Raw genomic sequence first — 111,204 nt, forward strand, 5'->3', positions numbered from 1 at the left:
GGGCCCTTGAAAATGGCAATTGACACAAACATCAATATATTTTCACTTTCCCATCTTAAAGTTGGATCCCTCTTTAAGCAGACACCAAAGAATTACTGGGCCAGATCCAGACATTTCTTAGACTACTACACTAACAAAATCAAGTGAACAGCTACCCAACCTTTTATAAAAAAGGTTGATCTTGTTCAAAGGTTGATCTTCTGATTTTGCTTCACACCTGTCTCTAAAAGGGAAAAGGGCAGGGCCTGAAGACCAGACTGTCCTGACTCAGAACAAAGAGTACCATCTCTTGAAAGACAAACACAAAACCGTTCCAAGTATTAAGGGTGTTGCTTAGGTTTTGGACAAAATATTATCTCATTTAATTAGCCAGAACCAGGAAATTCTTACTTGCTATGACAAAGGTTATCAAGTGATTCTTCACCTCAAGTCACACTATTGGTTAAAGTTTACCCATCCCAACTTGTTCAACCAGTTTATTTTAAATCCTTTAAGTATCCTTTCTTTAGTCAGCTGAAAGAATGCCCAGAGTGCCACTCATTTGACGAGAAATCACAAAGCAGCACAGAGGTGGAAGAGTTTGCATTCTCGAAAGTGGATGATGTATCAGTAAGTCTAATTTTATTTCATGTTTAAAAGATATGTTTCAAATTTGTGGCTTCCAATTCAAGAATTATTCTGATTTGTGAATTTAATAGTTTTTTTTTTCCTCTACTGTTGGAGAAAATAGCAACATAGTAATATTAAAACTCTTTGTTTCAGGAAACCATGCTAACATTTTTTTTAATCTGAAAATTCCACATGTTGGATTTTAATTGGGAAATTTAAATTTAATGTGAAAATGACATAATAACAGAGAAAGGGAGGAAAACCACAGAGCCTGAGGTAAAATTGTGGAAGTTTTCAGGCATGGAAAGAGGGAGAAAGTAGTAAAGTGTTTTTGTATGCCAGTTTAGAATGCTGTTTGTGATCTTTCTAAATTACGCATTTAATAGATACACTGAAAATAGAAGAAATATGTAAGTCGTATAGGAAGTATCATGTTATAGTCCTTCTTCTGCAATTGATAAATATTATTAAAACTTCAAAAAGCAAATAAGAACTTTAATGTCCTTTGATAAATTCTTTGTCTTTTAAAATAAAAAATTAGAGAACAACATAAGAATAATTTATACATATGACTATAAAAAGTGAAAAGTAAAAAATAGTGAGAAGTGAATAAATAATTCTAAGATTTTGTTCTTTAGTAGATTTGGAAGGAAATCTACAGAAAATAAAGCTTAAATGTTTCAACCTCCATTTCCCTATCTGATCTATTTTTCATTTTTCTACATTTTCCAAATGCTTCATTTAGAACATTAATTTTTCTTACACAAATATGATGTCAATAAGTACAAACTGTTCAAGGTAATAAAGGAATTACAGATGTCTTTTCCAATGACTTTTAACTGGAGTTGCACTCTTGTCTTCATTGGTAATAATAGAATATTGTCTATAAAACTCAGATACATGGATTTCTGGACCACAATCCCCCCAACAAACTCTTTACAATCACTCAGAATGTTCCTCTTTCTCCTTGCTCACCTTAGAGACACAAATTAAGGTTTAGGAGGTTTAAAAAAAAACAAATTAAAATAAAAACAACTTTTCACACTTAATTGATCTTATCTCTAGAACAGGCACACACTAGGATTTTCTTTTCAAATGGACAGTTATATAAACATAGTGATGATATTATTTATTTTTACTTCAAAGTAGAATCTGTAGAGGAAATATGATGATTTTATACTAATAATGATAATTCAATTAATCAAATTATTTTTTGCTCTTCAGTATATTTAACTGTCATGTATTTATGCAAGACCTATTTGCTATGTACCAGTCACCATTTTTTGGTATTGAAAAGATGGAAATAAATAAACATAAGGTTTTTTTAAATTTATTTATTTTTTAATTGAAGGATAATTGTTTTACAGAATTTTGTTGTTTTATGTCAAACCTCAACATGAATCATCCATAGGTATACATATATCCCCTCCTTTTTGAACCTCCTTCCCATCTCCTGCCCCATCCCACCCTTCTAGGTTGATACAGAGCCCCTGTTTGAGTTTCCTGAGACATAACAGTAAATTCCCATTGACTATCTACTTAACATGTGGTAATGTAATTTTCCATGTTACTCTTTTCATACATCTCACCCTCTCCTCCCCTCTCCCCATGTCCATAAGTCAATTCTCTACATCTGTTTCTCCATTGCTGCCATGAAAATAAATTCTTCAGTACCATTTTTCTAGATTTTGTATATATGCGTTAGTATACAATATTTATCTTTCTCTTTCTGACTTACTTCAGTCTCTATAATAGGCTCTAGGTTCATCCACCTCATTAAAACTGACTCAAATGTTTTCCTTTTTATCGTTGAGTAATGTTTCATGGTGTACATGTACCACAACTTCTGTATCCATTCATCTATCGATGGACATCTAGGTTGCTTCCATATTCTAGGCATTGTAAATAGTGCTGCAATGAACAATGGGATACATGTTTCTTTTTCAATTTTGGTTTCCTCAGGGTGCCTAGGAGTGGGATTGCTGGGTCATACGGTGATTTTATTCCTAGTTTTTTAAGGAATCTCCATACCGTCTTCCATAGTGTCTGTATCAATTTACATTCCCACCAATAGTGCAAAAGTGTTCCCTTTTCTTCACACTCTCTCCCGCATTTATTTTTTGTACTTTTTGATGATGGCCATTCTGATCAGTGTGAGGTGATATCTCATTGTAGTTTTGATTTGCATTTCTCTAATAATTAGTGATGTTGAGCATCTTTTCATGTGTTTGTTAGCCATTTGTATGTTTTCTTTAGAGAAATGTCTGTTTAGGTCTTTTTCCCACTTTTTGATTGGATTGCTTTTCTGGTATTGAGTTGTATGAGATGCTTGTATATTTTGGAAATTAATCCTGTGTCAGTTGTTTCATTTGTTATTATTTTCTCCCATTCTGAGGGTTGTCTTTTCACCTTGCTTACAGTCTCCTTTGCTTTGCAAAAGCTTTGAAGTTTAATCAGCTCCCACTTTAAACAAGTTGATTTTATTTCCATTACTCCAAGAGGAGGGTCACAGAGGATCTTGCTTGGTTTGTGTCATTGAGTGTTCTACCTATGTTTTCCTCTAAGAGTTAAACCTACAGTTTTAACTCAACTTCTTTCAAGACTTATGCAAATTTCAATTCTGGTTAAATGTTATAGCTGATTAATGGAAAATGAAATATATCAGAAAGGTAAGGAGAGAAATGAAAGTGACGTAAAGAGACCAAAAAAAAAAAAAAAAAAAAGACTGAAGTAAAAATCAGAGAAAAGCAAAAGACCTACATCTGGTTAACAGACTAACAAACCATTTAGATCCCTCCATTCTTATTACTTTCCATTTTCAAGGTTTTCAAATTTTTCACCTCCAGGACCAAAATCCTTAAAAATTTGACAGTCCCATCCACTATTCAGATAAGTCAGTATACCTACTTTACAGATTTTTGCCATATTAGCCTTGGCCTTCTTTGGCTTTGTGTCTCACAGGAATAGTAAAGGATGAGGGTGCTGGGAAAAGTTGGAAGAGGTGTTATTGAAGAGCTGTCTCTACTCTTTCCATTGATGATCCATGCCCCAGAGTAATTAAGTCTCAGAGGAATTTTCCATTTGGAATACCCAAACAAACATTTAGTTATTCATTTTTCTCACCCATGGCCAATATGAAGAAAACATATCTTATTTCTCCTTGTGCATGCCAGTACCAAGTAGAATGCTTAGGACATGTTAGTTGAACCATCAGTCATTCTTCAAATTTATTTGGGACCAATTTCCAACTAACAACTCATCAGCTACTGGTTGTTTGAATATACTCTGTTATCTTAATATCCACTTAATTGGATTTCATACTACTTTAAAAGACTTCTTTGTATACAGAAATATTTTGTTTACTTGTCTAGTGAGCCATTCTGTATTTAGATATAGTGATATATGTGCTGTGCTTAGTCACTCAGTTGTGTCCGACTCCACGACCCCATGGACTGCAGCCCACCAGGCTCTTCTATCCATGGGGATTCTCCAGGAAAGAACACTGAAATGGGTTGCCATGCCCTCCTCCAGGGAATCTTCCCAACCCAGGGATTGAACCAAGGTCTCCAGCATTGTAGGTGGATTTTTTACCACTGAGCCACCAGGGAAGCCCATGAATACTGGAGTGGGTAGCCTATCCATTCTCCAGGGGATCTTCTCAATTCAGGAATTGAAACAGGGTCTCTACCAGGGAAGCCCCATAGTGAAATATATATTTTATATATATATATATATATATATATATATATATAGAGAGAGAGAGAGAGAGAGAGACAGAGAGACAGAGAGACAGAGAGACAGAGAGAGGCATAAATATATTTTTAATATTTAGTCCTTTTTTCTTTCCTAAAAATGAGTATCTATGAACTAGATTCCCAGATTATTGCATTCTTACAATGAAGTTCTGAGTAATATTACATTCCTCTTTACCCCACACAGAAATATTAGAGCCTCTTTCCTTTTTTAAATAAACTTAAGATACAGTTGACATATAACCTTACAGTTTCAGGTGTATGATGTAATGATGTAATATTAGTATTAATTTATCTTGTGAAATGATCACCACAATGTTTAGTTAACATCTGTCATCATACATAGTTACATTTTTTTTCTTGTGATGAAAACTTTTAAGATGTACTTTAGTAATTTTCAGATTAAAAATATGTTATTATTAATTTTGCTGTACATTACATCCTCATAACAATTATTTTATAACTAGAAGTTTGTACCTTTTGATCCCCTTCACCCATTTCACCCATCCAACCCCTATTTCTGGCAACCACCTAGAATCTCTTTTTATGTAGTAACAACCATCAGTGAATTTTACTTCCCACAATGATTGTTTAAATGAGGTTTATGATTTATACCAATAAGCATAAAAAAACTCTGTCAAGTGAAAACATATCAATGTAGAAATCAGGGCCTAATGATTTTAATTTAAAAACCAAACTTGATTTTAAATGAGAGTCTCTCCTCTGCTTCTGTAATAGTACCTTATGTCCTAGGAGTTCAGCATTGTCAGTGTAGTATTAGGAATAGATATCAAAAAGGTGAGATGACCGATAGCCCCTAAAATGAATAATTAATATCTCTGATGCTTCTTTCAAGTTCAAAAATGCATGTAAAACTTTATCAGAACATAGACACATATAATGTATATATATATATATATTTGTATTGTCTTTTTTATAATATACATTTTATAGAAGTAAGAGTTAAGATACAAACATATTTTTTATCTATCGTGTATTTTTTACAGGAAAATATCATGATAGATTATCCATAATTTAAACTTCTTCTGTTTTAAAATGTTTTTAATCTTGGAATAATTGACACCCATTTTATAAGAAACACCACAATAATGAACAACGCTCTGGCTAATTTTTGCATACATTCAAAATTATTTCCTTAGAATAAGTTATTTTCTGCACTTGCACAATTTCTGGAGTACCATCCCATAATTAACAAATTACTCCATGTCCCAAATAATTTTTTTCTCTGAATATTGCCTATGTCCCTGGAAAACTGAAATATAATTGCTCCTCAGGACACAGCATTGTTTACAGCCCTCTCAAGAGTTTACTATTGAAGATTTTTGCCTTGTCCTCACCTCTTAATACCACCTCAGATCATTCCTTTCCACATCCCTGTGAACCACCTGATTCTTTTGAGGCTCACGCAGTTCTGCTCGCACCCCTTTGCTTCCTCATTTTTGTCCTCATGGACCCATGATAATGCCTTTTATTTATTAAAGGCTGACACTTGCCTCCCTATATTATTCTTTACTCCAGGTCCTACATTTACCATAAGTAGCCTCAGTGCCCATGCTGATTGACCTTAAAATCCTACTCATTCATTTCCTTGTCTCATCACTGTAACCTTCTCTGCAAATATTACTCTCATCCCACACCCTAGACTTTGTCATGACTCTCTGAATCATACTTTTGGACAACTATCACTATCCTAACCTTCCTTCTTACAGTCTTAGTTACTTCTAGTGTATAAACCATCCACTTTTTAAAAATTATTATTCATTGGTTTCCCCAGTCTATGAATTCTTCCTATCCTTCAGCTTGCCACCTCCACCAAACACACACCACACACATACACACACTCCTCTTGGTTTCTCTTGTGATCCTTAAATTCATCAGTGGAACAAATTTTTCAATGTCTTAAATGCCACTAAATTCTCTTGCCACATATTTTCCTTCATCATTTATACCTGGATAAATTCTAGAGAGAATATAACTCTGAACAGTGGTTCACCTCTGCCAAGACAGAACACTGGGAACACAACAAATGTGTATGAAATGCCTGTTCATTTGAGCCCTCAGCTCTCACCATTACATCCCCTTATTCTATCCTCTCATTTTCCATAATCACTGTTTTCAATTTCTCCAGCCTCCTCAAACTGCCAGTTCTCACCACTTGTCCTCTCATCTATTTCTAAGATATATTTTGATGATCAATTAGATGAGAATGCCTTCAGCTTCCTTACCTCAAACCAACAAACCTACCTATATCCATTCATACTCTCAAGATGATGCCTGCAGTTTATTCAAGTTCTCCAATCTATTAGATTGAAGCATATGAAGTTGTCAATATATTACCACTTTTGTCCTACCAAATGGCAGTTTTATATGTGTGAACTTAATAGTTTAGAATTCATGATCCTTCATCTGTGCTGTCAACTCAGTCCTCCTCCAAACTTCGGCGTCTCTACAAGCTCGCTAGTGGCTCAGATGGTAAAGAATCTGCCTGTAATTCAGGAGACCTGCATCTGATCCCTGTGTCCAGAAGATCTCCTGGAGAAGAGAATGGCTACCCACACCAGTATTCTTGCCTGGAGAATTGCATGGACAAAAGAGCCTGGTGGGCTACAATCTATGTGATCCCAAAGAGTTGGACGTGACTAAGCAACTAATATTTTCACTTTTACTTTTCAAGTATATTCAAAACTTACATATTCATAAGAAAAAAAAATCTTCCATCAACCCCATAACTTCTCTCTCTTCCAATTTATAATTCAACTTTAAAAATTGTTGATATCCATTGTTTCATTTACTTTCTTCCAGTTATTCCTCAAACCCTTGACATTTGGTTTGTAACTTTGCTACTCTGTTCCTTCACCTGTTGCAGTCACCATGATCCACTATTATTTAAACCACTGGTTATTTTAAACTTTTATCATGTTTGATTTCCTAACCACATTGGACAGTTTGGATCAATTTCTCCTTGAATATCTTTTATCCTTTGTTATCATATCACACATATATTCACTATAGAGTGAAGAGGAACTAAAGAGCCTCTAGATGAGGGTGAAAGAGGAGAGTGAAAAAGCTGACTTAAAACTCAACATTCAAAAAACTAAGGCCATGGCATCTTGTCCCATCACTTTACAGCAAAGAGAAGGGGGAAAAGTGGAAACAATGACAGATTTTCTTTTCTTGAGCTCCAAAATCCCTGCAGATTCTGATTGCAGCCATGAAATTAAAAGATGCTTACTCTTGGAAGGAAAGTTCTGACGAACCTAGATAGCATATGAAAAAGTAGGAATATCACCTTAGCAACAAAAACCCGTATAGTCAAGAAGCTATGGTTTTTTCAGTGGTCATGTATGGATGTGAGAGTGCAACCATAAAAAAGGCTGAGTGCCAAAGAATTGATGCCTTCAAATTGTGGTGCTGGAGAAGACTCTTGAGAGTCCCTTGAACAACAAGGAGATCAACCCTGAATATTCACTGGAAGGACTGATGTCTGAAGCTGCAATACTTTGGCCCTCTGATGTTAAGGGCTGACTCATTGGAAAAGACCTTGATGCTGGGAAAGACCAAAGGCAAAAGGAGAATAAGGTGGCAGAGGATGAGATGGTTAGACAGCATCACCAACTCAATGGACATGAATCTGAGTAAACTCCAGGAGACAGTGAAGGACAGGAAAGCTGTCCTTGTGCTGCAGTCCATGTGGTCACAAAGAGATGGACACAGTTTAGTAACTGAACAGCAACAAAAGATTATGGTAGGTTAGAGACCAATGTAAACATGAGAGTGACTGAAAAGATGGTAGGTTCTGTGGATTATAAATCTCAGTGGGATTGAAGTCAGGGTACTAAGGCAGTGAGCTAAAAGGATATGTCATGACAATTGAAGAGTTTGATGGCTAAATTAAAATTTAGTTTATGGAGAAATCAAAGCTCTTGGTAATGACAAGATAAAGTTTGAGTATGCAGGTGGGCAGCTAAGGTAGAGAGAAGGACAAGGTCACTGGCACAAGCAGCCAGAATATAAAATAGGACATGATGACTATAATAAAATAAATAAGCAACAAAGCAGGATAGGAAGCATGAAGGTAGCTGTTAACTGGAGTAGGATAGCTGTGAACAGATTAATAGACTTGGCCCTTATAGAAGGCTTTAGAGCAGCACAATAAAAGGTTTTCAGAAATGGAAACACCAGGGATTTCCCTGGAGGCTCAGTGATTAAGACTTCAGCTTCCAATGCAGGGGCCGTGGGGTCAATCCCTGGTCAGGGAGCTAAGATTGCACATACCTCGGGGCCAAAAAAAAAAAAAAAAAACCAGAAGTAATATTGCAACAAATTCAGTAAAAACTTTAAAATTAGTCATCAAAAATCTTTTTTAAAACTTGAAAAAGAAATAAACAAATGGAAATGTCAGCCACTGGAGAAAAGGAGGTTAGAAACACAGAGGGAGAGGGAATATTTTAGGCAGAGGGGATGCTGTGAGTAGAACAGGGGTGTGTGGCTGTAAGAAAGAGAATAGCACATGTGAAGGGAAGTACTGTGCATTAAGAACCCAAAGTGCTGAGAGAACAGCAATGAAACATGTATATTATCAAGTGTGAAACAGATTGCCAGTCCAGGTTGGATGCATGAAACAAGTGCTCGGGGCTGGTGCACTGGGATGACCCAGAGGGATGGGATGGGGAGAGAGGTGGGAGGGGGGTTCAGGATGGGGAACACATGTAAATCAATGGCTGATTCATGTCAATGTATGGCAAAAACCACTACAATATTGTAAAGTAATCAGCCTCCAACTAATAAAAATAATTGGGGGGGAGGGGAAGAACCCAAAAGTGAGTTAGACACAGCAAATGAAAAACATTTTTTTAGAAAAATGTAAAGCCTATCAACATCCCTCCCATGTTACTGCCCACTGGGTTCCTATAAAACCTCAGAATTAATAACACCTTGCCACGGACTTCAGGGACCCCATGATCTGGTCCTTGCTTGTCTATCTAGCTGAACCTTTTCTACACTTCCCTGGACCCACTGTGATCCAACACACTATGTTCATTTCTCCCTGGAGCTCAACAAACTCACTCCTGTTCCAGCTCTAGGAACTTGTTACCACCTGGTTGCTCTTTGCCCAGTTCTTCTAGATGTTTCCTCACTATTCACCTCTTAGCTCAAAGGGCATCTCCTTAGGAATGATTCCTTAAACACCCTCTCCCTCCTTGCTTCCAGTCACTCTTTATTCATCAGTGTGATTTACTTTCATGATTTGAATCTTATTCTCTGGCTTGTTTAAGTATTTCTTGAATGAATGAATGAATATTAATCTAAAGAGTACAGTCTACATAATAATAAACATCTGAGAGTTTTTATACAAGGGGATCACATTAGTAGAGCTGTATATTTAGAAGACAGTTCTCACTGTAACACTGTAGAATGTAAATATTTGATAAGAAATCATTTGGAGATAAAGAGATCTATTAATGGCCACTGTGCTTGTTCAGATAAGACACAATGAATGTCTAAGGTTGGATGGTATTAAGCAAATGGGAAAAAGACAAATAGGAAAGACAATTCAGCAGTAACTGATGAGGTAAAGGAGTTATTGAGAGGAAGATGTCTGTGATTTCAGGTTTCAGAGAATGGGTAATCTAGAAAACTGTGAATAATAGTTAATACATATATTTGCTTTCTTTATGTGATTAAAAGGTAAAGGGAAGTAAAAGGTGATGGGAATAAGAAATGAGCAGACTCAAGTGGAAAAAGAGTGATATAATAAGAATGAGTCAGAAGAAACTAGAAGATGGGAAAGATAAAAACCACTGTGCTGTGCTGAGTCACTCAGTTGGGTCTGACTCTCTGTGACCCCGCGGACTGTGGCCCTCCAGGCTCCTCTGTCTACGGCTCTGTCCATGTCTTCTCCAGACTAGAACACTGGAGTGGGCTGCCATGCCGTCCTCCAGGGGCTCTTCCCAACCCAGGGATAGAACCCAGGCCTCCAGCATGGAAGGTGGATTCTTCACCATCTGAGCCCCCAGGGAAACCCCAAAACCACTATAGCACAGCAAAGAAAATATGACCATATTCAACTCTTTGATATATATGCAAAGAAATGAAAACATGCATGCAAACTTTGGGCATTAATGTTCACAGAACCATTATTTATAATAGCCAAAAGTAGAAACAATTCAAATGTCCATCAGCTGATGAATACATAAATAAATCATAGTATATCCATTAAGTGAAGTCGCTCAGTCTTGTCCGACTCTTTGCAACCCCATGGACTGTAGCTTACCAGGCTCATCTGTCCACGGAATTTTCCAGGCAAGAGTACTGGAGTGGGTTGCCATTTCCTTCTCCAGGGGATCTTCCCAACCCAGGGATCGAATCCGGGTCTCCCGCAATGTAGGCAGACGATTTACCGTCTGAGCCACCAGGAAAGCCCAATATCCATACAATGGAATATTATTTGACAATAAAAAGAAATGAAGTTTTACCTTTCATTATGGAAAACCGTATAGAGGTGACACATGCTACCACACTGATGAATTTTGAAAATACTACATTAAATGAAAGAAGACACATAACAAAGACTTCATATGATTTCACTTATGTGAAATATCCATAATAAACAAATCCATGGAGACAGAAATTAGATTAGTGGTTGCCTAGAGTGACAGGGTTAGGGGAAAACAGAGAATGACTATGAATGGGTATGGAGTTTCTGTTTGGGGTGATGAAATGTTTGAAAATTGATTGTGGTGATGGTTGCACAACTTTTGTGAACACACTGAGACAAAGTTGAACTGCATACTTTAAGTGAGTGAACTGTATGGTATGTGAATTACATCTCAATAAAGCTGTTAAAGAAATAAACGAAGGAAAGAGATGACAGGAAAGAAGGAGGGAAGACACCAAAAAATTCTAGAAGCTCCAAAGGGTGTTTTCATTAAGTATAAAAGCTCCTGAGAGCTATTGTTCACTGAAGCTGCCAGGTACCTGCCTCTCACCATCCTCCAATTTGGCATTCAGGAGACCTCTCCAGCAGTATCAAACAGTTCCTTCAGTAATTCTTTATGACTCAAGAAAATCCTCAGTTAATTGTCTTCTCATGTTTTAAACTTTATTTTTTCAAATAAAACTATCTCCCAATGCTCAGATATAGTGACAGAACTCTTTCACTAGGAAGTATTTGTAGCTAACACATTAGGTCATGTTTCAATGTTCAGAGAAGCCCTGTGTCCTTGTGGAGGTCAAAATTTGTTGGTAAATATCAGTAGGAAGAGACATGACTAAAGATAAATGATGCTTAAATGAAAACATTAGTAGAAAATCAGGAAAATGTACCAAAAAAAATTGAAACCAAAGTGGGTGGGAAGTACTCTGCCAGCTGATCTTCTTCAACAGCCCAGGTCAATGGCATACACCCTCTTTTTGGTTTTCGTCTGGCTTTAATGACCTCAGAGTTCTAAAATTCCCTTCAAGGAACAGCTTCTCATAGAAATTCACTATGTAAATTTACAATAATGAGCAGAGCTCTGAAGAGTAACACTCTCTGACTGTGTTTCTTTCTTTTTGAACTCTTATCAACTAAAACACTAATTATTTTAATTACATTTTAATTATGACATCCATCAACTTTTTATTTATGAAACATTATATCTTTCTTATTTGCGTTATGTGGGGCTATGTAAACAATACACTCAGCTTGCCAGAACATGAAGCATAAAAGAAAGCACAAATCACTTAATCTTTTACACAACCTTGAATAAGTCTATATACATTACAGATTTAATGAAAGTCTCATAATATCCGGTGCTACAATTGAAATGATGATCATCATCATTGTTTAGCCACTGTTATTATGAGTAATAACACCACTGCCTACTGACATTTGCATAACAACTTTCTTCCAGAGTTATTCCATCTTCCTCAGGTGATGAATTAAAACCCTACCTAGCTGATTCATCTGTATTGTTTAGAATTGAATTTTCCCATACCCATTATTTTTGCCCAGTAATTCTTTCCTCATGGATGCTTACCATATGAGCATCAAAATGTGTTCACCACATAATGTCTACTTCTGAATCCTATGATTTCTCTCGAAGGCTCTGAAGTCCTTCCTCAACCCAGATAGAATGATTCTACCTGCTGGAACTCTCCACGGGGAAAATCAGGGCTTTGCTAGTCTCCCAAGCTGCTTCCCTATCTCTGTATATTTTGTGCCTAGTGTTGTCACTCAGATTCTGATGTCCTGGACACCAGTTCTCACCTTTTTCTTTCATGAACAGCACATCCACCATCTAGTATAAACTTTCCACCAGCTCACTCCACTCCATTTATGTACAAACTCCTTGCTAACATTTTCAGTTGCTTTCGATAATAAAAATAAGAAAATAATCCAAACTCCTAAGTCCTCACCTTGTTTTAGATACAGTTCTAAGTGCCCTTTCATACATTAACTCATTTAATATTTTCAATAAATCCCACAAGGTGGGTATTATTACTTTCATCTTAACATAAGGAAGCTGAGGCACAAAGAAGTTGAATGACTGTCCAAGGTCCTGCAGTGAAGAGTCAGGATGAAAACTCAGGTCGGCTGGCTGCAGAAACTACACTCTTAACTGTTCTGCTGGGCAACCTCTTTCAGAGACCAGAAGCCCTTCAAATCATGTGGTGGATGCTGTGCAGCAAAATCACTTTATTCCTCATGTTTGAATTACTGGGCTTCCCACATGGTGCAAGTGATAAAGAACCCACCTGCCAATGCAGGAGACATAAGAGAAGTGGGTTCGAACTCAGGATCCGGAAGATTCCCCTGGAGGAAGGCATGGCAACCCACTCCAGTATTTTTGCCTAGAGAATCCCATGGACAGAGGAGCCTGGAGACTTACAGTCCATGGGGTCACAAAGAGTAGGACACAACTGAAGTGACTTAGCATGCACACACATTGATTCACTGACTGACAACATTTTGATTAAACAAAGCATTTGAAAAAGCTCCAGGAAAAATAATAGATTGTCAGAGAACCACATAAGGTGAAATAACCTGAAGATGTACCTTAGTAAAGGTTGTACATTGAAAGGGAATGGTTGATAATGAAAAGAGAAGGATAAGTTCTTTCTATTCTGAGGTTTGGTTGAATACTTACCTATGAGATAGTCTGGATAATGTGTCTGTGAGTGCTAAATCACAACTGACTCTTTGCAACCCTATGGACTATAGCCCACCAGGATCCTCTGTCCATGGGATTTCCCAGGCAAGAACATTGGAGTGGGTTGCCATTTCCTCCTCCAGAGGATCTTCATGACCCAGGGATCAAACCTGTCTCTCCTGAATTGGTAGGCAGATTCTTTACCACTAGTGTCACCTGGAAAGCCAGTCTGGATGATAAGCCCCCACAGAATTTAAACAAAAGTAGAGAGTGTCAAAGGATGAGATGACTGGACGGCATCACCGATGTAATGAACATGAACTTGGGAAAACTCTGGGAGGTGGTGAAGGACAGGGAGGCTTGGTGCGCTGCAGTTCATGGGGTCGCAAAGAGTCGGACACGACTGGATGACTGAACAACATCAAGAGGAGAGATTAAAAGGATGACACTTTTCAAAAATACTTTGACTCTTTGTGAAAGGCTTTCTAAAGCCTGCTGAAAGGATAGCTTTTGTCACTGCTCATCTTCACTTTGATGTGAATGCCTCAAAGGTGAGATCACTTAAATTTTTCTTTTGTTTGGATGTCAAAGGCTTTTCTAAGGTTGGATTTTCCTAACTACAGTGAACCTGTTTAGTCATCTTATTGTAACAGTCTGACCAAAATGAAATTCTTTGTATCCGAAGGGTTAGAGGGAAGGAGAAACCAAGAAGGGAAGAGGAGAAAGCTGCCCATTAGCAATTTTTAAGTACAAAATGTAGAATTGTATCTTGATTCCAAATAAGTGCTTAATCTGATTTTTCCTCCTGCTATGTTTGAAGTAATTCATCTCTAGCAAAACTCTCTGCTAAAAATAGTTTTTTTGTTGCAAGTAGTTTAGGGTTAAATAAAATAACACAATATTTTATTTAGTACACAAATATCTACCGAGAACCTATGAGGTATAATCTCTACCAATATTGAACAACCACTGAAATTAGTCATTGAAATTAGTCAATGTTTAAGATAAAATTGGGTTAGAACTAAAATAAATCAGGAATAAAGCATTGTTTTATTTAAAACGAAAACATATATTAATAAATATTTGAGAGCGTGTCAGCATAGTTTCCTGGTAGCTCAGACAGTAAAGAATCTGTCTGCAATGAGGGAAACCCGGGTTCAATCCCTAGGTTGGGAAGATTCCCTGGAGAAGAGAATGGCAACCCACTCCAGTATTCTTGCCTGAAGAATCCCATGGACAGAGGAGCCTGGTGGGCTACAGTCCATGGGGTCACAAAGAATCAGACACAACTGAGCAACTAACACTTCACTTTCTGCATGGTTAAGGAAACCAACTCAAACCATTTTTCACTTACGACCCTTACATAAAATAGTAAGGAAGTCACAGTGATTTTCTGGAGTTCAAACAGTCCAACAAGAAACCACATCATTTTGATGATGAGAATTTTGTTGCAAAACTATCTCCCTCTCTATGAATGGTTTTCTATATCTGATACAAAGGGTGAAAGAATGAGAAGATGGATCTGGCATTTTCAAGTTTTAAAAAGTATCATTATTTTTCAACCATTACTTCCTCCAAGGAGAAATCGTTAGTTCTTCTCTGAAACTCTATTAGAAATGCTCTGCAAATCTGGTACATGTTACACTATGCTCCTCATCTAGAATACTGTACATTCCTGGAGGGGAATATTGAAGATTCTTTTCTATGTTCCCCTGCATTTCATAGATATGTAAATAAGTGTTAGTCACTCAGTCATGTCTGACTCTTTGCAACTCCATGGACTATAGCCCTCCAGGCTCCTCAGTCCATGGGATTTCCCAGGCAAGAATATAGGAGTGGATAGCCATTTCCATGCATAGTACTGCTCAATAAATATCCACCAAGCTAACTAATTGCTCTCTCCTAATTAACTTCACCTCCATTCTCATTTATGAACTCTATTTTCTCAAGTATGTTCTTGAGACATTCTTGTCCTTGTCTCATGTCACCTTAATTTATACTATCCCTTCTGCCTGTGATACATCCATTCTTGCCAATTCTTCCTTCTCAGCCTTCAAGAAACAGCTCACAAGACAACTTCTCTAAGGAAAAACCATGTATCCACTCAGTTTCCATAGCGTACCAGGCATAATTCCATCATGACATTTATCATTTCTATTATGGTAGTTACTTAATATGTTTCTAGATCACACATTCTTTGAAGATGGGAACCTATATATTATTCAATTTTGAGTCTCAAGCAGAAAGTGGCACACAGAAGAAACTCAGCAAATCTCAACTGAGTTCATGATTACCCATGATCTTCTATTAATAAACATGATGAATACATTCACCAGCACTTGCCTGGGCCCAAGCAGGATCCCAGCTCTTTTATAGGTACTTCAAATGTTTGCAGATGTAATACTCTTCCCACCAACCAAAGAGTAGAAGGCCAGAGTAACTTTAACATTAGATCCTTCCAGAAACACAGAAGAACTCAGATTTGGTGCTCCTGTCGGACACAAGTGAGAGACTGAACTGAACTGAACTGAACTGAACTGAGATACTTATAAGAGGTCAGGTCGATGGTTCTGAGTGGGTAAACTGCCTCTATCTTCTTGCCCAGATACAAAGATGCATTGTTGCTGTTGTTTTTCAGTCACTAAGTCGTGTCCAACTCTTTACAACCCCATAGACTGCAGCCCACCAGGCTCCTCTGTCCTCCACTATCTCCCAGAGTTTGCACAAATTCATGACCTTGAGTCCGTGATACTATCTAACCAACTTATATTCTGCCACCCCCTCTTCCCACCCTCAGTCTTTCTAAGCATCAGGGTCTTTTCCAGTGAGTCAGCTCTTCACATCAGGTGGTCCAAATTTTGGAGCTTCAGCTTCAGCACCAGTCTTTCCAGTGAATATTCAGGATTGATTTCCTTTAGGATTGACCGGTTTGATCTCTTTGCAGTCCAAGGGACTCTCAAGAGACTTTTCCAGCACCACAGTTCGAAAGCATCAAGCATCCCTAATCCTTCCAGATCACTGATGTCAAAAGGCACACCTCAGTTAATGTCTTTAATTTTTTAGCTGGGGCCTATTTGCCACCAGCTACTAACTCCAGGGAAGAAAATTCCTTACTCTTCTTTTCCATGTGTAATTTTTAACAGAACAAGAATTGGTACCTTTAACTTTCTAAAGGATATTCCTGTTCAGTTCTCCCATAGATTAAATCCTCCCAGACAATCCATGTTCATCACAACTCTGTCATTGTTCAGTTAGTCCTTAGACTCTGGGCCCTGATATTAGGAAGGAGACAGGCTTTGCCACATTTTCCCGCTTCCACAAAATTTTCTCAAATGTCAGTCATTTGCATTCTACTTTCATTCTTTCCATTATATTTTCAATATATTTCAATATTATTATCTTAATATTTTTCTTTAAATCAATTATTTATTCAAACAAATCTGTCCTTCTCCTGTGCAACAGCACCTATAAAAGTCACAAGTTTAAAATCTTACCATCTTATAAAATAGATGTTTATTATATAACACCAGTGGTTCTCACATCACATAGTTTCTTGGTCCAAAATGCCAAGCTATCACTATTTGTTTATCATATGAATGATATCATTTTGGTTCACATATTATTTTTTCTTTATAGTTCCATTCTGTTTTCCTTTCTTCAACGTGTCCTATTTCAGATGCTCTTCATTCATATGCATTATAGATTGCTGCTGCTGCTGCTAAGTCACTTCAGTCGTGTCCAACTCTGTGACCCCATAGACAGCAGCCCACCAGGCTCCCCCCCCGGGATTCTCCAGGCAAGAGCACTGGAGTGGGCTGCCATTTCCTTCTCCAATGCATGAAAGTGAAAAGTGAAAGTGAAGTCGCTCAGTCGTGTCTGACTCTTCGAGACCCCATGGACCGCAGCCTACCAGGCTCCTCCATCCATGGGATTTTCCAGGCAAGAGTACTGGAGTGGGGTGCCATTGCCTTCTCCGGCATTATAGATTACTTGTCTTATGAATAGGGATTATGGGTTTAACAAGTGTGAAAGAGTCCCAAAACCCATGTCCTAGTGCCAATTCCTCCAATATCCAACTTTGAGGATTTAGTAATCTCTCTGAGTCTGACTGCTCATGCTAGAACTAGAGGAGTGTCCCAGAAGCCCTCACTCTTTGAGGCTCATATGATTTGAGGCACATAAACCAAATATAAGGTACTAGTTCATTTACAAAAACAAAAATATTTCAGAACATCTAGTATAGTGATGGAGAAGGCAATGGCAACCTGTTCCAGGACTCTTGCCTGGGAAATCCCATGGACAGAGGAGCCTGGTAGGCTGCAGTCCATGAGGTCACGAAGAGTCAGACACGACTGAGCGACTTCACTTTCACTTTTCACTTTCATGCATTGGAGAAGGAAATGGCAACCCACTCCAGTGTTCTTGTCTGGAGAATCCCAGGGACGGGGGAGCCTGGTGGGCTGCCGTCTATGGGGTCGCACAGAGTCGGACACGACTGAAGCGACTTAGCAGCAGCAGCAGCAGTATAGTGAACCAGAAACAAAGGAAACAGTAGTCAACTATAGCACAATTCTGACTTTTAAAAATCAAAATGTAGAGTCAAATGCCAATGAGACCTTTAATGGCACTTTTTCTAATTTTTTATAGAAAAATATATTTAAATGTTACTAAGTGCAGTAAGGGCTAACTATGAAATCCAGAAAAAAATATTCTATACCAAAGCTATGTGAAATTGAGATTCTAGTGTTTAAGTTCTATTTGTTTGTAACATACAACTCTTTCTCAAAAGGCCATCAATTCTGGGTAGAAGAAAACATTCATTGAAACCATGGATGATTGCCCTTATTACTACAGCTGTTGTGTTGGTTCTAGCAGTAATCATCGGTCTCCCTGTTTATTTTTTGGTATTTGGTAAGAATCTAATTGCATTTTTTTGAAAATTTAAAGATCTAGACAATTGATTTTAAAATCTTAACATTTTAGAAACCCTTTTCTAATATTTTAAGATGTAATTTTCATTGCAATAATAGTTTATATAGATGTATACATACTTTGTATAGTTAGATATTTATTTGCATAAATTTGTCTACATTGGGAAATGTAAAAATTTATGTGTAAAAATTAGTTCTAGCATTTAAAATTTGACATGGTTCATATAATATTTTCTCTGAAAGAGTGCAGTAGAGTCATATGTTATTGTATGGTTTAATAATATTTCATGTACTGAGAGCAAAATATTATTCTAGTAGCAATTCTAACTTTGAGATCAGCTTTGTGAATATAATACATTCTACTATTATTATTTAATTAACAGCTTAAATTTATAAATTATCACTAACAGGTGGTAACTGTGTCAGGATACAACTGACAACCTTGTGACCATGAGAATGTGTGATCTTAATAAAGGGTTAAAGGTAGTGTTGGCTACAGCTGTTGTGTTTAATTCCCAACAATTTGTCAGTTACAGGAGTTTTCTGCATATCATCCCTTCTGATGGGTATACAACTCAAATGATCCATTTTTGTTTTCCCTTCCAGATCAGAAGGTTCATTATTACCAAACTTCCTTCCGGATCCCTAGCATTAAATATAATCCTGATTTTTCAGTGGAACATTCAAAAAATAGGACAGACCTGAAACAAAAAATCAGTAATGAGGTAAGGCTGAGCTTTTCTGCCATCATTCCTACCCTGACAATATTATTGTGAAGGAGTTTAAATTATAGTAAGAGGCAATTTGAGAACATACAAAATTGCAGTTATGTTTTGGTTGCCAGAAAAACAAAGAATGCCCAGTTAGACTTTAATTTCAGATTCTCATGAGTATATATTTCATGCTTATACTAAAAAATCATTATTTATCTGAAATTAAAGCTTAACTATATTTTTATTTGCTAATCCTGGTGACTCTAACTATCTATCTCAGGAAGATTGAAACAATACATTGGACAAAGGATAATTGTACCATATACTGAACAACATAAGCCCAAGAGACAACTAGGTAGCTCAAATACACACACACAAAAAAAATATATTAGATTTATCTGGAGACATAACTTAGGTACAAATATTACCACATACAATATAGTAAGCACCTACTGTGTGCATGACCTGATACATTTCCCATTAGGCAACTTATACTGAACATTTTATTCCCGAAAATATACCACAGAAACACACAGACTAGCTCTTTAACTGAGCTAGTGAAAGACTTCAGTTTATACACAGCTTCTACGGAGCATAGCATTGACCAAAGATGGCAGATCTTTGCCAGATTTAGAAATACTTCTTTAGATCTTTCCCAACCAAAAGCAGAAGCTGATGAAATGAGTCAAAGGATGCAACTGAGTGGGATTGGTGTGCCTTCCCAAAAATACATCCTAAGCAAATACTTAGGGGGAAAAAATTGGTGCAGAATATATAGTATTTTGTTATATGATTCTAGGAAAAGATTTGATGCCTTTTTCTTGATAAGTATATTAATTTTTAAAAAGTGTTCCCCAAAATACACATTTTCCTTCTCTTCCCCACTTACCACAGTTTCAAAACACAGCCTATAAATTTTCACCAAAGCCTAAAAAGCTTATTTTTAATCACACTCATGGGGATGATAATTATGTTTTAATGATAGTGGTTGTTAAGTTCATTCATAACAAGTTTTCAATGAAATTCAGTCTCTGTACTGGCTGTTGAAATATGTGACTTCATTTGATTCTTTTTATCATTCATCTTTGACCAGGTGACAATTTATTCAAATACCAACATTCAGTTACAGAGATGACCTTTATGACAAGAGTATGCCCAAATGAGATTTCTGGGAATAGCTGTAAACAAACTTAGAAGTAAATGCTATTTGAATCACTGTACATTTTATACAAGCATTTTTGTAATATACTGAAATGTGAAAAATTCATATTTAACAAAGTTCTACACTTTTTTTTCTTTTCTCAGATAGATGAGATATTTCAAAGATCCAGTTTAAATCATCATTACCTCAAGTCTCATGTTTTCAATGTTAGGTAATTATAGCTAATTACTTTGATGAAAAGGCAACTTTGTATTATTTAATTTTTCTTCAATTATTTGCTTTCTGGATATGATGTAAAAAATTAAGATATACTGAGAGTAAAAATAGTTTAATGTTATTACATTTAATTGTTATTTCTCCTTTACAGAGTATATTTAGGGAGAGAGTGCTGTAACTTGGGTAGTGATGAAATATAGTCTACTGGTTGTCCTTTTAAAGATCTTTGTATTTCAATTAAAGATTCTTACAGTCATTAAAAACTCCTCTCAATTTTACTTACATTTTAAGCAATAAACAAATATAATGGATTTTTTAAAGTCAAGAATAAAATACAAGGTTGATGAATTTAACAAGTGCTTTTATTTGTCCAGAAAAAAAAGATTTTACCATTTTCAGATACTCTCCCCTCCCTAAATATGATCAAGTTTTACAAACTAGGAATAATTCAGGTATTAACACCTATATGATGCAGAAAGGGAAAACATCCATGACAATGAAGAGTATAAAATATTTATGTTGTATTTTCTTGAAGATATAACTATATTTATGTAATAAGTTATAAAATAGTAACTACTATGCTACATCCTCACTCATTTATTCTGATATTTTTGTTTTTCAGGCCAAGTAATAATGGTTTGAAAATAAATGTATTGCTCAAATTTCAGTTTACCTCTAACAATGCAGACACAATAAAAAGAGAAGCTGAGAGCATTTTGCATCAGAAGTTGAAATTAAATGAAAGCTTCTTGAAGATAGATACTTCATTGCCCTATCTTAAAGGTAAGAAATACCATTTTTTCTTTCTTTGTTACAGTTTATCATTTTAACAGTCTTCTCTTCTACAGAGAAATCTTTATTTAACCATAAAATTAAATGACTTTTATTTGTAAGTCTCTCAATTACTTGATAATAAACAAATCTCCACACAATCAACACTTCCTTTGGTTAGTATGGACACAATTGTAAAACAAGGATAATATGATAATCCAAATATAGTACTATTTCTTACACTTTAAAAAAGATTTTAGTGGAATTGTTTGAACTAATTAGGCATTGTTGTTGTTGTTCAGTTGCTAAGTCTTGTCCAACTCCCTGTGACCCCATGAACTGCAGCATGCCAGTCTTCCCTGTCCTTCACTATCTCTCAGAGTTTATTCAAATCCATATCCATTGAGTCTGTGATGCCATCCAACCATCTAATACTCTGCTGCCTGCTTGTCCTCCTGCCCTTAATCTTTCCCAGCATCAAGGTCTTTTCCAATGAGGTGGCTCTTCGCATCAGGTGGCCAAAATATTTGAGTTTCAGCTTTAGCACCAGTCCTTCCAGTGAATATTCAGGATTGATTTCCTTTAGGATTGACTGGTTTGATCTCCTTGCTGTCCAAGGGATCTCAAGAGTCTTATCCAGCACCACAATTCAAAAGGATCGATTCTTTGGCGCTCAGCCTTCTTTATGTTCCAACTCTCATATCTATACGTGACTACCAGAAAACCATAGCTTTGACTCTATGGACCTTTGTTGGCAAAGTGATGTCTCTCCTTTTTAATATGCTGTCTAGGTTTGTCAAGTTACTATTAAGACATTCCTCATTCCCATGGGAAGGTCTCCTAAGATTCATAATTTATCCTGAGACACTTCTGTCCTTATCAAGGTGCTTGAAAATTAACCCATATATTATTTTTAAAAATTTACTTCTCTGCACAAGAGAGGTAAGTCCTTTGAACACAGGAACTATGTCTTCTGTAGACATAATCACCTTCCCAAGATTAGCACAGAACTCAGCACAGGACAGGAACAGGGTATTTGCAAAACACTGTGTCTTTAACTCTGTAAACTAATTCAGAGTCTCAAAAGTGAGCATTAAACAAAAGTAGTGTTTTAACATTAACAGATACCACAGAACACTGAGGAACCTGGAATCCTTCCTTTTCTCACTTAAGAGTTTTACAACTATGCTTTAGAAAGTAAGAGGTTGTATATATAAACTTTTTAAAAACCAAGAGTCACGTTTTATAGGGTAAGAGAACTCATTTAAATACATATAATAAAGAGAAAATGCATGGAATGCATACTAGGAAGGACTGTAGGTGGTAGTGAAAAGAAGCCAAGACTTAGAAACCAGAAGACCTATGTCCTAGCAGTAACAGTTGTAGCCTTCGATAAATTGTTGGACCTCTGTGTCTCAATTCCTGTTTTGCGAAATGAAAACAGTAAGTGAAACTTATTCTTTAGGAAAATGTAAAAATTTTGAAAAGTACAAGAACAAGCAAATTAATGTAATGTATTATTAAATGGACTTTCTCTGATATCTTTAACAATGCTGAACCTGAGAAGTTGGAGAATTGATTAACATGTCTTTTAAAAAAAAGAGAGTTTGGAAACTAAACACACAAATGGCTCCAAAACACAAATATTGAAAGAGTTATCTGAGAATATCTTGAGTCCAGCAGAAATCTGCTAAGCTTAGTCTTTTAAAGGTAATTTTTACAGGATTATGATAAAGCTCAAGGAGAAGCTTTGAGTTTAGCTTTCAACTAAGTTTTGTTTTGGGTAATGAATAGTTAGTTAGAATAGGAAAGGAGTGACAACATATCAAAAATTTTAAAAAGCTGGTTAACTCTCTAAATATCATGTAATTCAGAAAAAAGAAAGCTTTTTAAAAATCAGTTTGCTTTACAATGCTGTGTTTATTTCTGCCACGTAACAACATGAATCAGCCATAAATATACACATGTTCCCTCTCTCCTGACCTCCCCCCACCCCTCACCCTATCCCATCCCTCTAGGTTGTCACAGAGCACCAGGCTGAGCTCCTTGTGTTACACAACTTCCCCCTAGCTATCTATTTTACACATGATAATATATATGTTTCCATGCTACTCTTTCGATTTGTCCCACCCTCTCCTTCCCTTACTGTGTCTACAAGTCTGTTCTCTTATGTCTGAGTCTCTCTTCCTGCCCTGCAAATAGGTTCATCAGAATCACTTTTCTAGATTCCATATATATGCATTAATATATGATATTTGCCTTTCTCTTTCTGCCTTACTTCACTCTATAATAGGCTCTATGTTCATCCACATCAGTTCAACTGATTCAAATTCATTCCTTCATTCCTGGCTGAGTAATACTCCCTTGTATATGTGCATCACAACTTCTTTATCTATCCATCTGTTGATGGACATCTAGGCTGTGTCCATACCCTGGCCATTGTAAATAGCGCAGCAGTGAACATCGGGGATGCATGCGTGCATGCATGTGTGCTAAGCTGCTTCAGCAGTGACGGACTCTTCGTGACCCTACAGACTGTATCTCACCAGGCGCCTCTGTCCACTGGATTCTCCAGGCAGGAATACTGGAGTGGGCTGTCCTCCCCTTCTCCAGGGGATCTTCCTGACCCAGGGATTGAACCCACGGCTCCTGCATCGCAGGCAGATTCTTTACCAGAGACACTGGGGAAGCCCCGAATATTGGGGGTACATAAGTCCTTTTAAATTTTAGTTTTCTCAGGGTATATGCCCAGCACTGGAATTGCTGGGTCATATGGTAGTTTTATTCCTTGTTGTTTTTTTTTTCTTTTTAAGGAATGTCCATACTGTTCTCCATAGTGGCTATATTAATTTATATTACCACCAACAGTGCAAGAGTTTCCTTTTTCCCACATGTTCTACAGCATTAATTGTTTATAGATTTTTTTGGTGATGGTCATTCTGACTGGTGGGAGATGATACCTCATTGTAGTTTTGATTTCCATTTCTCTAATAATAAGTAATGTTGAAAATCTTTTCATGTGTTTATTAGCCATCTGTGTGTCTTCTTTGGAGAAATGTCTTTTTAGGGCTTCAGCCCATTATTTGCTGGGCTGTTTAAAAACACCCTTTTTTTTTATTTGTTAGTTACTTCATGTTTCTCTGTAATACCTTACTATTTTTCCCTTAGCTTTTTTTTTTTTTTTTTTTTGCTGTATACTCTTCAAACATCAAAGTTTTTATATTATTTTCTATAGAAAAAAGAGAAAGATAATTCAGACTTTCTATCAGCATGTTTGATAGGCTTTTAAAATATTATTTTGAAATAATTATAGATTTACATGAGGTTGCAAAGAAATTTATACAGAAATCTCATGCACTTGTACCCTTCCCCCAGCCTTCCTTAATGCAGTACATTAAAACCAAGAAATTCAAATGGATACAATCCACAGAATTTATTCAGATTCCACAATAATATATGAACTAATTTGTGTGTGGACTTGTATGTATAGCTCTAGACAATTTTATCACATATTGTATAACTACCACCAGAATCAATATATTCAATTGTACAATGCCAAGGCTCTCGCGTTACTTCTTTAAAGCCACACCTATTTCCTCTATCTATACCTAGCCCAACTACCACTAATCCATTTTTCATCTCTGTAATTACATTATTTTATAGATGTCACATAAATAGAATTATATACTTGGTATCCTTTTGAGATTGGCCACTTTTGTTCAACATATTTTGCTTGAGGTTCATCCATCTTATTGTATCAATAGTTTGTTCCTTGCTATTGCTAGGCAGTTTTCATAGCATTCCATTTGTTTAACCACTCATCTGCTGAAGAGCATTTGGGTAGTTTCAAGTTTTTGGCTACTACAATGAAGCTGCTATAAACATTCATGTCCAAGTTTCTTCATCAATATGTCTTTATTCTTTGGAATAAATGTCTAAGAGTACAACTGCAGTTGATAAAAACATTTCTAGTTTTAAAAGGAACTACCAAACTATTTCTAAGAGTGGCTGTACCATTTTGCATTTCCTATTATATGAGTTACCCAGTTTCCCTGCATCTTTGCCAAAATTTGGTGTTATCACTATTTTTCATTTTAGCCTTCCTGATAGGTGTGTAGTGATATCTACCTACACCCTCTTCTGTTTCACTTATATTTTAATAAATTGATGTGGGATTAATTAATTAGATGTAGTCATCCTTCATGGCAAACAATATCCTTCCCCAGGCCAATGATTTTATAATTATGAACAGGATTTTCCCAGAGGCCACATATAGTCAGAAGAAGAGTTTAATCTATGTCTGGGCCTCTACTTATTGTAGAATTTTATTTAAATTAAGAATTTATTGACTCTTCAAGTCCTCCAAATTAGAAACATTCATGTCGTGTAGAAAGAGTATTTAAAGTGCTCCACTGGTGACCAATCACCTTGTTTTCTTCCCACAGATATGAATAATGTACAAGCAGAGCACATCCTGAACAGCTGTAAGTTCAACATTATTACTGAGATGTATATAAATTAGATGCTTGCATGTGCGCTCAGTCATGTCTGACTCTGACCCCATGGACTGTAGCACCAGTTTCTCTGTCCATGGGATTTTCCAGGCAACAATATTGAAGTGGATTGCCATCTCCTCCTCCAGAGTATCTTCCCCACCCAAGGATCTAACCCACATCTGCTGCATTGGCAGGCAGATTCTTTACCACTGAGTCACCTGGGAAGCCCATATAAATTAAATAATAGAACCCAAAACACTTTGGAATACCACTATTCCCATATAAACTTTTTCCCAGAGTACATAACAACTTTTAATGGATACATAATTTAGCTCTCCCCAAGGGGAAAAAATTACTATTAATAATTGGAAATGTCTATGTGGACATACTTGCTCTACCACAAAGCTTTGCTGATGACTTTTCTTTTATACAATCCCTTTTCATTTTATCTTACTTGATTTTATTTGGCTCATTTTATTAAAGCAGAGATTTTGCTTAGAATTTAATGACATCCACTAACTTTAATATGTGAACTTTGACATTTATGCTGTTGTAGTGTAATGATTTTTTGTAACATTAGAGAAGTATTTTAGAAGAGTAAAAATGGTATTCTTCTGCTTAAGTGCTGTAAATTTCACACTCAAAACTGTCAAAAATCACTCAGGTAAACTTCTTTTTTTTTTTTAAACTTCTGCCTATAAAAATGTGATTCAGAAAATATGAAAAAAAAAATTAAAGTGAAATTGCTGTAAGATGTATCAAATATTTTTTTAAGTTAATCCTTTTTTCAGTGTGAATAATTATTATTCTGTCATGCAGTTTTGATTAATTTTCAAGGTAAGGCAGGTTATATTTCCATCTTAATGTGCCAAGCATATTCACACACATTTATAACTCTGGAAATAACCGTCTAATTCCCTCTGACAGGTTGCGGTTTAGGGAGGGAGTTCCCATCCATGGAAAGAATTGCCGATGGTAGTGTTGCAAAGAAAGCTGATTGGCCTTGGCAAGCCAGCCTGCAGGTTGACGGCATCCATTTCTGTGGAGCCACGTTGATTAGTGAGGTGTGGCTCCTGACTGCTGCTCATTGCTTTGAATCGTAAGTCCTCACCTGTGCCAGCCCCTCCATATATAACAGAGATCACCAATTTCATCTCCTCACCTTCACATCCTGTAATTGTTATCCCGTTTTCATTGGTCATCTTAGACCCTAAAATGGTATACGTAATTGTCCAGCAGACTTAGAAGAAGTAACAATTACTGAAGAATAGGGAAAAAATTAGAATATTTTCAATTCCAACTGAATATAGATTCTCCAACAACCTCAACTTTAAAAACAAGTTAACATCACCAAAAGTTAAACACAAAACACACACACACCAGTTTTCCTGAAATATACTGTGCATTTCTTAAAATAAAACTCAGATAATAGTATCCCAACTCTCAAACTTACATCTGATTTTCCCACATGAATATCTGGTGCTGTGCTTTTATTATTTGTATGCTTTTTGGTGACTTAACATGTGAAACACTTGGGAATACTAAAGAGATACAATAAACCTATTGAAATTCATATAAAATGGGAAAATATTCTGGATAAAATGTTTACTGAAAAGGAAGGATGTAAAAACAATATAAAAGTGTCTCCACCTCTCTTTCCCTCTCTCTTTTCTCTCTCCATAGATATACATACATTTATAAGTACAGATATGAGTACTTATGTATGTGTACATGTGGGTACATATGTCTAATTTTTACTTACTTGTATACTCATCAACTAATCTGAATTACTTTTACAACCAAAACTGGCGATAATAAGTTTCCTTTCAAAAAAATACAAACTTTCCCTCAAGGAGAGTAATTTTAAGCTATTTTAGAATGGGGAATGTTTATCAACAAAATGAAAAAAGGAATCCCAGGGAGAAGCCACAAAGAAAGTGGGAGGATCCCAAGCAACTACCACTTTAAACAATTTGCCGTTCCTCACTGTTATGTCCATGCTCATTCAGAGTCCTGGGCAACTTCTGATCAGAAATGATCTAAACCAACCATAATCCTTTTAATCTGTGATCAGCTACAAAAACCCCAAACGCTGGACGGCTAGCTTTGGAACAACTCTAAGCCCCCCACTGATGAGACAAGAGGTGCAGTCGGTTGTCATTCATGAAGACTATGCTGCCCATAAGCATGACGATGACATCGCTGTGGTGAAGCTCTCCACCCCTGTCATATTTTCAGATGAGGTGCACAGAGTCTGTCTCCCGGATGCTACTTTTGAAGCCTTGCCTAAGAGCAAAGTGTTTGTCACTGGATGGGGAGCTCTAAAAGCAAATGGTGAGTATCTCAGTAAAAATGTACAAGTGAAAAAAGAAAACTCATCCTCCACTGGAATGCGTGTGTGCGTGCTAAGTCGCTTCAGTCATGTCCAACTCTTTGTGACCCTCTGTACCCTAGCCTGCCAGGCTCCTCTGTCCATGGGATTCTCCAGGCAAGAATACTGAAGTGGATTGCCATTCCCTCCTCCGGAGGATCTTCTCCCCCCATTGGAAGAGATATAAGATACAAAAGAAAAATATAGAAAATAGATGTAATCAAGATGTCACATGAAAAATATGGCAGAAACAAGATATAAACCCCTGGTGATGGACAGGGAAACCTGGCATGCTGCAGTCCATGGGGTCACAAAGAGTCGGACATGACTGAGTAACTAAACTAACGGTAATAAGTTATGAAAACTACTATTAAACAGTACCTGTATGTATTATCTTCTTTATGGGGTATTTTGGAATCTATGTAGCTATAGCTTTCCTTTCAAAAAAAATGGCAACCTACTCCAATATTCTTGCCTGAGAAACCCCATGGACAGAGGAGCTTAGCAGGCTACTGACTCAGAAGAGTCAGACACAACTTAGTGACTAAACAAAAACAACTTTGCATATAATGTTTTTCTTTCTTTTCTTGCCTTTTGTACACAGAGACTGTTATGGTTGATGATTCTTAAAGTATGTAATTTGTGAGCAGTAATAATGACAAGCTTTCTGTAATGTACAGAAATACAGTTAAACAGAAATACCTTAAGCAAGCAATTTGAATGGTGTTCTTGATGCTAAACATTAAAGGAGCCCTTTGTATCCACGTATCTATGAAAGAGTTTTTGAGCCTGAGACTTTATAAATTTGACAGACATAACATTTTACTACACTTAATAATATACAATAAACTGCAAAGATAGAACTTTAGAGCCTGTATTGAGTTTCCAGTTCTCATGTCTCTTGGTTGGATTTATTACATATAATTTAATCTGCTCTTGAATTTCTGATTCTTATGGGCTTCTCTGAGGGCTCAGTGGTAAAGAATTTGCCTGCCAATGCAGGAGATACAAGTTCCACCCCTGGATTGGGAATATCCCCTGGAGAAGGAAATGGCAACCTATTCCTGTATTCTTGCCTAGAAAATCTAATGGCACAGAGAAACCTGGTGGGCTGTAGTAAATGGGGTTGCAAAAGACTCAGACAAGAGTAAAATACAAGCAACAATATAGACTCTTATAATGGTATTACAGTCTTGTTTGTGTCCTTGCTCAAAGTATAGCTTTTATCTGAGTCTTTATGAGGTAGCAGTTAGTATTTTCCAGCAATAAGATTTTTAAATTAACATGTATATATATATATACATATACATTTATATATATTTAGACATAATGCTATTGCACACTTACTATATATAGTGTGAACATACTTTCCATATGTACTGGAAAATAAAAAAATTTGTATGACTGGCTGCATTGAGATATTAGCTTCAGTGTGGTGGTCTGGAACCAAATTTGCAGTATCTCTGAGATGTGCTTTGTCAAGTGATGAGGCAGATTTTCAGATAAGGTAAGGTAAACTGTCACAGATTATCCCAGGTGGTGAGGAATCCCCTGGGTTTAAATCTAATGTTACCCTTCATGTAACTATGTGATCACGGCTAAGACTCAAAACCAGGTGAGCTTTGGTTTCCTCATCTGAAAAAAAGCATATTCAACGTCTATCTTTGATGATGGATCAGTTCAGTTCAGTTCAGTCGCTCAGTCATGTCCAACTCTTTGAGACCCCATGAATCGCAGCACGCCAGGCCACCCTGTCCATCACCAACTCCCAGAGTTTACTCAAACTCATCTCCATTGAGTCGGTGATGCCATCCAGCCATCTCATCCTCTGTCGTCCCCTTCTCTTCCTGCCCCCAATCCTTCCCCAGCATCAGGATCTTTTCCAATGAGTGATGACGGTAGCTAGGATTAAATAAGATAGTAGGAGTCAATGTACCTAGCACATAGGAGATACCCTAGAAATAGAACTTGAATCTGAACACTTGTCATCGAGTCCAGAGTGGTATTATCTCTAGAAAAATATTTTATCACTGGTTCATCATTTGCAAGAAACAACAATTAGCTATCATATGCAATAATATGGAAATTCTTCATCTGTTTATTTTTTCTCTTTAGGTCCCTTTCCCAATACTCTGAGAGAAGTTGAAGTAGAGATCATAAGTAATGATATATGTAATCAAGTTCATGGTATATGGTGGAGCTGTATCATCAGGAATGATATGTGCTGGATTCTTGAAAGGAAAACTAGATGCCTGTGAAGTAAGAATACATTCAAATCTACAAAATGAATCTGTTACTAGAGATGACTTGACTGAACATAGACTAATGTCACTTTATGTGTCTCTATGAAGTTAAATTTGTGAAGAGAAAATAGCAGAGTATACAGGGTTACATTTAAAACAGATAACCAACAAGGGATATAGCACAGGGGACTCTGCTCAATATTCTGTAATAATTTAAATGGAAAAGAATTTGAAAAAGCATAGGTACATGTATATGCATAACTGAATCACTCTCTTGTACACCTGAAATTAACGCAACATTGTCAATCAACTATACTCCTATATAAAATTGAAATAAGAAAAATTTGAATAAAATTTTAAAAAACAGGCATGACTAGAAATTTTTTTGAAAAGCTACAGGGAAAAGAAGAGCCATAAGAAATAGTTCTCGTTTACTATTGTCTGGTGCGGTGCTTATCCACTCAGGCATGTCCGGCTCTTTGCACCCCCGTGGACTGTAACCCGCCAGACTCCTCTGTCTGTGGACTCTCAAGGCTAGACCACTGGAGTGGGTTGCTCTGCCCTCCTCCTGGGGATCTTCCCAATGCAGGCATTGAACCCAGGTGTTCTGCGTTGCAGGTGGATTCTTTACATTTGAGCCACCAGGGAAGCCCAGAGCCATGTGTAAAGAATAATCACCAGCTGCAAACTGGTGGGCTCTGATTAAAGAAATGGACTTCCTGTAGACAAAAGAAACCAAACCAGAAACATACAATCCCTGCTTCAAGCCACAGTCAGACTCTGTAGTTAGGTATCTAATCCCTCTAACTGCAAGGCGCTGTGGCCTGGGGCCTGCAGATGTCTCCACGGCATCATCACACCAGTGCTTGAACCCTTGAACTTAAACAGTGTACATCACATAGAATTATACTACTTAGGAGAGAAAATATCTATACATTCATTTCAAAGTGTTACCTCACAAATCACGCACTAGTTAAATAAGTTGCATTTCCCTCAACCTTACAGAGCATTAATTTTAATCATTAAGCATTTAAAGATAATACATTGTAAAGTATGGCTATTTCAAGGACTGAAAATAAATAATTAAACCTTCTACCTGTAGCATTTGAAACTGAATCCAACGGTTTAGCACTTCTATGTTTGAAATAGACTCAGCTCCACAAAAAAAAAGGAATCTGTTGAATAGAGACTTGTATCTGAGTTTATTCCATAAGAGAGCAGATGTTCTCATTCTGTTGATCCATGTTCCCTTGCTTCCTTCACCTCTAGTATACTAAGAACCTAAATTAGGATTTAGGACTTTGGGAAAGAAGCTCAGGACAATTGCTTTTGGTAGACCAGCAGGTTTGCTTTTGGTAGACCAGAGCTCTTACTCTCTGTCCACTGGGCGCAGAGAATGTGCTAAGAAGTATGTGATGGGGAGAGAGTTTAAAGGCACAAGACTCTAAGAACCCTGCCTACTTCAAACAGAATCATCTCTCCTATTTAACAGAAACATCTGGAAGGGGTTTCCATATAATATTTCTTTTAAGTGAATAGACTCATTGCTAAAAGATAAAATTAAAAATCATTTGTGAAAGGCTTAACTATATCAGGGAAGTCTTCTTGATTCCTACTCTCAAACCAGTTCACTTGGGAGCAAAACCTTGTGTGTAATCAATCATGCACATTCATTTGGAATGTCCTTTGCCTATCTTTCTCCTCTCAAATCTATTGCTACACAGTGATACAGTGCCTCAGACACCTTCCTATCAACTGGTGGAACAAGGTGGGGATTCCAGATTCAAAGCATGAGATTATTTCTACCTAACAGATTTAGGAGAGGCTTCATGGCAGAAGTGACACTTGAGGTCACATTTATGTAAGAAATGGATGCTGAGACCTAGGTTCAATTTGTGCTGTCTGCTGAGATCAAGCAAAACTAACAACTATACAAGGATAAAGCTGAAACCTTAACTTTAGTCACACTATCCTCCAGAAAGAGACGTTAATAGAGGTAAACAGAGATAATCAGATAACAGATAATAAGAATCTCAACTATTAAATTAATGGTGAGTAAAAACAGAATTTGTTTTTCATATTTCAAATTAAAATGTTAATTTATTAGACATCCAGATACTGATTAACTTGTATTTCTGACACCCCTTTATTTATCACATTGATCTTTTTTTTTCCTTCCCACTTGCCAGGGTGATTCTGGGGGACCTCTGGTTATAGCACGTGATGGAAACATCTGGTATCTTATCGGAATAGTAAGCTGGGGAATGGACTGTGGAAAAGAAAACAAGCCTGGAGTCTATACCAAAGTGACTCATTATCGGGACTGGATTAAGTCTAAAACTGGCATCTAATATAATAACCACCTCTACATCCAAAATGCAAATTCCATGTGTGGGCCTCTGGCAAATCATGTTCAGTATGTGCTGCTATGTATATTGTCATCAAATTCAAGATGCAAATAAGCCTGATCTGACGGCTCTCCTCTAGCATGTGAGGAAAGAAGGCTTTCTTTCACATCACCTGATGTGTCTCACTGACCACAAGCATATACCATAGTGTCAACTCCAGTAAGATCTGCCGTTGCTGCTAAGTGCCTCTGATTGCCTCCTGGCTCATCTTTTGGTTTCTACTACACACTTTCCATTTTAGAAAAATCCAGCAGTGTAATCAGATGAGTACCAGCTGGCTAAGTATTCGTTATTTTTTTTTTCCCGACACAGCATACTGCCCTTCCCTGACTTCATAGTTTTTAGCTTCCTCTTCAAATAATCCTCACTAAGAATCTGTAGATTCACTACACCAGACAAATCCAGGTGATTCATTTTGGCTGACACTAATGCAAATGATGGAGAGGCATTAGACATGAAACCAGGACTCAAGAGATGGCACTGCAAGAGTCCTTTCCCCTTTGCCCTCAGATGTTCATTTAACCTCTTTCTGAAACTTGGAAAATCTTGACATTTAAATTTACACCCAACAGTGCATATTTTAAACTCTTTAAACAACTACACTAATGTTCAGTTTAGAACAATGAATAAATCCTTGGATCGGATAGTAGGAGAACTGGAAATATTGCCTGGGACAGGATTTTGTTTCAAACTATGTAAAAATAACTTTTGATATTCAGAAAATAAAAGCAGTTCCTTGGCCTTTTCGTCAGGTGGGGAATGAGAAGAGGCAAGGACTTAGTGAGAGAAGTTACTTTCCAGCTCTAAAAAATGGAAAATGTTCCACTTCTGGTCTAACTGTACTTTTCACTTCTGTTTAATTACTTACTAATGCAGTTCATTTCTTAAACCATTTTATTTTCAACTTCAGAATACTTAAGGGACTCACAGAATGAGATGCCAGTATAAATTATGTATTCATAAATATATGAGAAGTCAACAGAAAATTAGAAATTCATTCAGTTTGATATGAGTTTGGGAAAGACTTCATTGTATAATATTTAAATTTACTGTTACAAATGGTAGTCATTCTTTGAAGAATTGTATTTATAAAGAATATTCAAATAAGAAAGCATCTTTGGATGGTTTAATAATGATATAGTCATTTTATGTATATTTAAATGCATATTTTGTGCCACTGTACATGACTAGTGTTGAGCAAAACTCAAACTTTTCTTGTGCATCTGAATTTTATTTGGCTCCCCCTCCTGTTACAATTAATTTAGTTAATTAAATAACTGTCATGTGAAGACTTTTTGAGTTTTATATCAAGTAAGAGTCTTTCTTCTCCCACATAATATTATATTGTAAATTAAAATATATTTATAATGATAAATTCAGACTCATTATCTTTGAATCATCACTACTTGGCAGGGTTTCTCAACCTTGGTACTATTGACATGTCAGGTAATTCTTTCTTGGGGCGGAGACGGGGGGAGGTTTGCCTCAAATCTTCTACAGTGTAGAATGATTAGCAGCTTTCTTTCCCTCTGTACCCTAGGTGCCAGTGATAACTCTACCAAGTTGTAACAAATAAAAATGTACCCAGACATCGTCAAATGTCCCCCGAGGGGCAAAATCACCCCTAGGTGAGAACCACTGCCATGGAATCAATAGAGAAAAAGAGTCATCATTAAAAATCTTGCACCCACAATTGCCTTACATGAGTTTGAAGATATCTTTTTTCTCATCTTTTATTTAATGTTGATACACTGAGAATGCCAAAATGCCATTTACCATGATGGTATTTAAAGACTCATATCTAAACAATCCAAGCCAGATTAAGATCATTTGGGAACTGAAACTAGTTGGATAAAGGAGGCAGTTTGAAGACTGAGATGCTACAAGCAAATAATTCATCTCTAGTTGGGCAGATGGGTGGGTGGATGGATGGATGGATATAGACATAAATAGATCTATATATCTAGAGATATAGAGAGATTATATAGATATTGATATAAATATGTATCTAGAGCCATAAATGTCAAATAACTAAATCCTGAATAATTTTTATCGATTAAGTATCCTTGGAATATATAAACAGATACCATTTGAAAGAGTATTACATAATGAGTTGAGGCAGAATGTCTCAGACCATCATTCACTAACACTGTAGAGTGAAGAATAGAGAATCATGTAGCATTACTATGCACTAAAATCTGGATTGTCTAATATAGTAGACACTAGCCAGTTGAGGCTATTTAGATATAAATTAATTTAAATTAACACAATTAAAATTTATTTCTTCAGTCATACAAATCACATTGTTTTAAACAATTAAGGTCATTTCCTTTTTTCTAAACAAAACATTAAACAAGAACCATATTTCAAATCCCCTTTGGGCTGGAATCAGAAAGATGTAGATACAAATATGTTTTAAGGCTTTACCCTGAACCCTTTTATACTCATGTATTTAACTTCATAAGAATCAGAGTATAAAACACATATGCAATCTAAATATTCTTAAGCCCCAGGTGAAACTGCATGAATGTTAGTATTCATCAGCTACATAAACAAATCACAATTTAAACATAAAATCATTACCTGTGACTGGTGGCTACCATTTTGGGTAGCACAGATATACATCATTTTCATCGCAGAAAGTTCTATTGGACATCACTGACCTAGAGTATTTGATGCAACTACTTACATAATCACTTATTCATCTAACAAATATTTCTTAAATCTTTATGCATTAGACATTGGGTATTCTAGACAATGGGTACACCGTTGTATATAAACCTGAATCCTATGCTCAAGACTACATAAAGAACCAAAAGTATTTTTTAAAACTGCTGTTGAAAGTAGCAGACCCTTTGGAGAGTATGGTTAGGCAGGCAAAGCATGACCGCTTTTGGACTCTCCTTCATCTGGGGCTGCTGGTCCACTAGTGGAGAGGAGATCTGTATGATCTACAGCAGGTCCACAGGGACCCACAGATACAAATGGGGCTTTCCTATTTCCCTTAGATAAAGATCCAAGAACTTCCTCAATTAGTAGTTTATTAAAAAATCAAAGAGAGGTGTTTTTTTTTTTTTTTTTTTGGTTACTTTTTAAATCAATAGGAAATTTCTTGTAAACACAAAAGCTATGTTAATGGCAACCAAACAAGAGTAGCAAATAATGAGGTCTATCAGAGTGACTTAGTCCCAAAGAAAAGAAATATCAAATTGTAGGTTAAGCAAGAAGTCAACCCAAAAAAACAAGGATTGGATTGTGCAATCTGTTAATGTAGATTTATTATAGATGAATCTAGAAAATATGAAAACAACAAATCACTGTGACCCACACCTATGTTCCTTCAAACGTTTCGAGGACCTAAGAAACAGGAAACCTAAGAAACTTAGACCAAACGTGTTACTTTGCTGCCATCTCCTGGTTCATGTTATTTTAAAATATATTTTATTGTAGTTTCATTTCAAGATATAAAATTACAGGAGCTGTTTTCTAAACATAAAGCAGTACAGAGATAACTCTGGCAATACCTCTCCAATTTTTTTCTAAGATAACCAAGTTTAAAGTTCTATATATGCTTTTATTGGGCTGGCCAATAAGTTCATTCGGGTTTTTCTGTTACAGCGTATGGAAAAATCTGAACAAACTTCCTGGTTAACCTATTATGTTGTTTTCTATGTATACAAATATAAATGAATATATCTGTTCACTTATAAATAATTTACCCAACTTTTTCCCCCAAATGATATTATTTTATACATACACACACACTGTCTCCCACACATGAGTATATCTGGGCTTTTATTTCTACCAAAATGGTAAACTAGCTTAGGAACTTACTTCCTTCTCCAAATCAACCAAATCAGATAAACTATAGAATAAGAAGTAAACATGAATTCTAGACCAGGAAGTCATAACAAAAGTGAGATACCAGGAGACAGGCCTATTTGATCCAGAGTATGTAGGAAAGATGGGCCCTTGAAGCCTAGAATGCAATGAGCAAATAGCTGAAAGAAGTTTTTTTTTAAGTTTTACTCGGTCCCCCAGGACCCTGCCTTGCCCTATATTGCCTTGAGACAATGTTCACCTGTTTTTCACACCAGTCTAGACTCAGCAACCCAAACCACCAATTTTGGAAGTATCCGGGAAAGTTCATACAAAGGAGAGAAACTTCTGGAAAAGACAGCAAATGATCAGATGCTCTCAGGTTTTCTTTTCCTCACCCTCACTCCTCCAGGCCTCCAGCACTGGCGAACTGAAGTCTAAGAACATGATTTCCTCCACGTGCTGCTTCACTCTGAGAGCCCAGATCTATAATTATTAGTATCATGGTCAGCCTTCACCTGCAGAAGAGCGCCAACACTGAACTTCTTAGTTATGCCCAAGCCCCTCCCACCAGCTCAGTCCTGGTGGCTTTGGTAAGCGGCATGGGCCTGCCCACAGTACATATCCACCGGTGGGTCTTCTGGTTACATATAACACCCATTCCAGAATGGCCATTTTCCTTGGCCTTTTTAAGTATCTGCCAGACCAACTAGGGAATTTCTGCTTCATTCAGTCTTAATTGTGCTTCTTCCAGACTGTTAAGATCTACTCTTGCAAGTGTGCCCAATCTCCTTGGTCCTTGCCAGGATGTTAAATTCCCTACCTCAAGAAGGTCCATGGATTCTTACTTATCCCATCTTCAATTCAGCCCTCCTTCATCAGGCAACTTCAGAACCCAATGCCAGGAACAGGAGTACTCCTCTGCCAGCACATACTCACCAATTCTTACAACTTCTTTGGTGCATAGTCTCCTTACCTCCTTCTCAGGCTCAGTGCATTCTTAGCTGAGTTATTGGCGTGGTTGTCAATAGAGGAGGGGGGATATCTCGAGGAGCCATCAGTTGCCAGGTGAGGGAAAGAGCTCTGCATCTCTTCCAGCCTGGGAGAAGTGTTGGCTCCTAAAAAGATTGTTGTTGGCTCGTGAGGTTCAGGAAATTTGCAGGACTAATACCAGTATCTTTCCACCTGTCTCCATCTTACATTTCAAGATTCCAGGTTATCTTTGTGTGTGTGTTAGTCACTCAGTCGTGTCTGACTCTTTGAGATCCCAGGGACTATAGCCCACCAGGCTCCTCTGTCCATGGGATTCTCCAGGCAAAAATACTGGAATGGGTTGCCTTGCCCTCCTCCGAGGACCTGCGTCTCTTACGTCTCCTGCATTGGTAGGCATGCTTAACCTTTAACTGATTCTCAACAACCTTCATCTTCTCCTTATCTCTCTGCAGGGCAGAGATACAATTTAACAGTAACCAGCCAATTCCACTATCTTTGTAGGCATTCCCCCTTCTCATCCCTTAACTGCTGAACCATCACCCCTACAATCATGTCCCCTCCACCAGAGGGGAAGTTTTCCCAGATCACTGTTGGTGAAATCTTAAGCAAATTAGGTGTCACCTCCTGCCAGGGATTCTCTGTGCCTCACATGCCACTCAGAATGTCCTCTTTACCAGTAGGTGGGGAAATGAGTTTTTTGGTCTTCAATTTTCTGAAATCACTCAATCAGACCCCACAGTAGGAGTTAAGGCACAAGAGATTTACAGGGGTAAATTTCTGTGAAAAAAAATGAGACATATGTTGGAAGAGGAAAAGAGACCCTTCAGGATGCAGCTCAGGTCCAAAATTTGTGTAGTAGAGAGGGAAAAGAAGAGTTAGGAAAAAAGTATCATGTGCTAGTGCAGGTGCAAGAAAATTTGACCAAGCCTATGGGGAGTCTTCAAATTAAAGTCAACCATCAGAGAAGTCCCACATTTTCTAAGAATATGCTTGCCTTAATAAGCCTGCTGTGTGCTTGTATACTGCTTCTGTTAGGTAAATAACACCATGGATAACCTGGAAAAAAGATATTTAAAATGTCTAAAACTGAAAAGGTAGTGATATCTTTAGCAAAATACAAAATACTCTTGCAAATCAACAGGAAAGGAACAACCACATTAGAAATATGAACAAATGATATGAAATGGCAATTTATAAAAAAGAAGCAAGCATATAAAGCAAATGCTTAGATAATTGGTATTCAGATTATTCAAACACAGTTAAAGCAAAAGTAAGGCATGGCTTTACACCTAATAAGCAAGGAGAATAATGGTAAGTGCAAGGAAGGATGTAAACCTTTCATGAACCACTGATAATCGCAGTTAGTCTTAGTTAAATTATGTATACACTTGTCCTATGACCCCCAAATTCTATAATATATCATATCATGCACAAAGTCAATTTCAAATTGTTTCCTTCTATATTTTCTTCAGATCAGATAACCTGGAAAAGTTTTAATTTCCCCATATAATTTCAAGTTCAAGCTAAAAATCAAGAACTAAAAATCAAGCTAAAAATCAGGAAATCTTCATTTAACAATAGTTTAGCTATGAGAGTAGAAGACTTATGACAGAAGGAAAAGAATACATTCTCAAGGAATGCTGTCAGCCTCCACAGGCTGGAGAATTGATGACCCATCTCTATTGTTGAAGGACGGAGAGAGTGTTTTCTCACTTTGAATAAATTTCCCTAGGTTGTTAGAGTAAGCAGTAAGTGGTGACCCTGACATACTGTGCAAAATAAATGACATATTTTCATCTCTCAGAGGTGCAAGGAGTAAAGGGAGGTTTTGAACATTAATCTTTTAATTTTAATAGATTCTTATATTTATAACTAATACATGTAACTGCATTAACTCACAATTTTGATTGAAATTAATATATTAACAAATTTTCTTCCTTTTTTCTACTTAATGTAAGATACAAACAGTATGATAGCCATGCCAATGATATTCATAGATTATAATCCAAGCCACTTTCTTTCTTTTACATAGAACAGGGTAAACAGTCTTCTGAAACCTCCAGGGCAATAGCTTTCATGGGGACCATCTCTCTGGAGACAGAGATGCTAAGTAAGTGGGATTCCAGTTATGCCCTGCTCAACTCAACCAGAATTACTTCAGTGTGATTTGCTCATGTATTTAACTTCAGCATAAAATTCATTTAGAGTAAATGGTTCCATTACTTCATCTCCCCCATCCTCAAATAACTGTTGTAATTCATTGTTTTAGGAGGATGTTTGTTAGCATTTTGTGACTGAGTGGAAGTAGGGTAAAGATTCTTATGTTAATGAGAAGGAGATTTTGGAGAGAATAGATGCAAGTCATGACAATTTAATAGATGTAGAAGACCCAAGAATGGATGAAGGGAAATTAAAGAACAATATCTTGTTTGGGCATTTTAAATTTGAGATATCAGAAACAATACTATGTAGAGCTAATCCAGAAAGCAGAACTTTAAATCAGAAGAATTATAATAAATATTTAAAGAGATTTATGGGTCAGATGCTTATAGATGATATCTGTGGCAGTGGATTAGAAAGTATGGAAGACAAATTTCATGATATGAATTTGGCAGTAATTTCTTCAACATGACACCAAAAGAACAGGCCACAAAAGAAACAAATGGATAAACTGCACTATGTCAAAATTTAAAACTTTTGTACATCAGTGGACACTATCAACAGAGTGAAAAGGCAACCCATGGAATGAAAGTAAATATTTGAAAATCAAATAAGGAGTTAATAGCCAGAAATATATAAAGAAACTCTGACTCAGCAACTAAAAACAATCAAATTCAAAACTGGGCAAAAAACTTAAACAGCTATTTCTCTAAAGATACACAAATGGCAATAGGCACATGATATGTTGCTTCCCTTAGCTCAGCTGGTAAAGAATCTGCCTGCAATGCAGGAGACCCCGGGTTGATTCCTGGATCAGGAAGATCCGGAGAAGGCATAGGCTTCCTGCTCCAGTTTTCTTGGGCTTCTCTGATGACTCAGTCGGTAAAGAACCCACCTGCAATGTGGGAGACCTTAGTGTGATCCCTGGGTTGGAAAGATCCCCTGGCAACCCACACCAGTACTCTCACTCGGAGAATCCCCATGGACAGAGGAGCCTGGCAGGCTGCAGTCCATGGGATCACGAAGAGCTGGACATGACTGAGCGACTAAGCACACACACGTGTTGCTCAATATCACTAATCATTAGGGAAATTCAAATCAAAACCACAGTGAGATACCACTTCACACCCACCAGGATACAAAAAAAAAAAAAAAACAGAAAATATCAAGTGTTGGCAAACATATGAAGAAATTAGAGTATGTGTTCATTGTTGGTGGAATATAAAATGATATAACTGTAACGGAAGGTGGTATGACATGTCCTAGTTCTTTCTGGCTGCTATAACAAAAGTAGCATGGAGTGGGTAGCTTACTAATAAACATTTGTTCTTCAAAGTATGGAGGCTGGGAAGTTCAAGGTCAAAGTGCAGGCAAATCCATGACTGTTGAAAGTTTGCTTTCTGGTTCTTAGATAGCCATCTTCTTGCTGTGATCTGACATGGCAGAAGAAGAAACAGAGTTCTTTGAAGCTTCTTTTATTAGGGTTCTAACCTCATTCATGATGACTCTACCCTCATGACCTCATCACCTGTGAAAGGCCCTACCTCCTTTATCATCACATGCGGGTTAGTATTTCTATGTATGAATTTTGAGAAGACACAAACAGTCCATACCCAGTGATTCCTCGAAAAATGAAACAGAGAATTAGCATATGAACAATGATTCTATTTCTGGGTATATATCCAAAAGAAATGAAAACAAGGACTGATATTTGTATATCCATATTCATAATATCATTATTCTCAATCACCAAAAAGTGGAAGTTAACTCGTTACTAAAGTACATCGACAAATGAATAAACAAAATGTGATGTGTATGTATACAATGGGATACAATTCCAGTTTTAAGAGGAAGGAAATCCTGACACATGTTATAATATGGATGAACCTTGAGATGTTAAGGGAAGTAAGCCAGTCACAAAAAGACATACTATATGACTATATTAATATAAAGTAGCTTTAAGGTCCTTAGAGTCATCAAATTAATAGAGACAGAAAATGGCATAGCAGTTTACAGAGTCTAGGGGAAGTAGGAAATTAGAAATTAGTGTGTAATGGGTACAGAGTTTCAGTTTGGGAAAATGAAAAAGTTCTAGAGATGGATGACGGTGATGGCTACAGAACATGTGGGTTCAATCCCCAGTCAGGGAGTTAAGATCCCACACGTCTCAGAGCCAAAAAGTCAAAACGTAGAACAGAAACAATATTGTAACACATTCAATACTTGAAAATCATCCACATCAAAAAATCTTTAATAAAATAAATAAAATGGCAAATTTTGTGATCTGTGTTTTTATCACGTTAAAAAAGAGAGACAGAAAAGAAGGGAGCACAAAGAAAACAAGGAAGATATCCATGTCAAGACTGAAACAGAGATTGGAGTTTTTAGATACAAGCCAAGGAATTCCTGGTGCCACCAGAACTAGAAGAGGCAAGGAAAGGCTCCCTTCAGCCTTTGGAGGGAGCGCAGCCCTGATGACACCTTAATTTCAGACTTCTGTCTCCTGAACTGTGAGAGATTAAATTTCTGTGTTTGTTGTAATTTGTGACAGCAGCGTCTGCAACCTAACATGATCATGTAGGAAGCAAAGTCATCAGCTAATAGTGAGAAGTGAAGGGATTTGAGTAAAGAAGAGAGGTGAAAAATCGCTCTTCAGGAGTGTGAGAAAGGGAAAAGCCTATGAACTATACATTGACTGCCTGCAGCACTAGGAGCCACTTTAGGATGGCAGACAGAAATTTAAAATTAGATCTATCAATTTGTGTGTTTTTCTACAGGTTTGTATACCTGCATAAGTTACAGGTGTAGAATCATAAAAAGCTGGATTTATCTAAGGTTATCTTTTTATCGAGAGTACTAAGTGAGAGAGAAGTTGGCAGCATATGAAAGTGAAGTGAAGTGAAAGTCGTATCCAACTCTTTGCAACCCCAAGGACTATACAGTCCATGGAATTCTCCAGGCCAGAATACTGGAGTGGGTAGCCTTTCCTTTCTCCAGGAGATCTTCCCAACCCAGGGATCGAATCCCGGTCTCCTACATTGCAGGTGGATTCTTTACCAACTGAGCTATCAGGGAAGCCCCAGCATATGGAAGGAAGCAATTTTTTTGTCCAACAAAAGTTTAACAGTATTTCATGAGTCATATTATAAATCTAGGCTTTAAGAATAACTGATTGTTTTTATTAAGAGCTTTTTATGTGAAGGTTTTTTTAAGATATTTGTATACCTACCAATAATCTTCTTTAAACTCTTAATCCTAGTGCATTCCTAAGGTATTTGTCACTCAAATCCCTGGAACCAGTTTCTTCTCCTTTAACAAAATTAGTCAATATAAAAAAAAAAAAAAAAAGAAAGAAAGAAATATTGCTTTCTTGTTGGGACTATGCTCTCTCTCTGGGCTCTTTTCTTCAAGCTGTTCTATGGGTTGAGGCTTCTCTGTTCAGACTTGTCAAACTAGTTTCATTTCAAGAGCTTGTAATTCGTTTCCTTATTTCTTCCCAGTCGTAGACCTCTAATATATCTAGAGATGTCATACAGTTGATTAGAAGGTCAGATTGAGTGGGCACACACCTTGAGATCATATTCTTCCTCCTGCAGATGATGTATCGGTAAGTTCAGTCTTGTTTAGTAATGGCTTGTCTGTCTACTCTGTCAATGGCTAGATTCTCGGTGTTTCTGGAGGACTGCCTATGAGGTGTCCTCCGTGGATTCACTCTGCACTGGATGTTGTAAGAGTTCAGAAATTATTATAGCAGCTGGATTAATTAATCTTCACAGTTAAAATGAGTATTTTTGTATTAAAATCATTATTAGCTTTATTTCATGTTGTCAAATTCAATAGATGGGATTTTAGAAGAAGTTAATGAAAAACTATATTGTGTTGTGTCCTGATTGCTTCTAATTTTGGAGGGGATGGAAGAAGAAGGTGTTAATTTGATTTAAGAAAAGCCTCCTTTCAGGAATCTGACTAAACTTATCTTCTGTAACACTTTACCTTCACCTGCTTTTTCTTAAACCTTATAGTCAGACATTGGGAACTAATGCAGACTGGGAGGTCAAAAGCTGCTGAGACACTTGCCTTTATCTGGAAATGTTAGGACTTCTTGCTAAGAGAAAGAAGATGAATTAAGTTTGGGGAAAATATGTTTACTCTCTAAAATTTTTCCAAGATAAAAGAAAACAATTATTTCAAGGTTTTTATTCAAAGTAAGGTTTACTTACTGGCATAACCTTTGATACAATTAAAACAGTGGTTTCAAACATCCATGATGACAATAATATTTCACCATTGCTTATATGTATGCCATTTCCAAAACACTTTTACATATATTATTTCATTTATATGTGTATGACTATATTTCATAATAGTCAGGCCAACCCTGTGAAATCCGCAGAACAGAAATCAACTACCATTTTAAAATGAGGAATCTGAGGAAAACATGTTAAGGGGCTTCTCTGTGTCGACAGATCTGTGATACCAGAGTCAGAGTACCGCAACACACAAATCCTTAAGTCCAGTTCTCCTGGGTTCTTGCAGCCTCTCTAGGTGGCAAGGATTCCACCTGGGGAATTTCAAAGATGAGAGCTTGACAAGATCAGCCCCTAAGCCCAGTGAGCTTCACTGGGTTTCCTTCCTCACTAATAAAATACACATTTGGATCAGTTCTTTAGTGAGCAAATAGTGAGCTGTCAGAGGGTCTCTGAGATCCTTAGATGGGGTCTACAGTGCTTCACACAAAATTGGCACTCCACATATATTTGTTGAACAAATTAATGAATAAACAAATGCAAATGTCTAGCATTGGTGTTTTGCTTATTCAAATTCATTGAATTTGAAAATGTATATTCCATGCCTATGGAAATCATGATATTGTAAAGCAGTAGTTCCAATCTTTCCTATTTCACATTCTCCAAAGTATTCTTTTAAAAATATCAAGTCTCATGATTATAAACACCAAAAATCCTCTTTTTTAATGAATATTTATGTGTTTAGAGGAATGATTTCAGCTTACGGGAAGTAAATTATAGTAGTAATATGGGGAATCAGTGCTATTATTTAGGACCTCCTTGAAAAAGGGGACAGTGAGAAACACTGAATTATTATGTTTTCTTTAAGATAAATTCAAGGAACATTAATCCAGGATTTGGAGGATTTGCAGGAGTTGGCCAGTCAGGTTTAAAGATTGAAGCAAAGCAAATGCTTAATAATTACTATGACGCCCTGTGCCTCACCTACACAAATTCTACAATATGCTCTAGAGTTGTGCTGACCATCCTTACTTCTCTACTAACAAGAAACTCAATGTAGAAACTGTGTCAAAGTATACTTGACTCATATATTCGCTGTTTCTGTTAAATCTTGGAATTTTTCCTGTGGGTTTTGTGACCTGCTTCTTGACCTTTCAGAGATAGTCCTTAGTGTTCCAACTTTGCAATGAATATCTACTTGCATTTGCCTTTAGCGATATCCTTACCTCTACTCTTTCCTATAATTTATTAGTTGGGTGATGCCGTCACTTAAAATCTCAATTATTTCTCTTATAAAAGATAAAATATCAAATGACTTCCTCATCTGATATTGCTGTCCTGCACCCAGATGACTGACATCTCTCTCTTCCTGGGCTCGCCTCATAGCTCAGTTGATAAAGAATCCGCCTGCAGCGCAGGAGACCCCAGTTCAATTCCTGGCTTGGGAAGATCTGCTGGAGAAGGGATAAGCTACCCACTCCAGTATTCTTGGGCTTCCCTTGTGGCTCAGCTGGTAAAGAATCAGCGTGCAGTGCGGGAGACCTGTGTTCGATCCCTGGATTAGGAAGATCCCCTGAAAAGGGAAAGGCTACCCACCCCAGTATTCTGGCCTGGAGAATTCCATGGACTGCATAGTCTATGGGATCCCAAAGATTGGAGACGACTGAGCAACTTTCTCTCTTCCTATCACCTCATAAATGCAAAAATTAGATTTCTCCTTGTCATTATCCTCATTTAGAGAAAAAGACCTGGAAAAGTCTTTGCAAGCATTCATGTTTTACACTGTAATTTCATTTTGAGCACTCATTTTAATTGACTTGTTAATTTGCAAGTTCTTTCTCTAATATACTCAAACACTGTCTCTTCAGAGTTAAAGTCAAAATAACAGGCTAAAACCTCCATGTTACTTACTGATCACTAAATTTGTATAAATTATCAATTAAATCTTACTGTCTTGTTAGTTTTTATTTATTTATTTTTCCATTTATTTTTATTAGTTGGAGGCTAATTACTTTACAACATTGCAGTGGGTTTTGTCATACATTGAAATGAATTAGCCATGGATTTACATGTATTCCCCATCCCGGTCCCCCCTCCCACCTCCCTCTCCACCCGATCCCTCTGGGTCTTCCCAGTGCGCCAGGCCCGAGCACTTGTCTCATGCATCCAACCTGGGCTGGTGATCTGTTTCACCCTAGATAATATACATGTTTCGATGCTGTTCTCTTGAAACATCCCACCCTCGCCTTCTCCCACAGTGTCCACAAGTCTGTTCTATACATCTGAGTCTCTTTTTCTGTTTTGCATATAGGGTTATCGTTACCATCTTTCTAAATTCCATATATATGTGTTAGTATACTGTAATGGTCTTTATCTTTGTGGCTTACTTCGCTCTGTATAATGGGCTCCAGTTTCATCCATCTGATTCAAATGAATTCTTTTTAATGGCTGAGAATATTACTCAGTCTTGTTAGTTTTGAGCAAATTCATAGTGCTTGCTAGGTGCTACATATGCACTGCATTATACTAGCTCATTTAATTATCACAACAATTCTTTGATCAAGCAGTACTATTATCTCCATTTTAGAGAGGAAAAAGTAACTAGCCCTACATAACAGGCTAATGAGAAGAAGAGTGGGGATTTAATCAATCTGGAGCCAGTACACGTGGGTTCAATCATGCTACATTAATGAAAACTAACATGTGACTCTGTTCTACCTCTAATCGGAAACCTAAATTCAATGCCATTTATTTAGACTTTGTGCTAAACTACCACAATAAAACTCCCTGTTTTGCTTATATATGAAGGCGAGAGAATTAAATGCCAGTCATTTCTCAGATTAAGGCTAGAGAAATCCCCCTTACTGAATCAGGACAGGGAAATCTAGAAGGGACACCTTAGGGCTGGGTAGATGCTATAGAGGAAAGACAGGATTCAGAGCAAATCCAGCCCAGCAGGAAGATATGGCAAGCAGTGAGTAACTGTCCATGCCAGGAAGAGGCAGGGGTGGGAGGATCCCTCCAAGAGGATGAGTATGTCCATGGGGATTCCAGAAAAGGTGTTCTTAATCCCCTTTAGTTCACGTTTTCTTCTTCCAGACTCAAATGCTGAGTTGGTCAGTGAGATCATTTTTTTTTTTTTTTTGGACCAGGGTGAAGGTATTTCCCTAAATAGGTAAAGAAGTAGGGTCTTGCCTCTTCTGGTCTTCTCACTTTCTTTTTCTGAGTCACCTGAATTCAGTTCAGCTTGAATCTCTTCATTATTTTCTACAGACAATCTTCTTTGGTCTGGAATCACAATGATGTTTTATTCAATTTTGCCCCTCCTTCTTTGTCACAGCCCTCACTTCATTCATAGCTGAAAATTAAATACAGAATGAACATTGGAAGTTTTCTTTTTTTTTTCTTAACCTTCTAACAATGAAGCATTCCATGGAGTAGCACGTCGGTGTAAATACATCTGCTGTTGTTGTTTAGTCTCTAGGTCATGTCTGACTCTTTTGCAACCCCATGGACTGTGGCCTGCCAGGCTCCTCTGTCCATGGGATTCTCCAGACCAGAATACTGGAGTGGGTAGCCATTCCTTTCTCCAGAGGATCTTCCTGACTCAGGGATCAAATCTACATCTCAAGCATTACAGACAGATTCTTCACCACCTGAGCCTAGATAAGCCCAAATGTGATTATTAATTCTCCTCACATATACCTGCTTTTACAGCCCTCTTTGCTTCCTCTTCCTTACCTCCAGATGACCTCTGCTACTCTCGAGAGAAAGAAAAGGGAATATTAAACTATAGCACAGTTTGAGAGTTCTATACCATATTATACTTCGAGAGTTCACAAGCATTTAAAGTCAGTGGAAAGGAAGAATATGTGAAAGCAAAAACGAATTCAAGGCTTGACCGCAAAAGAGACGGGTCGTCCCTTTGACCAGTAAAACACCCTCTGCCTTCACTTTATAAAAACTTCATAACACTTCATAGAAAGTGTTGATTTTCAAAACCACAATCAGGTACCATTACATGCCAGTCAGGATGGCTGCTATCCAAAAGTCTACAAGCAATAAATGCTGGAGAGGGTGTGGAGAAAAGGGAACCCTCTTACACTGTTGGTGGGAATGCAAATTAGTACAGCCACTATGGAAAACAGTGTGGAGATTCCTTAAAAAACTGGAAATAGAACTGCCATATGACCTAGCAATCCCACTTCTGGGCATACACACCAAGGAAACCAGATCTGAAAGAGACACGTGCACCCCAATGTTCATCACAGCACTGTTTATAATAGCCAGGACATGGAAGCAACCTAGATGCCCATCAGCAGACGAATGGATAAGGAAGCTGTGGTACATATACACCATGGAATATTACTCAGCCATTAAAAAGAATTCATTTGAATCAGTTCTAATGAGATGGATGAAACTGGAGCCCATTATACAGAGTGAAGTAAGCCAGAAAGATAAAAACCATTACAGTATACTAACACATACATATGGAATTTAGAAAGATGGTAACGATAACCCTATATGCAAAACAGAAAGAGACTCAGATGTATAGAACAGACTTTTGGATTCTGTGGGAGAAGGCGAGGGTGGGATGTTTCAAGAGAACAGCATCGAAACATGTATATTATCTAGGGTGAAACAGATCACCAGCCCAGGTTGGATGCATGAGACAAGTGCTCGGGCCTGGTGCACTGGGAAGACCCAGAGGGATCAGGTGGAGAGGGAGGTGGGAGGGGGGATCGGGATGGGGAATACATATAAAAAAAAAAAAAGAAAGTGTTGATTTTATCCCCCAAACGCTCTTGTCAGGCTCCTCCTCAAAAGTTGAGCCAGAACTAGGTACTTACTATCTCTGCAATTAGCTGCGTGAGTTGAGCAAACTGTTCACCTGTAAAATGAAGATAAATAATTCTACTGACAAGGGCATTTGGAGGATAAAATCAACACTTTCTATGAAGACAGCACTTGCTAAATAGTAGCGCTTGATAGTATTACCTTTAGTACTAAATGTCATTCTAAAATAGTCACAGAGTACCCAGACAGATACTCACATATCAGGGCCTATTAGGTCATCATGAAAGGTTACTTTTCTGTAACAAATGACTGAGTTCAGCTGCTCAAAGGGAATGATGATTTTTACTGATGGAAGGAGAGTTTGGCACTTTGGTTTATAAGAATATTCCTCCAGGGATGGGTGCCAGGCTAGGAAAAGAGGAGCAAAGTTTCCTATACTAACTGGCTCCCAGGAATTCAGTGCATTTAGCAGCTTTGACAATTATGTTACGAGTTAAGTACACTATAGTTTGGCCTGGGAAGCTAACCAATAATCAAAATGTTAACAATAATAAACCTTTTCAAATCATTTAGTGTATCTTAAACTTCAGAAAATTGTCTCTATGGAGATTTATGGGAATATAACCTGCCTGTAAATTGGCACTTGTATAATGATCACATGTATCTAGATTTGTATAATGATAACATGCAACTGCAAGAAAGCAGAAAACTAATGCTAAAAAGTAGAGATTTAGAGCTTGTAGATAAAATGATAAAGGGCATGTAGTTGACTATGGAATAAACCAAAGTGACTGCCTTCAGGGGAGGTCTTTTTAGGAAGGGAGGAGGATCTTAGTGGAGGAGGAGATTCATGATGTCTTTTGCCAACTCAAGTCATCTTTGAACTCACATATTTACAAGTCATCAGCTTAGAGTTTGGTTACTGAGAAAATGAACATCCCAACTCTGATCATTAACAATTCATGCTGCTCTGTATATTCTTCAAGGTGTATATCCTTCAGTCTTCAAATTTGCAGAAAGCAAAGTCACAAAATTATTCATATTATCACCATGTTTTTATTGATAACATCTTTGGAAAAATCATACCATAAATAAACTCTTTTAAACAATGAATAATCAAACTTAATGAAGGTAATGGATAAACTGGATTTCACAGATTATAGGTTACATTACTCTAAATAAATGTCTTCTGTACTTGTGTTTTCTTTAAAGGAATGCAATGTGCTAATTAGGTCACAACTAGGGATTACTTTCAGCTCTTTTCCTACTTTATAAGAGTTCACTTTGTATTCTCCCAAGTTGTTACTTGAATAAAATAGTCTTATAATTTATCATTAAAATAAAATTCCCTTTTAATAGTCTCTTCCCAACTCCACAAAAATTACAGAATATTTTATATCTCACATGCTCTCCTCTGAAGGCTGCAGATTTCTGTCTCTTCTTATGAAAGTTATATTTTCCATTGTGAAAAAAAATTCTAAGATCCTCCAAGATTTCCATATGTCTGTGTATGCATTCCTTCACATTTAAACACTAACCTAGGTGCTGTTGAGAGAGGATTTTGCAGATATAATGAAGACCTTAAATCACTTTTTTTTTTTGTAATATTTATTTATTTGACTGCATCTGGTCTTTGTTGACTGTGGCACGCAGGATTTTCATAGCATCATTCAGGATTTTTCCTTGCAGTGCATGGACTCCCTAGTTGTGGCATGTGTGCTCCAGAGGACACCAGTTCAGTAGTTGAGACACACAGTCCTAGTTACTCCATGGTATGTGGGATCTTAGTCCCCCAGCCAGGGATTGAACCCACATTCCCTGCATTGCAAGGTGAATTCTTAACCACTGGACCACCAGGGAATTCCCAATTGGTTGACTTTTAAATGGAGAGATGACAATTAGTAAGCCTAACCTAATCAGATGACACCTTTGAAAAGAACAAGACTCTACCTAGAGAAAGAGATTCAGAATGTGAGAGAGATTTGATGGGAGGAAGATCCCTCATGGCTGGCTTTGAAGATGGAATGGGCCACATGGGAAAGAACATGGGTAACCTCTAGGAGCCAAGAGAGGCCTCTGACTATACAGTCAACAAGGGAATAGGAATCCTGGTTCAGTGTCAAGGAACTGAGTTCTGCCTAAAACCTAAGTGAGCTTGGAGGAGGGTCACAAATGTTAGATGAGACTGCAGTCCCAAACAACAGCTTGATTTCACCTTCATGAGATCCTGAGCAGAGAACTCAGCCATGCCATGTACTGAACTGTGAGTGAATAAGTGACTGTTGTTTTAAGTTGCTAACTTTGAGGTAATTGTTACAGCAACAGAAAATTAATACACCAGTGTTTGTTTAATGGGTGCAGGTAAAGCAGGTAAAAAAAACATGCTTAAGCATCTCTACTTACAAACAGGCTAGATTCCGAAAGGCTTTATGAAGTATATTTCTTTTCAAATCTGAAGTGATATGATGCAAATCACTAGCAGAACCTCTTCATAATGGGTGGTTGATGATGTATATTTGCTTTCATGCATTTCTTGTTCATATTCATCAAAGTCGATATTGAGTTGAAGTTTATTCATATAGGATTAAGTAGCTATGGCTTTAACCTACGAATCCTACAGCTTTCACAACTTGGCATTGTGTACCCAATACATACCCCAAAGATTTTCTGAAAAAGGAGACATGCTCTAAATGACAATGTATCATCCCTGTCTGTTGGCCACCATCTGCCCCCCAATGTTCACAGCTCCTTTTATGGGATTTGGGGATGTGACTGCCAGGGCACTTGAAAAAGCATGTCAATGAGTGTTGAAACATTCTCCTGCCTACTGTCTCATAGTCTGTAATAGTGTGAGTCTGCATAACTCTTGATGGTGGGAATGTGATCTTGCTTTGTCTAATTTCCTCATTTGTACTACTCAGAGGAACTATGTCATGATGGGAAGATAAACTTGAAAGTTTGTGAATCTCCTTGAGATCTAGTCTTTCTCCTTTAATCTATTTTTAGTTTTGAATGAAGTGAAGATACACTGATAAGATTCAATGTATGGCAAAAACCACTACAATATTGTAAAGTAATTAGCCTCCAACTAATAAAAATACATGAAAAAAAATAATAATAAAAAAAGATTCTCTAAGAAAATAAATGATCATACATGATCATAAATGAAGAATGAACTGACTCTTTGCAACCTCATGGACTATAGTCCACCAGGCTCCTCTGTCAATGGAATTCTCTAGGCAAGAATACTGGAGTGAGTAGCCATTCCCTTCTCCAGGGGATCTTCCCCAACCAGGGATCAAACTTGGGTATCCTGCAGTGCAGGCAGATTCTTTACCATCCGATACACCAGTGAAGTCCAATATGAATATATATGTGTGTGTGTGTGTGTGTGTGTGTGTATTATAATAATCTAGTTAAGTATTAAAATGCAATCAGCATTGGAGAGGGGGGAATGTTACTCTGGCACTGAGAAAAAAAATAGTGTCCCTGAAGTTAAAAGACAGGAGTGTGAGATGACTGCTAGTTCTTTTATATTGAAGAAGTCACTTAATCATCTGAAGGCCTCAGCTTCCTTAACTGGAAATTGCGCTGCATTGTACTAAATAGTCTATAAGTTATCCTTCATTTCTGAATTTAGATTTTAAGTCAACTAAGAGGCTAAGTAATGTAATCTCTCTTGAAGCTTCTGTCTGTTGTTTTTATGTTCTGGCACCTTAGCTCTTGTGGAAAGAGCTTTCCACAGGGAGTTGTCTGGATTCTTTTCAATCAGTCAAACGTGCATTGTCAGTATTTTCCGTAACCAACAGAATTCAGGTCTCTCAAATTCTACTAGGTTTATTGGCTAAATGTAATTTTTATGCCCAAACTATCACCTAACTACTTAGATCCAAATAGTTTGTATAAAGCTGGCATATATATATGAAGATATTTTATATTTTAAAAGACTTACTGAAAATCAATTAATATTTGTTAAAAAGTCTATTAGAGTGGCCTTCCTTGGTGGCTCAGTGGTCAAGAATCTGCTTGCAATGCTGGAGACTTGAGTTTTATCCCTAGGTCAGGAAGATCCCCTGAAGAAGGAAATGGCAACCCACTCCAATATTCTTGCCTGGAAAATCCCAAGGACAGAGGAGCCTGGCTGGACACAGTCCATGGGGTTGCAAGGAGTTGGATATGGCTTAGTGATTAAACAATATCTACTATTTACAGTAAATCAATGCACTAAATTTTGTAAAACATGAAAAATAGCTTCTGCCCCCAAAGAATTTAGCTTATCAATACACACACAAAAAAAGATATATTCTAATGAAAGGGATAAATTGATTACAATGGCAAATGGCAGAGAAGGAACACTAGAAAATGAGTTACATGTCCTTTCAAGACTCTTGACTAACAAATACCATATCCTCTCTCTCAACCTCACTCAATTCATATGAAAAGCTGATGTAATACCTGCCTGATTCTCATGGATTTATAAAATTTTCACTTTGTACTAGATACCTTATTAGATCTTAATAATAAAAAAATAAATAAATAAGACTAGTTTATCTCATTGAGGAAAGTGTTAGCTGCTTTGCAACTAACACACAGAAAGTGTGTCTGACTCTGCAACCCCACAGACTGTAGCCCACCAGACTCCTCTGTCCATGGAATTCTCCAGGCAAGAATATTGGAGTGGGTAGCCATTCCCTTCTCCAGGGGATCTTCCCCACCCAGGGATCAAACCTGGGTCTCCTGCATTGCAGGCAGATTCTTTACCATCTGAGCCACCGGGGAAGCCCAACACATTGAGGAGTTCACAGGTAAGTATAGGCTAATATACATGAAAATAAAGTTAATACAAAGTGATTAGCACTATTCTTGAGCATATCTCGAGAAAGAGCAAAGATTTACTTCTTCCCTCCTAAACTGTGGTAATTTCCTCTAATTCAGAGGTGATGCAATATAAAATATACAGTATCACTTTTGAAATATTTTGTCAAATGCATTAAAATCTAATCAAGTATTTTAGATCTAAATTTAAACTCACAAGAAATGACAAATTAAATGAGATCACACGAAAACATTCAGAGAAGTCCAGAAGCTGGTCATTTTAAGGGAAAATTGGCTTGATCTCTTCAACAAGTCAATGTCATTAAAAATTAAAAAGTGATCAGTATTCAAATATTTAAAAAGACTTAAAAGACATAACAACCACACTACTATGAGGTCCTTGATTTGTACAAACCATCTCTAAATATAATAGGGACGAAAAAGGAAACCTGAAGATGGATTTGGTATTATGAAAAATCATGATCTTCTATTTTACATTAAAATACAGAAGAAAAAAATGAGTAAAGCCATTATAGCAAAATGTTAACTGATAAAATGATGTTCTAGTATAATATTTTTTCTAAATTTCTGCATCTGAAAATTTTTATAATAGTTAAACATGAAAGATTAAAAAGTGAATAAGACAATAGATTTGAAATCATTTTGTAAACTTTAAAACTATAGATAGATAAAGAGATTTTTAAAAAGACTATTGGAGAAAGAAGGAATAGTTCTTTCTCATGCACAGGTACTACTTTGTACCACATGCTAAGACTGGCCACCACAGAGATCCATCCAATGCCTCTAGAAATAGAATCTAGGAGCAGTAGTATGGATTCTCAGATCCTGATCTTCTTAATACCTTCCTTAATGCCAAGGTGACCTTGATTAAGTGCTCAGTCGCTCAATCGTGTCCAACTTCTTATGGCTCTATGGACTGTAGCCCACTAGGCTCCTCTGTCCATGGAATTTTCCAGGCAAGAATACTGGTGTGAGTTGCCATTTCCTGCTCCAGGGTATCCTCCTGACCCAGGGATCAAACCCACCTCTTTTACATCTCCTCCATTAGCAGACAGATTCTTTACCACTAGCACAACCTGGGAAACCCCAACCTTGACATAAATTCAAGACAACTGTCTTCTTGCTGAGGTAGGCTAAAGCAATATGTGCTTATCCAAGAAGAACCAGAAAGCCTGTAACCACTGCAACATGAGAGTAACTGGTGAGTTTTTCTTTTTGCAGAGCGGCAGGATTTGACACCCGAAGCAGAGGTTTGAAACCATGGATGACTGCCCTTCTCACTGTATTGCTACTGACAGTGGTGGCTGCGGCTATCGGTCTTCTGGCTCACTTCTTAGTCTCTGGTACGTAAAATTATGGATTTCGCTCAGTTTGATTCATTTTTTTCTGTAAAGCTTCATTTGTACATGTGCAAATTTAATTCCATCCAAAAATAATGTACTTTCACTAGTAAATGCCCACATTTTGAAGTGTTTAATTTATTCAATCATTTCATCACTGACTGTCTATTATGTTCGAGTATTTTTCAGGGCACCAAAAAACAGCATTAAGCAAAGCAGATAAATTTCTCACCTCCTTGGAGCTCACAATCTAGTATTCTTTTGAGTGTCTACACAAAAGATCAAAATATTGTCTAAAATTTACCAATAATCATAACAAACTCTAATCATTCATATATATGCAAGTGAAAAATTTTGATGAATTGGTGATTAAAATTGGCTTTTTTACTCAGCATTTTCTGTCTATTAGCATTTCTAGAGGAAAACAAATACATGTCCAATGAGATAATGAATTTTGAAATGATTAATAAACTACAAGTGTGATGCAATATGATTACTTATTTTTATAGAAAAAAATGTACTCTTTCAAAAACAATATTCAGGGATTATTTTTCTGTTACCGGATATATTTATACTTCCACAAAAATTCATTTCAGAATTCTCTTTATATTTTGTTACTCTGCAGAATGGAAAAACATTTTGGATAAATGCCCACAATGTCAATCTCCCACAGATGTATGTGATAAAAACAACTAGTTTTTACTGAAATGGACTTATCTGTTGTCATCTTCCCCAGACTTGGTGGAACAGTGAAGATTCTTTTAGCAACTTTACAGGGCTTCTAAAAACATAGCCCTGGGCCTCATATAATAACCCTATCCTTAGTTTACACCAATGGCAAAAGATTCTCAGGTCAGTTCATTTAACATATAGAAGCCCCTTCACTGTGAGTATAATGTTCAATTATAAGATGGACCATGTAGATTAGTTATTGGAAGGGCCAAAAAAAAGCGCTACCAACTCCAGAGATGTCCCTTAGAGACCGACCATCCTGAGGCCCCCTTCCTTAACTAGATCCATGGCTCCCTAAGGAGAGAGGAGCTCTGTGTTTCTCCATTCTCTGTCTTGAACTCTGCAGGTTTCTTGCCTACTGGTACCATACTCCTAAGATTACCACGTTCCTCAGGAGTCAAAGTTTTCTTACCTTTCCTGAGGGACAAGCAGAGATCTGATTGATTCATTCCTATTACACACTCCTCACCTCCAGCCTCAGACCGTCTTTTCCCTGCCTTTCTTTTCACATCTTAGTGTCCCTTGGTCTTCCATTACAGATCAAAATTTACAAAAATACTCACTTACCTCCACTTTCAGTAAGGTGGTATACATTTCACCTCAGCAAGAAGCAATATAGTAATTAAATATGCCACCTCTAGAGCTACACATGTCTGGGTTTAAACTTGGATAGCCACTCACTAGTTGTATAGCTCAGAGCAAGTTATTCAATGTCTCATGCCTCACTTTCTTCATATGTAAAATGAAGGTGATGCCAATCTTAGACTTGGTGATTGAACGACAACTATTATTAACATAGAGCATTAATCATTATTTTTATTGTATTTATTATTATACTAAAGTAAAATCTCAGATATATATTCAAGACTTCATCGTAGTTGGACCTTAGATCCCAAAATCTATCCTTAAAACCACTCAATTTCATGACTTTTCTTTTCATCACAGACGAGAAAATGGAGTATTATCATGCCACTTTTAAAATTTCAGATCTACGAGTCAACCGTAATTCTGGACCAAATAGCCAATATCAGTTTATGGAATTACGGGAGATTAGTGAAAACCTGGTAAGTCAGATAAAATTCTATCATAAAATAATGCAGGTGGAAGGAATTTTTGTTAGTTGTTTCCCCTACTATTTCTTAAAACATGATTTTAAGACCACTTGCACCATAATCATCTTGCAGATTCCAAGGCCCCACTCCAGACCTTCTGAGTCGGTGTCTGATGGGATGGATGGGTGGGGAGAGGGGGCTAAGGGAATCTACAATCCGGCAAATGGGTGATTCTGATAAATCACTCTTTATAGAACTCAACCACCTCCCTTAAAAGTGAGAGAACAGAAGCCAAGGTATCCCAGTCCATCACTCCTCCATTCTACCACAATATTACCCAAATGAAAAGCTTAATCATACCAGAAGTGGTTATATGTAAAACCACATGCTTTTTTTAGACCACATTTTAAGATTTAAACTATTTTTTAAGAATGAAAAAAGAAAAGAGGATTATAAATGTTTATGTTATCTCATAAACATGCTAATTAAGATAGAAATCATAGACATTGTGAAATACTGAAATGTAATGCCAACAACTTTGTTAAAATTGAAATACAGGACAGCCCTACATCCCCCCAAAAGTAACCTCATTTGTATGATAGCTCTGCTCATGATGTGTGTGAACCGTCACTCAAAAACTAAGGTCAAGTTAACTTCCTTGACAAGGAGCCACAGAGCATAGAGTTATTTTAAAAGAGTGGAAATGTCAGGTATGTTGGTTTGTTTTAGTCAAAGAATCTTTTTTTATTCAAGACATTTCCTTTCTTTCTCAAACCAGTTTCATTTTTTCTATCACTATTTGATCTTTGTCCAGGTGGATACCCAGTTGCAACATATTTACAGTAATATTATTGATGGAGTTTATAAGTTATATTTTCAATTCTCATTAAATTATTCATATATATTCTGTCTTGCAGTCTCATTCCCCCAAATCAAAAATTACATTTATAGATTGATACATACCCTCCATTCTTCTATATTCACAGTACCTTAAAAATTAGCTTTAGCAATCATTTCTTGAGGAATGCCAGAAAAAACTTGGTTGTAGACCCCAGTACCCCTTTTCTTCTTCTGACCCTGTGGGAACCCACACAACCTCCTCAATGTGAAAGTACTAATAATTAATCAATGTTAGTTAAAAAGACACGTAATTTCTTTGAACATTGAGAGATAGTTACAAATTATCAGGAGAATTTTAAATTTGTTTTATGTTTTACAGCCAACATTGCTGGTGTCACTTTAGGCTGACATTCTTTCTACTGAAGTAAATGGAGAGGAATGCAGTGGATCTTTTCAAAAAAGTGAAAGAAATGCACTTATAGAGGTTCACCTATAAGTGTTAGAAAGTGGACTTTGAAACTTCAGTAAAGCATACATTTATAGATGTAAAAGAACTTCAGATACAAAGGTTGTTAGGTGATAACATGAGATAATCATGTGATAAACAGGTGATAATCATGCTCATAATAATCATGAGCATGCAAGTCCCTTCTCTACTTGGATTTTTGGTGGTTTTTTTTTTTTTTTTTTGAGTTGGCGTGTGTGTTCAGTCAAGTCTGACTCTGCAACCCCATGGACTGTGGCCCTCCAGGTTCCTCTGTCCATGGGGTTTTCCAGGCAAGAATATGGGAGTGGGTTGCCATTTCCTCTCCCAGATGATCTTCCCAACCTCAAGGCTGAGCTCATGTCTCCTACGTCTCCTGTATTGTCAGGAAGCCCTCCTTCTCCAGTTGCTACTATTTATTTCTTCTCCTTTATTCTCATTCACCTCCTCTTGCAGGAAACCATAATATATTTCACATATATTCTTTTGTTTGTAATAATTCTCACAAAAGTATAGTTTTTGTTTTGTGTATAGCTCATGCTTTTAATTTATTGTGTTATAGATTCCTTGTTTTAGTCAGTTTGGACTGCTATTAAAAAGCACCATAGCTTGAGTGGCTTACAAACACCAGAAATTTATTTCTCACAGTAATGGAGGCTAGAAGACTGAAGTCAGCACGCTAACACGCTTGGGTCCTGGAAAGGACTATCTTGCAGATTGCAGGCTTCAGACTTCTCGGTGTATCCTTACATGGTGGAGAGCAAGGAGGCTAGAGGTCTCTGGGATATCTTTTACAAGGCACTAATCCGACTCATGACCTAATCACCTCCCAAAGGCCCCACCTCCTATGAAGTCTTAGTTGCTCAGTTGGGTCCAACTCTATGTGACCCCATGGACTGTAGCCCACCAGGCTCCTCTGTTCATGGAATTCCCCAGGCAAGAATACTGGAGTGGGTTGCCATTCCTTTCTCCAGGCCATCTTCCTGACCCAGGGATCGAATCCTGGTTTTCTGCATTGCAGGCTGACTCTTTACTATCTGAGTCACAAGAGAGAAAGCCACCTCCTGTACATGGTCTTTATTATGTTAAGTTCCCTCTATGCCCACTATCTGGAAAGGATTTCCGCCCCCCCTCCCAAAAAAAAAAATGCCCACTATATGGAGAGGTTTTTTGTTTTTTGTTTTTTTAATATGATATCTAGGTTGGTCATAGCTTTTCTTCCAAGGAGCAAGTCTTTTAATTTCATGGCTGCATGAAATCATGGTGTATGATCCTTTTAATATATGCTTAGATTCAGTTTGCTAGTATTTTGGTGAGGATTTCTGTATCTATATTCATCAGTGATAATAGTCTCTAATTTTCTTTTTTTTAAATATATCTTTGGTTCTGGTATCAGGGTGATGCTAGTCTCAAAGAATGAGTTTGGGAGTATTCATTCCTCTGCAAATTTTGGAATAGTTTCAGAAGAATAAGTGTTAAATCTTCTCTAAACATTTGATAAAATTCACCTGTGAAGTCATCTGGTCCTGAACTTTGTTGAGAGTTTGTAAATCATAGTTTCAATATCAGTACTTGTGATTAGTCTGTTCATATTTTCTTTTTCTTTTTGGTTTAGTCTTAGAAGACTGTACCTTTCTCAGTATTTGTCCATTTCTCCTAGGTTGTCCATTTTATTGGCCTATAGTTGCTTGTAGTAGTCCCTTTATGATCCTTTGTATTTCTGTGTCTGTGTAACTTCTTTTATACTTCTAATTTTACGGATTTAAACCCTTTCCTTTTTTGTCTTGATAAGTTTGGCTAAAGGTTTATCAGTTACTTCTGTCTTTTCAAAGGACAAATTTTTAGTTTCATTGATCTTTTCTGTTCTTTTCTTCTTCTCTATTTATTTCTACTCTGATTTTTATGATTTCTTTCCTTCTACTGACTTTGGGTTTTGCTTATTCTTCTTTCTCCAGTTGCCCTGGTGTAGGATTAGGTTGTTTGAGATTCTTCTTATTTCCTGAGGTAATATTGTATTGAAATTCCCCAATATGTTTAGTAACATATTGTTTAGCCTCCATGTGTTTGTAATTTTTAGTTTTTTTCTTATGTGCATGCTAAGTCACTTCAGTCATGTCTGACTCTTTGCGACACTATGAACCATAGCCCACCAGGCTCCTCTGTCCATGGTATTCTCCAGGCAAGAATACTGGAGTGGGTTGCCATGATCTATTTCTAAGCTCATACTGTTGTGGTTGGAAATGAAGCTTGATGTGGTTTCAATCTTCTTAAATTTACCAAGGCTTGTCTTGTGACCCAGCATGTGATTTATCCTAGAGAATGTTCCATGTGCACCTGACAAGCATGTGTATTCTGCTGTTTTCAAACGGAATCCTCTATAAACATCATTTAAGTCTATTTGTCCTAATGCATCATTTAAGACCTGTGCTTCCTTATTGATTTTCAGCTTGGGTGATCTGTCCACTGATGTAAGTGGGGTGTAAAAGTCCCCCACCATAATTGTATTACTGTCAATCTTTAGATGTGGCTGTGGGTTCTGGAAAGCTTTAGGAAGCTCGTCTGTTGATGGGTGGGGGCTGTGATCCTACCCTGTTGGTTGTTTGGTCTGAAGTATTCCAGCACTGGAGTCTATAGGCTGTTGGGTGGGGCCAGGTCTCCATGCAAAAATGGCAATCCTTGGGAGCACACACCAAGGAATATTCCCTAGGACTTCCATCATCAAAGTCCTTGCCCTTCCAATGGGCCACACCTGATCCTTGGCTCCCCAGAAGACTCTGTAAGACTTGCAAGTAGATCTATGGGCTCCTATGGAGTCACTGCTTTGCCCTGGGTCCCAGTTCATATGGAAATTTGTGTCCGCTGTCCCAGAGTACAGTCTGTATTTCCTCAAGTCCTGCGGAGCGCCTGCACACGCAAGCCCTGCTGGCCTTCAAAGATAAATGCTCTGGGGCCTCCACTTCTCAATGCCAGACCCCCAAAGCATAATATGGGGCTCAGAACTCTCACTCCTATTGGACAACTTCTGCAATGTAATTATTTTCCAGTTTGTGAGAAGCCTACCCAGCCAATATGGGGTTTGATTATATAGTAAATGTGCTCCTTCTAGCATCTTGTGATATGTTTTCTTTGTCTTTGCACGTAGAATATTTTTTCTGATAGATTCTACTCTTTTTGTGGATGGTTATTCAGCAGTTAGTTGTGATTTTGGTGTTTTTGTGAGAGAAGGTAAACTCAAATCATTCTATTCTGCCATCTTTTCTCCAATCTCACTTACTGGCCCCACCTTCTAAGACCTTCACATTGCGGGTTAGAACTTCAAGATATGAACTAAAAAGTGAAAGTGAAGTCGCTCAGTCAAGTCCGACTCTTTGTGACTCCATAGACTGTACCTGCCAGGCTCCTCCATCCTTGGGATTTTCCAGGCAAGATTACTGGAGTTGCCATTTCCTTCTCCAGGGGATCTTGCCAACCTGGGGATCAAATCCTGGTCTTCTGCATTGCAGGTGGAACTCTTTACCATCTGAACCACAAGGGGGCTTCGGTGAATTGGGCAGGAAGCAAATATTTGACCATTGCATCATTTTTGTTTAATACTTTTTTACCCAGATCTGTTTTTTTAAACTCTATCCATATTGATAAATGTACATTTAAATCATCTCTTTAAACTCCTATATAATGAGTTATAGTGTATATCTTGGAGAAGGAAATGGTAATCCACTCCAGTGTTTTGTCTGGTAAATCCCATGGACAAAGGAGCCTGGCAGGCTACAGTCAATGGGATTGCAAAGAATCAGACATGACTTAGTGGCTAAACAACAACAACAATAAAACCTTGTTTTCTTTGGAATCCTAACTCTATAATTACAGTCACTAAAATCCACAATGCAGGAAATGTGGGTTCAATCTTTGAGTCAGGAAGATCCTCTGAAGAAGGAAATGGCAACCTATTCCAGTATTCTTGCCTGGGAAAAAATTCCATGGACATTAAAGCCTGGTGGGCTATAGTCCATGGGGTTGCAAAAAGTCAGACATGACTTAGCAACTAAACAAGTGTATATCTGCAATACTGATCTCTTGTCCATCATCTCAAGAAAGACTGAACTAAACATCCTCCTACTTATCCCTTTATGGATCCATTCCAGTTCTTCTGGAAGCAGAATTACTGGCTCATTGGGTGTGCATACACTTAATCTGACTAATTGATGCTGGATTGCTCTTCAAAATGGCTGAATTAGTATGCACTCCCATCTGTAGTGCATGAGTATTCCTATGTCCCCTTATCTTTGTCAACACTTGGTAACATTTGGCTTTCTAATTACTTCTAGTGTAATAGGCATTAAAAGTGTATCTTATTCATAGTTTAATTTGCATTTTTCTATTGTATATTTCAATTGTGTATCACGGCCATATACTTGCCAGCTTTTTGGACTTCCATTTCTAAAAACTGCCAGTTCTTCGAATGTGAGTCAGTTCTAGTAAGGTGGATGAACCTAGAGCTGGTTATACAGAGTGAAGTTACTCAGAAAGAGACAGACAAATATCATATATTCATACAGATCTATGGCATCTAAAAGATGGCACTGATAAACCTATTCATAGGGCAGGAATAGAGACTCATATATTAAGAACAGACTTATGGACACAGCAGGGGAAGGAGAAGGTGGGACGAACTGAGAGAGCAGCACTGAAATACATACATTACCGTGCGGAAAACAGATAGCTAATGGGAAGTTGCTAACGAGCAGGGGGCTAAGCCTGGTTCTCTGTGACAACACAGAAGGGTGGGCTGGGGTGGGAGATGGGAGGGAGGTCCAGGAGGGAGAGGACACATGTATACCTATGGCTGATTCATGCTGATGTGTGGCAGAAACCAACAAAACATTGTAGACCAATTGTCCTCCAATTAAAAGTAAGTACACTTTAAAAACTGTTCTTATTGTTTGCCTATTTTTCTATTATAGCTGTTTTATTAGATTATTAAAGTCTTGCAAAGCAAGATTTTCTTATGTTTTGTACATGGGAACAGTTTTTTGTAGTAGATATTGCACTTATCCATTCCATTTTTTATTAATTTGAGCCATATAGTCTTTCATAAAACAGAAGTCCATAATTTTTAAGTAATCATATTTACCAATTTTGTCTGCCTTATGGTTGTATCTTTAAAGTTTTTAAAAGTATGTATTTCCTCTTTTTAAGTCATAAAATTATTTTACCATACTTTCATTCTATTAAACTTATACTTTTACCTTTTACAGAAGGTTTTTAAATGCATCTTAAGTCTACCTTGGAATGTGATGTTAGGTAGGAACCCACGTCGTGAGCCAGTTTTCCCAATGTAACTAACTAAACAATCTATGAAATATATGATTATTCAGTTCATGACAATTCTTAGCCCCTGAGTCTTACAGGAAAGGAAACACAATCCACCTCTTCAAACTCCTTTCCATCTCTTTGGAGTGATGATAGTAACACACACTAAACTGAACAGTATGACATGATATAATTAAGGACTAACTTGTACATTGAGGATAATAAGTGCAGAAGAACTTCAAAGAGGATCAACTAGGGTTCAATGGTCAAGAAAGGCTGTGTATTATTTTAGCCCTGTTTAAGTTAGATGGTGTCCCTTTCCCTCCACTCCCCATGAATTTACCTTTAGGAGAATTCCAGGAAGTGTTCAGGCCTCATCCGGAGCCACCCCTGTGTATTGTTGCTAACTCCCAATGAATAAACCAGATTCTTCTCTCTGATCTATGTGAGTGCTAATTAGACAGTCAAGAAAGACAGGTTGTAGATCTTGTTCTGCCTCATAATTGGGGATTTACTGATTTTAATGGAAATGGAGATGCAAAACTGAAACAAGTTCATACTCAGATTCTACTAAAATCCATTCCAGTTACTAGACAGTAGCAAGGACATATCTCATCTTTCATATTATTCTTCAGAAAAGACTCCAGTAACCAGACACTATGATATTCACAAATAGGTAGGTGTTTTCAATATTATTATAAGTTTGAGTAGGATCACTAAGGGAGCACTTCATTTGAAGAAATATATTTCAGAAATATTTTTAAAGTATCAAGTCAGTTCAGTTCAGTTGCTCAGTCGTGTCTGACTCTTTCCAACCCCATGAATCATGGCAAGCCAGGCCTCCCTGTCCATCATCAACTCCTGGAGCCTACCCAAACTCATGTTCATCGAGTCAGTGATACCATCCAGCCATCTCATCCTCTGTCATCTCCTTCTCCTCCTGCCCCCAATCCTTCCCAGCATCAGGGTCTTTTCCAATGAGTCAACACTTCACATCAAGTGGCCAAAGTATTCAAGTTTCAGCTTTAGCATCAGTCCTTCCAGTGAACACCCAGGACTGGTATCCTTTAGGATGGAATGGTTGAATCTCCTTGCAGTCCAAGGGACTCTTAAGAGTCTTCTCCAACACCACAGTTCAAAAGCATGAATTTTTCGGCACTCAGTTTTCTTCACAGTCCAACTCTCACATCCATACATGACCACTAGAAAAACCATAGCCTTGATTAGATGAACCTTTGTTGGCAAAGTAATGTCTCTGCTTTTTAATATGCTATCTAGGTTGGTCATAACTTTCCTTTCAAGGAGTAAGCGTCTTTTAATTTCATGGCTGCAATCACCATCTGCAGTGACTTTGGAGCCCAAAAAATAGTCAGCCACTATTTCCATTGTTTCCCCATGAAGTGATAGGACCAGATGCCATGATCTTAGTTTTCTGAATGTTGAGTTTTAAGCCAACTTTTTCACTCTCCTCTTTCACTTTCATCAAGAGGCGTTTTAGTTCCTCTTCACTTTCTGCCATAAGGGTGGTATCATCTGCATATCTGAGGTTATTGATATTTCTCCTGGCAATCTTGATTACAGCTTGTGCTTCTTCCAGCCCAGCATTTCTCATGATGTACTCTGCATACAAGTTAAACAAGCAGGGTGACAATATACAGCCTTGACGTACTCCTTTTCCTATTTGGAACCAGTCTGTTCCATGTCCAGTTCTAACTGTTGCTTCCTAACCTGCATATAGGTTTCTCAAGAGGCAGGTCAGGTGGTAGGGTATTCCCATCTCTTTAAAATTTTCCACAGTTTATTGTGATCCACACAGTCAAAGGCTTTGGCATAGTCAATAAAGCAGAAATAGATGTTTTTCTGGAACTCTCTTGCTTTTTCAATGATCCAGCAGATGTTGGCAATTTGATCTGTGGTTCCTCTGCCTTTTCGAAAACCAGCTTGAACATCTGGAAGTTCACGCTTCACATATTGCTGAAGCCTGGCTTGGAGAATTTTGAGCATCACTTTACTAGCGTGTGAGATGAGTGCAATGTGTGGTAGTTTGAGCATTCTTTGGCATTACCTTTCTTAGGGATTGAAAGTATAGCATCATTACAAATGTGAAAATCAAAAACTTGTAACATTCTAACAATAACATTAGTTAATGTGTTGAATGCCAAGCTCTCAATTATCTTAGCACCTTAACCACTGTATCTGTATTATTTTAGTTAATCCTCAAAAACAAACTTATGAAATAAGTACAATGATTATCACAGTTTTATAGATGAGAAAAATCAAGGTATCAAAGTTAATTTATCCAAGATCATTCAGCTAGTAAGCAACGTAGTTAGGATTTGATATTACATTTTCTTAATAAATTTTTGTCATCTCTAAGAATCATCTGTATGATTTTATTTTCTATCTACCATCCCACAAAACACCAGAAATCAAGTAATTATTCATGTTATATTTTTCTCTTTCAATTACAGTTGACCCTTAACAACATGGGTTTGAACTGCACAGGCCCACTTATATGCAGATTTTTTAAATAAATACATGCTATAGTGCTGCATGATCAGTGGTTGGTTGAATTCACAGATGCAGAACCAGGGATACAGAGGGCCAACTATGAACTACATGCAATTTTTTGCCCTACCTCCCCACGTTGTTCAAGGGTCAACTATGTGACCACCATCTGAATTGACAATGGCAACAGTTAGAAACTTTCTTAGGGTTGTCTCAAAAAAAAAAAAAACAAACAACACATGCCTCCTGTACCCAAAGTAGTTCTAAATTTTATCTTCTTTGTGCCCAGGAACACCAGAAACAGGGCCTGAAATGATCCTCAAACTATCCTTGAGATTATGTGTCTAGAGTTTTAGAGACAAAGAACTTGGAAACAGAAAGTGATGTAAGGAGATAACATATTTAGGAACACTCTATAAAGGATTTGAAGAACCAGTGAGATACTTGGCTCTCTGAAGCAGGATGCTCTCCTCTTGAGAAAAGACAACCAGGTCAAAGTAAAAAATTTAGCAAAGGTATTAGACTATCTAAAGTTTAGAGTTGCATAAGGTAATAGGAATAAGAGGCCCAATGCCTGGTGTAGGGTTATGGTCCTGTTCGGAGAGGAGTGATTGAACTTGCAAGCCTAGAGAAGAAAATAAGCAGCGAGTATTTAAAAACAAGAACAAGAACAACAACAAAAGATTTGTGTTCAGAGGTTCAGAAAAATTGGATGAAGAATGTAACTGAATTCTTACTTGGGAGCTCAAACTCACCTTCATTTTGAAGATTAGGAATGACTAATAGAGGAAAATGTGTATCACAACCTCTGCCTTCAGTGTGTTTAATTTGAATTCTGAAAGAAAAAAGGTAATCGTATATTTCATGTCTGATCTTCAATAAAACATTGCAAAGGAGTCACTGTTATTCACACTTTATAGATAAGAGAATTAAGCTCCTGAAGTTAAAGTCCACAGTTTGTAAATCATGAAGGTGAGATTTGGAGCGTATAGGTTAACTCCAACCTGTGCTCTGTCCACTAAATTTTACTACTTGTCAGGAAGGGACTTAACTATAATAGAAAGTTCAGTTCTACATCAGTTCTTCTCCCATTTAATTTTTAAATCCATATATATTATAAATCGACGTGTTGTATTAGGTCACTTTTACCCAGGCAACACATTGGGATTACATTACCAATTATATAAAGATGTCTTCATCTTTAGTTTCTTCATTTTCTTGTATCAATTTTTTCATCTTTATTAAGATATAATTGACATATAACATTGTGTAAGTTTAAGATGTGAAATTTGATGATATTTGATCATTGCAAAATGATTACCACTGTAACATCTGCATAATATCACATAATTATCATTTCCTTTTTTGGGTAAGAACATTTAAGATCTACTCTCCTAGCAGCTTTCAGATATATAACACAATGTTGTTAAGTACAATCACTACAATGTACATGAGACCCCAGAGCATATTCATTTTATAACCAGAAGCTTGTACTCTAATCAATATTTCCCCATTTTCCCCATCCTCTAGCCTTGGTAACTACCATTCTGCTACCTGTTTCCATGAGTTCAACTTTTTAGATTCCACATGTAAGTAACATAGTAAAGTATTTGTCTTTGTTTGACTTATTTCACATAGCATAATGCCCTTAAGATCCATCCATGTTGTCATAAATGGCAGAATTTCATTCTTTCTCATGGCTAGAGAATGTACAGCTAACCTTTGAACAATGCAGGTTTGATTTGCAAGGGCCCACTTATATGCAGATTTTTTTTCATTAGCAAATTCAATAGAATTACATGATTCAACCATAGTTGGTGGAATCCATAGATGCAGAGCCATGAGTAGAGAGAAAACGTTTATATGGGAACTGTGGATATGTAGGGTGAACTATTTGTTTTATGGGGACTTTCAATTGCACAGAGGTTGAGCACCCCTAGCCCCAACATTTTTCAAGGGTCAACTATATCTTTAACCATTTATTTTTTCATGAATACTTAGGCTGTTTCCATATCTTATCTATTGTAAATAATGCTGTGAGGAACATGGGAGTGCAAATATCTCTTTGAGATCCTGTTTTAATTTCCTTTGAATGTATACCCAGAAGTCAATCCAACCAGTTCATCCTAAAGGAGATCAGTCCTGGGTGTTCATTGGAGGGACTGATGTTGAAGCTGAAACTCTAATACTTTGGCCACCTGATGTGAAGAGTTGACTCATCTGAAAAGACCCTGACGCTGGGAAAGTTGAGGGCAGGAGAAGAAGGGGACAACAGAGGATGAGATGGTTGGATGGCATCACCGACTCAATGGACATGAGTTTGTGTAAACTCTGGGAGTTGGTGATGGACAGGGAGGCCTGGTGTGCTGTGGTTCATGGGGTCGCAGAGTCAGACATGACTGAGCGACTGAACTGAACTGAACTGAGGACTGCTGGCTCATATGGTAGTTTATTTTTAATTTTTTGAGGAATGTCCATGCTTTTTTCCAGAGTGGCTATATCAATTACATTCCCAAAAAGAGTGTGCAAGGGTTCCTTTCACCAAAGTCTTGCAGTTTTAGTGTTAAGATCTTTCACCTCCTTGGTTAAATTTATCCCAAGGTATTTTATTGTTTTTGATGCTATTATGAATGAGACTGCTATATTTATTCTTCAGATATTCTGTTGTTAGTGTATAAAAACAAAACTGACTTCTATAGGTGAAATCTATATGTTTGATTTCTCCAGTTGATATGTATGCAACTTTGTGGGATTCATTGACTAGTCCCAACAGCTTTTCAGTGGCATCTTTAAGATTTTCTATGTAAAATTATATTATCTGCAAATAAGGCAATTCTACTTCTTCTTTTCTGGTTTTGATGCTTTTGTTATCTTTCTTGCCTGTTTCCTCTGCTAGAACTCCTAGTACCACAGTGAATAGGAGTAGTGAGAGTGGGCACCCTTCTTGTCTAGCTCCTGATCATAGAGGGAAATTTTTCAACCTTTTGTGGTTGAGTTTGGTGTAAGTTGTGCCTTTGTCATACATGGCTTTTATTGTGTTATGCTCCTTTACATGTGACTTGTTTAGTGTTTTTATCTTATAAAAACCTTGTATTTTTTCAAATGCTTGTTCTGCATCTACTGAGATGGTCATATGATTTTCACCTTTCATCCTATTGATGTGTTGCATCACATTTATTGTTTTGCATATGTTGAACCAACTTACATCCCAGAGATTGTTGTTGTTAAGTCACTAAGTTATGTCCAACTCTTTGTGACCCCATAGACTACAGTATGCCAGGCTTCCTTATCTCTCACCATCTTCTGGAGTTCACCCAAGTTCACATCCATTAAATCGAAGATGCTATGCAACCATCTCATCCTCTGCCACTCTCTTCTCCTTTTGCCTTCAATCTTTCCCAGCATCAGGGTCTTTTCCAGTGAATCGGTTGTTCACATCAGGTGGCAAAAGTACTGGAGCTTCAGCTTCACCATCAGTCCTTCAATGAGTATTCAAGGTTGCTTTCCCTTAGGATTGGCTGTTTAATCAATTTTTCTCAGAGATAAGTCTCACTTAATTGTGGTGTATTATCCTCTCAATATGCTGTTGAACTTTGTTTAATATATCATTGAGAATTTTTGCACCAGGAATATTTGTAGTTTTCTTTTCTCATAGTATCCTTACTGGCTTTGATACCAAGGTAAGGCTGGTCACGCAAATTGAGCTTGGGAGTGTTCCTTCTTCTCTGATTTTTTGGAAGAGTTTGAGAAGGAATGTCATCAATTCTTATTTAAATGATTGGTAAAATTCACCAGTGAAACCATCAGGTCCTGGATTTTCCTTTTGAGAAAAAGGCTTTTCCTTTTTTATTACTGCTTTATCTCCTTACTCATCATTGGTCTCAGATTTTTTATTTCTTCATGATTAAAATACAATCACATGATTAAAAATACAATTCTTCATTGTATTTTTTGAGGAATGTATCCATTTCTTCTAGAGTATCCAATTTGCTGGTGTATAACTGTTCACAGTGGAAAATTCTTAAAGAGATGGAATACCAGACCACCTGACCTGCCTCCTGAGAAATCTGTATGCAGGTCAAAAAGCAACAGTTAAAACTGTACATGGAACAACAGACTGGTTCCAAATTGGGAAAGGAGTACATCAAGACTGTATATTGTGACCCTGCTTATTTAACTTGTATGCAGAGTACATCATTCGAAATGCCAAGCTGGATGAAACACAAGCTGTAATCAAGATTGCCGGGAAAAATATCAATAACCTCAGATATGCAGATGACACCACCCTTATGGTAGAAAGTGAAGAACTAAAGAGCTTCTTGATGAAAGTGAAAGAGGAGAGTGAGAAGTTGGCTTAAAACTCAACATTCAGAAAACTAAGATCATGGCATCCAGTCAGATCACTTCATGGCAAATAGATGGGGAAAAAATGGAAACAGTGACAGACTTTATTTTTGGGGGCTTCAAAATTATCGCAGATGGTGACTTCAGCCATGAAATTAAAAGACGCTTGCTCCTTGGAAAAAAGCTATGACCAACCTAGATAGCATATTACAAAGCAGAGACATTACTTTGCCAACAAAGGTCCATCTAGTCAAAGCTATGGCTTCTCCAGTAGTCATGTATGGATGTGAGAATTGGACTATAAAGAAAGCTGAGCGCCAAAGAATTGATGCTTTTGAACTGTGGTGTTGGAGAAGACTCTTGAGAGTCCCTTCGACTGCAAGGAGATCCCACCAGTCCATCCTAAAGGAAATCAGTCCTGAATATTCATGGGAAGGACTGATGCTGAAGCTGAAGCTCCAATACTTTGCAATACTTTCCAATTCTTTGCACTACCTGATGCAAAGAACTGACTCATTTGAAAAGACCTTGATGCTGGGAAAGACTGAAAGTGGGAGGAGAAGGGGACAACAGAGGATGAGATGGTTGGATGGCATCACCAGCTCACTAGACATCAGTTTGAGTAAGCTCCGGGAGTTGGTGATGGACAAGGAAGCCTGGTGTGCTGCAGTCCATGGGGTCACAAAGAGTTGAACACAACTGAATGACTGAACTGAACTGTTCACAATAGTCTTTATGATCCTTTGTATTTCTGTGTTATAACTTCTGCTCTTTCATTTCTCATTTTGTTTATGCCTTCTCTCTTTTAGATATTCTCACTAAAGTTTTTCAACTTTATCCTTTCAAAAACACAGCTTAAGACAAATGCATAAGAAAGCTGTGGTACATATATACAATGGAATATTACTCAGCCATTAAAAAGAATACATTTGAATCCATTCTAATAAGGTGGATGGAACTGGAGCCTATTATACAGAGTGAAGTAAGCCAGAAAGAAAAACACCAATACAGTATACTAACACATATATATGGAATTTAGAAAGATGGTAATGATAACCCTATATGTGAGACAGCAAAAGAGACACAGATGTATAGAACAGTCTTTTGGACTCCATGGGAAAAGGCGAGGGTGGGATGATCTGAGAGAATAGCATTGAAACATGTATATTGTCATACATGAAACAGATCGCCAATCCAGGTTGGATGCATGAGACAAGTGCTCAGGGCTGGTGCACTGGGAAGACCCAGAGGGATGGGATGGGGAGGGAAGTGGGAGGGGGGGTCAGGATGGGGAACACATGTAAATCCATGGCTGATTCATGTCAATGTATGGCAAAAACCACTACAATATTGTAAAGTAATTAGCCTCCAAATAAAATAAATAAATTTTAAAAAAAAGAAAGAAACCCTCGGTTCCGAAGTTGACTGAGCATCAACCTCTCCAACTAAGGCAATATACCTTTAGGAAGAAAAAATGGTTTCTAAGGATAGTGTTTTATTTTAAATTAAAACTTTTAGGTTTCCTGTGAGATGCTGCCTCTCGTTTCCGACTCTTTGTGACCCCATGGACTATAACCTACAAGGCTCTTCCATCCATGGGATTTTTCAGGCAAGAATACTGGAGTGGGTTGCCATTTCCTTCTCCAGGAGATCTTCCCTGACCCAGGGACTGAACCCGGGTCGCCCGCATTGTAGGCAGACGCTTTACCGTCTCAGCCACCAGGGAAGTCTGAGATGCTGCATAGGTCATTAATTATTCAGTGCTGGTTGGATGTCTTGTCAGAGTGCACTTCTACTAAAAACATGTACTCTCTTGGAAAATCCTTCATTAACATGCAATGAATAAAACTGATCTATGTTGTATCCACAAAAAAAACAAAAACAAAAACACAGCTTAGTTTTGCTGATCTTTTCTATTGTTTTTATGATCTTTATTTTATTGATTTCTGTTCTGATTTTTGTTACTTTTTTCCTTCTGCTATCCTTGGGATTAGTTTGCTCTTTTTCTAGGTCCTTGAGGGCTAAAGAGATCAAGAGACCAATAAGTCTCTAAAATACTGTGAGCACCACCAGTGCTCAAGTTGGCCATGTTCCATACAGGCTTAGGATAATTATTCACAGTTTCTTAAATCTTGGATTTTGAAAAAGTCTGGATTTTATATAGATAGCTTAGCATCCTTAAAGGTTTCAATAAGGACTATCAAGATTATCATCCTTATTTTTAAAGGGCAAAGAATATAGACTGCTTTGGAGAGGGGTAATCATCACACTTTGCTTATACATGTCAGGAAACAAATTACTGAAAAAGTCAACTAGGAGAAAAAATTCTCCTCAAATATTCATGGGCAGTTTTATTTTTTCTCTAGGAGTATTGATCTCAATCTGGCTAAATCTCATTAAAAATACCAATAAAAACTTCCTGGTAAATAAATGCAAGCAATACTGTTGTTTAGTTGCTAAGTCATGTCCGACTCTTTTGTGACCACATGGACTGTAGCCCACCAGGCTCCTCTGTACATGGAATTTTCCAGGCAAGAATACTGAAGTGGGTTGCCATTTCCTTCTCCAGAGGATCTTTCCAACCCAGGGATTGAACCCGCATCTACAGATTCACCTGCTTTGCAGGCAGATTCTTTACCACTGAGCCACCAGGTGTGATCCAAATGCAAGGTAAACGCAAGGCTTTCTAATAAATTCTCACTTTCTTTTATTAATTCATTCAAAAAACCATGCTGCACTCCTACATATTGAAATGACACAATGAAAAGACTGATTGTCCCTATTAGAGAGTTTGCAGTTTAGTAGAGGGCTTCCCTTGTGGCTCAGCTGGTAAAGAATTTGCCTGCAAGCAGGAGGCCTGGGTTCAATCCCTGGATTGGGAAGATCTCCTGGAGATGGGAAAGGCTACCTACTCCAATATTCTGGCCTGGAGAATTCCGTGGACTTTATAGTCCTTGAGGTCGAAAGAGCTGGACACTATTGAGTGACTTTCACCTTCAGAGGAGATAATGTATTTGCATAAGCAACTATATTAAGGAGTAAAAGACATAATAGGGATAACAACAATTAAGGGAGGAAAAAGAAAGGTTACTTTGAGGTTTAAGGAATTAACCCGAAGTAGGTCTTAGCTGAAATAGACCTTGAAGAAGATTCAGAAAAGCAGAGCTAGCAGGATGAGAGAGGGAGCCACAGACCAAAGGAATAGTCTGTGAAAGGCAAGCATGCAGGGAAACAAGAGCCATGCCTGAGAAAGTGCTCCCAGGCATGAAAGATAATGGTGGTGCCGATGGGTGGCAGGGGGTTTCAGTGGCAGGTGGTGAAAGCATCTAAAATGAAAGATAGGCTACATGTGTGAACAGAGTTAGTTTGGGAATGAGAGTTCAATGGCTGGGTGTGTCTGTTTGAGTTGAAAGCCTCTCCCTAACTCTTTCATTAAACACACAACTAACCTTCAACTGCCCTCTTAATCTCAGTTCAACTTCCAGTATTTCAAAATCATCAAACATAAAGAGGTAGTACCCTGAAAGAGGGTCTTCTGTTCAATGTTAGGAGACTAACTCCAATTACAAAACTCTGCAAATGTCCCCAAAAGGGAGCAAGATAGATTTATAAATCACTAGATCTATTAAGTTATGCAAATAATAAATTCACAACAAGCTGGCACACAGCTTTTTAAAAAAGTGTTTTTGAAACTTCTGAGAATTCAGAATTAGAATGCCAAAGTGTTAGCAGATTATTTGATGAAAGAGGCCTTAATCTGCCAGGGAAACATCTTTAGGGGGTCTCCAGAAAGCAGGTTCATATATAAACTCTATTCAGCAATAAAGTTTACATTCATGTTTCTCTGATTTTCCCTGTTTTAAATTCGTTTGGCATAGGAACTTCTTAGCCAGTCTCTGTGCCCCAGTATTTCTCAAACTGTTTTCCTGGCTACATGGATCACCTTAAGATTTTGGACTTCACAGCAGGCCAGGCTATATGGATCGCGTGAGATTCTGGACTTCACCCCAGACCCAACCAATGAGACTTTACAGGGACAGGTCCTGGAATTTGAACTATAGAGAAGAAACTTCTATATTTCTGTGATTACAAAAGTTACTTCTATCTATATTCTTCCTGTGTTATTCTTTTATCACCTGCCTTCTCAGACACCTGAACTATTCATAGATGGAATGGATACTAGGGCTGGATATTCTTCTCAGCGGGCGCTTTGCCAGATGAATGATGTCATCTGGAGTCAAAAACTTAATCCAATACTTTCACCAACAAGTCACAAACAGCCAAGGGATTTACTGTGGGTAGAATTTCAGAGGATAACTACAAACCAGACTTCTTTAAATGCCTAAAGAAATTAACTTTTATTTCTTTTAATATTGGTCACTTTTCTCCCCTTTTATTTTGGTTAGCCTTTTATTTTCTTTTGTATTTCCCCCAGATACTGAGTAACAGGGCTGGCTCTGAGTACCACAAGAGAAATGATTAAAATAATATCACTCTTACAAAAACATATCTTACCAAACAATTTCATTTCTAACATATGAACCCCACATTTCTTCAGCCCATTTAAACTTTTCTTATCTAAAGTCAAATAAGTATATATTCTGGATACAAGCAGATATTTCTCTGTTTTCTAAATACTGCCTTGGATGGAAAGTGTAAAAAATATATTACCAAATATATCTTTACAAGTTTTACACTTTAAGTCAATCAACTGTTTATGCTATAACTTATTGTCATATGTTCTTTGATAGAAATTGAAGTAAAATGTACGTTATATATAACAAGGAGGTTGTGTGATTGACAAGAGATGAATGTAAAGACCAGACCGAAACCTACATTTGAGTCCCATTTATTAATCCACATGATGCTAGGGAAATTCATACAATGTCTCCAAGTATCAGTTCTGTCTTCAAATGAAATAAGAATCAAAACTATCCTTATTTCATGGTTATTATAAGGAGTAAGGGAGATCATGTATATTTTGTTTCCTAATTAAACTTTTTATGAATGCCTGATAGTGCTGTCGTAACTTGTTCCTTGATCTCTGAAACCGTCTTCTTTTTATTTTCATTAAGAGTTAAACTTTTCCTGTCTCCTCCTTAAGGATTTAGGACATAGCTTTTTCACAGTCGGCTCATCAATCAAATATGAAAAGCAGTGCCTGGATTCAGATGACACTGGTCACTAGGGTATACTGGAAGCCAAAATCTACATGTGATAAGTCACAGCATCATTGTTGTTCAGTTGCTAAGTAGTGTCCTATTGTTTGCAACTCTATGGACTGTAGCATGCCAGGCTCCTCTGTCCTCCACCAGCTCCCAGAGTTTGCTGAAATTTATGTCCACTGAGTCAGCGATAGATCTAACCACCTCATCTTCTGTCACCCCTTTCTTTTGCCTTCAATCTATCCCAGCATGAGGGTCTTTTTTCCAATGACTCGGTGCTTCATATCAAGTAGGCAAAGTATTGGAGCTTCAGCTTCGTCGTTAGTCCTTCCAATGAATATTCAAGGTTGACTTCCTTTAGGATTGTCTGGTTTGATCTCTGCAGTCCAAGGGACTCTCAAAAGTCTCCTGCAGCACCACCATTCAAAAGCATCAATTCTTTGGTGCTCAACCTTCATATGAACCAACTCTCACATCTGTTCATGACTACTAGATAAACCATAGGTTTCACTGTATGGACCTTTGTCAGCAAAGTGATGTCACTGCTTTTTAATATGCTATCTGCATTTGCCATGGCTTATCTTCCAAGGAGCAAACATCTTTTAATTTCATGGCTGCAGTCACAGTCTGCAGTGATTTTGGAGCCCAAGAAAATAAAATCTGTCACTGCTTCCACTTTTTTCCCTTCTATTTGCCATGAAAGTGATGGAACTGGATGCAATGATCTTAGTTTTTTGAATGTTGAGTTTTAAAGGATCTTTTTCACTCTCCTCTTTCACTCTCATCAAGAGACTCTTTAGTTCCTCTTCATTTTCTGCCATTAGAGTGGTGTCACCTGCATATCTGAGGTTGCTGATATTTCTCCCAACAATCTTGATTCCAGCTTTTGATTCATCTAGCCTGGCATTTTGCATAATGTACTCTGCATATAAGTTAGATAAGTAGGGTGACGATATTCAGCCTTGACGTCTTCCTTCCCAATTTTGAACCAGTCAGTTGTTCCATGTCCAGTTCTAATATGATGCTTCAGCAGGTGGTTAAAATTCTACTTAAATAGACCCAAAACAGTAGCTTTCCTTCTACTTCCCCACTGACATAAACTGAATTACACAACTTTGACCTAAACCTGCAAGACCACCTTACCCTTTTTTCCTCCCTTGCCCACTCTACTAGGGCTCACAGTCAACAACAATTAAAAAATCGTTGGCTCTTTCCTAAATCTCTAATACTTCTTCCCTGCAGCCAAAGACCTGCAAAGAAATCTGAGACCTGCAATGCCAGGATAGGGGTTAACCTGATCCACTGACAGGCTACTACCAAAATATACCCAGCATTTTATATGTGTTTAATCTTTACAATCCTATGAGTAGCATATCAATATCTTTGTTTTAGATGTTAGGATACTGAGGCTCAAATTGACTCAGTAACTTTTCCACAGTCACCCAGTTCATGAGTAGCACAATAGGTTGGCTGCAAACCCAGAACTAAGCCAGGGTTCTCTCCACCCCCTCTCAAGGACTCCCTCTAGATCCCATCTCTGCTCTGCATCATTCTGCTTCACTTTCTATGGAGTTTTAGGAACATAATGTCTAGCATCAGCATATTAGAGTCACCTAGGAGATTTTTACAACTACAAATGCCTAACTTTCCTCAGGGTCATTTATAACCAGAACTCTGGCAGAGGCACTCCAGCATCTTTAAGTCTTTTTTTTTTTTTTTTTTCCTGCAAATGATTCTGTTGCATTGTTAGATTTAAGAACCACTGGTTTAAATAATGATATTACTCATGCTAAACATTTTTATATTGCTTTAAAATTTAATGTTCTTATTATAAAATATCTTATTAACACATAGTTTCTTTTTATTGTGATAACAGGTGGATGAGACATTTATAGATTCGGCCTTGAACAAGCATTATATCAAGAACCAAGTAGTGAAATTGACGTATGTATGCTTGGGCAAAGGTGACTTCATGGTCTAGAGTAACCAAAAGCACAGGACACAAAAACCTTTATACACTGTTGCCTCTACGAGACTGACTTTTGGCCAGGATTTCTTATTAATATGATTGCAACAACAGTCTCAAGATATAGAGGTGACCATCATTTTGTAAATGCAAAAACTGAGACTCTGGGAGATTAAGTGAAATGTTCAAAATTCCCCAAGTGACAGAACAGGAATCAAATCCCATCAAGTGATGGTAAGGCCTGGGACTGCCAGAAACCAGGGCCTTGAGAAAACCCAGCAGCATGTCACTGCATGCACCAAATTGCATTCTTTCAATATATATGTCATTTCAAAAATATTAAGGAGCCAAAGTTGACTACAAAATGGGGTCACAAGTCTTTCCTGGATTGAACCCCTAGTGACAGGAGGCATGCCCAAACACAAATAAATAAACTTGAAATAAATGTTGAAATAAATTTCCATTTGTGGTGGTGGAGGAGGAGACTCATATAGGCTGAGAAATTGCTCAGAGGTTTCAGTTGTCTTATTTGGAAAGTTCATAGCAGAACATGTATGTAACAGATACAAACCTATGGGCCTGTGTGACTCATCTTCTTTAAAAAAAATGAGAATATTCAGATGGATATATTTGAAGGAAATAATAATCAGTTTTCTTACCAATAATCTAATGCCCTATTGGTAGAATGACTCCAAGTTTCTTACACCTTTACCAAGTAACTAGGTACCTCCAGAAGGATTTTATGATATAAATTCAATACATTTTATAACACATCTAGGAGAGAAAAAGCATGTTTTTGCTGAAACTGTCTAGATTTCATGCCCTCCATTTTCAAATTCTGACTTGCCATAACATCCTAGCAAAATTATCATAGCCTTATGCACTCCTTTGAATGTGTATTCATTATCATTTTGTAAGCCTTTGTGTGGGTGCACTCCACCTGGTAAACAATGTTTTCCCTCTGATTTAAGAAGAGGGAATATTTGCCAATTTGACATAAAATTCTGATTATTTATATCTTCACATTCCAGAGCCTAAATGAACCACAGTATATAAAATCCCTTCAAATTGATACCATTTCCTCTTTTTTAAAGTCAAAGGATTCAAGAAAATAGGGCTCTCATGCTTATAGCTTCGATCTTTTGAAGTGTAAAAATAAGAGATGTGGCAGATCAACATATAGGTTTCCATTTTGTAAAAGACTTTTACTGTTTGATTTTCATACTTTAAGCATATATGAAAATTCAGCCCCTCAAGTGAAGGGGCTTAAACGTGTTTACATGAAAAAAGTTCAAGGAATTGGATATGCTTAATTTGGAGAATACTGAGAGACCGAGAATATCACTGTCTTCAAATATTATACATGGAAGAGAGAATTGATGTTTTATGTATGTCTGAACTGGTAGACATAATCCTATGGAGTGGAAGCTTTAGGGAGCTATGTTCAACTCCAAGTGAAGAACTCTCTTAAAATCAAAGCTGACCAAAGAGAAATAGCCTCTTTAGGGAAGTAAATTTCTCATCATTTTAATTACTTGCTGGGGTGAGATGACCACTTATCATGGAGGCTATAGAGCTGATGGAGGTATCACATGAGTGACAGGTCAAAGATACCACTGAAGCTTTTTCCAATCTTCAGGGTTTATGATTTTGCTGATAACATTTTAGTGTCTGAGTCTTATACAAATACTATAACAAGCCTTCAAATTAATGGGAAAATTCACTTAAAGCAAAAAGAGAACATGAAGAGGGAACATATGAAAAAATCTTGAGTCAGAGTGACATAAATGAGTAGCAATATGAGATAATCAACTGTTGACACTTTCAATTGAGGCATAATTCAAGGGAATAAAATACAAAAAAAGAGTGTAGGATAATACTGGATGTATTCTTTGAACAAGTACATTTCTATTCTGTGTCATAGTCCAGAGGAAGATGGGACGACAGTAGATATCATCATGGTGTTTCAGTTCCCCTCTGCTGAGCCAAGTGCAGTGAGAAGTAGGAAAATCCGCAGCATCTTAGATGAGAAGATAAGGAACACCAGAGTTTTGCCAATAAACACCTCATCAGTTGAAGTTAATGGTAAGTAGGTACCTTTCTACATGACGTGAAGTTCTCTATTAAGTCCTTTTTATGCCTAATCATAAATTTATTTACTATTATTTCCATTCCAAATAATAGCTAGAATTCAGATGAAAAAAATATTCAAGTTAAAAAAGTGACTTTTAAAGGTTTTATTATTCTCTGATGAAAGCATATCTGAAATTAGTCAAGTAGCTCTTCCTATAGTAATTGACTGGCACTCACCCTGAAATAAAAGCAAACCTTTACCACTAACAGAGTTCATCTGACCCAGCCACTGCCTCCATGACTAAGCAAGTGAAAACACCAAGTGTTAAGCAATGGCTGTTTTTCTGTTTCAGAAACATAAACCCAGTTGCTGCCCTTTAGAAAGAGGAATAGTTTCTGTGAATAGTGAAACTGTGAAGTTTGTGTTAACCTTTTTCCTGTGGGCATTTGGGAAAACGGTAAACTAACTTTGGCGCCACTAAAGCTATCTTACAAGTAATGAATTAAAAAATCATGAAACTAGAAATTATAGGAACCATTATATCATTATTGCTTCTTTAAAAGAAATAGCTTTTATCAAGGTCCTTCTCTATGCCCTTTACATGCAGCATTTAACTTCTTTATTCTTATGAATTAGGCAAATTCATCTTTAGAGATGTGAAAGAGGGGCTTTAGACCTTCTATCTATAGTGAAAGGACTCTGGTAACTAAAAAGGGCAAAGATTTAGCTAAGGACTCCAGTAATTTAAAAGAGCAGAGATTCAAGTCTATTGATAGATTGCTAATTTCTTGAGAGGCTTTATGGCGGGGGCGGGGAGTGTTCTTTGGTCAAACACTTTTTAGAAATGCAATCTACAGTATTCATCTCTTAGAAATTCACCCCTTATATTAGCATACCAAAAACTCTCAGGAGTCCAATCAGACAGAAACCTGTTTGAAAGTGAAAGTGAAAATCACTCAGTCAGGTCCGACTCTTTTCGACCCTGTGGACTGTAGTCTGCCACGCCCCTCTGTCCATGGAATTCTCCAGGCCAGTATACTGGAGTGGGTTGCTGTTTCCTTCTCCAGGGGATCTTCCCAACCCAGGGATCGAACCCAAGTCTCCTGCATCACAGATGAATTCTTTACTGTGTAAGCCACTAGTGAAACCTGAAAACCTGTTTACCCCTGTTCATTAAGCTGCTTCCACAAGCATCTATTCCTGAAAGACAAGTACAGATTTCCCCTTCACATTCCAGTGGAAACCAGACTTAAGAGTCACAGAAGAGAATCAGAATAAGTGTGATTCATATCAGACATGAAACAGAAAGCCCTGCCCTTTCAAGGGTCTGGCTGACTCTTTAGGAGGAAACCTGACCAGGAAATAAAATCTGTGGGAATGGGATGGGCAGGGGTTTGCTGATGAGACAAAGAGTCAGTTAATCAGGAAATGAACCTGAGGACCTCTCCCAACCCAGGAGGGAAGAACCTCTCAAGGGCTTAATCCGCCTTCTTTGTTTTTTCCTTTATGGAGAAACAAATGAATTGAGGTTGTGAAATACTGGAAGTTCTGATAAGTTACAAGATGTATTCTACATAATTTTAAATAACCAGTTAATTTGCAAGAAACTTAAAAGCCTGAGCTATCTGAAACCAGAAATGAAGCATGAGGTGGTCATTGGGTGTCTGGGCGTTTTATTTCCTATAGGTTCAGTCTGTGACCTGTAGTCTGTTTTAATGTCTATAGTAGATTACAGGGCAGGACGTGCTGATGAAGAACCTGATTTGAGAGTTACCTGATTCTAACTCCACTGAGTCACTACAGGACTACCCAAGTTCTGTAAAGGACTTGTATTTACAAAGTCCACCAAAGGACTACCATGCCTTTTCCTCCACTTTCTCATCTATAATCTTGCAATGATAATATTTGCTCTTCCTGAAGTCACAGAAATATCAAGAATATATACAAGAAAACAAAAAACATAATATTGAACATATAGGCTATTAGAAAGTTAGAAAATTGTGCATATACTTTGGAAACCTGAAAATATTAATGCAAATAATTGGTGGTAGAAAAAACTAGAAGCCTGGAGGTTTCCAAATTTCCAAATATGAAAAGAGCAGCGTTTACTAGCACTTAGGAAAGGCTCGCTCGGTAGAAAACTGATTCGAATCCTCAAGGCAATCCTTGTAGACAAAAAAACTGCTCTCCAGCAATACTTAATTTGGGGGATTTCAAATGAATGGAAAATTGCAGAAATTCTAGACAAAGTCTAGAAATAACCTTGCAGCCCCAGATTTATCCATAATCTGGCAACTATCTGTGTTTTGGTTTGACAAATAACTGTGTGGTGTGCGCCTTCCTGTGATGGGATGTCAAAACAAAATTAATATTGACTCCCTTGAATTGCAAATGCCATGACTGTGGAAAAGCAGCTCCTCACCCATGGGCTGTTGATGTGGGAAACATAGAAAGTAAAACCATTTTGTCAAAATTGGTAATTTGCAAAAGTCAGTCACTTGTATATGGGCAGTTTACCTCCAGGTATAACCATTCTGTCTAAAATTCTTTCCTCAAAAATCCAATGAAACTCCCAACTACTACACGTACCCTGTTTTTTCTTGGAAAGGGCTGAGTTGCATCTTGCTCAAGCTAAGCAGAAGAAGCTCTAATTGAAGAATTATAAACTTATATCATTGTAATGCATTACTAACATGGGGCATATTCAAATAACCTCATTTTATTTCACTTCACTTTATTGCACTTCACAGATGTTGTGTTTTTTTTTTTACAAATTGAAGGTTTGTGGCAATCCTGTGTTGTCAGATGATAGTTAGCATGCTTTAGCAGTAAAGTACTTTTTAATTAAGGTATGTATATTGTTTTTTAAAAACAATGCACACTTAATGGAGTACAAAATGGTGTAAACATAAACTTTTAAATGCACTGGGAAACCAAAAAAATTTTGACTGTGATATTTGCCTATTGCAGTGGTCTAGAACCGAACCCATAATATCTCCAAAGTATGGCTATAGTTTTAAAAAATAAAATAAGAAATTTACTACCTTAAAACTACATTTGACCAAAAATTGAGTTTCTTTTATAAATAAAGACTGAGAATCTGTACTGAGAAACTGATTCTTCACTATATAATGATTTAGGCATGCCTTTTATGAGTTTATTGGATATTCTCAAAAGCTTCCACTTTGTGTAGTTCATCATCATTAGTTTCCCAAGTGAAATTTATAGAAGGTAAGTGGAAAGAAACATTCTCATTGTGCATAATGAGAAGTTCAATGTAGAGAATATGGGTCTGAGACACATGGTTTTATACAAGTAAAACCATCCATCCTCATTCTACATATTAAGCCCTTTTGTTTTGAAAACCATCCCACTTTTCATGCAACCATTCATCAAGTTAACTTTAAATGTTCGTATTTCCTTTATTAGGTTACCAACTTTGTTGGAAATGACAGAATTTTATCTTAGATTCTGTCCAATAATTAGCCTCTACCAGTATCCAGCAGGTGTTTGATAACAATATATAGTAGTTCATTCATTCCTTTGGGGGGGGGGGACATTTTGATAATTTAAGAACTGTGTTTTAGAAGTATTTTAACTACAGTTTATGTGGTAGTTTTCAAAGTTTTGTTTTTTTTTCAACCTTAAACCCTTGCACCAAAGAAAGGCTTAAGTGAAATCTCAAACAGAAGAGATAAAAGCAGACTTGTTTTCATTGAGGCTGAGTTTGAACCTAAAGACTCCATTAGTTGCTCCCTCTTTCCCTACTTTCTCTATATCCTTAAATTAAATCCAAAGATTTATCCTAAGCCATTGGAAAGCCACTGCTCCGTATTACTACAAACAATTTGTGGGTTTTGATTATACATATTTGAGCCTTAATCACTCACTGCTTACTGCCTGTATGTGCTGTGCTTAGTCACTCAGTCATGTCCCACTCTTTGCGACCCCACAGAATGTAGCCCACCAGGCTCCTCTGTCCATGGGGATTCTCCAGGCAAGAATACTGGAGTGGGTTGCCATGCCCTCCTCCAGGGGATCTTCCCAACCCAAGGATTGAACCCAGATCTCCCGCAGTACAGCAGAATTCTTTACCATCTGAGCCACCAGGGAAGCCTAGAGGTTGCCAATAAATCTCTACAAAAACCATACATATATCCTGTTATATCAGCTGTTTTCCTGACTCATCCATAAGCTCAAATTCAGACTCCATTTATAATGAGTATTCTCTGATAATTTCTGGTCATTGAGACCAACTAGGAGAATATCAAATTATCATTCTTTGTTCTATCTTGTTTTTCAGCAATGAGCTCATCAACAGGGAAGCTAACTGTCCAAGCATGTAAGTCTAGTTAGTTTATAAACACAAGTTCCATTTCCATCTCAGAAAGGATAATATCTTCAAATATTAGCTCATAATTTCCCACTCATGTTCCACATTTTCTTTTGGAGAGAATAACAATTGTGTAAAAAATAAAAATACTTTTTTTCTAACTCTAAGACCAACCATTTTGTCATCTTCATCAAAAATATTTTACATGGTGGAAATCTAGGAGCAATTTGAAGAAATTTTATATTTCTGATTTGGAATAAATGGACTTGCCTTGATAATTTTTAAATGCTACTAATTTTGCTTTCTACTGAGAAGTAAAATAATGAGAAAGTGAGAAATGGGAAAGAGATAGACCCCTTTACTTGGGATTGTCTGTACAATTTACTGATCATACTCTTCTTCATGGTTGACAGCAGCTCCACTCACTCACTTCATATCATCATTTGCTTCATATCATTGTGACCTAAATTTTGAAAGAATTTTTTAAAAGTGGTCATGACTTCGAGAAAAGGTGTTCATTCATTTTCATCTCTCTTGCAAACATACTATATATTTTTACTCATTCATTCAATAAATATCCTTTTAAAATCTACCAAGTGCCAGAAAGTGAATACAAGTGTCACTAAGACATGATTCCTCCTTTAAAATTAGGGCTTTGAATTTAGAGGAAGACATAAATCAACCAGGAAATGTTAAAAGAGCGTGATAAATGCTATGGCAGAGATAGTGCAGTGAAAGTCAATCCACAGAGTCAGCTAACCTGACTTGGTCTTGTGGGGTCTGAAAGTGATCCTTGAGACAGGAGAAAGGAAGGACCACAAATCAAGTGACAAGTGGGATGAATGTCCTGGGCAGGGAGAATAGTATGTAAAAACGTCTTTAGAAAAGCAAGAATACGATCACTTCTTGTAAATGAAAAATGTCAGTGTGGCTGTAATATAGGATTGGGGGTTGGGGACATGAGAAAGGGGTGTGATTAATAGTCATCAAGGACCAGAATCACGCTAAAACATTTCAACTTTATCTGGAGGGCAATGAAAAGTCACTAAAGGGTTTTAGACACATCAGAAAGGCCACCCAGGTTTCAGGGTGGAGAATGGATTGGAGGAGCAACACTGGAGGCAAGGAGATGATCAGGGAAGCTGGTGCAGTCCTCCCTCTGAGAAAAACAGTAGTCTAAACTAGAGATGGCAGTGACAGGGATTTCTCAACAACTGACCACAGTAGGCGTGTCATCAGCACCAGTGTCATCAGCACCAGTAAAGTGAATTTCCTCTTTGATACCTAAATTTTTGGAATAAAAATTGAATCTACCATATTTTCTTTATTAGCAGCATGCTTTATTATTTTATTATTATTTATTATTAAACAGGCTTCATTCTTAAGTGGGATCCTAAGCAGCAAACTAATCTCTGATCTGACCTGACGCACATAATACTTACTTATCCCCACTTATAGTGAATGTGATATTTATGTGGAAACATAGAATCCTCCACCTTAAAGAGTAAGAGACTGGTCATGATGCATTAACCATGCCCCTTTAGGAACTAGTCACTCAGAAAAATGTATGAGAGAAGGAGTTCCAAGGAATTGGCAATTATTTCTCTGATCAGTTCTTCTGTTGAGGACTTTTATGTCAAAATAACATGGTGGGATCACCTAAAACTAGGAAACAATAATCTTAGTAGGAGCTCCCAGAACATCTTGGATAATTGACACTGCAAGTCCTCAAGACACACACTTTGTGGTGTGTCAATACTTTTCAGACTTACACAGCTTCAGTGGGCAATGTATATCCATTCTATAAAGAGAGGGACTGAGCAAAACGTCAAGGAGGAGGAAATACAGAAGGTGGATATTAATATTGTACATGTTTATATGATGACAGATGTAAACATTGCACGGCAGCACTCTACTAATTTCTCTGTATCAAGAGTTATAGAGACATTTCTTATCAATTAATGATCGCATCTCTTTCAGGTTGCGGTAAACGAGCTGTTCCATTAGTAAGCAACAGAATAATGTCCGGAGAGATCGCGGGCAAGGCTGCCTGGCCTTGGCAAGCTTCGCTTCAATATAATAACATACATCAGTGTGGGGCCACCTTGATTAGCAATACTTGGCTTGTTACTGCAGCACACTGCTTTAATAAGTAAGTGATTGATGTTAACTCACTGCTACTACTTAAAAAACCATCTGAGTTTTATTGTCTTCTGAGTAATAATCAACGTCCCCAAGTATTGCTGAGGTACAATAAGAAAAGCATCTTTCACGTCTTTTTCTAAAGTATAGTGTTGTACTTGAACTTATTTGGAAAGTTTGTAGGGGTAGTAATCACTATCCGAGTATATGCTAATCAGGTCCTTAGGGTTTTAAATAAAGAAATTATGGCTAGAGAAGTTTTGGATATAAGGGAACCCTCCTACACTGCTGGTGAAAATGTAAATTGGTGCAGCCAGTATGAAAAACACTATGGAAGTTCCTTTTAAATAAACTGAAAATTGAGTTGCCACATGATCTAGCAATCCCACTCCTGGGCATATATTCAGAAAAAAACTCTAATTCTAAAAGATACATGCACCCCAATGTTCATTGCAGAACCACTTACAGTAGGCAAGACATGGAAGCAACCCAAATGTCTATCAACAAATGAGTGGATAAAGAAGATGTAGTATATATGTACAATGGACTAGTATTCAGCCATAAAAAAGAATGAAATAATGCCATTTGCAGCAACACAGATGGACCTAGAGATTATCAGTCTAAGCAAAGTAAGTCAGAGAAAGACAAATATCATATGATATCACTTATATGTGAAATCTTTAAAAAGATACAAGTGAACTTATTTACAAAACAGAAGCAGACCCACAGACATAGAAAACAAACCTACAGCTATCAAAGGGGAAGAGTGGGGAGGGATAAATTAAGACTTTGGTATTAACAGGTACTCACCACCATATACAAAATAGATAAACAACAAAAGACCTACTATATAGCACAGAGAGCTATATTCAATGACTTGTAATAACTTAGAGTGTAAAAGAATCTGGAAAAAGAGTATATATGCTGAATATATATAAATGCTGAATCATTTGATGCATACCTAAAGCATTTTGAGTGAGTAAAAGTCATTCAGTTGTGTCTGACTCTCTACAGCTCCCAAGGTTCCTCTGTCCATGGGACTCTCCAGGCAAGAATACTGGGAATTGCCATATCCTCCTCCAGGGGATCTTCCCACCCCAGGGATCAAACCCAGGTCTCCCACATTGCAGGCGGATTCTTTACTGAGCCACCAGGGCAGCCCAGAATATTACACATCAAATATAATTCAATCTTTTTTAAAAAAAGAAATAATTAGGGTGATAAGTATCTATATGCACAGCATCTGTACCTTTGCCTATTCCTTTTCAATGATGTTATTAATAGTTCACTTAATTTGTTAAGTAACATGAGTCAGTTCAGTTCAGACACTCAGTCATATCTGACTCTTTGCAACCCCATGGACTGTAGCATTCCAGGCTTTCCTGTCTATCACCAACTCCTGGAGCTTGCTCAAACTCATGTCCATCAAGTCGGTGATGCCATCCAACCATCTCATCCTCTGTCTTCTCCTCCTCCTTCAATCTTTCCCAGAATCAGGCAGGATCTTTTTTAAGGAGTCAGTTCTTTGCATCAGGTGGCCAAAGTATTGTAGCTTCAACTTCAGTATCAGTCCTTCCAATTAATAGTCAGGACTGATTTCCTTTAGGATTGACTAGTTTGATATCCTTGCAGTCCAAGGGACTCTCAAGAGTCTTCTCCAACACCACAGTTCAAAAGCACCAAATCTTTGGCACTCAGCTTTCTTTATGGTCCAACTCTCACATCCACACTTGACTACTGGAAATACCATAGCCTTGACTAGACAGACCTTTGTTGGCAAAGTAATGTCTCTGCTTTGTAATATGCTCTCTAGGTTGGTCATAGTTTTTCTTCCAAGGAGCAAGTGTCTTTTAATTTCATGGCTGCAGTCACCATCTGCAGTGATTTTGGAACCCAAGAAAATAAAGTCTCTCACTGTTTCCATTGTTTCCCCATCTATTTGCCATGAAGTGATGGGACCAGATGCCATGATCTTAGCTTTTTCAATGTTGAGTTTTAAGCCAACTTTTTCACTCTCCTCTTTCACTTCCATTAAGAGGCGTTTTAGTTCTTCTTTGCTTTCTGCCATAAGAGTGGTGTCATCTGCATATCTGAGGTTGATATTTCTTCCGGCAATCTTGATTTCAGCTTGTGCTTCATCCAGCCTGGCATTTCACCATGCACTCTGCATATAAGTTAAATAAGCAGGGTGACAATATACAGCCTTAACATACTCCTTTTCCAATTTGGAACCAGTCTGTTGTTCCATGTCCGATTCTAACTGTTCTTAACCTGCACACAGATGTCTCAGGAGGCAGGCAAGGAGGTGGTTAGTTGCCACGGAACTTTAATCTTATTATTAATAATAGATTTTACTGGGAGATGGTATCCAATAAAGAACAGAGAGAGGCAAACAGACATGTGATACTAGGCATATAATTTAAAACATCTAGGCTCTATTTTCCTTAAGTATAAAACAAAGGCTTTACTAGATGACCTTTCATCACTAGATGATCTTTCCAGTCCCTGTATGTGCCATGATCCACCAACTGCTCAAGCCCACAAGCTAGAAGTCACTCACAATCATCTCTCATAGGACCTCTGACAGCTTTACCTAACCCACTCTTACCTTCTAATCTATTCTCTGGAAAGAACCAATGTGATTTTTTTAATGTAAATGAGACTACATTCAGTTCGGTTCAGTCGCTCAGTCGTGTCTGACTCTTTGCGACCCCATGAATCGCAGCACGCCAGGCCTCCCTGTCCATCACCAATTCCCGGAGTTTACTCAAACTCATGTCCATCGAGTCAGTGACACCATCCAGCCATCTCATCCTCTGCCGTCCCCTTCTCCTCCTGCCCCCAATCCCTCCCAGCATCAGGGTCTTTTCCAATGAGTCAACTCTTCACATGAGGTGGCCAAAGTATTGGAGTTTCAGCTTCAGCATCAGTCCTTCCAATGAACACCCAAGACTGATCTCTTTTAGGATGGACTGGTTGGATCTCCTTTCTGTCCAAGGGACTCTCAAGAGTCTTCTCCAACACCACAGTTCAAAAGCATCAATTCTTCAGTGCTCAGCTTTCTTCACAGTCCAACTCTCACATCCATACATGACCACTGGAAAAACCATAGCCTTGACTAGGCGACCTCTGTTGGCTAAGTAATCTCTCTGCTTTTTAATATGCTATCTAGGTTAGTCTCTCAGTTAAAATCATCCAGTGAATTCCCATATTATTTGAATAAAATCTAAGCACTTTATTCAAGACCTATTTGTTGTCATTCAATTGCTATGTTCTATTCTTTGCAACCCCATAGACTGCAGCATGCCAGGCTTCCTGTCCTTAGCTATCTCCCAGAGTTTACTCAAACTCATGTCCATTCAGTCAGTGATGCCATACAACCATCTCACCCTCTGTTGCCCTCTTCTCTCCCTGCCCTCAATCTTTCCCAGCATCAAGGTCATTTCCAGTGAGTCAACTGTTTGCATCAGGTGGCCAATGTCTTGGAGCTTCAGCTTCAGCATCAGTCCTTCCAATGAATATTCAGGGTTGATTTCCTTTGGTATTGACTGGTCTGATCTTCTTGCAATCCAGGGGCCTCTCAAGAGTCTTCCCCAGCACCACAATTTTAAAGCATCAATTCTTCCACACTCAACCTTCTTTATGGTCCAACTCTCACATCCATACACGACTATTGGAAAAACCATAGCTTTTACTATCTGGACCTTTGTTTGCAAAGTGAGGTCTCTGCTTTTTAATATGCTGTCTATGTTTGTCATAGCTTTTCTTCCAAGGAGGAAGTATCTTTTGATTGACCTATAAAACACTCTAAATCTGGCCCCTGCCTACCTCGCCAACCTCATTTCCCACCATTTTTCCTTTGTGTCCTGAACTGCAGCCTGTCTGTTTTTGGGATATTTGCCTGAAAACTTATCATCCCATCTTCCCAAAGCTGACTACTCATCAACCATGTCTCAACCCAAGTGCCATGTTCTCAAAAGTGACTTATCTAACTACCCCCTTGTACTCTAGTCCACTGCCCTATTTACAGTCCTTATCACTGCTGTAAGTTATCGATCTATTCATTCATTTTGCTCTTTTTCCTTCCCTGAAATCAAATGTACCCACCAGCAAGGGCTTTTCTGACTTGTTCACCACTTTAATCCTGGCACTTCAAATAAGATTCAACATGTAGATGATCAATAAATATTTACTGGAGAAATGAATGAACAACATTTTATAGGCTTTACGGTTCTAAAATTCAATAATTCTGTACTGGATTCCAGCTCAAAGATGCTCTTTGTATATATTTTACCTTTCAAAATAGTAGCAGTATGGTTAAATAAAGATATCATTGAATCCAAGTGTATTAGGGTGGAATTTTCTTTTTTAATAGCCTACATGAAATTATTGTAATGTAGTTCATACATTCTGTTCATATCTAAACTTTTCCAGTAAAGCAAACCCGCATCAGTGGACTGTTAGCTTTGGAACAACAATCAACCCTCCGTTAATGAAAAGAAACATCAGAAGAATTATTGTCCATGAGAGGTACCGCTTCCCAGCAAGAGAGTACGACATTGCTGTTGTGCAGTTCTCTCCCAGAGTCACTTTTACTGATGACATCCGTCGAATATGTTTGCCAGAAGCCTCTGCGTCCTTCCAACCAAATTCAACTGTCTATATCACAGGATTTGGAGCACTTTTTTACGGTGGTGGGTACCGAAAAACGAATCACGGAGCTCTAAGCTCTATTTATGGCAGTGTTATTTAATGTCCATCAGTAATATCCTGTCAGACTTTTCCACAGTTTGGATTAGGGATCTTGTGCAAGTGACAGAAACTCCACCCAAATTAACTAAATTAAAAAATAATAACATTATGGCAAATTTGGCCCTTGTAATTTGGAATCAAGAGGTGAGTCCGACTTCAGATACGTGTGGATTCAGGACTTTGTGTGACGTCATCAGGCTCTGACTGTGGGTTTTTCCACGGGTTGGTTCGGGTTTCCCCGGGTCACCTTCATTACAAGGGATTCTAGCGCCACATAGTGGTGAGGGCGGCCAACAGCGGCTCAGCGTGTACATCCCCTAGCTGATGCCAGAGAACACGTCTCTCTCTTTGCCAGAATCTATGTTAATCCCTGAAAAAGGTCTCTTTTGGCCCAGCTTGTGTCCAGGGGTACCAGACTGACTGGTTGACTCAATTCTCACTCTTACGCCTACAGAAAGAAAGGCAGATATTGACTGGAAGCCTGGTCAGAAGCAGAAGTAATGAGGGAAAGACAGCTCCAGCAGGAAAGGCTTCAAGGAAGATATCAAGGGAAAGGAGGTTCCCTCAGAAACACGAAGGTCTATCTCTAGGTACCACGGTCTGTGCCATGCAATGCAGGTACACACTAGATATGCTAAAATGCACAGGCCCACCTTCACTCTGACGCCTTCACTTTGAGCCTCCTCTCTTTTTCACCTCCCCTTCCCCTTTGCCAGCTCCGTCACTTAGTTTCACTTTTCTCAGTCACCTCAAAAATGTTTCCTTTGCTCAGCTATAATCTCCAATTGCAGCAAAATCTGCCTCAGAACTAAAGAGGCTAATTGAGAGTGATTGGGGTAAGAACACTGTAGAGAGACAAATCATCTCTGATAATAAAGCTTCCACTGACCTCTCTAAAATGATTTAACTTGATATACTAATCTCTTAAAAAATAAAATTGGCTTCATGTTTTAAGGTTTTCAAAACATACTTACACACATTCTGGATTCTAAAATCTGGCCCAGGCGCATACATATAACAACAGCGACCGGGTTTCTTTGACTCTAGGCTTGAGAGGATAAGAAAGGATTTTTTTGAGAATGACAAAATTCATTCACAGAGCTCTATATAATTTATTAATATACAATAAACTCTAAAGAATAAATCATTAATTCTCATTCTTCACTAAAGAACCAGGAATACCTTTCACTAATGTGGTTGATGATGGGCTTGATGGTCTTTAGATTTTTCTCCAGATGTCCCATGTGGTTTCTTTAAGGTTATATTTCCAATCACAGAAATTATTATCCATAGCTTAATAAGCCCAGGGAGCTGTAAGCCTGACAATAATATGTCTTCTCTCTCTCTAATGGATCTTCTCCTAAAATAGAGTTGCATTCTTCATTTGATGAGGGGAGCATCTCAGATTCCCTTTGGCTTGATGGAAAGAAATAATTTCTGACCTGGAGTCTAAAGTTGGCATAGAAACACATCTGCCATAATAGTTTTTGAATAGCAATAGAATCTAATTTATGTAGAACACTATAATTAGCAACAGGATGCCTACTTTTTTAAAGCACCCATGGAACATTCTCCAAGATACACTATATCTAGGTCTATGAAACAGTCTCCGACAAACTTAAAAGAATGGAAATCATATATAGTACGCTCTCTGATGACAATGCAATCAAACTAAAAACCAGTAACAGAGAGATAATAGAAAAATCTCTAAATGCTTAAAAATTAAACAACACACTTCTAAATAATCCATAGATAAAAGAGGAAATCTTGAAGATAATTATAAGCATTAATAGAATGAAATGAATGCAGGATGCAGCTAAAACAGTACAGAGACAGGGAAACATAGCAAAATGCATGTATTATAAGAAAGCTCTCCTTTTAAGACACTAGAAAAGAGGAGAAAATAAACCTAAAATAAACACGAGGATGGAAATAATATAAGTAAGAGTGGCAATGAATACAATCAAAATTTAAAAATGGAAAAAATTGAATTTAAAAACTTATTCCTTGAAAAAAGATCAATACTTTCTGGGAAATGTCATTAAGCATTATCACGATATTTAAGAAAAAGTTCAGGGATGTACAGGATATGTAGGCTAAGCTTTTTATAACTCCTTGCCAATGAGTTTTATTAAAAAGTTATGAATTTACTCTGTCACCTATAATATGCATATCATCTTACCTTTCCCAGAACTGGGCATGAATTATTTTTAATTGATAATGTAACAGTCAAAAAAAAAATTACACTAATTTTACTCAAAGAACAGAATATCTTGAGCATTTTTTAACATTTTAGCAAATACCTGTCCAGAAAAAACCCTGAATTGACATTCTAGAGAAATTAGTGTCCATTATTAGTTTTCTACTGCTGTGTAACAAATTGTCACAAATTTAACAACTTGAAAGAAAATGCATTTATTATTTCAGTTTCTATGGGTCAGAAATCCAGACATAGCATAGCTGGCATCTCCTCTCAACATCTCACAAATTAGCAATCAAAGTATTGGCTGGGGTTGAGGTCTCATCTATGACTCTTTTCCAAGCTCACTGGTTGTTGATGAAATTTAGTTTCTTGCACCTACAGAGTTTATGACAGCTTGCTTCTCCAACACCACTGGGAAAAAGTCTCTGAACTCAGGGAAAGCCTAGTTCAGTTCAGTCACTCAGTCATGTCCAATTCTTTGCAACCCCTTGGACTGCAGCACTCCAGGCTTCCCTATCCATCACCAACTCCCGGAGCTTGCTCAAACTCAGGTCCATTGAGTTCATGATGCCATCCAACCATCTCATCCTCTGTCATCCCCTTCTCCTTCTACCTTCAATCTTTCCCAGCATCAGGGCCTTTTCTAGTGATCAGTTCTTCACATCAGGTGGCCGAAGTATTGGAGCTTCAGCAGAAGGCCTAAACCCCTTTTAAAAGGGCTTATCCGATTAGGTCAGGCCCACCTTGGATAATTTCCCTTTTGATGAACTCAGTGTCAAGCTGACTACATCTTAATTAATCTTCAATATTTCCTCACCTGTGCCATAGAATATAACCTAATCATGAAAATGACACCCATATTATTCACAGATCCCACTTAGACCTAGGGGAAAAGAGATCACATAGGAATCTTGGGGATCATAGCAGAATTTTGTCTACTGCAGGGTCAGTTTCCCAATCAGCATGTGGCTGATACAAAGAATCCCTTAATACTTGTAATATCATTGGTTTCTATCATAAATAGTTGTCTTCTCCATTAGTATCGGTTTCTATAACTCAGGCTCTAGTTTATGACCTGGGGTTTCAAAATTATAATACATAATGAAATCATTGCCTCTACGTGCGTGTCATTATATGTGTGAGAGTTCCCCGTAAAATGTAAAGGATAAAATAAAGATATATAGTTATTTTATCAAGCCAAAACTGTCTAGGCCTACAAAGTTTCTGGGAACAATCTGGAATATACAAATAAAAAGTTATTTAAAAAAATAAATACCTTCCTAAATATACAAACTGATTGTTTTTAAGTAAAGGTACAAAGGCTTTCCAGAAAAAAGAAACAAAATGTTTTCCTTGCTAGTATAGGTATTTAAAAATGAGAAAAGGACAATTTTCATTTACATTTTCCAGAGAATAAGTAGAACTTTTTTCCTTAAGAACTGCTTATATTAACTGCATCTTGTTTGACAATTTTTGTTGATGTTCAGTCAGTCAGTCATGTCCAACTCTTTGCAAACCCATGGACTGCAACATGCCAGGCTTCCCTGTCTTTCACCATTTCCCAGAGCTTGCTCAAACTCTTGACCATTGAGACAGTGATGCCATTCAACCATCTCATCCTCTGTCATCCCCTTCTCCTCCGGGCTTCTATCTTTCCCAGCATCAGGGTCCTTTCTAATTAGTCGGCTCTTTGCATCAGGTGGCCAAAGTATTGGAGCTTCAGCATCAGTCCTTCCCATGAATATTCAGGATTGATTTCTTTTAGGATTGACAACTTTAGCTTGAAATAAAAAGGTCTGCACTTCATTCTAGCTAATAATACTGGTTGTAAACACTAAAATTACTTTGCTTTTTCTTAAGGGGAATCCCAAAATGATCTTCGAGAAGCCAGACTGAAAATCATAAGTGATGATGTGTGCAAGCAGCCACATGTGTATGGCAGTGATATAAAATTTGGAATGATGTGTGCTGGATATCTGGAAGGAATATATGATGCCTGCAGGGTAGGTGGAAAGAGACTATTTTGATGTCATTAACTCAAAAATATTTATCTGGTTCAAAAATATTCTATGCTTTTTAATATGAAAAGCATATTTTACTAATATAGTAAAATCCAGAGATTATGGCCATGCAAAAATTTATAAATGCTAATTTCAAACACAAACATTTTAATGTTTTATTAAGCAAAACAAACAAATTAAAGCAAAACAAAATAACCAAAAAGCTTCTTTGATGTCATCAAACTAACCAATAAAATTTAATTCTAATACCAGAAATCCAGAGTTTCACAAAGCAGAGTCTCTTTCCTAAAAGAGCTAACATCTAGAAAGGAAATAATCATGAACAATAAACAATGATGTAATAAGTTATATAATGTAGAACAATTTTTTATTTAAAGTATAGTTGATTTACAATATAGTATTAGTTTCAGGTGTGGAGCATAAACAGTTTTAGCTTGAAGGGAACATCTTTGGAACAAATATTAGAGAGATAATACTTCAATGAGGTCTGAAGGATAAAGAACATTCAGCCAATTACAGAATAAGCAGAGAATATTATAGAGAAGAGATAAAGCATAGCCATGTTATGAAGGTGTGAAATTACAATTCGTATTTGAGGCAACTGTAAGTAATCTGTTGGGTCTCAGTCTAAGGAGGATGAGAAGTGAGAAGCAGTTAACGGTGAGAAGGTGGATGAGGTCAAGTTGTATCTAGTCCCCTTTCCAGGGCCCTCCTCCTATTTAGTATCTGTCCTGCATGTACATTTTCGGACAAATGCATTTGTAACATGTGTTTCATACTGTAGGCACTTGCTTTATAAGTGTTGAACACGTGGGGGTTCTTGAAAACTCCAAGGAGGTGATTCCATATGGTGAAATGATGGGAATTGTATTGTCATCAGGAGGCAGAAAACCCTGCCTGGAGTCCCACAGATTACACAGCATAGGCCACCCCTGTCAGAAAACCATGGGCTGGGCCAGAGCAGAATCTGGCACACATCTAGCCCCAGTCGCTAAGGGTGTGGAGGGAGGCAGCTAGCATTCAGGGATTCCAGAGAGAGGTGCATGCTATGACAGACAAGTGGAAGGTGGTGACTGGAACACAGAGGACATGGGAATCTAGGCGAATGGTGAGATTAGTGGTAAGTCTCTGGACAGACTGGTGGTCATAAAGAGCTTTCACTGCATTGGGGAGCACAGGTAAGATTCCTGCCTTGTGACTATGCAGTGCATAATAAGGCAGCTCTAGGAAGTTCTAGTCATAAAAAAGTGGGGAAATCATCAAGGAAGGGACTCAGGCACAATGGAAGCAGGAATACAGGGATGGCTACTAGGGTTCATGGGGAGGGGTTTGGTCTATCTGTTTAAACAGAAGCCCAGGCACCCTACTTGGAGTCAGGGAAAAAAACACCACCACAGCTTGACTTTCTGTGTTGTATACTTGAAATTTGCTAATAGCAGACCTTAAGCATTCTCACCACACACACACGCTCATGCACACTTGCACACATACACACCAAGTAACTATGTGAGGTGATGGATGTGTTAATTAACCTGATCAGGGTAATCATTTCACAAAGTATATATGTCAAATTACCACCATGTACACTTTAAATATATATGATTTTATTCATGAATTATACATCTATAAAACTGAAAAAAATTTTAATGTGGAAATTGAACTCTAAGACTTTTATAACTACTGAAACCCATGTTTCAATGAATTATCCTATAATTGGTAGTCTAGAAATATACTTTCTAATAATAAAATATGTGGTTCATCAAAATATCTAAAGTAATAAGTTTCATATTTAATTCATTTTCTTTCTCTTTCTTTCTTTTCAGGGTGATTCTGGGGGACCTTTAGTTGGAAAGGACCTTAAAGATACCTGGTATCTCATTGGAATTGTGAGCTGGGGAGATAACTGTGGTCAAAGAAACAAACCTGGAGTCTACACAAAAGTGACTTACTACCGAAACTGGATTACTTCAAAAACAGGCCTCTAATTCACTGTAAAACTTAAACACTGAGAGCTGTATGCAGGTCATACACGCATAAGAATCCATATATTCTGTGGCTGTAGTACAATGAAGTGAGATTAAATGACATGATTTATTTCCAAATCACTTTACTCAACCACAAAACCCATGGCCAATTTGTAAAGGATTTAAATTTATAAGGTAGTGAGCCAGTTTAGCCTGGTTTAAAAAATACAACAGAGATAGGGAGCTTTTTAAGTCAGTGAGCTAGAATATAGAAGAGAAGCAATGCAAATTTTTGAGGATAATCCATAACATTTTTAGGGTGTCTTTGTTAATGATGTCTTCTTAAACAAGAAATTTTTTAACTCTCAGAGTTTAGGAAACCCATGTATAATTTTCTATCATTTCTCCAGAGCTCACAAATACTTATTTTCCCCTTTTTTTCTTGTTCTTTCATGTTTTCCAAAGAGATTTTACATATTTTCTATTTATAAATCCATTGGAAGGGTTTTAATTTTTAAAAAGTTATATCTAAGAAACAAAGTCTGATGATAAATCAAGCCAGAGATCTTCTAACCTTTGTCTGCTGTGGAATCTCCCTGATTTTTCAGTGATAAAGATAGCATAAACACACACATACCCCACACACATGTGCACACACAGAATATCCCTATCTTCAGATATTCCCAGAAAAGCATGATTGATAAATATAGACACTAATTAGCTAGTCAAAAATGTATTTTTGTTTCAAATATTTGGGGGAATGTGATAGTAACTTCAGGAGCTGTCCCAAAACAATGGCACAAAAAAATTGAACATTTTATAGGTGCATTTACATGCTTTGACCACCAGGGGGAAGTTTTGTAAATTATTGCTAAGATTAAATGCCTAGAAAAAATTGAGAATCTGTTAATATGTTGAAGAATTAATGAGCAGTATCTTTCCACATGGGATTCCCTGGTAGCTCAACTGGTAAAGAATCTTCCTGCAATGCAGGAGACCCTGGTTCAATTCCTGGGTCGGGAATATCCTCTGGAGAAGGGATAGGCTACTCACTCCAGTATAAAAGTTTATTCCTTTGTATTACTGTAACCAATTGTCTCCTAAGGCTTGTGGCAATAGACTATTCCAACCATGAAATACTAGGTATTTTTTCCTAATTTAATAAATGTAGATTTTGATGACCTACCATACAGAAGATATGAACAAAGTGACTTGAAATAGCCAATGAACCCACTAAGTGTCTCGTGAAGATATTAGGAGAGTCACGCTCATGTATTCCATAATATTAATACAATTAGATGATGATTTTGTAGAAACTGTTACTCTGTGTGACAATACTGGTTAGACATCGGGGTTATGCATCATTTACTCATGTAACCCAAATATAAACCAAGTCATTAGAAAATTGAGCTACTTTATAATTCCCCTCATGTGCTATTGATAAGGCATAAAAATAATGCTAAAATAATCTAAAGGAGATTTAAAATTTATTCACCATAAAAATTAATCCATAAGATAAACTCATATAGTATTTGAAGCACAGGAAACACTACAAGTCCTGTAGGCCAGTACACTTAAGAGTTCAGAGAACTGAAGCCAGGAAAAGTAAATGACTTAGTGAAGCTGTAGGTAATTTGTATCCCCAGTGAGCCTAGGACCCAAGGCCTAGGACCCACCAATTTCACATACCCTTTTCTTACAAAGTATCTTTATGATCATTTATATTATTTAATCATCAGCTGTATAAAAATTTCAGTGAGTCTACTGAATCTGTGTTAAATTAAGAAACTCAAGAATTTTAAATGATGTGATTCACTAAGGCAGCTGGCTGCCAATTCTCAGAACTCACTTAAGGATAAAGTTGCTTCTTCATACATAAAGATATACATAGGCATATAAATTATTCAATATTATGGTGGTAAGATACAATTCTGATTTCTGGTGTTAAGATTCAAGGAACGATCTTAGAGTTATAACTTTGTGTTTCTAAATAGTCTTGTGAAACATTTAATCCTGGATCACATATAAGCAAATATTGGTGTATCATTTAAAATCTAATAATAAAGTTGGTGATCAGAGCATTCTACAAATAATATCATTGAATCTGTGTTAGGCCAACTGAATAAATCTTTCAACTTTTGTTTAAAATTACATTTCTTTTAATTAACTAGTTTGGGTTACTCAAACTAGTTTGGGACCTAACAGAATCAGAAGATACTAAGAAGAGGTGGCAAGAATACACAGAAGAACTGTACAAAAACGATATTCATGACCGAGATAATCACGAGGTGTGATCACCAACCTAGAGCCAGACATTCTGGAATGTGAAGTCAAGTGGGCCTTAGGAAGCAACACTACAAACAAAGCTAGTGGAGTGATGGAATTCCAGTTGAGCTATTTCAAAGCCTGAAAGATGATGCTGTGAAAGTGCTGCACTCAATATGCCAGCAAAAAATCTGGAAAACTCGGCAGTGGCCACAGGAATGGAAAAGGTCAGATTTCATCCCAATTCCAAAGAAAGGCAATGGCAAAGAATGTTCAAACTACTGCACAATTGCACTCATCTCACATACTAGCAAAGTAATACTCAAAATTCTCCAAGCCAGGCTTCAACAGTACATGAATTATGAACTTCCAGATGTTCAAGCTGGATTAGAAAAGGCAGAGGAACCAGAGATCAACTTGCCAACATCCGTTGGATCATCGAAAAAGCAAGAGAGTTCCAGAAAAACATCTACTTCTGCTTTATTGACTATACCAAAGCCTTTGTGTGGATCATAGCAAACTGTGGAAAATTCTTCAAGAGATGGGAATACCAGACCACCTGACCTGCCTCCTGAGAAATCTGTATGCAAGTCAAGAAGCAACAGTTAGAACTGGACATGGAACAACAGACTAGTTCCAAATCAGGAAAGGAGTACGTCAAGGTTGCATATTGTCACCCTGCTTATTTAACTTGTATACAGACTACATCACGCAAAATACCATGCTGGATGAAGCACAAGCTGAAATCAAGATTGCCAGGAGAAATATCAATAACCTCAGGTATCCAGATGACACCACCGTTACGGCAGAAAGCAAAGAAGAATTAAAGAGCCTCTTAATGAAAGTGAAAGAGGAGAGTGGAAAAATTGGCTTAAAATTCAACATTCAGAAAACTAAGATTATGGCATCCAGCCCCATCATTTCATAGCAAATAGATAGGGAAACAATGGAAACAGTGACAGACTTTATTTTGGGGGGGCTCCAAAATCACTGCTGATGGTGAGTGCAGCCATGAAATTAAAAGACGCTTGCTCCTTGGAAGAAAACCTATGACCAACCTAAACAGCATATCAGAAAACAGAGATTACTTTGCCAACAAAGGTCTGTCTAGTCAAAGCTATGATTTTTCCAGTAGTCATGTATGGATGTGAGAGTTGGACTATAAAGAAAGCTAAGCGCCGACGTATTGATGCTTTTGGTGTATTGAACTGTGGTGTTGGAGAAGACTCTTGAGTGTCCCATGGATGGCAAGGAGATCCAACCAGTCCATCCTAAAGGAAATCAGTCCTGAATATTCATTGGAAGGACTGATGCTGAAGCTGAAACTCCAATACTTTGGCCACCTGATGCTTCAGGCCACCTGAAGAAATGACTCTGGAAAAGACTCTGATGCTGGGAAAGATTGAAGGCGGGAGGAGAAGGGTACGACAGAGGATGAGATGGTTGGATGGCATCACCAACTTGATGGATGTGAGTCTGAGTAGGCTCTGGGAGCTGGTGATCAATAGGGAAGCCTGGCGTGCTGCAGTCCATTGGGTCACAAAGAGTTGGACACAACTGAGTGACTGAAATGAACTGAACTGAATTTGGGTCACTCTGAAGCAGGATTTTTCAACTTTAGCATTCCTGACATTCTGGACTAGATAATTCTTTGTTTTGAGAGGCTACTCTGTGCATTGTAGAATTTTAGCAGCATTCCTGACCTCTGCCTTCTAGACATCTGAAACACACTTCTCTCAACTCCATCCAAATTGTTAACTGAAAATATCACCAGATGTTGGCAAGTGTCTCATAAGGGGTGAACTTCTTCCTTGTTGAGAACTATTATTCCAAAGGCATTTGATTATTTTCAAAAATGCCAAAGATAATCTGAAAATTTTTACAGTTATTCAAAAACTGTAGTCTGCTGGTCGAACGGTATGTTCACTATCATGTTCCTAAAAGGAGTGGCAGAATAAGTGACAGATACTTTAATCAGTGACCATTTCAGATGTAGAGTGATCGCCTCACACACAATGTGCTTGAAGTTTCTCATACTCCCGCTTACAGCAAATTCATAGAGCACCATCAGCTATTGCTCTGAAGACAGGCTTACATCCTCTAGTAAGAATTTCTCTACAATGACCACAACTCACAGGAAGAAATATATCTTATATCACAGCTCCATAAATATGCAACAAAATACATATACAGATTAAAAATAAACAAGACTCATAAAGCAATGCCTCTTACTAAATACAATAAAATGTAATATTTATATTCTATTTTGCTTTTTAAAAATGCTTGCCCCCACCAACTAAATTGATTTCACAACCTATTAATAACAGGTTTTAACCTGCGGTTCCTATAACACATTCTGGAATAATCATTCACCATTACTAATGCCATAGTGTTATGATCTCACCTGTTCCCACTACATTCTCTACCTTCAAACTATATTTTTAGCAATCTGTAGCTAGATTATGGGGCTTCCCAGGTGGTGCTAGCGGTAAAGAACCTGCCTGCCAATGCAGGAGACATAAGAGACTCGGGTTCAATCCTTGGGTTGGGAAGATCTGTAGGAAGACATGGCAACCCACTCCAGAATTCTTGCCTGGAAAAGCCCATGGACAGAGGAGCCTGGCGGTCTAAGGTCCATAGGGTCACAAAGAGTTGGACATGATTGAAGTGACTTAGCACAGCATAGCACAGCTAGATTATGACACTGTTCAATACTGCTATTCCCATGCACTCAAATCCACTGATTTCCCCTTTGCCTGATAAACAGAGTATAAATCCACATCACCATAGCTTGTAAGGCCCTTTACAATCTGCCAACAACCAAGTAAAATTTTGTTTCACTCGTTCTATGTTCTTGTAACACTGAATGTTACTCTTTATTTCCTAAACACATAGATAGTAGGTTATGCAAGATTCTCTTCACTCTGTAAGATCTAGCTCAAATATCACCTCTATCAATAATACCTTTACTACCCAATAAAAATTACTCTTCATCCAAAATTTTTTTGAATGCTTTTTTTCTTTCTTAGAGCTTTTGTCATACTTCACTTTGTATTATAACTTTTATGTACATTTATTATCTCTAAAAACATACTAAGTACCATTAGGCTAAAGACTGCTTTATTCATTTTTGTATTCCCTACAGCTTTTAGGACAATAATCTGTATATATTATGGTTCATGAAAGAATAAATTAACAGACTAATTATGATTTCTATGAAGGAAAGACACCTCAGTTCTCAGTTACTAACTGCTTTCCTCAGCTCACTTTCTTTTACACTGCTTTCTAATCTGTGCTGGCCCCACCTAGCATATTCTTGAATGTTTCTAAGGAGTTCCAGCTCTCTGTCTATACTGGAAGCAATCAAAACACAGTAAGACAAGTCACTAACCTTTCAGGAGACCCTCTTAATCAAAAATGTTGCCCCATATTCCCTTAACTGAGCACATTCCAAACCTATAGGGATATTTGGAGATAAGACTAAAAAGCACATCTCCCATTTTCTTTTTTGTGTTTTTATTTGATCTACGAGGACTGCCCTTTCGTCTTTTTTCTTTCATGGACCTCACAAATATGGATGGTTCCAAAAGGTCACCTTAGATCTCCATGATTGTACTTTTGCAGTTTAGGCTCATCTTTGTTGAATTTGCCCAATGAGAGATAATGGAGATAAAACTAAAATTCATATCCAGTTTAGAATGCTCACAGGAATAAAAGGATTGGAATTTCAGGGAAAAAAGATGACATTTGGTTCACCAACATTAATTATCCATACGCCTGTCCTTTCCTTTCCATTAGTAATCACGATTTAAGTGATAAACTAACATTTTTAAACTGATTTTGTTGTTTTCTAAGTTCAAGAGACTCCTCCCACACCAGAAGTCAATAAAAAAAGTGAAAAGAAATCCCAAATGTCACCTAGAAAGTGAGGGAAAATCAAAGATAAAAATGTAGGCTTCAGGAGTCAGAAAAGAAAGAACTGAAGAGCAGTTCTTCAGATTACCCTACACTGTGTTTCGCCTTGAAACAGGTGTTACGGGTTAAAGCACATAGATGATGTTATGTCATATACAGGGCCCCTGAAAATTACTGCATAACCTGTTGAATATTTTGCATGGGCTATAATGATCAATTAGGGTAACATCATGGTACAGAAAAAAAACAGTAGATTGAGCACCTCTCTGATTGAATTATGTGGTAACTGCCCTCACAGAGTGGACCAACCACCTCTGCACTCTGGGCCTCCCAGGATCATCTCAGGAGGATCTGCCATGTAGAAGCTCATTACTGCTTTGTTTAAGTGACCAAAGCAGGAAAGTATGAAGTGACTCACTGGGGAACCTTAAATTTTTTCACTCAATCTTGACAATTCCCACATATTAAACTGTTGTCAATCATCTTGCTGGGATCATGTCTGGATAGAGACAGCATTCAGGATTCCTATCAGTGCTCTTCTTGAAACTGTACTATGCTGCTGCTGCTGCTAAGTCATTTCGGTCGTGTCCGACTCTGTGTGACCCCACAGACGGCAGCCCACCAGGCTCCCCCATCCCTGGGATTCTCCAGGCAAGAACACTGGAGCGGGTAACTGTACTATAAATGGTAACATAATCTGGCTCACGATACACTGCACAGTGGAGGTCAGCACAAGCCTTTAGCTGGGCCTCCAACACCTGAGGAGAAGGCAATGGCAACCACTCCAGTACTCTTGCCTGGAAAATCCCATGGACGGAGGAGCCTGGTAGGCTGCAGGCCACGGGGTCGCTAAGAGTCAGACACGACTCAGCGACTTCACTTTCATGCACTGGAGAAGGAAATGGCAACCCACTCCAGTGTTCTTGCCTGGAGAATCCCAGGGACGGAGGAGCCGGGTGGGCTGCCGTCTATGGGGAGGCACAGAGTCAGACACGACTGAAGCAACTTAGCGCATCAGCCAAGACCCGAAGCTCCTCTTTCTTTTCCTGGAGGGACAAGTGGGAAGTAGGATGGAGACCATTCTAGGTCAAAAGTCACAGCAAGGCTGACCACAGCTCTGTTTCCTCTCTCTCTCATGCAATGAACACTACTCCTGGTACAAAGACACAACCTTTTCTTCTGGCTTTTCATGAAAACCACTCCAAAAACAGCCTAACCCTCACATTGCCTTTCATGGGGTCATTTTAAGAACCTAACCATCAAATAGGAGATGCTTACGCCATCTCCTAATTCAGCCACATTCCTTATTTCCTTCTTGTTTAGAAGCCTCTGGAAAAAATCAGATCAACAGATTCTAGCACAAGACAAATAAAACAAATTTAAAAAAAGACTAAATTCCAAGGTGAGCTGGTAGCTTTTTCCTGTTCCATGATTACAGACTATTCCTAATCCTCAAAATGATCATAGTATTAAATGTTCTTGTTCAAAAGCCTTGGAAAACAAGTAAGGATGAATCAGTAGAAAATCACCAGTATTACTGAAAAAAAAAAAAACCTCAAGTACAAGCTATTTAAACAGTAAGTGAGAATTGTTATCTTTGTGTCAAAAGGATGTTATGATGCACCTTCATGGTTCCAAATGACCTCAAACTCTGTTCGAGTACCTCCCTACCATCACATATTTCACAGCTTGGTGAAGAGTTCATTACTCATACAAAGTTAGTACACTGATGTTAATTTAAATCAACTGGATTGTTAAATATAGGTTTAAATAATCTTGAACAAACAAAAAGCTATGTGGCAGTCTAACATAACATGTTATGCTAATGTTGCATGTATATATATTTTATATACATACATGATGTTTTATATATGCATGTGGAAGGGGAGCTGGGGGGGAGAATGGATACATGTATATGTATGGCTGGATCCAATTACTGTGCCCCTGAAACTATCACCACATTGTTAATCAGCTATACTTCAATACAAAATAAAAAGTCTTAAAATATTAAAAAAAAAATTTTTAATAAAATCCTGTCTAGACTTTAAAAAATAATAAAACAAAACACAAAGCAGAAAAAATAAAACCATCAGAAAGCCTTTACTTTTTACTACGTCTGTCAAAACTACTCATGTATATTGGCATAATTTTTACATTTGGTATAACGCCATCACCTTTCTTTCTATCATTTATCTCATGTTTTTGAGCTAATTTCTTCATAATCTTTATTTTATTTTCCCAAACACGCACCCACTCTCAGCAATAAAGACCTTAATAAATATTTCTAGGTACTTTCTTCCTTTGGTGGGAGATTTTATATATCTTAATCATAACAGGCTAATCATTCTGTTTTAGACATGTATATACTGTTTCCTTTAAAGCATCTAAAAACAAAAATGAAAAAAACATGTTTTTAGCTAATACTTAATGTAATTTTATCTCACAAAACATTCCTACTTGCCTCACCTCTCCAGAGAAATTTCCCCTACTGTGACCTAACCTTGGTAACTGGCCTGGCAGCCAGGAGAGGAGATGCCTACTGCTCCTGGAGAGAACGGCTACCAGCTTGTAAAGAAGAGGCCTGCACCGAGTCCCGGCACAATGTGAATGAGTGCTAAGTTGCTTCAGTCGTGTCCGACTCTTTGTGACCCCAAGGACTGTAGCCCACCAGGCTCTTCTGTCCATGGGAATCTTCAGGCAAGAACACTGGAGTGGGTTGACATGCCCTCCTGCAGGGGATCTTCCCAGTCCAGTGATCGAACTTGTGTCTCTTACAACTCCTACACTGGCAAGTGGATTCTTTACCACTAGCACCACCTGGGAAGCCCATCCCTGGACAATGTTAGCTCTCAAAGGAGAGAAAACTCACTTCTGCAGACTCAGACAGCTCAAACAACAACAACAAAAGTCTACAGAGTCAAAAACTTCAGGTTATCTAGCCCAGTAAACATCTCATGTTCAGGTCCCAAGTTTTACCAACTAGGTCTCTGACTCCGGATCAACAGATCTGTCTATGTTGAGCATCCAACTATCACTGGTTTTCAGACACTCTATCCAATCCTGCACTTTGAATTCAGCTTTTCCTGCTCACCCACTGCATGAGCTGAGAGCTTTTCAATCCACTGAGGATAATCTCTGGATCTCATACTCAGCTTTCAGTTATGTTAATTGCCCTCAACTTTTCATTATCCACCTCTTGCACACACATGCAAACTAGTAGCAACCATGCAGTTCCACTGTCTTTATGTGTATCATCCTCACCCTCATTCCTTTCAATGCATAAATTGGCCCTGGTCCATGCACTCACATTTACTGTCATGCTGGCCTGGTACCAGGGCTGAAAGTTGTAACAATCATACAATCATACCACCACCTTGTGCTGGAAGCTATTGGCATGTCACCTAGTATCCAGTTCTCACAACCAGCTGAGTGGTGATTGATCCAGTTCCCAAATCTCATCTTAACTTCTGTTTCCTTGGAGCTCTTTCACAGTACTACCTACTACAAATTGGCCTTTCTGGGTAGCAGAAACTGACAAAGTAAAAGAGAAAAGGTTTATTGAGAACTAAAACCTGTGAAAAGAGAAGAGAAGAAGGATCTGTCAGGGAAAGTTATCAGATGGCAACACCAACCTGACAAAAATGTCTTTCAGATCATCTGGGAAACTCTGGAGTAAATATTCAGTTCAGTTTAGTCACTCACTCATGTCTAACTCTGCAGCCCCATGGACTGCAGCACGCCAGGCTTCCCTGTCCATCACCAATTTCCAGAGTTTGTTCAAATTCATGTCCATCGAGTCGGTGATACCATCCAACCATCTCATCCTCTATCTTTCCCTTCTCCTCCTATGTTCAATCTTAGCCAGCATCAGGGTCTTTTCTAATGAGTCAGTTATATGCAACAGATGGCCACAGTATTGGAGCTTCAGCTTCAGCATCAGTCCTTCCAATGAACACTCAGGATTGATCTTCTTTAGGATGGACTGGTTGGATCTTCTTGCAGTTCAAAGGACTCTCAAGAGTCTTCTCCAATACCACAGGTCAAAAGCATCAATTCTTCTGCACTCATCTTCCTTCACAGTCCAACTCTCACATCCATACATGACCACTGGAAAAACCTTAGGTTGACTAGACGGACCTTTGTAGGCAAAGTGATGTCTCTGCTTTTTAATATGCTATCTAGGTTGATCATAACTTTCCTTCCAAGGAGAACGTGTCTTTTATTTTTTTATTTTTTTATTTATTTTTTTTTCCATTTATTTTTATTAGTTGGAGGCTAATTACTTTACATCATTGCAGTGGTTTTTGTCATACATTGAAATGAATTAGCCATGGATTTACATGTCTTTTAATTTCATGGCTGCAATCACCATCTGCAGTGATTTTGGAGGCCAAAAAACTAGACTCTGATAGACAGAGTGCCTGATGAACTACGGACAGAGTTTCATAACACTGTACAGGAGACAGGGATCAAGACCATCCCCATGGAAAAGAAATGCAAAAAAGCAAAATGGCTGTCTGAGGAGGCCTTACAAATAGCTGTGAAAAGAGAGAAGCAAAAAGCAAAGGAGAAAGGAAAGATATTCCCATTTGAATGCAGAGTTCCAAAGAACAGCAAGGAGAGATAAGAAAGCCTTCCTCAGCGATCAATACAAAGAAATAGAGGAAAGCAACAGTATGGAAAAGACTAGAGAACTCTTCAAGAAAATTAGAGATACCAAGGGAACATTTCATACAAAGATGGGTTCGATAAAGGACAGAAATTGTAGGGACCTAACAGAAGCAGAAGGTATTAAGAAGAGGTGGCAAGAATACACAGAAGAACTGTACAAAAAAGATCTTCATGACCCAGATACTCACGATGGTGTGATCACTCACCCAGAGCCAGACATCCTGGAATGTGAAGTCAAGTGGGCCTTAGAAAGCATCACTACGAACAAAGCTAGTGGAGATGATGGAATTCCAGTTGAGCTATTTCAAATCCTAAAAGATGATGCTGTGAAAGTGCTGCACTCAATATGCCTGCAAATGTGGAAAACTCAGCAATGGCCACAGGACTGGAAAAGGTCAGTTTTCATTCCAATCCCTAAGAAAGGCAATCCCAAAGAATGGTCAAACTACCGCACAATTGCACTCATCTCACACGCTAGTAAAGTAATGCTCAAAATTCTCCAAGCCAGGCTTCAACAGTATGTGAATTATGAACTTCCAGATGTTCAAGCTGGTTTAGAAAAGGCAGAGGAACCAGAGATCAAATTGCCAACATCCACTGGATCATCAAAAAAGCAAGAAAATTCCAGAAAAACATCTATTTCTGCTTTATTGACTATGCCAAAGCCTTTGACTGTGCGGATAACAATAAATTGTGGAAAATTCTGAAAGAGATGGGAATACCAGACCACCTGAGCTGCCTCTTGAGAAACCTATATGCAGGTCAGAAAGCAACAGTTAGAATTGGACATGGAGCAACAGACTGGTTCCAAATAGGAAAAGGAGTACCTGTTGAGAAATCCACATGAAGTGGAAATGACCTTTATGCCACTACATTGCTCAATCACAGGCTGAGGGTTACCCAGAAAAAAAAAAAAAAAATGCTTTGAGCTTGAAAACTGAGGCAAACCTTTACAAAGTTAACAGCTACAATCTGTCAGGTTATTTTAAGTATATGTTTTTATTCTGATACTTCAATATCTGAGGGCTTGCTCACCCTTAGAGGGACTGCCTCTTCCAGGGCTAGCTAATTCCCAGAGACAGCAAATAACAACACAGTGAGTATGTACTCCAAACAAACTGACTGATCCAGAGCCTATAACCCTCCTTTTTGAAGTCTTACACTCTGAGCCATTATTCCTTCGCCAGGAACAGTGTACTAACAATCACAGTGTACCCATGCCAGAGTCAGGTACCAGATAAATGGGCACAGTCCCTGTATCACAGAGCCCACGGAAACTATTCAAACTAGCCAGTCTTAAGCCTGCGACCCCGACTTGCCTGTTCTTCTGATGGAAATCACGATGGAGGCTCTCGTACACAGTTGTTCCTTTTTCCCTCTGATTCTGAGTGACCCTGTGCTTCCCCGTGTGACCCTGTGTGATGTGCATGTCCCGTTCTCGGGAGCAATAAATAACAAATTATATTTCCTATCAATGGCAATCATCTTCTGATCTACTACCCTCACTTTACTAAATAAAAATGAAATCTGTGCTGTAAAACACACGTACTCATACTCTTTGCAGCTGAGTAGGTTGTCTCGAAGGATGATCTGAAGGCGACCTCCATGTGTCTTACAGGAGTGATTTTTTTAAAGCGGATCAAATATAGCTATAATACCTCAGAGAGAAGTAAATTTTTATTCCTTATTTCATTCAAATAATTTTTTTAATTAACCTAGTTATACATGCTAGTTACAGATGATTGGCTCTCAAAGTGTAGCAGTTCTTTTTCCCATAGGCCATTATGGTCTACTGTAGAATGATTTCAAAAATGTGCTGAAGGAAACTATAAGCAAGGTGAAAAGACAACTCTCTGAATGGGAGAAAATGATAGCAAATGGAACAACTGACAGAGGATTCATCTCCAAAATATACAAGCAAATTATTCAGTTTAATGCCAAATAAACAACCCATCAAAAAGTGGGCAGAAGATCTAAACAGACATTTCTCCAAAGAAGACATACAGATGGCTAACAAACACATGAAAATGCACAACATTGCTCATTATTAGAGAAATGCAAATCAAAACTACAATGAGCTATCATCTCACACTGGTCAGACTTGTTGTTCAGTCGCTAAGTCATATCTAACTCTTGGCAACCCCATGGACTATCGCAAGCCAGGCTACCCTCTCCTTCATTATCTCCCTGAATTTGCTCAAACTCATGTCCACTGAGTCAGTGATGCCATCCAATCATCTCATCCTCTGTTGCCCCCTTCTCCTTCCCTCAGTCTTTTCCAGCATCAGGGCCTTTTCCAGTGAGTTGGCTCTCTGCATCAGGTGGCCAAAGTATTTGAGCTTCAGCTTCAGCATCAGTCCTTCCAAAGAATATTCAGGGTGGATTTCCTTAAGGATTGACTGGTTTGGTCTTTTTGCTGTCCAAGGGACTCCCAAGTGTCTTCTAGACTCTTGCTTCAAAACAAAATTTGAGAACATCAGCTATTCAGCACTCATCCTTCTTTATGATCCAACTGTCACATCCGTACATGACTACTAGAAAAACCATAGCTTTGACTATATAGATTTTATCGGCAAAGTGATGTCTCTGCTTATTAATACACTGTCTAGTTTTGTCATAGCTTTTCTTCCAAAGAGCAAGGGTCTTTTAATTTCATGGCTGCAGTCACTATCTGCAGTGATTTTGGAGCCCAAGAAAATAAAATCTGTCACTGTAGAATCTGTCACATTCTGTCACCAGTCAGAATGGCCATCATCAAAATTTGTACAAACAATAAATGCTGGAGAGCATACAGAGAAAAGGGAACTCTCTTGTACCGTTGGTGGGAATACAAGTTGATATAGCCATTATGGAGAGCAGTAGGGATAATCCTTAAAAAGCTAGGAATAAAACCAACATATGACCCAACAATCCCACTACTGGGCATATACCCTGAGAAAATCATAACTGAAAAAGACACATGTACCCCAGTGTTCATTGCAGCACTATTTACAACAGCTAAGACAAGGAAGCAACCAAGATGTCCATGGGAAGTTGAATAGATAAGGAAGTTGTGGTACATATATACAATGGAATATTATTCAACTATAAAAGTGAATGTATTTGAGTCCATTCGAATGAGATGGATGAACCTAGAGCCTATTATACAGAGTGAAGTAAGTCAAAAAGAGAAAGACAAATATCATACATTAACACATATTATGAAATCTAGAGCGATAGTACTGATGATTCTACTTGCAGGGCAACAACGGAGACACAGACATAAAAAACAGACTTTTGGACACAGTAGGGGAAGGAGAGGGTAGGATAACTTGAGAGAAGAACATTGAAACATATCCATTACCATATGTAAAATAGGTAGCCAGTGGGAATTTGCTGTATGATGTTGGGAACCCAAAATTAGTGCTCTGTGACAACCTAGAGGGGTGGAAAGTGGGGGTGGGA

The 111,204-nt window shown here is 37.7% G+C and overlaps 2 protein-coding genes across 3 annotated transcripts; both read left to right on the forward strand.

Annotated features, from left to right (window-relative positions):
* Positions 1-531: 531 nt before the first annotated feature.
* Positions 532-34,116, forward strand: LOC110150947 (transmembrane protease serine 11G-like). Its single transcript, XM_020914041.2, is given in 11 exon segments — positions 532-609; positions 18,306-18,427; positions 19,054-19,172; positions 20,466-20,533; positions 21,161-21,321; positions 25,755-25,793; positions 26,733-26,904; positions 27,880-28,139; positions 30,292-30,362; positions 30,364-30,435; positions 32,609-34,116. Coding segments are annotated over 11 exon segments (1,257 nt in total). The 5' UTR covers positions 532-598; the 3' UTR covers positions 32,771-34,116.
* Positions 34,117-54,943: 20,827 nt separating this feature from the next.
* Positions 54,944-97,216, forward strand: TMPRSS11A (transmembrane serine protease 11A). Of its 2 annotated transcripts, XM_070458007.1 has the most exons (8): positions 54,944-55,022; positions 56,697-56,815; positions 77,331-77,398; positions 79,345-79,505; positions 85,808-85,979; positions 90,404-90,663; positions 94,785-94,927; positions 96,769-97,216. In XM_070458007.1, exons 1-8 carry the CDS (start codon positions 54,944-54,946, stop codon positions 96,928-96,930), a joined length of 1,164 nt encoding a protein of 387 aa, XP_070314108.1. In that variant the 3' UTR covers positions 96,931-97,216. The 2 variants fall into 2 exon arrangements, 1 of the variants encoding a protein (XP_070314108.1); XR_011484533.1 differs by lacking the exons at positions 54,944-55,022; positions 56,697-56,815; positions 79,345-79,505; ... (2 more) ...; positions 94,785-94,927; positions 96,769-97,216 and adding exons at positions 62,947-63,036; positions 67,476-67,534.
* The last annotated feature ends 13,988 nt before the right edge of the window (positions 97,217-111,204 follow it).

Source organism: Odocoileus virginianus, chromosome 29, assembly GCF_023699985.2.
Source record: "Odocoileus virginianus isolate 20LAN1187 ecotype Illinois chromosome 29, Ovbor_1.2, whole genome shotgun sequence".
In the NCBI taxonomy this organism is placed as follows: domain Eukaryota; kingdom Metazoa; phylum Chordata; class Mammalia; order Artiodactyla; family Cervidae; genus Odocoileus; species Odocoileus virginianus.

What these genes read in the sequence shown, in the direction of transcription:
- TMPRSS11A (XM_070458007.1), top strand. Translation starts at nt 54,944, where the DNA reads ATGACTGCCCTTCTCACTGTATTGCTACTGACAGTGGTGGCTGCGGCT. An exon ending in GGGAGATTAGTGAAAACCTG is followed by an intron (nt 56,816 to 77,330) that starts GTAAGTCAGATA and finishes TTGTGATAACAG; the next exon opens with GTGGATGAGACATTTATAGA. An exon ending in AACCAAGTAGTGAAATTGAC is followed by an intron (nt 77,399 to 79,344) that starts GTATGTATGCTT and finishes TCTGTGTCATAG; the next exon opens with TCCAGAGGAAGATGGGACGA.